This window comes from Bubalus bubalis, chromosome 17, assembly GCF_019923935.1.
Source record: "Bubalus bubalis isolate 160015118507 breed Murrah chromosome 17, NDDB_SH_1, whole genome shotgun sequence".
NCBI classification, from domain to species: Eukaryota; Metazoa; Chordata; class Mammalia; order Artiodactyla; family Bovidae; genus Bubalus; species Bubalus bubalis.
This window is the reverse complement of record NC_059173.1, coordinates 72,437,054-72,581,232: the sequence shown is the minus strand read 5'-3', so window position 1 is coordinate 72,581,232 and position 144,179 is coordinate 72,437,054. Positions and strand designations below refer to the sequence as shown.

Sequence of the window (144,179 nt, the reverse complement as noted above, 5' to 3'; positions counted from 1 at the left end):
TTTCTTAAAATGTTAACAGGCCTCCGGGCCAGAAGATGATGTCAATCACCTGAACTTTTGCATATGATAAGTTTGAAAGCCTGGCTTAGATTAGAACCAGGAACTGCTGTCCTTACATGACTCCACCCCTTCCCCCATTATCCTCTATGCATACCTTAAGGTATAAAAACTACTTTGGAAAATAAAGTGCGGGCCTTGTTCACTGAAACTTGGTCTCCCCATGTCACTATCTCTCCCAAATTCCAGCTGAGCGTCCATCTGGAGCGACGGATGTCCTCTGCGACCATTTATTTGCCTGGGCTTCTAAGACCCACTCGAGAAGGTGTCTAAGGTGGGGCACCTTCCGCTATTCGAGAGGGCGCCTGCGGCCTCCGTGGTCAGAGCTAACCTGGTGTCACGGGTTATATTGATTTTCCGCGTAAACCAAGCCACTCAGCTTCTTTTCTCCACTGAATTTTCCTACTGAGCTATCCTTATTTCAGCCGCTTTTCTCCACTGAATTTCCTCACTGAGCTATCCTTATTCTATTACTCTTTGTATCCTTAATTAAAGTGTAATTAAGCAGTTATTCCCTGACCCTCGCCTAGCCGTCTCTCCTTCGAATACCCTGGATCAGCCGGGGCTGGTCCCCGGCACTCGAGAGTCCTTCTTCAACGCGTCTCGAGGCCCTAGTCCCCTCCCGTGACTCGAGAGCCAGGACGCGCTCCCCCTCGCCACGCGCATGGAGACCTGACTTCCCTGGCGCCGCACGAGAGGCTCCCTGAGATCCTCGTCGTGCCTCGGGAGAAAACCCCCACGGGCGCCGCAGCTCGAGGAAACCCCTGAGACGCCCCCGTCCTCGCGAGCTGAGGGCCTTCTTTTCCTGCATGGCCTGGAGAGCAATCCCGGGTCCTCTCTCCAAACGGAAGAGGAGGCTGGACTCCCTTGAGGCCGCTCAGGGGGCTCCAAGAGACCCGCGTCGCGACTCGAGAGGAGAGCGGAGTCCTTGGCTTCCCCTCGAGACGAGGCCTGACTCCCCGGGGGAGCCTGGAATGCAACCCCGAGATCCCTGCCTTCCCTGGAGAGGAATATTAGGTCCCGGACACACGCCTAGGTGAGGTCTCTTCGGCCCTGCAGTGACTCGAGCGCAACCCCCAGCTTTCCCTCGCAACCCGAGGGGAAGATTGGGCTTCCCAGGGCCAACCCAAGGGGAAGGCTGAGATCCCCGTCGTAACTCGAGAATGCCGCCGCAACTCGAGAAAAACCACGTGGTTCCCACCTCTTGGCAAGATGAGGCCCTTGCCCGCGACGGCGTCTCAAGGGAAGTCCCCTGTTCCGCCCTGAAGGGCGAAACGGTCCCTGACAGCCTTCCTGCGACCCCCAAAAGTCCCCCGACACGCCGGGGTCCCCCGAGGGGAACACCGAGGGTCCCGGCACCGCTTCCTCTGAGCCCCTTCTCCCCTCCTGATCGCGACAGGAGAGGCGATTCCCCTGCGTGGTCTGGAAGGGGTTCCCGGCCTTCCCGGCGCACCTCAGGATGAGGCCGGTCTCACGAGGAAATTCGAGACGAGCCACGTGGGTGGGGCCACATGCCGAACGCCCCCGATTCCCCGGTCCGCACTTGAGAAGGACCCGAGGCCCGGACCCCTCTTCGAAGGCAACCCTGTGGGTGAAGGCACAACACGAAGGGGCACTGCCACCCCCGTGCATCGTCCGCAAAGACCCGCGGGTTCCACACACAGCTCGACGAGGGGCCTGAGACCCCCTGAGCAACTCGAGAGGCCAGCGGGGTTCCCTTCCTCAGACAAGACGAGGCCTGACTCTCCTGTCCCAACTCTGCAGGGACCCTGCGGTCGGAGTCCGAAACGCAGAGGAAGCCTGAGGTTCCTGTCTCCCCTCGAGGTGAGGCCCTCTTCCGTTGCGCCAGACCCAGCGGAGTCCCGAGGGGCCCCGCCACCTCCACAGGATCCCTCGCCTCTCAGAGGCACCCTGGGAAGTTCCCTAAGGTCCCCGGCAGAAGGCGAGGGAAACGAGGGTTTCCCGCCTGCCCCCCGAGAAAGACCTCGAGAGTCCTTCTTCAACGCGTCTCGAGGCCCTAGTCCCCTCCCGTGACTCGAGAGCCAGGACGCGCTCCCCCTCGCCACGCGCATGGAGATCTGACTTCCCTGGCGCCGCACGAGAGGCTCCCTGAGATCCTCGTCGTGCCTCGGGAGAAAACCCCCACGGGCGCCGCAGCTCGAGGAAACCCCTGAGACGCCCCCGTCCTCGCGAGCTGAGGGCCTTCTTTTCCTGCATGGCCTGGAGTGCAATCCCGGGTCCTCTCTCCAAACGGAAGAGGAGGCTGGACTCCCTTGAGGCCGCTCAGGGGGTTCCAAGAGACCCGCGTCGCGACTCGAGAGGAGAGCGGAGTCCTTGGCTTCCCCTCGAGACGAGGCCTGACTCCCCGGGGGAGCCTGGAATGCAACCCCGAGATCCCTGCCTTCCCTGGAGAGGAATATTAGGTCCCGCACACACGCCTAGGTGAGGTCTCTTTGGCCCTGCAGTGACTCGAGCGCAACCCCCAGCTTTCCCTCGCAACCCGAGGGGAAGATTGGGCTTCCCAGGGCCAACCCAAGGGGAAGGCTGAGATCCCCGTCGTAACTCGAGAATGCCCCCGCAACTCGAGAAAAACCACGTGGTTCCCACCTCTTGGCAAGATGAGGCCCTTGCCCGCGACGGCGTCTCAAGGGAAGTCCCCTGTTCCGCCCTGAAGGGCGAAACGGTCCCTGACAGCCTTCCTGCGACCCCCAAAAGTCCCCCGACACGCCGGGGTCCCCCGAGGGGAACACCGAGGGTCCCGGCACCGCTTCCTCTGAGCCCCTTCTCCCCTCCTGATCGCGACAGGAGAGGCGATTCCCCTGCGTGGTCTGGAAGGGGTTCCCGGCCTTCCCGGCGCACCTCAGGATGAGGCCGGTCTCACGAGGAAATTCGAGACGAGCCACGTGGGTGGGGCCACATGCCGAACGCCCCCGATTCCCCGGTCCGCTCTTGAGAAGGACCCGAGGCCCGGACCCCTCTTCGAAGGCAACCCTGTGGGTGAAGGCACAACACGAAGGGGCACTGCCACCCCCGTGCATCGTCCACAAAGACCCGCGGGTTCCACACACAGCTCGACGAGGGGCCTGAGACCCCCTGAGCAACTCGAGAGGCCAGCGGGGTTCCCTTCCTCAGACAAGATGAGGCCTGACTCTCCTGTCCCAACTCTGCAGGGACCCTGCGGTCGGAGTCCGAAACGCAGAGGAAGCCTGAGGTTCCTGCCTCCCCTCGAGGTGAGGCCCTCTTCCGTTGCGACAAGCCCAGCGGAGTCCCGAGGGTCCCCGCCACCTCCACAGGATCCCTCGCCTCTCAGAGGCACCCTGGGAAGTTCCCTAAGGTCCCCGGCAGAAGGCGAGGGAAACGAGGGTTTCCCGCCGCCCCCTGAGAAAGACCTCGAGTGCTGGGAGCCGGCATATTGCATATTGAGTGAGGATCTGGAATAGCTCAACTGGAATTCTATCACTGCCGGGAGCCAGCGTGAGGCACTCCGCCCATGACAAAGGTCATGAGGAAGGAGGCTCAGCATACGCAAAGGCGGGATCGAGCATCAGGAGTCCCCCTGGAAATTCTCGAGCATCTACCCCCAAAACCAGAGTCTGCCTACTTTCTGCTTTGTGCTTTCACCTACACCTCTGACTTTATGGGGGGCTGTCCCCCACTACCTCTCTCTGAAAAGAGAGTTAGCTTACAGCTCCAGTTAATAATTCCTGGATGTGACAGTGTTTCAACCTACAAACTCCTTTGGAAATCCTCTAGCCTGCCTGAATGGGTTTTTCCGGCCACATGTGATTGTTCAGAGCCTCCCAACTGTGAGAGGCAGGAGATGTTCTAAACTGCCTAAACACAGATTCCTTTGAGTAGTTAAAAGATTGATTAGAAAATGTATTGGTGAAGGGTTTTTCACTTGTTGGGCCAATGTTTGCTGCTAAGTCTCCATACTCCTTACCTACTGTGTCTTTGGCAGTGTATTGATTGATATAATGGGTGTATAGAAATGTAAAATGCAGCTTTGTCCAATGCTTTTTGGAAGGCTGGTGCCTGACTTTGGAATAATCACCTTTAGAGAAAAATAAGTTTCTTAAAATGTTAACAGGCCTCCGGGCCAGAAGATGATGTCAATCACCTGAACTTTTGCATATGATAAGTTTGAAAGCCTGGCTTAGATTAGAACCAGGAACTGCTGTCCTTACATGACTCCACCCCTTCCCCCATTATCCTCTATGCATACCTTAAGGTATAAAAACTACTTTGGAAAATAAAGTGCGGGCCTTGTTCACTGAAACTTGGTCTCCCCATGTCACTATCTCTCCCAAATTCCAGCTGAGCGTCCATCTGGAGCGCCGATGTCCTCTGCGACCATTTATTTGCCTGGGCTTCTAAGACCCACTCGAGAAGGTGTCTAAGGTGGGGCACCTTCCGCTATTCGAGAGGGCGCCTGCGGCCTCCGTGGTCAGAGCTAACCTGGTGTCACGGGTTATATTGATTTTCCGCGTAAACCAAGCCACTCAGCTTCTTTTCTCCACTGAATTTTCCTACTGAGCTATCCTTATTTCAGCTGCTTTTCTCCACTGAATTTCCTCACTGAGCTATCCTTATTCTATTACTCTTTGTATCCTTAATTAAAGTGTAATTAAGCAGTTATTCCCTGACCCTCGCCTAGCCGTCTCTCCTTCGAATACCCTGGATCAGCCGGGGCTGGTCCCCGGCAGGTGGTGCCCAAGACAGGATTTTCGAAGGTAAGCTTTGGAAATAAAAGCAATAAATGGAAATAAAAAGCAATTAGGGTCATCAGCTCTTTTGCTCCCCCGTTCTCGGAACAACTGGGTCATCAGCTCTCTTGTTCCCCCACGGAGCAGTTTGGGTCATCAGCTCTACTGCTCCCCCCTCGGAACAGTTTGGGTCATCAGCCTTCTGTTTCCCCCCTGGGACAATCTGGGTCACCAGCCCTATTGTCCTTCCAATGTTCGGGACGGCTAGGACCCCACTCAAGGGTGCCGCGGACCCCCCTGTAGGATAGACAGGGCAGAGGAGTGGGAAGTGTTGAAAGTGTTGAAGACTTAGAGAAAACGGTTTCTGAAGTTAAAAGGCCAAAGAAAAGCCTGATCTTTTAAAAGCTAAAAGCTTTATCTTCTATTATACTTAATTTTCTGACATGGGTAACACTGAAACTAAGAATGGCAACTCTTTATACAAGTAATCGTGAAACTGTTAAAGACGCTACTGTTAATTTAGATACTTGGGTGAAGGTAAAAAACAACTAAAAACTTATCCTATAAATATGATTAAAAATGTTCTGGACCCTCCTCATGAGGCTGTGGGATAGCCTATGGGAGAAGCTATAGTGGTAGATGGTAGTGGGTCTCCACCTTCTGCGCAGATCATATTTTCTGCCATTGACAAAATAAAGGAGGGAGACTGTGCTCTACCTCCCGAGGAAGGAGAAGGCTTACAGGACGCTGCGGCTGGGTGCCCTGGCGAGCCCCCTCCCCCTCTACACAAACCTTTAAAAATTTATCCAACAATTTCTGATTTAAGGAGACTACCCCACCTCCGCTTGCACCTCCCAGGGCCTAGGAATTCCCCAGTTTACATCCAAGCCTCCCAGAGCATTGCCTAAGGCTGAAAAAGATAGAAAAAAAAATTATTTTAAACAAAGGAGCTTTTAAAGAATACACAATATACAGAGCCTGCTCATTGCAGAAAAACCCCTCAGGGGGGGCCTCACCCAAGCCAAAAAAAAAAAAAAAAAGAGAGAAAAATAAAAAGAAAAAAAAAAGTGAAAAAAAAAAAGTAAAGAAAATAGAGAAAGATGTAAAGATAGAGAAAGAGCTAAAGAGTGAAAAAGAGAGGAACAGAGAAGAATTAGGGAACGCAACAAGATAGAAAAAGGAAGTTAAAAAAGGAGATACAGAGAAAAAGATAGAAAAAAAAAATTTAAGGAAGAGAAGAGGGTAAAGAGAAAGAAACGAAGGAAAGAGAAGGGTAGCAAAAATGGAAGGGTGAGAGAAAAGTGAGAAAGGCAAGAAGAGAAGAAGAGAGAGAAAGACAGTAAGAGACGCTGTGACCAGGTGCCCTGGCGAGCTCCCTCCCGCTCTGCGCAAACCTTTAAAAAACAAAAAACTTATCCACCACTTTCTGATTTAAGGCCATCGCCGCCGCCTCCGTTTGCGCCTTTCAGGGCCCAAGAGTTCCCCACTTTGCCCCCAAAGCCTCTCAAAGTGTTACCTAAGCCTGAGGAAGAAAAAAAGTTTTTTAAACAGTGGAGCTTTTAAAACAAGACTGCATGCACAATATGCTCCTTGGAGAAAACCCCCTCAGGGGGGTCTCACCCAGGCTAAGAGAAAAACCGTAAGGGGATTTAGCAACAATATTAACCCTTGACTAGCCAGTTGCTCCGATTCCAATGGGAGTGGCTGGCCCCCTGCCTGAGGGCATTGTAAGACTTGTGCTAGGGCGTAGCTCGGTTTCTTGTCAAAAAAAAAATTTCGGTGGTGTATGGTGTGGTAGATTCTGATTATATTGGAGAAATTAGTTTTGATCTCGCCGCCTACCAAAACTGTGCAAATTAATAAAGGTCAAAGAGTAACACAGTTTTTGCTTTTACCTTAGTATCAGACAAAAAAACTCTTGACTTCTCAAGCTAAGAGCCGCAGAGCTAGTGATCTAGCCTTTTGGGTGCAGGAAATTACAGCTCCAAGGCCTTTAAAAGATCTTTTAATTCAAGAAAATAAAATGTCAGGGCTATTAGACACAAAAACAGACATCTCTTAACATTGCTGGAAAAAACTGGTCCAGTTCCTGGCCCACACATACTACTGAAAATGAGTTGGTGAGATTAGAAAAAGCGGAGTGGGAATGCTGTAGAGAAAAAGGTGAGGGAGCGTTTAAAACCTTGAAGAGTAGTGAGTTCCCCGTTGCTGGAAGTATTCAAACAAAGATTAGATGGTTGCTTGTCATCTAAAAAGCTATAGACCAGATTTAGGTTACAAAACAATAACTGGAGAAGCTTATAAAGATGTTGTGCAGCACCTCTTTACTTGCTTCTCATATTTAGTTGCCAAAAGTTTTAAAAATTGATAATGCCCATTTGAAGCTGCAGAGAGATTGTTTACTAACTTTAAATGATTTCCAAAAATTATTAGGGGTTATTAGGGGACAGTAATTGGATACTCCCACATTTAAAACTGACTACTGCAGATTTAAAGCCTTTGATTACTTAAAAAGCAATCCTAATTCCAGTTCTAAGAGAAAGTTGACTAAATGAGACAGACGGCTCTTGTTAAAGTAGATGAGACTTTAAATGATCAGTTAATTAGGATTAATATTACCAAAAGATGAGATTAAATTATTCTTGCCACAAAACATACACCTACAAGGCGCTTGTGACAAAAAGGCCCATTGGTTCCATCTATCAGTGACCCCAAGAAAAATAGTTTTATCTTATCCCAGCTTGGTGGCACAATTAATTATAAAATGAGGAAAAAAGAAGTGTAGAACTTTTTAGAAAACAAGTAGCAAATATAATAATTTCACTCAATAAGGATCAACTGCAAGTCTTTTACAAAATAGTGATAATTGGCAAGTTGCCCTGATAGATTTCAGGAGTCAAATTTTGTTTCATTTGCCCTCAAGCCCCCACAGTAGTTAAAAGTTCAAAATGTTAGATTGGAAGTTTGAGGATATCTGTGGAACTTTCCAACCCTATGTAGTTCCTATGCTCCCCTTTACCCTATGGGGGAGGGACGTGCTGTCTCAAATAGGAGATACTCAGAGAAGGGTTTTCTCAATTTCTTAGTCATCAACAGGCGATACAATTAACAATACTTTATATGTTGTTATAAATACATAATATAAATATATTTGCATAATTACAGTTTGCCTAATTAGGTATGGGTATAAATAAAATATAATAAAGGTATACCTAATTCTATTATAGATCTATACTTAATTAATTTGTATATAAATTAATATGTATGCTATGTATACATATTATATATATATACTGTATAATTAAATATATATTGCAGTAATATAATGTGTGAGTGGCTGATATTAATTGGTATGGATTGATGTACTATATACTGTATTATTATATATGTGTGACATGTATTATTGCAGTGCATTGGTTTGTGTTGGTTGGTATTAGCTGTGTACGTGTTGTATTGCTGTAGTATATATATTAATTAATATATTAATTATAAAGATTAATTCAAGTATATTGATTATGTCAATAAGTTTATACTTGTTGCCATATATAAATACATATATAAATATATTTTGCATTTAGGTATATCTGTATACTAAAATGAGATAAAGAGGTTATACATTTATTATTTAAATTTATACAGAGACTTAAACTAAACATTAGACCTAAAGTAACATATCTTTAAATTCATGTTGTTAAAATGTAAATTTTAAAAATTAAAAAATTAAATTGACAACTGCTTGACAATTCCTTTGCCATAAAACCCCCATAGGTGTAATTGGGGAAGCCAGACAAAAAATTGGTTTTATGGCAAAACGGCTCCCTAGAGTGGGTCCATCTTCCCGCTCAAACTAAAAAAGTAGCGGCTTCTTATCCAGGATTGATAGCTACTTTGATATTAAAGGAAAAAAGCGGAACATTGAATTATTTGGTAAAGAGCCATCAGAAATTGTAATTCCATATAATAAAGAACAACTTGATGTGCTTCTAATGTTTGAAAATTGGCAGATTGCTATAGGAAACTATTTTGGTCAAAATTTTTGCATCATTTTCCTTCACATGTTTTGCTGAATTTTATATCCAGACATCCAGTTAATTTTCCTGTCAGATATAAACAATCTCCTGTTCCAAATGTTCAAATAGTTTTTACTGATGGGTCAGCAAATGGTAAAGCTTTCATAGTTACTAAAAATCACCAAAAAGTTTTAAAAACACAAAAAACTTCAGCTAAAAGAGCTGAAATAACAGCAGTCATAGAGGCTTTTGCTATGTTTGCAGATGAGGAATTTAATCTTTACTCTGATTCTCAGTATGTGGTCAGGCTGTTTCCACACATTGAGACTGCGGTCCTGCCTGAGAACAAAACTACCATATTTCATTTGTTAACTAAATTACAACAACAAATTTAAAAAAAAAAATAAAATATTTTTCATTGGACATATTCGGGCTCATTCCGGATTGCCTGGCCCTTTAAATGCCTTTAATGATTTGGCTGACTTGTTAACCAGAAATACAGTGGCTGCTGTGATTGAGGAGGCTAGAGCCTCTCACTCACTTCATCATCAATATGCTACTGCTTTAAGATATCAATTCCAAATTCCCAGAGAGACTGCTCAAGAGATTGTGCATTCTTGCTTACACTGCCCCACTGTTTATAATAGTCTACCTATGGGAGTTAATCCTCATGGTCTCAAACCTAACGTACTCTGACAGACAGATGTAACTCATGTCTCTTCATTTGGAAAACTGTCTTTTGTTCATGTAACTATAAATACCTTTTCTCACGTTATTATTACAACTGCTCGTACCGGAGAGGCAGTTAAAGATGTGATACAACATCTCTTTACTTGTTTTTCATATATGGGTCTGCCAAAAGCCTTAAAAACTGATAATGCTCCTGCTTACACATCTAAGTCTTTTCAGGAATTTTGTCTAAAGTTTCAAATTAAACATAATACAGGCATTCCTTATAATCCCCAGGGACAAGCCATTGTGGAAAGAACACACCAAACATTAAAAATCCAAATTCAAAAAACTAAAAGAAGGGGAGTTTAAGTATAGTTCTCCCCATCAAATCTTGCAACATGCTCTTTTCATAATAAATATTTTAAATACTGATTCAGCTGGAATTACTGAAATGCTTCCCATTGGTGCCTGGAGCAATTAAATACATAACCATTAGTCAAATGGAAGGACCTCCTCTCAGGACAATGGAAGGGTCCTGACCCATTATTAACTATCGGTCGAGGATGTGCTTATATTTTTCCACAGGATGCAGATTCTCCAATTTAGACAGGCTGATTCGCCATGTTGCAGGCCCCCAGACATCCAGTTCACCCATTGCTTCGATCACAAAAGAGGAGCCCGCCAGAAGGGGAGGCAAGATAAACATCGAGATCCCGGCGGGACCGACGGGGCTGCTGCAGCGCGAACTCCAACCAGAAAATAATTCTACTTATTCTGTTTTGGCTTGTCTACCCTCTCCTTATGTTTTTCTCTTTACCAACGATTCTGGAAAACTTAATGTACATGTGACTTTAAACTGGTGGACCCAATGTAGTGACCTGTGAATAATGTATGCTCTCATCTTGTTTAAACCCTCAATATAATGTTTGCTCCTTTGTAAGTGTTACAACGTCCACCTTATCTTATAATGTAACCACTTATTGATATAACTATAGTCTTGCTGTATTACAACAACTTCAGGATTTAATGCGATTGCAACGATTTGTGGGCTTACTTATTTTAGGAATATCAGCTTTAATAACTGCAATTACTTCTGTTACTGTGGCAGCAATATCATTGACTCAACAAGTGCATACTGCCCAATATGTTGATACCATGTCTAAAAATGTTTCACTAACTCTAGCAACACAGGAACCTATAGATAGGAAATTAGAGATGAGAGTAGACGCCTTAGAAGAGGCAATAATGCATATTGGGACTGATTTACAGGCTTTAAAAGTGAAAATGGCTCTGTCTTGCCACGCTGATTACCGGTGGATATGCGTGACATCTTTAAAGGTAAATGAGACAGATTATGAATGGGAAAAAATCAAAAATCATCTCTCAGGTGTTTGGAACAGCTCTGACATTGGCCTGGACTTAGGGAAACTTCATAATCAAATACAGACCCTGGAACACTCTCGACTGGATTTTACTGCCGCTGGGGCAGCTAATGACTTTTTTCACACTTTCTCTAACTTCATTTCAGGAAAAAACATTCTGTCTAATATCCTTGGATACATCGCTGCTGGTGCTTTAATTTTGCTTCTCATATTCATTCTTCCTTGTATTGTCAGGATTCTTCGGCAGAACATTCAGAAGCTCGCGACTGAGCTGCATCTGGCTGTTTTAAGAAATAAAAAAGGGGGAGATGTTGGGAGCCGGCATATTGCATATTGAGTGAGGATCTGGAATAGCTCAACTGGAATTCTATCACTGCCGGGAGCCAGCGTGAGGCACTCCGCCCATGACAAAGGTCATGAGGAAGGAGGCTCGGCATACTCAAAGGCGGGATCGAGCCTCAGGAGTCCCCCTGGAAATTCTCGAGCATCTACCCCCAAAACCAGAGTCTGCCTACTTTCTGCTTTGTGCTTTCACCTACACCTCTGACTTTACGGGGGGCTGTCCCCCACTACCTCTCTCTGGAAAAAGAGTTAGCTTACGGCTCCAGTTAATAATTCTTGGATGTGACAGTGTTTCAACCTACAAACTCCTTTGGAAATCCTCTAGCCTGCCTTAATGGGTTTTTCCGGCCACATGTGATTGTTCAGAGCCTCCCAACTGTGAGAGGCAGGAGATGTTCTAAACTGCCTAAACACAGATTCCTTTGAGTAGTTAAAAGATTGATTAGAAAATGTATTGGTGAAGGGTTTTTCACTTGTTGGGCCAATGTTTGCTGCTAAGTCTCCATACTCCTTACCTACTGTGTCTTTGGCAGTGTATTGATTGATATAATGGGTGTATAGAAATGTAAAATGCAGCTTTGTCCAATGCTTTTTGGAAGGCTGGCGCCTGACTTTGGAATAATCACCTTTAGAGAAAGATAAGTTTCTTAAAATGTTAACAGGCCTCCGGGCCAGAAGATGATGTCAATCACCTGAACTTTTGCATATGATAAGGAAGAAAGCCTGGCTTGCTGCATGGCTCTACCCCTTCCCCCATTATCCTCTATGCATACCTTAAGGTATAAAAACTACTTTGGAAAATAAAGTGCGGGCCTTGTTCACTGAAACTTGGTCTCCCCATGTCACTCTCTCTCCCAAATTCCAGCTGAGTGTCCATCTGGAGTGCGGATGTCCTCTGCGACCATTTATTTGCCTGGGCTTCTAAGACCCACTCGAGAAGGTGTCTAAGGTGGGGCACCTTCCGCTATTCGAGAGGGCGCCTGCGGCCTCCGTGGTCAGAGCTAACCTGGTGTCATGGGTTATATTGATTTTCCGCGTAAACCAAGCCACTCAGCTTCTTTTCTCCACTGAATTTTCCTACTGAGCTATCCTTATTTCAGCCGCTTTTCTCCACTGAATTTCCTCACTGAGCTATCCTTATTCTATTACTCTTTGTATCCTTAATTAAAGTGTAATTAAGCAGTTATTCCCTGACCCTCGCCTAGCCATCTCTCCTTCGAATACCCTGGATCAGACGGGGCTGGTCCCCGGCACCCGTCGGGAGTCGAGAGGAGAGCGGAATCCTTTGCTACCTCTCGATACCAGGCCTGACTCCTCAGGTGAGTCTGGAATGCAACCCCAAGATCCCTGTCGCCCCTGGAGAGGAACATTAGCTCCTGGACACAAGCATAGATGAGGTCTCACTTGCCCTGAAGTGACTCGAGAGCGATCCCCTGCTCTCCTTCGCAACTCGAATGGAAGAATGGACTTCCCTGGGACAACACAAGAGGAAGCCTGAAATCCCCGTCGTAATTCGAAAATCCCACCGCAACTCGAGAAAAAACACGTGGTTCCCCCGTCATTGCAAGATGAGGCCCTTGCCAGCTACAGCGTCTCAAGAGAAGTCCCACGTTCCGTCTTGAAGTTTAAAACGATAATTGGAAACCTTGATGTTACCACAAAAGTTCCCCGACACCCAGGTCTCACTCGAGGGGAACACCAAGGTTCGGTGCACTGCTTGTTCTGAGCCCCTTATCTCCTCCTGATAGCACGGGAGGGTCGATTACCCTGCTTTGTCTGGAAGGGGCTCCGGACCTTCCCGGCGCACCTCAGGATGAGGCCGGTCTCACGAGGAAATTCGAGACGAGCCACGTGGGTGGTGCCACATGCTGAACGACCCCGATATCCCGGTCCACTCTTGATAAGAACCCGATGCCCGGACACCTCTTCGAAGGCAACCCTGTGAGTGAAGGCACAACACGAAGGGGCACTGACACCCCCGTGCATCATCCGGAAAAACCCGCAGGGTCTACACACAGCTCGACAAGGGGCCTGAGACTCCCGGAACAACTCGAGAGGCAACCAGAATTCCATTCCTCAGACAAGACGAGGCATGACTCTCCTGTCCCAACACTGCAGGGACCGTGCAGTCGGAGTCAGAATCGGAGAGGAAGCCTGAGGTTCCTGCCTCCCCTCGAGATGAGGCCCTCTTCCATTGCGCCGAACCCAGCAGAGTCCCGAGAGGCCCTGCCAACTCCACAGCATCCCTCACCTCTCAGAGGCACCCTGGGAAGTTCCCTAAGGTCCCCTGCAGAAGTCGAGGGAAACGAGGGTTTCCCGCCGCCACCCGAGAAAGACCTCGAGAGTCCTTCTTCAACGCGTCTTGAGGCCCTAGTCCCCTCCCATGACTCGAGAGCCATGACGCGCTCCCCCTCGCCACGCGCACAGAGACCTGACTTCCCTGGCGCCGCACGAGAGGCTCCCTGAGATCCTCGTCTTGCCTCGTGAGAAAACCCCCACGGGCGCCGCAGCTCGAGGAAACCCCTGAGACGCCCCCATCATCGCGAGATGAGGGCCTTCTTTTCCTGCCTGGCCTGGAGAGCAATCACGAGGCCTCTCTCCAAACTGAAGAGGAGGCTTGACTCCCTTGAGGCCACTCGGAGGGCTCCAAGAGATCCACATCACGACTTGAGAGGAGAGCGGAGTCCTTTGCTTGCCCTCGAGGCGAGGCCTGACTCTCCGGGGGAGTCTGGAGTGCAACCCCGAGATCCCTGTCTTCCCTTTAGAGGACTATTCGGTCCTGGACACACGCCTAGATGAGGTCTCTTTGGCCCTGCAGTGACTCGAGCGCAACCCCCAGCTTTCCCTCGCCACTAGAATAGAAGATTGGGCTACCCAGGGCCGACACAAGAGGAAGCCTGTAATCCCCCGTCGTAACACGAGAATCCCGCCGCAACTCGAGAAAAACCACGTGGTTCCCACCTCTTCGCAAGATGAGGCCCTTGCCCGCGACGGCGTCTCAAGGGAAGTCCCTGTTCCACCCTGAAGGGCGAAATGGTCCCTGACAGCCTTCATGCGACCCCCAAAAGTCCCCGACACGCCGGGGTCACTCGAGGGGAACACCGAGGGTTCCGGCCCCACTTCATCTGAGCCCCTTCTCCCCTCCTGATCGCGACAGGAGTGTCGATTCCCCTGCGTGGTCTGGAAGGGATTCCCGGCCTTCCCGGCGCACCTCAGGATGAGGCCGGTCTCACGAGGAAATTCGAGACGAGCCACGTGGGTGGTGCCACATGCCGAACGACCCCGATTCCCCGGTCCGCTCTTGAAAAGAACCCAATGCCCGGATCCCTCTTTGAAGGCAACCCTGTGGGGGAGGGCCCAGCACGAAGGGGCACTGACACCCCCGTGCATCGTCTGGAAAGACCCTCAGGTTCCACACACAGTTCAACAAGTGGCCTGTCACCCCATGAAAAACTCGAGAGGCAAGCGGAGTTCCTTTCCTCCACACAAGATGAGGCCTTACTCTCCTGTCCCAACTCTGTAGGAACCCTGGGATCATAGTCAGAAATGGAGAGGAACCCTGAGTTTCCTGCCCCCACTCGACATGAGACCCTCTACCATTGCACCAAACCCAGTGGAGTCCCGAGAGGCCCCTCCCAACTCCACAGTATCCCTGATTCTCAGAGGCACCCTGAGAAGCTCCCTGAATTCACCGGCCCAAGTTGAGGGAATACAGGGTTTCCTGCCACGACATGAGAAAGACCTCGAGAGTCCTTCTTCAACGTGTCTTGAGGCCCGATTCCCCTATCATGACTCGAAAGCATTGACGTGCTCCCCTCGCCATGTGCATGGAGAGCTTACTTCCCTGGCGCCACATGAGAGGCTTCCTGAGCTCTCCGACGTACTTTGTGAGAAACTCCACACTGGCGCCGCAGCTTGAGAAAACCCACCATACGCCCCTGTCATCGCGAGATGAGGGCCTTCTTTTCCTGCATGGCCTGGAGAGGAATCCCGAATCCTCTTTCCAAACTCCACAGGAGGCTTGACTCCCTTTAGGCCACTTAGTGGGCTCCAAGAGATACCCGTCGCGACTCGAGAGGAGAATGGAGTCCTTTGCTTCCCCTCGAGACAAGGCCTGACTCACCAGGTGGGTCTGGAATGCAACCCCGAGATCCCTGTCTCCCCTGGAGAGGAACATTAGGTCCTGGAAACAAGCCTAGATGAGGTCTCTTTTGCCCTTCTGTAACTCGAGAGCAATCCCCCGCTCTCCCTGACAACTCGAATGGAAGATTGGACTTCCCTGGGCCAACACAAGAGGAAGCCTGAATTCCCCTTCGTAACTCGAGAATCCCGCCGCAACTCGAGAAAAAGCACTTGGTTCCCTCGTCATCACAAGATGAGGCCCTTGCCCGCTACAGCTTCTCAAGAAAAGTCCCACGTTCCGTCTTGAAGTGCAAAACGATACTTGACACCCTTGATGTGACCCCAAAAGTTCCCCGAAATATCGGTCTCACTCGAGGTGAACACCAAGCTTCCCGGCACCAGTTTATCTGAGCCCCTTCTCCCTTCCTGTTCGCGATAGGAGGGTTGCTTCCCCTACTTTGTTTGTAAGGGGTTCCCGACCTTCACGGGGCACTTCAGGATGAGGCCGGTCTCACGAGGAAATTCGAGACGTAGCTCGCGGGTGGTGCCACATGCCGAAAGGCCATGATTTGCCGGTCCGCTCTTGATAAGAACCCGATGCCCGGACACCTCTTTGAAGGCAACCCTGTGGATGAAGGCACAACACAAAGGGGCACTGACACCCTTGTGCATCATCCGGAAAAACCCGCAGGTTCCACATACAGCTCGATAAGTGGCCTGTCACCCCATGAAGAACTTGAGAATCAAGCAGAGTTTCATTCCTCTACACAAGACGAGGCCTGACTCTCCTGTCCCAACTCTACAGGGACTTTGCGATTCGAATCAGACCAGCGCCAGTGAAGTCACGAGAGGAACGCTGAGGTTCCTGCCTCCACTCGAGATTAGGACCTCTTCCATTGCATGAAACCTAGTGCAGTCCCAAGAGACGCGTCCCAGCACCACAGTATCCCTGACTTCTCAGAGGCACCCTGAGAAGCTCCCTGAGGTCACTGGCACAATTTGAATGAACCCAGGGTTTACTACCGCCACCCTAGAAAGAACTCAAGAGTCCTTCTTCAACGCGTTTTGAGGCCCGATTCCCCTACCATGACTCGAGGGCAATGACACGCTCCCTCTACTACACTCAGGAAGCCCTGACTTCCCTGGCGCCACACGAGAGGCTCCCTGAGCTCCCCGTCGTACCTCGTGAGAAACCGCACACTGGTGCCGCAGCTCGAGAAAACCCACGAGACACCCTCATTTTCTCGATATGATGGCCTTCTTTTCTAGCTTGGCCTGGAGAGCAATCCTGAGTCCTCTCTCCAAACTCCACAGTAGGCTTGACTCCCTTTTGGTCACTCAGTGGACTCCAAGACATACCCGTCGCGATTCGAGAGGAGAGCGGAGTCTTTTCCTTCCCCTCGAGGCGAGGCCTGACTCCTCGGGTGAGTCTGATATGCGAACCGGAGATCCCTGTCGCCCCTGGAGAGAAACATTAGGTCCTGGACACAAGCCTAGATGAGGTCTCTTTTTTCCTGCAGTGACTCGAGAGCAATCCCCAACTCTCCCTCGCAACTCGAATGGAAGACTGGACTTCCCTGGGCCAACAGAAGAGGAAGCCTGAATTTCCCGTTGTAACTCAAGAATCCCGCCACAACTCGAGAAAAACCACGTCGTTCCCTCTTCATCGCAAGATGCGGCCATTGCCGCTACAGCGTCTCAAAAGAAGTCTTACGTTCCATCTTGAAGTGCGATACGGTACTTGGCACCTTTGATGCGACCCCAAAAGTTCCCCAACACACTGGTCTCACTGGAGGGGAACACCGAGGTTCCCGGCATCACCTCATCTGTGCCCCTTCTCCCCTCCTGATCGAGACAGGAGGGTCGATTCCCCTGCTTTGTCTGCAAGGGGTTCCGACCTTCCCGGCGCACCTCAGGATGAGGCCGGTCTCACTAGGAAATTCGAGACGTAGCCTGGTGGGTGGTGCCACATGCGGAAAGACCCCGATTTCCCAGGTCCGCTCTTAATAAGAACCTGATGCCCGGACACCTCTTCGAAAGCAAACCTGTGGATGAATGCACAACACGAAGGGGTACTGACATCCCCATGCATAGTACGGAAAAACACGCAGATTCCAAACACAGATCGACAAGTGTCCTGTCATCCCTTGAAGAACTAGAGAGGCATGCGGAGTTCCGTTCCTCCACACAAGAGAAGGCCTGACTCTCCTTTCCCAACTCTGCAGGGACCGTGCGATCGGAGTCAGAAATGTAGATGAAACCTGACGTTCCTGCATCAACTCGAAATGAGGCCCTCTTCCATTGTGCCATACCCAGTGGAGTCCCGAGAGGCCCCTCCCAACTCCACAGTATCCCTGACTTCTCAGAGGCACCCTGAGAAGCTCTCTGCGGTCACCGGCACAAGTCGAGGGAACCCAGGGTTTCCTGCTGCATTCCGAGAAAGACCTCGAGAGTCCTTCTTTAACGTGTCTTGAGGCCCGATACCCTACCATGACTGGAGAGCAATGACGCGTTCCCCTCGCCACGCCCATGGAAACCTAACTTCCCTGGCGCCACACGAGAGGCTCCCTGCGCTCCCCATCATACCTCGTGAAAACCCCACACTGGCACTGCCGCTTGAGAAAACTCACTAGACGCCCCCATCATCGTAGGATGAGGGCCTTCTTTTCCTACATGACCTAGAGAGCAATCCCGAGTCCACTCTCCAAACTCCACTGGAGGCCTGACTCCCTTTAGGCCACTCAGTAGCCTCCAAGAGATACACGTCGCTACTCTAGAGGAGAGCAGAGTCCGTTGCTTCCCCTCGAGCCGAGGCCTGACTACTTGGGTGAGTCTGGAATGGGATCCCGAGATCCGTGTCGCCCCTGTAGAGGAAAACTCGGTCCTGGACACAAGCCTAAATGAGGTCTTTTTTGTCCTGCATTGACTCAAGTGCAATCCCCAGCTCTCCCTCGCAACTCGAATGGATGATTGGACTTCCCTGGGCCAACACAAGAGGAAGCCTGTATTCCCCGTCGTAATTCGAGAATCCCGCGGCAACTGGAGAAAAACAACGTGGTTCCTCCGTCATCGAAATATGAGGTCCCTGTCAGGTACAGCATCTCCAGGGAAGTCCCATGTTCCGTCTTGAAGTGTGAAACGGTACTTGGCACCCTTGATGCGACCCCCAAATTTCCCTGACACCCCAGTCTCACTCGAGGAGAACATGGAGGTTCCCAGCACCGCTTCAGCTGAGCCTCTTCTCCCCTCCTGATGGCGACAGGAGGGTCGATTCCCCTGCTTTGTCTGGAAGGGGTTCCCAGACTTCCCGGCGAACCTCAGGATGAGGCCAGTCTCACGAGGGAATTCGAGACGTAGCCTCGTGGGTTGTGCCACATTCCGAAAGACACCGATTTCCCGGTCCGCTATTGATAAGATCCCGATGACCGGTCACCTCTTCGAAGGTAACCCTGTGGATGAAGGCACAACACCAAGGGGCACTGACACCCCCGTGCATCATCCACAAAAACCGCAGGTTCCACATACAACTCGACAGGTGGCCTGTCATCCCATGAACAACTCGAGAGGAAAGCGGAGTTCCATTACTCCACACAAGATGAGGTCTGACTCTCCTGTCCCAACTCTGCAGGGACCCTGCGATCCGAGTCAGAAATGGAGAGGAACCCTGAGGTTACTCCCTCAATCTGAGATTAGGTCCTCTTCAATTGCACCAGTCCCTGTGAAGTCCCGAGAAGCCCCTCTCAACTCCACAGTATCGCTGACTTCTCAGAGGCACCCTGCTAAGCTCCCTGAGGTCACGGGCACAAGTCGAGGGAACCCAGGGTTTCCTGCCACACCCCGAGAAAGACCTCGAGAGTTCTTCTTCAAAGCGCCTTGAGGCTCGATTCCCCTACCATGACTCGAGAGCAATGAGGAGCTCCCCCTTGCCACGCCCATGGAGACCTGACTTCCGTGGCACCACAGGAGACTCCCTCAGCTCCCAGTCCTATCTCGTGAGAAACCCCAACCAGGCAATGCACCTTGAGAAAACCCACGAGATGCCCCCGTCATCGCCAGATGAGGGCCTTCTTTTCCTGCATGGCCTAGAGAGCAATCCCGAATCCTCTCTGCAAACTCCACAGGAGGCTTGACTCCATTTAGGCCACTCTTGGGCTCCAAGGGACACCCGTCGCAACTCGAGAGGAGAGCAGAGTCCATTCATTCCCTTCGAGACGAGGCCTGACTCCCCGGGTGAGTCTGGAATGCAACCCCGAGTTCCCTGTCGCCCCCGGAGAGAAAAACTCGGTCCTGGACACAAACCTAGATGAGCTCTATTTTGCCCTGCAGTGACTCGAGAGCAATCCCCAGCTCTCACTTTCAACTCAAATGGAAGATTGGACTTCCCTGGGCCAACACAAGAGGAAACCTGTATTCCCCGTCTTAACTCGAGAATCCCGGCGCAACTCGAGTAAAAACACGTGGGTCCCACGTCAGCGCTAGATGAGGCCCTTGCCCACAACAGCATCTCAAGAGAAGTCCCAGGTTCCGTCTTGAAGTGAGAAATGGTAATTGGCACCCTTGATGCAACCTGAAAAGTTACCCAACTTACCAGTTTCACTCAAGGGGAACACCGAGGTTCCCGGCACCAGTTCATCTGAGCCCCTTCTCCCCTCCTGATCGTGACAGGAGGGTCGATTCCCCTGCTTTGTCTGCAAGGGGTTCCCGACCTTCCCCGCACTCCTCAGATGAGGCTGTCTCACGAGGAAATTCGAGACGTAGCCTTGATGGTGGTGCCACATGCCGAAAGACCGCGATTTCCCGATCCGCTCTTGATAAGAACCCGATGCCCAGACACCTTTTTGAAGATAATGTCGATGAAAGAACAACACAAAGGGGCACTGACACCCCCGTGCATCGTCCAGAAAAGACCGCAGGTTACTCATACAGCTCAACAAGTGCCTGTCACCCAGTGAACAACTCGAGAGGCAAGCGGAGGTCCATTCCTGCACACAAGATGAGGCCTGATTCACCTCTCCCAACTATGCAGGGACGCTGCGATCAGAATCAGAAATGGAGAGGAACACTGAGGTTCCTGCCTCCACTCGAGATGAGGCCCTCTTCCATTTCACCAAACCCAGTGGAGTCCCGAGAGGTCCTTCCCAACTCCACAGTATCCCTGACTTCTCAGAGGCACCCAGAGAATCTCCCTGAGGTCACCGGCACAAGTCGAGGGAACCCAGGTATTCTTGCCGCGACCCGAGAAAGACCTTGAGAGTCCTTCTTCAACGCGTCTAGAGGCCCGATTCCCCTACCATGACTCGAGAGCAATGACACGCTCCCCCTCGCCATGCGCATCGAGACCTGACTTCCCTGGCGCCACACAAGAGGCTCCCTGAGCTCCCCGTCGTACCTCCTGAGAAACCCACACAGGCGCTGCAGCTCGGTAAAACCACCGAGACCCCCCGTCATCGTGAGATGAGGGCCTTCTTTTCCTGTGTGTCCTGGAGCGCAATCCCCAGTCCTCTCTCCAAACTCCACAGGAGGCTTGATTCCCTTTAGTCCACTCAGTGGGCTCCAAGAAATACCCGTTGCGACTCGAGAAGAGAGAGAAGTCCTTTGTTTCCCCTCGAGACGACGCCTGACTCCCGGGTGAGTCTGGAATGCACCCTGAGATCCCAGTCATCCCTTGAGAGGAACATTAGGTCCTCTACACAAGCCTGGATGAAGTCTCTTTTGCCCTGCAGTGACTCGAGTGCAACCTCCAGCTCTCCCTCACAACTCGAATGGAAGATTGGGCTTCCCTGGGCCAACACAAGAGGAAGCCAGAAATCCCTTTCGGAACTCGAGAATCCCTCAGGAACTCGAGAAAAACCACGTGTTTCCAACGTCATCGCAAGATGAGGCCCTTGCCTGCTATGGTGTCTCAAGAAAAGACTCACGTTCTGTCTTGAAGTGCGAAATCGTACTTTGCACTCTTGATGCGACACCAAATGTTCCCGGACACGCCAGTCTCACTCGACGGGAACACCGAGGTTCCCGCACCACTTCATCTGAGCACCTTCTCCCCTCCTGTTCGTGACAGGAGGGACTATTCCCCTGCTTTGTTTGGAAGGGGTTCCCCACATTCCCAGTGCACCTCAGGATGAGGCCGGTCTCACGAGGAAATTCGAGACGTAGCCTCGTGGGTGGTGTCACATGCCGAAAGACCCCAATTTCCGGGCCCACTCTTGAGAAGAACAGGATGCCCCGGACACCTCTTCAAAAGCAACCCTGTGGATGAGGGCACAAAACGAAGGGTCGCTGACACCCCCGTGCGTCATTCGGTAAAAACCGCAGGTTCCACACACAGTTCGACAAGAGGACTGTCATCCCATGAACAACTCGAGAGGCAAGCAGAGTTCCATTCCTCCACTCAAGACGAGGCATGACTCTCTTGTCCCAACTCTGCAGTGACCCTGCGATTGGAGTCAGAAATGGAAAGGAAACCTGAGGTTCCTGCCTCCACTCAAGATGAGGCCGTCTTCCATTGCAACATACCCAGTTGTGTCCCAAGAGGCCCTTCCCAACATCACAGTAACCCTGACTTCTTAGAGGCACCTTGAGAAGCTGCCTGAGGTCAACGGCACAAGTCGAGGGAACCCAGGGTTTCCTGACTCGACCCGAGATAGACCTCGTGAGTCATTCTTCAACGCGTCTTGAGGGCCAATTCCCCTACCATGACTCAAGAGCAATGACCCGTTCTCCCTCGCCACACGAATGGAGACCTGACATCCCTGGCGCCACAAGAGAGGCTCCCTGAGGTCCCTGTCCTACCTTGTGAGAAACACCACACTGGCGCTGCAGCTCGAGAAAACCCACGAGACGCCCCTGTTATGGCGAGATGACGGCCTTCTCTTTCTGCATGGCCTGGAGAGCAATCTCGAGGCCTCTCTCCAAACTCCACAGGAGGCCTGACTCCCTTTAGGCCACTCTGTGGGCTCCAAGAGATACCCGTCGGGACTCGAGAGGAGAGCGGAATCCTTTGCTACCCCTCGATACCAGGCCTGACTCCTCAGGTGAGTCTGGAATGCAACCCCGAGATCCCTGTCGCCCCTGGAGAGGAACATTAGCTCCTGGACACAAGCATAGATGAGGTCTCACTTGCCCTGAAGTGACTCGAGAGCAATCCCCTGCTCTCCCTCACAACTCGAATGGAAGAATGGACTTCCCTGGGACAACACAAGAGGAAGCCTGAATTCCCCGTCGTAATTCGAAAATCCCGCCGAAACTCGAGAAAAACCACGTGGTTCCCCCGTCATCGCAAGATGAGGCCCTTGCCAGCTACAGCGTCTCAAGAGAAATCTCACGTTCCGTCTTGAAGTTTAAAACGATAATTGGAAACCTTGATGTTACCACAAAAGTTCCCCGACACCCTGGTCTCACTCGAGGGGAACACCAAGGTTCGGTGCACTGCTTGTTCTGAGCCCCTTATCCCCTCCTGATAGCACGGGAGGGTCGATTACCCTGCTTTGTCTGGAAGGGGTTCCGGACCTTCCCGGCGCACCTCAGGATGAGGCCGGTCTCACGAGGAAATTCGAGACTAGCCACGTGGGTGGTGCCACGTGCCGAACAACCCCGATTTCCCGGTCTGCTCTTGATAAGAACCCGAGGCCCAGACCCCTCTTCGAAGGCAACCCTGTGGGTGAAGGCACAACACGAAGGGGCACTGACACTCCCGTGCATCGTCCGGAAACACCCGCAGGTTCCACACACAGCTCGACAAGGTGCCTGAGAGCCCCTGAACAACTCGAGAGGCAAGCGGAGTTCCCTTCCTCAGACAAGACGAGGCCTGACTCTCCTGTCCCAACTGTGCACGGACCCTGCGGTCGGAGTCCGAAACGGAGAGGAAGCCTGAGGTTCCTGCCTCCCCTCGAGATGAGGCCCTCTTCCATTGCGCCAAACCCAGCGGAGTCCCGAGAGGGCCCGCCAACACCACAGCATCCCTCAGCTCTCAGAGGCACCCTGGGAAGTTCCCTAAGGTCCTCAGCAGAAGTCTAGGGAAACAAGGGTCCCGCCCCAACCCGAGAAAGACCTCGAGAGTCCTTCTTCAACGCATCTTGACCCCGATTCCCGTAGCATGACTTGAGAGCACTGACGTGCTGATCCTCGCCATGGTCATGGAGACCTGACTTCCCTGGCTCCACAGGAGAAGCTGCCTGAGGTCCCTGTCGTACTTCATGAGAAACACCACTCCTGTGTGGCAGCTAGAGAAAACCCACGAAATGCCCCCGTCATCGTGAGATGAGGGCCTTCTTTTCCTGCATGGCCTGGAGAGCAATCCCGAGTCCTCTCTCCAAACTCCACAGGAGGCTTGACTCCCTTAAGGCCACTCAGTGGGTTCCAAGAGATACCCTTCCCGACTCGAGAGGAGAGCGGAGTCTTTTTCTTCCCCTCGAGACTAGTCCTAACTCCCCGGGTGAGTCTGGAATGCAACCCTGAGATCCCTTTGGCCCCTGGAGAGGAACATTAGGTCCTGGACGCGCCTTGATGAGGTATCTTTTGGCCTGCAATGACTCGACGGCAATCTCCATCTTTCCCTCGCAAGTCAAATGGAAGATTGGACTTCCCTGGGGCAACACAAGAGGAAGCCTGAATTCCCCATCGTAACTTGACAATCCCACCGCAACACGAGAAAAACCACATCTTTCTCCCGTCATCGCAAGATGAGGTGCTTGCCCGCTACAGCGTCTCAAGAGAAGTCCCACGTTCCGTCTTGAAGCTTAAAACGGTACTTGACACCCTTGAGGCGACCCCAAAAGTTCTCCGACATACTGGTCTCACTTGAGGGGAACACCGAGGTTCCCGGCACCACTTCATCTGGGCCACTTCTCTCCTCCTTATCTCGACAGGAGGGTCGATTCCCCTGGTTGGTCTGGAAGTGGCTCCCGACTTTCACGGGCCGGTCTGAGGAGGGAATTTGAGACAGAGCCTCATGGGTGGTACCACATGATGAAAGACCCCGATTTCCCAGTCTGCTCTTGATAGGAATCCGATTCCCAGACACCTCTTCGAAGGCAACCAGTGGATGAAGGTTCAACACGAAGGGGCTCTGAAACCCCCATGCATCGTCCAGAAAAACCTGCAGCTTCCACACACAGGTCGACAAGTGGCCTGTCACCCTGAGAACAACTCGAGAGGCAAGCGAAGTTACATTCCTGCACACAAGACGAGGCCTGCCTCTTCTGTCTCAACTTTGCAGGGACCCTGCGATCCGAGTCAGAAATGGAGAGGAACCCTGAGATTTCCACCTCAACTTGAGATGAGGCCCTCTATCATTGCTCCAAACCCAGTGGAGTCCCGAGAGGCCCCTCCCAACTCCACAGTATCCCTGACTTCTCAGAGGCACCCTGAGGTCACCGGCACAAGTCGAGGGAACCCAGGGTTTCCTTCCACAATCCGAAAAAGGCCTCGATGTTCTTCTTCAACGCGTCTTGAGGCCCTAGTCCCCTACCATGACTCGAGAGCAATGACGCGCTCCCTCTCGCCATGCGCGTGGATATTTGACTTCCCTGGCGCCACATGAGAGGCTCCCTGAGCTCCTCGTCGAACTTTGTGAGAAACCCCACATTGGAGCCAAAGCTCGGGAAAACCCACGAGACGCCCCGTCATTGCGAGATCAGGGTCTTCTTTTCCTGCATGGACTGGACAGAAATCCCGAGTCCTCTCTCCAAACTCCACAGGAGGCTTGTCTCCCTTTGGGCCGCTCAGTGGGCTCCAAGAGATACCCGTCGCGACTCGAGAGGAGAGCGGAGTCCTTTGCTTCCCCTTGAGATGAGGCCTGACTCCCCAGGTGAGTCTGGAATGCAAACCCAAGATACCTGTCGCCCCTGGAGAAGAACATTAGGTCCTGAACACAAGCCTAGATGAGGTCTTTTTTGCCCTGCATTAACTCGAGAGCAATCCCCAGCTCCCTCTCGCAACTCGAATGGAAGATTGGATTTCCCTGGGCCAACACAAGAGGAAGCCTGAATTCCCCATCGTAATTGAGAATCCCGCCGCAACTCGAGAAAAACCACGTAGTTCCCCCGTCATCGCAAGATGGGGCCTTTGCCCACTACAGTGTCTCAAGAGAAGTCCCATGTTCCGTCTTAAAGTCCGAAATGGTACTTGGCACCCTTGATGCGACCCCAAAATTTCCTTGACACACCGGTCTCACTCGAGGGGAACACCAAGTTCCCGGCACCACTTCATCTGAGCCCTTTCTCCACTCCTGATCGGGACAGGAGGGTCGATTCCCCTGTTTTGTCTGGAAGGGGTTCCTGACCTTCCAGTCGCACCTCAGGATGAGGCCGGTCTTATGAGGAAATTCGAGACGTAGCCTCGTGGGTGGTGCCACATGCCAAAAGACCCCGATTTCCCGGTCCGCTCTTGAGAAGAACCCGATGCCCGGACACCTCTTCGAAGGCAACCCTGTGGGTGAAGGCACAACACGAAGCGTCACTGATACCCCTGTGCATCGTCCAGAAAAAACCTCAGGTACCACATACAGCTCGACATGCGGCCCCTCAGCCCATAAACAACTCGAGAGGCAAGTGGAGTTTCATTCCTCCACACAAGACAAGGCCTGAATGTCCCGTCCCAACTCTGCAGTGAACCTGGGATCGGAGTCAGGAATGGAGAGGAAACCTGAGGTTCCTGCCTCAACTCGAGATGAGGCCCTCTGGAATTGCACCGAAATCCGTGGAGTCCCGAGAGGTCCCTCCCCAATCCACAGTATCCCTGACTTCTCAGAGGCACCATGAGAAGCTCCCTGATGTCATCGGCACAAGTCAAGGGAACCCAGTGTTTTCTGCTGCAACCCGAGAAAGACCTCAAGAGTCCTTCTTCCACGCATCTTGAGGCCTGATTCCCCTTCAATTAGTCGAGAGCAATGACGCACTCCCCCTCGCCAAGCGCATGGAGACCTAACTTCCCTGGCGCCACGCGAGAGCCTCCCTGAGCTCCCTGTCGTACCTGGTGAGAAACGCCACACTGGCGCTGCAGCTCGAGAAAACCCACGAGACGCCCCCGTCATCGCGAGATGAGGGCCTTCATTTCCTGCATGTCCTGGAGTGCAATCCCGAGTCCTCTCTCCAAACTCCACAGGAGGCTTGACTCCCAGTAGGCCAATCACTAGGCTCCAGAGCTACCCGTCACGACTAAGAGGAGACTGGAGTCCTTTGCTTTCCTTCGAGAAGAGGCCTGACTCCCTGTGTGAGTCTGGAATGCAACCCCGAGATCCCTGTCGCCCCTGGAGAGGAACATTAAGTCCTGGACAGAAGCCTAGATGAGGTCTGTTTTGCCCTGCAGTGACTCGAGCGCAACCCCCAGCTCTCGCTCGCAACTCGAATGGAAGATTGGAGCTCCCTGGAGCAACACAAGAGGAAGCCGGAATTCCCCGTTGTAACTCGAGAATCCCGCCGCAACTTGAGAAAAACCACGTGGTTCCCTAGTCATCGCAAGATGAGGCCCTTGCCCGCGACAGTGCTACAAGAGAAGTCCCACGTTCTGTCTTGAAGTGTGAAACGGTACTTGGCACCCTTGATGCGACCCCAAAAGTTCCCTGACATACCGGTCTCACTCGAGGGGAACACCAAGGTTCCCCGCACCACTTCATCTGAGCCCCTTCTCCCCTCCTGATCACGACAGGAGGGTCGATTCCCCTGCTTTGTCTGGAAGGGGTTCCCGACCTTCCCTGCACACCTCAGGATGAGGTGGGTCTCACGAGGAAATTCGAGATGTAGCCTCGTGGGTGGTGCTACATGCTGAAAAACCCCTATTTGCCGGTCCGCTCTTGATAAGAACCCGATGCCCGGACACCTCTTCGAAGGCAACACTTTGGATGAAGGCACAACACGAAGGGGAACTGACACCCCTGTGCAATGTCCGAAAATCCCGCAGGTTCCACATACATCTCGACAAGTGGCCTGTCACCCTGTGAACAACTCAAGAGGCAAGCGGTGTTCCCTTCCTCAGACAAAACGAGGCCTGACTCTCCTGTCCCAACTCTGCAGGGACCCTGTGATCGTAGTCAGAAATGGAGAGGAAACCTAAGGTTCTGGCCTCAACTTGAGATGAGGCTCTCTTCCATTGTACCAAACCCAGTGGAGTCCCAAGAGGCCCTTCCCAACTCCACAGTATACCTGACTTCTCAGAGGCACCCTGAGAAGCTCCTTGAGGTCAGTGGCACAAGTCGAGGGAAACCAGGGTTTCCTGCCGCAACCCGAGAAAGATCTCGAGAGTTCTTCGACGCGTCTTGAGGCCCGATTCCCCTACTGTGACTCGAGAGAAATGAGTCGCTCCCCCTCTCCATGCACATGGAGACCTGACTTCCCTGGACCCACAGGAGGGGCTCCCTGAGCTCCCCGGCGGACTTTGTGAGAAACCCCACACTGGCACCGCAGCTCGAGAAAATTCACGAGACGCCCCTGTCATCGCGAGATGAGGGCCATCTTTTCCTGCATGGCCTGGAGAGCAATCATGAGTCCTCTCTCCAAACTACACAGGAGGCTTGACTCCCTTTAGGCCACTCAATGGGCTCCAAGAGATACCCATCGTGACTCGAAAGGTGAGCAGAATCCTATGCTTCCCCTCGAGATGAGGCCTCACTCCCCGGGTGAGTCTGGAATGAAACCCCGAGATCCCTGTCCAGGGAGATTGATGAGCTGGCCAGGGGGCTCTTCTACACACCAGCCCAGCAGCACTGGTAGCTCCTCCTGGCCACATCTTGCATGGCTGCTTCAAGTTCTGATCTTCAAGGCAAGAACTCATGCCTTCTGAGTTCCCACTCACCTGGTCTACTTTCGGGGTCCAGTTTCCTCCCAATAATCCAGGGGAGCCTCATAGGAACCCCTGGAGGAACCAGAAATGAAAAACTCTAAGATACTTCTTTTGATGAGCTAAGAGAGCAGTTCAAATCCAAACATGCACATGCTTCAGTCTGGATGAACACACGCTAGCTGACTGTGAGCTTTGAGCCAGGCTTGGTGCTTGGCACTGGGGCATATGGAGAATATTCCAGACTACTCCAGACTGGAATATCCCATTCCTCCCAAAGCTGTCAGTCTGGGCACAGTAGTGTTCTATCCATCCCTGATCTTTTTTTTTTTTTTTTTTTTTTTTTTCCGCAAGTATTTTCAGAATGGATGCCAACTTAAATGTTTTTTCTATAGCTTATACTCCTCTTTTCTACTGCCTTACACTATAGACAGATATCAAATCATATTAATTAAACTCCATTAGCATCTTTGAAGCCTTTTCATGTGGCAGAGTGGTAAAGACTCTGCCTGCCAATGCAGGAGATGCAGGAGATCTTGAGATGATGCCCTAGAGGAGGGAATGACAACCCACTATTCCAGTATTCTTGCCTGGAAATTCACATGGGCAGAGGAACCTGGTGGTCTACAGTCCATGGGGTCGCAGAGAGTTGGACAAAGCTTAGCAACAAGTATCTTTTGCACAGGACATTACAACACTTCACAAACACTGGCCATGAGTAGTAAATTCATCTGTAAATTGATTCCAAATTCATAGATGGATAGCAGTTGGCAGATGTGTAGAGTCAAGAGATATCAGAAAAAATTCTGACTTACCATTAATAACTTGCATTATGATCTCAGGCAAACCCCTCCACATCCCTGGAGCCCTGTGTCCTCTCTGTATGCAGCACTGGCAGCTGAAAAGAAAATGATCCTCGGTATTTGAAACTCTGGGAGAGGTGGCTTTTATTCATCATAATAGTAGCAGAAGCATTATTGATATGTAGACACCAAGGGTCTGGATGCTGTTTCTTCTGTACAGCAAAGTTACACAGAAATAGATTTTCCTGCCCCAAATGCCAGGGGAGGTCATTTACACTGGTCTCTTTCACCCTTCCCTGCTGTACAATCTACGCACATTGGTCATTGACAGTGAGCCTGACTACTCAGCAGGAAAAGGCAATGTTCAGAAGGAAACTGGAGAAGACAATGGCAACCCACTCCAGTACTCTTGCCTGGAAAATCCCATGGATGGAGGAGCCTGGTCGGCTGCAGTCCGTGGGTGTCACTAGGAGTTGGACACGACTGAATGACTTCACCTTCATTTTTCACTTTCATGCATTGGAGAGGGAAATGGAAACCCACTCCAGTATTCTTGCCTGGAGAATCGCAGGGATGGGGGAGCCTGGTGGGCTGCCACCTATGGGGTTGCACAGAGTCGGACATGACTGAAGCAACTTAGCAGCAGCAGAAGAAGAAGAAGAAGGAAACACCTGGAGACAATCCACGAGGACAGGTAGAATAAGTCCAGGTTGCTGAACTCCTGGCCATGTGCTCACTTGAAATTCCAGGTAGTCTTGGAGAGCAACCTTTGGCTATTTGTAACGCCACAGTCATTTCTTTAGTAATTTGTGTCCTGTGTGTGCTAAGTGAAGTAAAATTATTCACTGTGTATCTGACTTACAGATCGACTCCTTTAAGTCCTAAGGAATCAATCACTCTGTTGTTCAATTGTTGTTTAGTCCCTAAGTTGTGTCTGAATTTTTGTGACTCTAAATTCCAACTAACTTTACAAGGTTCTTAAGGGCTGTCTAAAATGAAATACCTCACATTGAAGAATAAAATATAAAGCTCCAAAGTCAGAGTAATTATTTTTTTTAAAACTATGTCTGAATGCACTTAAAAAACAACAACAACAAAAAAGGTATCCTCAAAAGTTTTCCAAAAAACGACACAAAAGCATAGGTGAAGTCAACGTAGCCAGAAGTAACTATAAATTTGGGCACTTTGAGGTAAGCTGAAACAGGTTTAGTATTTCTCTTGGTTTCTAAAAGTCAGTGCTTTAATTAAAAATAAAACTAAAGTTAGATGACTGGTGTTTTGACATCCAACCAAGTTTTATTTCTGGTACAACTATCCAGACTAAAACACCACTCGCAGCAAAACTTGTCCATTTTTATGTGAATGTTTGTTTATACTCAGCTCTCTAAGCTCCACACAATCATGTCCTGTTCTGAGTTAAGTAATCTTGTCCAACGGTATGTGGAAGTACACTTATGTGTTCATTTTGCCTCACTGTAAGTCCTTTCCAAATGTCTGACAGAGAACCTGGATGAAGTGTGAGGGCCCCAGACGGCAGCCATCAGACAAGGACCTCGTGCTAACACCCACCACACTCTCCAGGGTTATATGATCAGTAAGGTTTTTGAGTGGGCCACCCTAGACTCAAAAGATTCCAATTGGTTTTCTTTGACCTTGGAGTTGCCTGTGATGTCCTGCATAAGGCAAAGAGTCTGAAGACAGGTGCTTCCAAATACTAACTCCACCATTTCTTGCTGTGTCATCACAGGAAAACCATTTAAAAACTCTGAGCCCCAGTTTCTTCTTTCTTTATACCTACCTACCTACCTATCTATCCATCCGTCCATCCATCCACCCGTCTTCTACCTTCATCTATCACAGCAGGTTGTGGTAAAGAGGAAAAGAGGAAGTATAAAGCAGGAGGCACTTTGAAAACTGCAAATGCACAAATTAATAGCAATTGTTCAGATGATGATAGATGGACAAGAGCTTAGGGCCTAGGCCTAAATTTGGGCTTTCTATTGTCTGAGTGTTTCTGGGATTTGAGGCAGGAGTGAGGCAGGGAGTGTGGGCCAGGGGATGATGACTCCCCAAATAGTTCCATTAGGTGGTGCTGGGGCCAAGTCAACATGATTGTCTTTAAGTATGAAATAAATGAGTGCCACACGTCAGAGGAGAGTAGTGGTAACGTGGAATATTAAGTTGGGAGCTGAGGACCTGTTAGACCTGGATCCTGCACTAGAAGGAGGGCAGTGGGAGGAAGTGTGGAAAGAGCCTGAACCAGACCAAATGGAGCCATTTCTGGACCCCTGTTTTCTCATTCTCCTTATGTGCTGTTGGATATAGAAACCTTCAATTTCCTGCTTGGTTACCCCTTAAAATAATTCTTTAAACTATATGTCTTTTCGAATTATTCATTTGGGCATCTTTCAAAATGCATAGTAACACTATCATTTGACAAAAAACAAACAACACTATACGTCTCTTCACATGTGTTTAAGTTAACATCTCAACCATTTCTTCATCAATTTAAATCATTGCAAAGGATAAAATCTCTGGTGAATCAGAAATAGGAAAATTTAAAAATAAAATCCTAATATGACTTCTTCACTGTTTCCAGGACAATCTAATACCACAGCAACTTGATATCTACCATAATTCATTTTAATATACACCTACAAGCTCATCTTTAGTAGGCAAAAATTATTTCATTTACTCCTCAAAGTGGTATTTCCACTCTAATTTCTTCACATAATGTTATGTTAATGTGATACATTTTATGCCTAAAATCCTTTCATTGATCATCCATAATTATTTGCAGCAAAAATATGTATATAACTTGAATTCAGTTTTGTACATTTTAATTTGAAGGTAATATTTAAATCCTGTAGCCAAATAGCTCCTGATATTAAAGAAATAATTCTAAACTGAATTATCACAATAGATATTATTAATATGTGATTTAACACCCAGGATTTTTTTAATATTAAACATAAAAAGTAAAATTTTATTGGAAAAAACAGTTTTCATTAGATTTACTAAATTAAAATTCATCTATTTCCTAAAATAGATGGCAATGCTCACCAACATTAATTTCATTTTATAATTATTGTTGTCACAGTTGTACACACTATGAAACATTTTTCATGAAAACAAAAGGAACTTTATCATAGTAATGTGCGTTAACAAGCTCCCTCTGATAGGGTGATCTATCATCAAAATGATTTTTAATGATCTAACTTTTGAAAGAGCTCAACTCGGTCTTCCCTCAAATTTCATGAAAGAAAAGTATTAGAAATCATCTGAGTTGCAAAAAGATTTAATACTAAATCAACAGACTTTCACTTTCTCAGAAAACACTATTTTTGTCTGGCACTCAAAAGATTCGAGAAACTCATCATATTAAGCCAAAGGAGAGAGGGCAGGTCTCACCTTTATGGAGAGGTCTTTGTAGAAAGCAAGACCCTCCACCCACCTGGGACTGCTCACTGCTGCTCAGCTCTTGGCAGAGCAACCTTTGGAAAGGGTGCACAGGCAGGCTGTGGATCTTCAATTTTTTTTTTTTTAAATCCACGAATTGAGGTGGAATTTAAATCCACCTCAGCCAGCATTCACATACCACAAAGCATGTGGGGGTCAGATTGTGAAGGCTACCCCTTTGGACTGTCTGGGAGCTGACTCCCACTGACCTGGGAGCTGAGTCTCAGCAGAGCTGGCAACCCTGGACAGCAGGAGATTCCCTGACCTCTCCAGCTGGCATTCTCGAAACTGTGTTGGGGCGAGGGCACAGGGGGGCATTTGTGCACGTTGAAAATGTGAGTGATTCCCAGTGAGGACAGAATCCCAGATGAAAAACATTTGGGAAAAGCTCCTTTTTATTTCCCCCTCTTAGAGATTTGCAATCAAACCAGAATATTAAAGGCTAAAGAAAGCTGTTTAACTTTCTTTAGCATAGATTTTTTGAAATCAGTTTGCTCCCCCACCCCAATCTTTTCTCCCAAAGAACACACAGTTGTATAGAAAGAGACTTTAAATCATCTGCTCTGATCCCCAGAGTGCCAGACTGAGGCTCCTATGAGATCTATGTGTTCTGATCTGTTTGTGACAGCTACAGGCATCTCTAGTTTCCAGGGGACCTCAGATTGGTTGGTTTTCAAGGGCTGTTAGCCTGCTAGGGCAGTGTTACCCTCTGCCCCAGTCTTTCTACTGATGTTACCCATTTTTAGATGGACGTTCTGGTACAGCAGGTTGGTTTCTGTGCTACTGATGTAGGGGCAGCACCCACTGCAGCCATGAACTTGAAGCCTTAGGATCAGCTCTCAAATAACCACCAGTGGAGGGTCAGTTTGGTGCCTCCCTAGCTGTCTTTCTGTGCCCCATGGTCCATGATGGTGTGGGCCAAGTCAAGAGAGGAGTATAATTAGATGCAGAATACAATTAAAATCAAACATATATGAGGGGAATGTGTGTGTGAGAAAGAGACTGTGTCTCGTCATATGATTGTCTTTATTACATCCAGAGCCATGTGGATTATAATCATCTGGTTTGAATTGTTCATCTTTTCATTGCCAAGCATGAAGAGTTTACTACAATACCATGGTGAAGATGAGAATACACAGCTCAAGTACCCACTGTGGAGAGACGTCCCTGACGCTGTTCACTACATGGGAAAGAGGGCTGGGTCACCTGACTTGGGTCACATTTTGGAACTTCGCAGGCATTTGATCTAAGACACCACAACAGAAAATACACAAGAACAAGTCCCTGCTATCCTTTCCTCCAGGAAGACCCCAGGACTTCAAGTTAGAAATCAGTCAATATGCGATGCACCAGTGCTGAACATTTTGGTTAGCCTGGAGATCCAATCAGACTCTCCACTCTGACAGCTGCTCAGAACTCAAACAAATCCATCATACCTGCTGGGAACAAGGTTGAAGAGTGGAGCATCTCTGTTCTTGGAACACAGGGACCATGAAGCGTTCTGACTGTACCTTCACTCTGCACACAATCTTCACTCTACACAGAACAAGACAGCTGATTAGAACCAGAGGCCAACCACATGGATGACTGGTTCAGCCTCAAATGAAACTGGATTGGCCCTTGGGAAGCCTCTGCTCTCACCTGTGAAGCTGCAAAATAACCAATGCATTTTTATAAGCCTCTGCAAACCAAGAACAAAACTCAAAACAGCTGGAAGAAAAGAGATAAGGCATCATAACTAGCTTTTGATCTTAAAACCACTAGAAATTTCCTGGGAAATCATCCTTCCAAACTCCCTTTTATGGGAAGACAAGGGGAGCAGAAATCAAACGGCTTGCCTACAGGTGAAGGAGGTGAACTCTCAGTACTTCAGGTCATGGGCTGTAGATATTAAGGTTCAGAGAAACCTGCAGGGAAGTGCCAAGGAATAAACACCACACAGCGAGTCTGTGAACAGGATACTCTACATGCTCAGTGAAACCTCCTGGGCAAATTTGGCTTAAATATTTTCTTTTTTAGTGCTTTGTAGGAGGGATGGTAGAAGAGCCGGGTGAGGAAAACAAAGTACCGAGATTAAAATACAGCCTTAAATAATAATATGTCTAAGTGTAAGTCTGAAGGAATACAGATTTCTTTATTAAACAATAAGTGTGGTGTTGCACAGAGTCAGACACGACTGAAGTGACTTAGCAGCAGCAGCAGCAACTTTTAATTACACTAATATTCCTCCTTTGGTTTTAAATTGTCTTGATCCTCTTCTTAACATACTCATTGTCTATGCACTTCATGTGTCTTATGATCATAATTTTAACTCTTTAAAGCAGCTGGATGACATAAATATGGTTCTGTGAAAAGCATACAATAAATATGTTATGTCAAGCTTTCCTACCATTTACCAACTTATTAATTTTTTTAATATGGTATAATTCATGTGAAAGCAATGAAAAACCAAGGAGATGATGTTGCTAAATTAGGAACTTCTGGCTTCTCATCCTTTATAACTGAAGGTTGCTAACAAGATTATTCTTTTAATCCCTTTACCACTCTGCCATCTTTACTGTAGGTTTATAGATGTTCATAACATTTCTTGCTTAACAACTAGGAAGCGAATTCTGTTCTTTCATCTCAAATATCCTGTTCATTGCTATCATTCAGGGCCCAGGCCATGTCCCAGCCCTCCCGACCTAGTCTTCTCTCCCAACCACACTAGCTCACTTCCATGCAACTTCCTCCTAAATTCCTACCACACTCTCTTTGATATCACTGAAAATTCAAAACTTACCACCTGACATTGTCATTCATATATAAATATATTACATATATATTATATATAATATGTAAAATATAGTATGTAAGATATATGTAAAATATAATATAGAGAAATTGTGAAGAGTTCTTGAAATAAAGAATTCCACTACATTGGTTCCAGATGACTTGGTGTGTTTTTTCTTATCCTCTACTTGTATGACAGTCATTTGAAATTCAACTATTATTAGAACTGCAAGAAAGAGAAGACTAGGATCTTGCTTCCTGGAACTCCCTTGTCAGTACTTTTATCCACCTTCCCTGGTCTTATGCACCCTTGAGCTTTCCTTTCTCTCTTTCTCTCTCTTTCATGACCCACTTTTTTATTCTTTTTATAGGTTTTTCTACAATATTTTCTATTTACCTTTTTTTTTTTAGTATGTTTCATCACTTCCATTCCTTACTGTTTAATCTTTCTCAGAAGCACAAGCACACACACACACACACACACACACACACACAAGTTCCCATACAAGCTCTGTGTTTAGGTGCTGTTTGACAGGGTTGTCTCTGTGTTTGACTCACATTTTCATATTCCACAATATTACCACATGTCAGGACAGGCAACCATCTTCCTGTATGCTTCTTCTTTTGACCCACATTACAATAAAATGAATCAAAAGGAAGGGCCACATACAGACCACTGAATGCTTTAAGACGCTGGCCTTTTAGAATTACATCTCATGTTTTCCAAAGCATCAGAGCCCTGGCCAGTCATTTGGTGCCTTCTGCAGGACACAAAGAGCCACAGGCTTGGAAAATCAGATCTGATTTAATGAATCTGGTTGAATCTGATTTCATTCAAGGTGGTCACTGCATCCCTAGAACCACTCTGAATAAACCATTTCCTGCTGTCAAAATAACTGTACTAACCAAAGCAATCTATAGATTCGATGCAATTTGTATCAAATTACAAATGGTGTTTCTCATAGAACTAGAACAAATAACTTTACAGTGTGTATGGAAATACAAAACACCCTGAAGAGCCAAAACAATCTTGAGAAAGAAGAGAAGGAGCTGACAGGATCAGGCTCCCAGACTTCAGATTACACCACAAGCTATAGTAGTCAAAACACTGGTACTGCCACAAAAATAAAAATATATTGCATAGATCAATGGGACAGGAAAGGAAGTCCAGAGATAAACCCATGCATCTGTTGTCAATTAATCTAGGACAAAGGAAGAAGGACTATACAATGGAGAAAAGACAGCCTCCTCAATAAGCAGTGCTGAGAAAACTGGACAGCTACATGTATAAGAATGAAATCAGAACAGTCCCTAACACCATCCACAAAAATAAACTCAAAATGGATTAAAGACCTAAACATAAGGACAGGCAATATAAAACTCTTAGAGGAGAACACAGGCACAACACTCTGCCACAAATCACAGCAATGTATCTTTTTTGACCCACCCCTTAGTAGTGAAACTAAAAGCAAAAATAAGCAAATGGGACCTAATTAAACTTAAAAGCCTTTGCACAGTGCAAGATAGCATAAACAAGACAGTAGAAAACCCACAGAATGGGGGACAATATTCGCAAATGAGGCAACTGACAGATTAATCTCCAAAACATTCAAACAGCTCAAAGAGGTTAATATCAAAAAACAATCAACCCAATAAAAAAATGAGTGTAAGATCTAAATAGACATTTCTCTAAAGAACACTTACAGATGACCAAAAAGTACATGAAACAATGCTCAGAAATGATGATCAACATCCGTAATTATTAGAGAAGTGCAGGAAGACTACAATGGGGTATCATTTCACACCAGTCAGAATAGCCAGCATAAAAAATCTACAAACAATAAATGCTGGAGAGGGTGTGGAGTAAAGGGAGCCCTCCTACAGTGTTCATGGGAATGTAACTAGGTACACCCATTGTGGAGAACAGTATAGAGGTTTCTTGGAAAACTAAATATAGAGTTACCATATGAGTCCACAATCCCACTCTTGGTCAATTATCCAGAGGAAACCATAATTTAAAAAGATACATGCACCCCAATGTTCATTGCAGCAATATTTACAATTGCCAATACATGGAAGCAACCTAAATATCCGTCAACAGATGAATCGATAAAGAAGATGTGGTACACACACACATACACACAATGGAGTATTCAGTTCAGTTCATTTCAGTCGCTCAGTCCTGTCAGACTCTTTGCAACCCCATGAATCGCAGCACGCCAGGCCTCCCTGTCCAACACCAACTCCCGGAGTTTACTCAAACTCACATCCATCGAGTTGGTTATGTCATCGAGCCATTTCATCCTCTGTCATCCCCTTTTCCTCCTGCCCCCAATCCCTCCCAGCTTCAGAGTCTTTTCCAATGAGTCAACTCTTCGCATGAGGTGGCCAAAGTACTGGAGTTTCAGCTTTAGCATCATTCCTTTCAAAGAACACCCAGGGCTGATCTCCTTTAGAATGGACTGGTTGGATCTCCTTGCAGTCCAAGGGACTCTCAAGAGTCTTCTCCAACACCACAGTTCAAAAGCATCAATTCTTCGGCGCTCAGCTTTCTTCACAGTCCAACTTTCACATCCATACATGACCACTGGAAAAACCATAGCCTTGACTAGATGGACTTTTGGTGGCAAAGTAATGTCTCTGATTTTGAATATGCTATCTAGGTTGGTCATAACCTTCCTTCCAAGGAGTAAGCGTCTTTTAATTTCATGGCTGCAGTCACCATCTGCAGTGATTTTGGAGTCCCCAAAAATAAAGTCTGACACTGTTTCTACTGTTTCCCCATCTATTTCCCATGAACTGATGGGACCAGATACCATGATCTTCGTTTTCTGAATGTTGAGCTTTAAGACAACTTTTTCACTCTCCTCTTTCACTTTCATCAAGAGGCTTTTTAGTTCCTCTTCACTTTCTGCCATAAAGGTGGTTCCATCTGCATATATGATGTTATTGATATTTCTCCCGGCAATCTTGATTCCAGCTTGTGCTTCTTCCAGCCCAGCATTTCTCATGATGTATTCTTCATAGAAGTTAAATAAGCAGGGTGACAATATACAGCCTTGACATACTCCTTTTCCTATTTGGAAACAGTCTGTTTTTCCAGGTCCAGTTCTAACTGTTGCTTCCTGACCTGCATACATATTTTTCAACGGGCAGGTCAGGTGGTCTGGTATTCCCATCTCTTTCAGAATTTTCCACAGTTTATTGTGATCCACACAGTCAAAGGCTTTGGCATAGTCAATAAAGCAAAAATAGATGTTTTTTTCTGGAACTCTCTTGCTTTCAATGATCCAGCGGATGTTGGAAATTTTATCTCTGGTTCCTCTGCCTTTTCTAAAACCAGCTTGAACAAATGGAGTATTACACAGCCATAAAAAGAATGAAATAATGCCATTTGCAGTAACATGGATGGACCTAGAAATTTTCATACTAAATGAAGTAACTCAGAGAGAGAAAAACAAATAACATATGATACCATTTAACAGTGGAATCTAATAAAAATGAGTTTATTTACAAAATAGGAACCAACTCCCAGATCTAAAAATCAAACTTACAGTTACTAAAGGGGAAACTTGGGGGGAGGGATAAATTAGGAGATTGGAATTAATATATGTATACTACTATGCATAAAATAGAAATAGATAACTAATAAGGACCACCAATATGTTACAGGGAATTTACTCAATAACCCATATGGGAAAATAATCTGAAAAGAAGGGTATATATCTGTGAATCATATATATATATATATATATATATATATGTATATCACTTATATATATATATATATATATATATATAACTCTTTCACTTTACTGTACACCTGAAACTAGCACAACACTGTAAGTCATATGTACTCCAATAAAAAATTTTTAACAATTATTTCCTACTGGGACAAGGCTTTATATCCCTTCAGAACAAATCTCTCCAACTCCCAATAAATACCTCAGAAGCTAAGGGGTCTTTCCTATGACTTCCTTCCATTTTCTTTGCAGTTTCATAAAGTACCTTTATTCAGTCCAAAGAATCATGAGTGTTGAGGGTCCCAGTGGCAACCAGTAACAACCAATGTGAGACAAGAAGCCACATTTTGTTTGTTTTTTCCATCTCTAGCATCCAGCACAGAGACTAGACTCTGGAATTGGTTGGTTTTGGGTGTGAGGCTTTTGAAGCACGTGATGTGTATTTAATATATGAAGTGGAGGACTATGACACACAGATTATTTTAAGAAGAGAGATTTTTCTAGCTGTTCCAGTAGGTGGGTTATGAATGAAAAACTCCTAACTTGGAACCCTCTCTCCACCTCTTAAATCTATTAAAAATAAAGGAGGACACACTATAAAGAAAAACAAATGGAAATGGAGTAGGACCTGCCCAAAGACCCTGCCTTTTGTTTGGAGAAAAGCTTTAGCCTCTGAGGCTTTGACCAAAGAGCAAAAGTAATCAGAGAAGTGAGAAAATGCTGAAACAAAAACAGTTGAGCAAGACAAAATAACAGATAGGTAAAACTTCAAACAAAGTCAAGGACCTTTAATTCCTCCTCAAGGGCTGTAGATAACATTCTGAGCCATATCCTTGAATTCTTCTGCAGATACTGAAACTCCCACCAGCTGGAAGAAGTTAACTGCATGTTGACTAAACCTATGTACACCCCAGACCAGTTGAAACCTGATGATTGATGATACTGACTCCTAAAGTCACCCAGTTACCTCACTACCAACCAGTCCAGAAGGATGTACACCAGCTATCAGGCACCTCACACTCTCACCCCTAACTCTGCCATCAAAAACCCTTCCCTGAATTTTGGGGGAAATGGATACATGTATGTGTGTGGCGGAGTCACTCACTGTGCTCCTGAAACTATCACCACATTGTTCGTTGGGGCTATCCTCCAATATAAAATAAGTATTTTTTAAAAATTGCTTTCATTTTTAGGAAACCTAAGCCACATATTTTTCTTTATTCTAGTTTGCCAAAAGGTGCATTCATTTTTTTCCAAGTATTCTAACTATTGGGAAATGTTTAAAATTTTGTTATTTCTCCCATTAACTAGCCTGTCCTCCTTGTTTAATACAAATATATGTCCTCCAGTTTAATGCAAAACTTGGGGACATATATTTCTATACCGCTATCTCTATATCTAGTCCTGTGTGTGTGTTTATGTGTGTCTATATCTAGCTATTTCTCCATACTGGAAATATGTTATGTAGTATTTTGAAGCTTGCCTTGCTTAACAATAAATCACTGACATTAAAAGAAACAAACAAACAAACAAACACCACTGACAATAAAACCCTTTCCTGGAAGCCATCAGAGACTTTGGGTCTTTTGAGAAGGAACCCTCTGTTCTTGCCTAGCCCCACACTGGGCACCTTGCAGGAAACACCAGTTTCCTTCATCACGACCTGATGTCAGGAGATTGGTTTGACTGTGTATTGGGCAAGTGGACCCAAGTCTGGTTGGGTAACAAAATCAATAACCAACTCCTGCAGGAGGACAGGAAGGAATAAATAGATTGTGGTATAGGTCCTCCATAAAACCTAGCCTAGAACTGGAGAAATACTAGGTGATTTCAATATTCTCCTTAAAATTGATAGTTTAATTATCTGCCCAGTGTGATGGTTAATTAACCTGTTGACTTGGCTAGAATATGATCCCAGCTGTTTGGTCAAACACCAGTTTAGATGTTTCTGTGAAGGCATATTTTAGATGTGGTTAGTATTTAAATCTGGAAAAGGCAATGGCACCCCACTTCTGTACTCTTGCCTGGAAAATCCCATGGACGGAGGAGCCTGGTAGGCTGCTGTCCATGGGGTCGCTAAGAGTCGGACACGACTGAGCGATTTCACTTTCACTTTTCTCTTTCATGCACTGGAGAAGGAAATGGCAACCCACTCCAGTATTCTTGCCTGGAGAATCCCAGGGATGGCGGAGCCTGGTGGGCTGCCTTCTATGGGGTCGCACAGAGTCGGACACGACTGAAGCGACTTAGCATAGCATAGCATAGCATAGTATTTAAATCAGTAACTTTGAATACAACTGATTACACTCCATAATGCCCAGGGGCATCATCAGTTAACAGCTGTCAGAGCAAAGACTGAGGTTCCTCAAAGTGGAAGGGTGCTTTCAAATTGTGGTGCTAGAGAAGACTCTAGAGAGTCCTTTGGAGGTGGGGGTTGGGGGGTGAGATACAAGACGGGCAGACACATGAACACCCATGGCTGATTCATGTTGATGTACGGCAAAAGCCACCACAATACTGTAAAGTAATTAGCCTCCATTTAAAATAATTAAATATTTAAAAAAATTAAAAAAAAAAGAACTACATAGACCTTTTGAGATTTTTTTAAAGCTATGGAAAATGATGAATAAATGAGGAAGAAGGATATTTTTTACTATGACTGCTCATGCGTTCACATTTTTCATTAGCTATGTATAAGAAAAATCATTTAACATAGCATCAGTTATCCAAACAATGCAAACGATGCCATTTACTGTTTTCAGTGTATTTCAGAAATCAATGTCTAAATTTAATTCATAAGTTTTGGCAACATACATTTTGTTAGTTCTCTAGTTATACTCCTGGCCAATTCCTGCTGCATCTGAAATAAGTCAAATATTATTTATGTTTAAGTTAAGCAAGAGATATTGTCATAGGAATGACACAGAACTGACTAAATGTGACATTTAAATAAAACTTTTAGAGACTAGACCTAACTTGAAGATTACTTAAGTAGAAAAATAATCACATAAATAAAAGAAAATGGATTCCCACTTATTCTGCTTTTAGATAACAGAGAACATATATATGGAATGCTATATAATCTGATAAAATGTACAATAAATACAAGTCTATTGAGAACACACAATTTCAGAGAATTAAGGAATCATGCATAGTCCTAGAAATGACCCACAATATTACTATCTTCTCCCCTAAAAGCTCCTGACCTAAATATATACTTCTGAGGTCTTTATTTTGATTTCTAGGTGAGGATCTAGTTCAAAGGCAGGAATTAGTTTGAAATCAAACTGTTAATAAGGAGAACACATGTGTGATTTTCTTTAAACTTTTCCATGTAATGAAAACACAGAAAGGTGAGAAAATTATACACAAGAAAACAAGGTACCAGCACATTTTAATTCTAAAGATGTTTAGTGAGAAGGATTCTCTCATAACTGTTAGTTTCCAAACTATGTCCCATAAAAGTAGAAGGTCCCACAGGGGTCACTGCAGAGTTGAAGAACAGAGAAATCACAGCTGCAGGGTCTCTGGTCATTCCTTTAGCTAAAGGGCTCTATACTTGTCTCTATTTTATATAATATAGTTCCACAGAAAAGTTTTGTTGTTGTTGTTTTGAAAGAAAGGTTGTTTTCTTTGGGGGAAAAAAAAAACTTTGTAAGGTACGAGACTCATTGATTTAGTCAAATTTCTGAATTCTACAAAAGAAGTAACAAAGCCAATGGCCTTCTTACTGGGTCCTATGCCAGCTATTTCCTCAGATTAAGAAAAACACATAGATTTTTAACTATAACATAGAGAAAATGAATATGTAAAACTTTGTTTATAGCTCAGTAATGCTTGTGGCATGACATGATGTAGTAGCTTTCTAACTAAATAATATGCTTTAAAGGCATGAATTAGAATAAATTAATATCAAACTCCTTTTGCAGAAGTGGATATATTTAATTTATAAAGCATGATTTTTTTTTTAAACACAGGAAAGGGAACTTGAAGGAGAAAATCTTTATTTGAATCAAGCAGGCCAAAACTGAAGAGATTCATCCGTAAGAGGATGCTTGCTTCCTCCAGATAAAACCTGGTTTATTAAAATGAGTCAACAAATGAATTATCCACATTTTGGGTTATTTAGGATAAAATTTAAAACACACAACAGATCTCTCTTTACTGTCTAGCATACTTCTATCCAAAGCTCTCATCATTAGTTGGTACATACAAAAATCATGAGTGTAATCTCAATTATAATCTAAAGCTGGCCAGAAATTACAGTTGAACTTCATTTCCTCAGCCTGAAGTTTCAAGGGGAGGACTTATACTCCTATCCTCTGTATGAGAAGAGAGGAGATTTATCTAACAGGTGAGTTTGGGACAAGGAACTAAGAAGTGCTTGCTTGGTTCCAAATCCCTTCTTTGAAAAGATGTAGGTGCCCACAGCACTGTGAACTTAGGTGTACAGTAGGCAGCCTGTGTCTGGGACAGGGGTCAAGCATTTGCTTCCACACCTTAGGCCTGCATGGGGAAGTGTCTGACTTGGGATGAATTGTTCAGAGACCCGCTGTGACCACACAGCTAAAGTACGTCCTCCAGTTTCATGACTCTCACATACTAAGACCCAAAATAGCTGCAATGCTGTTGAAGAAACCTTAGACTGCTCTTCTATGATGGCAAGAAGTCACATGAGAAAACAGGTTGAGACTGCATTTAACAAGGGTTACTTTTATCTGCACCATAAACATCATGAAAACAGTATCAAAATGATAAACCCATGTGCACTGACAGAAATGGATATTTTAATCACAATGACTATACAATGAAAACTAGTTGCAATTTAAAGACTCTCCATCATTGCTATCTCAGTCATCATTCACCCAGGTGATGTCAAGACAGAGACAAAAGTGAGCTTCATTTACAATTTTTAAATATTTGATTTATCTACAAATTTAGAAACATTCTACAACTGCTCATCAAGATATTGTTCAGAAATGTAAATTAAAAAAAAAATAAACAGAGAGAGAAAAAGAAAACGAATACCACCAAAACTTAAGGGACGGAGCAAAAGAAGTTCCAGAGGAAAGTTTATAACAATAAATGTGTACATTAAGAAAAAGGAATTCTCTCAGATAAGCAACCTAATAAGGAACCAGAAAACTAAGAACATACACAGCCCAAAGTTAATATAAGGAAGGCAAAGAACAGAATGGAAATAAATGAAATAGAAACTAAAAGCATAACATAAACTCAATGAAACTAATAAGCTCTGTTTTTTAAAAATGTAAACACATCTTTAGCTGGACTCATCAAGAAAAAGAAAGTACTGCAATAAAATTCTAAATGAAGGAGAAGACATTACAAATGATAAGATACAAGAACAGAGGATCATTAGAGACTTTGATGAACAATTATATATCAAAAAATCTGATAACCTAGCAGATACAGACAAATTCCTAATTGTTCTCAAATATCCAAAAGTTCCTTAAATACCTAAAAAACTTTTTCTTACCATAGGCTTCTTTGACACACTATGTAGAGTTACTATTATGTGACTTAGGTCTCTTTTACATTTCTTTCACATTAGAACATCCCCCCCTCCTTTCCCATGTCATTGAGTAGCTAGAAAATACTGGGCTCAGAATCCTGAAGGACTTGCCACACTTTGAACGTGCAAGCCATTTTGTAAACTGAATCCTGTGGCCAGCTATCATTTCCAGAGGCATAACATAAGATATTGTGGACATTCTTCATTGCCTCATTTGGTGAAACTGGTGCATGTATCATCTGTGCCCACATCACCCTTCTCCTTTCCTGGATCCACTTAGAACCACAAGCAATAGCTTTCCTCTCTAGGAGGTCCCTAACAGTTTTCCAAGGAGAGCTGAAAAAAAAAAAGTAGTTTTTCCACAATCCAGAGAAATAGAAGCCTAGGGCTGTGTAGGCGCTCTGCTGGGAAAGAAGACAAGTTGATTGTCTAAGGAAAACAAACAACCAACAGTATCTGTGTTCTGGAAGAGGAAGCTCCTATCACAAACACATGTAGAGGACTTGTTGAGGCTCAGCAGCAGAGCTGCCTCATCTCTTCTTGGAAGGCAACAGCAGGCTGGGGGCTCAGGTGGATTTCTACGTGAACCCAAGTCGTTCCTTTCCTTGTACTTACACGCAGCCTACATCGGCAGGTTAGAAACAATAACATGGATGAAGTGCCTGCAGCTCAGAGCACCTGGGAGCCAGCACCTTGCTCTGGATGCTAGAGCTCCTGGGCATGAGGATTGATGAGCTGGCCAGGGGGCCTCTTCTACACACCAGCCCAGCAGCACTGGCAGCTCGTCCTGGCCACATCTTGCATGGCTGCTTCAAGATTCTGAATTTCAAGGCAAGAACTCATGCCTTCTGAGTTCCCACTCACCTGGGCTACTTTCAGGGTCCAGTTTCCTCCCAATAATCCAGGGGAGCCTGATAGGAACCCCTGGAGGAATCAGAAATGGAAAACTCTAAGATACTCCTTTTGATGAGCTAAGAGAGCAGCTCAAATGCAAACATGCACGTGCTTCAGTCTGGAGGAACACACGCTGGCTGGCTTTCAGCTTTGAGCCAGGCTTGGTGCTCAGCACTGGGGCACATGGAGAATATTCCAGACTACTCCAGACTGGAATATCACATTCCTCCCAAAGCTGTCAGTCTGGGCACAATTGTGTTCTATCCATCCCTGATCTTTTTTTTTTCTTTTCTTTTTTTTTTTTTCAAATATTTTCAGAATGGATTCCAACTTAAATTTTTCTTCTATAGCTTATATTCTGTTGCTCCTGCCTTACACTATAAATAGATATCAAATCATACTAATAAAATACCATTAGCATCTTTGAAGGCTTTCCAGGTGGCAGAATGTTAAAGAATCTGCCTGACAATGCAGGAGATGTAGGAGAGCTCAGGAAGATGCCCTGGAGGAGGGAATGGGCACTGATTCCAGTATTTTTGCCTGGTAAATCCCATGGACAGAGAAACCTGGCAGGCCACAGTCCATGGGGTCACAGTGAGTTGGACAAAACTTAACTGAGCATGCACACAAGTATCTTTGGCACAGGACATTACAACACTTCACAAACACTGGCCACAAATAGTAAATTAATCTGTGAATTGATTCCAAATTCACAGGTGGATAGTAGTAGGTGGGTGTTTAGAGTCAAGAGATATCAGAAAAAATTCTGACTTACCATTAATAATTTGCATTATGATCTCAGGCAAGCCCCTCCACCTCCCTGGAGCCCTGTGTCCTCTCTGTATGCAGCACTGGCAGCTAAAAATAAAATGATCCTCAGTATTTAAAACTCTGGGAGAGGTGACTTTATTCATCCTAATAGAAGCAGAAGCATTATTGATATGTAGACACCAAGGGTCTGGAAGCTGTTTCTCCTGTACAGCAAAGTTTCACAGAAATAGATTTTCCTGCCCCAAATGCCAGGGGAGGTCATTTACACTGGTCTCTTTCACCCTTTGCTGTTGGACAATCTGTGCACGTTGGTCACTGACAGTGAGCCTGACTACCCACACATTGAGTTGTGCTCAGAATGAAACAGCTGGAGCCAATCCACGAGGACAGGTAGAATAAGTCCAGGTTGCTGAACTCCTGGCCATCTGCACACTTGAACTTCCAGGTGGTCTTGGAGAGCAACCTTTGGCTGTTTATAAAGCCATAATCATTTCTTTAGTAAATTATGTCCTGTGTGTGCTAAGTGAACTAAAATTATTTACTGTGTATCTGACTTACAGATGAACTCCTTTAACTTCTAGGAAATAAATTACTCTGCCATTCAGTTGTTGTTTAGTTGCTAAAGTTGTGTCTGAATTTTTTGTGACCCTGAATCCCAACTAACTTTAAAATGTTTTAAGGGCTCAGCCTCAAAGGAAATACGTCACAATGAAGAATAATATCAAGCTCCATAGTAGGAGTAAAACTAACGCATATATATGGAATTTAGAAAGATGGTAACAATAACCCTGTATACGAGAGAGCAAAAGAGACACTGACGTATAGAACAGTCTTTTGGACTCTGTGGGAGAGGGAGAGGGTGGGATGATTTGGGAGAATTGCATTGAAACATGTATAATATCATACATGAAACAAGTCGCCAGTCCAGGTTCAATGCACGATACTGGGTGCTTGGGGTTGGTGCAATGGGACGACCCAGAGGGATGGTATGGGGAGGGAGGAGGAAGGAGGGTTCAGGATGGGGAACACTTGTATACCTGTGGCAGATTCATGTTGACATATGGCAAAACCAATGCAATATTGTAAAGTTAAAAAAGAAAAGAAATTATTTTTTAAACTGCATGTCTGAATGCACTTAAAAAAAAAAAAAAGTATCCTCAAAAATCTTCCAAAAAATGACGCAAAAGCATAGGTGAAGTCAACTTAGCCAGAAATAACTATTAATTTGGGCACTTTGAGGTAAGTTGAAACAGGTTTAGTATTTCTCTTGGTTTCTAAAAGTCAGTGTCTTTAATTAAAAATAAAGCTAGATGACTGGTGGTTTGACATCTACCCAAGTTTTATTTCCCATACAGCTATCCAGACTAAAACACCACTTGCAGCAAAACTTCCCCAGTTTTATGTGAATGTTTGTTTATACTCAGGTCTCTTACCTCCACACCATCATTTCTTGTTCTAAGTAATCTTGTCCCACGGTACGTGGAAGTACATATATGTGTTCATTTCCCCGGCGGTAAGTCCTTTCCAAATGTCTGGCAGAGAACCTGGGTAAAGTGTGAAGTCCCAAGACAGTGGCCATCGGACAAGAACCACATGCTAACACCCACCACTATCTCCAGGGTTACATGATCAGTAAGGTTTGAGTGGGCCACCCCAAGCTCGAAAGATTCCAATTGGTTTTCTTTCACCTTGGACTTGGGTTCAGTGATGTCGTGCATAAGGTAAAGAGTCTGAAGACAGGTGACCTTCTTCCAAATACTAACTCCACCATTTCTTGCTGTGTCATCACAGGCAAACCATTTAAATAGTCTGAGACCCAATTTCTTCTTTCTACCTAACTACCTATACATCCATCCATCCATCTTCTACCTTCATCTATCAGAGCAGGTTGTGGTAAAGAAGAAACGAGGAAGTATAAAGAGGGAAGCACTTTGAAAACTGCAAATGCATAAATTAATAGCAATCGCTCAGGTGATGATAGATGGACAAGGGCTTAGGGCCTAGGCCTAAACTTAGGCTTTCTATTGTCTGAGTGTTTCTGGGATTTGAGGCAAGAGTGAGGGAGGGAGCATGAGCCAGGAGACGATGACTGCCCAGATAGTTCCATGAGGTGGTCCCAGAACCAAGTCAACATGATTTTCATTAATTATGAAAGAAATGAGTGCCACACGTGGCAGGAGGAGAGTAGTGGTAACGTGGAATATTAAGTTGGGAGCTGAGGACCTATTAGACCTGGATCCTGCACTAGAAGTAGGGCAGTGGGAGGAAGTGTGGAAAAAGCCTGAACCAGACCAAATGGACCCATTTCTGGACCCCTGTTTTTTCATTCTCCTTATGTGCTGTTGGATATAGAGACCTTCAATTTCCTGCTTGGTTACCCCTTAAAATAATTCTTTAAACTATATGTCTTTTCAAATTATTCATTTGTGCATATTTCAAAATGCATATTAACACTATCTTAACAACAACAACAACAAAAACAACACTATATGACATTTCACACCTGTTTAAGTTAACATCTAAAACATTTCATCAATCTAAGTAGTTGCAAAGGATATAATCTCTGGTGAACCAGAAGTAGGAAACGTTTAAAAGTAAATGTTGGAGAGTGTTTTCCCTATATTCTCCTCTAGGAGTTTTATAGTTTCTGGTCTTACGTTTAGATCTTTAATCCATTTTGAGTTTATTTTTGTGTATGGTGTTAGAAAGTGTTCTACTTTCATTCTTTTACAAGTGGTTGACCAGTTTTCCCAGCACCACTTGTTAAAGAGATTGTCTTTAATCCATTGTATATTCTTGCCTCCTTTGTCAAAGATAAGGTGTCCATACGTGCATGGATTTATCTCTGGGCTTTCTATTTTGTTCCATTGATCTATATTTCTGTCTTTGTGCCAGTACCATACTGTCTTGATGACTGCGGCTTTGTAGTAGAGCCTGAAGTCAGGCAGGTTGATTCCTCCAGTTCCATTCGTCTTTCTCAAGATAGCTTTGGCTATTCAAGGTTTTTTGTATTTCTATACAAATAGTTAAATTATTTGTTCTAGCTCTGTGAAGAATACTGTTGGTAGCTTGATAGGGATTGCATTGAATCTATAAATTGCTTTGGGTAGTATACTCATTTTCACTATATTGATTCTTCCAATCCATGAACATGGTATATTTCTCCATCTGTTAGCGTCCTCTTTGATTTCTTTCACCAGTGTTTTATAGTTTTCTATATATAGGTCATTAGTTTCTTTAGGTAGATATATTCCTAAGTACTTTATTCTTTTTGTTGCAATGGTGAATGGAATTGTTTCCTTAATTTCTCATTCTATTTTCTCATTATTAGTGTATAGGAATGCAAGGGATTTCTGGGTGTTGATTTTATATCCTGCAACTTTACTATAGTCATTGATTAGTTCTAGTAATTTTCTGGTGGAGTATTTAGGGTTTTTTCTGTAGAGGATCATGTCGTCTGCAAACAGTGAGAATTTTGCTTCTTATTTTTCAATTTGAATTCCTTTTATTTCTTTTTCTGCTCTGATTGCTGTGGCCAAAACTTTCAGAACTATGTTGAATAGTAATGGTGAAAGTGGGCACCCTTGTCTTGTTCCTGACTTTAGAGGAAATGCTTTCAATTTTTCACCATTGAGGATAATGTTTGCTGTGGGTTTGCCATATATAGCTTTTATTATGTTGAGGTATGTTCCCTCTATTCCTGCTTTCTGGAAAGTTTTTTTCATAAATGGATGTTGAATTTTGTCAAAGGCTTTCTCTGCATCTATTGAGATATTCATATAGTTTTTATTTTTCAATTTGTTAATGTGGTGTATTACATTGATTGATTTGTGGATATTGAAGAATCCTTGCATCCCTGGGATAAAGCCCACTTGGTCATGGTGTATGATCTTTTCAATGTGTTGTTGGATTCTGATTGCTAGAATTTTGTTAAGGATTTTTACATCTATGTTCATCAGTGATATTGGCCTGTAGTTTTCTTTTTTGTGGGATCTTTGTCAGGTTTTGGTATTAGGGTGATTGTGGCCTCATAGAATGAGTTTGGAAGTTTACCTTCCTCTGCAATTTTCTGGGAGAGTTTGAGTAGGATAAGTGCTAGCTCTTCTCTAAATTTTTGGTAGAATTCAGCTGTGAAACCGTCTGGACCTGGGCTTTTGTTTCCTGGAGGATTTCTGATTACAGTTTCAATTTTCGTGCTTATCATGGGTCTGTTAAGATTTTCTATTTCTTCCTGGTCGAGTTTTGGAAAGTTGTACTTTTCTAAGAATTTGTCCATTTCTTCCACGTTGTCCATTTTATTGGTATATAATTGCTTAAAATAATCTCTTATGATCTTTTGTATTTCTGTGTTGTCTGTTGTGATCTCTGGATCCTCTATCACCCACCTCTCAGAATATTGGAAATAAAAGCAAAAATAAACAAATGGGACCTAACTAAACTTATGAGCTTCTGCACAGCAAAGGAAACTATAAGCAAGGTGAAAAGACAGCCTTCAGAATGGGAGAAAATAATAGCAAATGAAGTAACTGACAAACAACTAATCTCAAAAATATACAAGCAACTCATACAGCTCAATTCCAGAAAAATAAATGACCCAATCAAAAAATGGGCCAAATAACTAAATAGACATTTTTCCAAAGAAGACATACAGATGGCTAACAAACACATGAAAAGATGCTCAACATCACTCATTATCAGAGAAATGCAAATCAAAACCACTCTGAGGTACCATTTCACGCCAGTCAGAATGGCTGCGATCCAAAAGTCTACAAGCAATAAATGCTGGAGAGGGTGTGGAGAAAAGGGAACCCTCTTACACTATTCGTGGGAATGCAAACTAGTACAGCCACTATGGAGAACAGTGTGGAAATTCCTTAAAAAACTGGAAATAGAACTGCCTTATGATCCAGCAATCCCACTGCTGGGCATACACACTGAAGAAACCAGAAGGGAAAGAGACACATGTACCCTAATGTCCATCGCAGCACTGTTTATAATAGGCAGGACATGGAAGCAACCTAGATGTCCATCAGCAGATGAATGGATAAGAAAGCTGTGGTACATATACACAATGGAGTATTACTCAGCCATTAAAAAGAATGCATTTGAATCAGTTCTAATGAGGTGGATGAAACTGGAGCCTATTATACAGAGTGAAGTAAGCCAGAAAGAAAAATACCAATAAAGTATACTAAGGATATATATGGAATTTAGAAAGATGCTAACAATAACCCTGTATACGAGACAGCAAAAGAGACACTGATGTATAAAACAGTGTTTTGGACTCTGTGGGAGAGGGAGAGGGAGTGGGTGGGATGATTTGGGAGAATGGCATTGAAACATGTATAATATCATGTATTAAATGAGTTACCAGTCCAGGTTCGATGTACGATACTGGATGTTTGGGGCTGGTGCACTGGGACGACCCAGAAGGATGGTATGCGGAGGGAGGAGGGAGGAGGGAGGAGGGTTCAGGATGGGGAACACATGTATACCTGTGGCGGATTCATTTTGATATACGGCAAAACCAATACAATGTTGTTAAGTTAAAAAATAAAATAAAAATAAATAAAAGTAAATATTATGACCAACCTAGAGAGCCTATTAAAAAGCAGAGACATTACTTTGCCAACAAAGGTTCTGTCTAGTCAAAGCTATGGTATTTTCAGTGGTCACGTATAGATGTGAAATTTGGACTATAAAGAAAGCTAAGTGCTGAAGAATTGATGCTTTCGAACTGTGGTGTTGGAGAAGACTCTTGAGAGTCCCTTGGACTACAAGGAGATCAAACCAGTCCGTCCTAAAGGTAATCAGTCCTGAATATTCATTGGAAGGACTGATACTGAAGCTGAAACTCCAGTACTTTGGCCACCTGATGTGAAGAAGTGACTCATTGGAAAATACCCTGATGCTGAGAAAGATTGAAGGCAGAAAAAGGGGACAACAGAAGATGAAATGGTTGGATGGCGTGACTCAATGGACATGAGTTTGAGTAAACTCCGGGAGTTGGTGATGAACAGGGAGGCCTGGTGTGCTGCAGTCCATGGGATCGCAAAGAGCTGAGCAACTGAACTGAAGGGGGAGATCTCTCAGCACTTCAGGTCATGTGTTCTAGACGTTAAGGTTCAGAGAAACCTGCCAGTAAAGTACCAGGGAATAAACACCACACAGGGAGGCCACAAGCAGGATACTCCACATGCACGGTGAAAATTCCTGGACAAAATCAGCTCAAATATTTTGTTTTTAATGCTTTGAAAGAGGGCTGGGGAAGAAAAGCTGGGTAAAGAAAACAAAGTAACTAGATTAAAATTTCTTTCATGTAATAAGATAGGCAAAATATAGCTAAAAATAATAATATGTCTAAGCATAAGTCTTGAGGAATATAGCTCTCTTTATTAAACAAGAAGTAACTTTTAATTAGACTAATCTTCCTCCTTTGGTTCCAAATAGTCTTGATACTGGTCTTAAGATGCTAATTGTCTACACCCTTCATGTATCTTATGATCATAATTTTAACTTTTTAAAGCATCAAGCAAGATATATATACAATACAATATATATATTATATATATATATATAATAAATGTCATGTCAAGCTTTCCTATCATTTATTAACTTATTAAACTTAAAAAAAAATGGTACTATTGGCACCAAAACACTGACAAAACACTGAGATGATGTTGCTGAATCAGGAACTTCTGACTTCTCATCCATTATAACTCCTCCAAATGTAGTTAGCAAGATTATTCTTTTAATCTCTGGCCATGTTTTGCCACTCTATATTTAGTGTAGATTTATGGATGTTCATAACGTCCTTGCCAAACAACTGTCATAAGAAGCGAATTATGTTCATCCATCTCAAATATTCTGTTCACTTCCCATCAGTCAGGGCCCAGGCCATGTCTCAGCCCCTCCCAGAGCTGGTGTCCTTCTCTCCCGACCATAGTAGTGCATATCCACGCAACTTCCTCCTAAATTCCTGCAACACTCCCTTTGGTATCACTAAAAATTTGAAACTTACCACCTGACACTGTCATTTATGTATATGTATGTGTATGTAAACACACACACACACACATATATATATATATAGAGAGAGAGAGAAGGCCATGGCACCCCACTCCAGTACTCTTGCCTGGCAAATCCCAGGGACAGAGGAGCCTGGTAGGCTGCAGTCCATGGGGTTGCAAAGAACTGGACATGACTGAGCGACTTCTCTTTCACGTTTCACTTTCATGCGTTGGAGAAGGAAATGGCAACCCACTCCAGTGTTCTTGCCTGGAGAAACCCAGGAATGGGGGAGCCTGGTGGGCTGCCGTCTATGGGGTTGCACAGTGTCAGACACGACTGAAGCGACTTAGCAGCAGCAGCAGCAGCAGACATCTATCTATATATATAAATATATACATATATATATACACACATACATACAATGCAGTATATAAGATATATGTAAAATATAATATATAAAAATTATATATAGTCCCTTGAAATAAAGAATTCCATTGGTTTCAGATGACCTGGTGTATTTTTTCTTGTCCTATATTTATATGATATTCATCTGAAATTCAATTATTATTACTACAACTGCAAGAAATAGAGGAATAGGATCTTACCACCTGGAGTTCCCATGTCAGTACTTTTATCCACCTTCCCTGATCTCTTGCTCCCTTGAGCTCTCCTCTCTCTTTCATCTCCAACTTTTATTCTTTTCATAGTTTTTTTTTCTAAAATATTTTCTCTTTACCTTTTTTTTTTTGAAGTATGTTTCATAACTTCCATTCTTTACTGTATAATCTTTTTCAGAAGACCAAGTATACACTCACATCCTGTGTGTTTAGGTGCTTCTTGACTGGGCTCTCTCTGTGTTTGACTCACATTTTAATATTCCACAATATTACCACATGCCAGGAGAGGCAACCATTTTCCTGTCTGCTTCTTCTTTTGACCCACATTACACTAAAATGAAGCAAAAGGAAGGGTCACAGACAGACCACTGAATGCTTTAAGATGCTGGCCTTTTAGAATTACATCTCATGTTTCCCAAAGCATCAGAGCTCTGGCCAGTCATTTGGTGCCTTCTGCAGGACACAAAGAGCCACAGGCTTGGAAAATCAGATCTGATTTAATGAATCTGGTTGAATCTGATTTAATTCAAGGTGGCCACCACATACCTAGAACCACTCTGAATAAACAGTTTCCTGCTGTCGAAATAACTACTAACCAAAGCAATCTACAGATTCAATGCAATTTGTATCAAATTACAAATGGTGTTTCTCATAGAACTAGAACAAAATTTTTTACACTGTGTATAGAAATACAAAACCCCCTGAAGAGCCAAAATAATCTTGAGAAAGAAGAGCAGGAGCTGACAGGATCAGGCTCCCAGACTTCAGATTATACCATAAGCTATAGTAATCAAAACACTGGTACTGCCACAAAAATAAAAATATATTGTATAGATCAATGGGACAGGATAGGAAGTCCAGAGAGAAACCCATGCACTTGTTGTCAATTAATCTAGGACAAAGGAAGAAGGACTATACAATGGAGAAAAGACAGCCTCCTCAATAAGCAGTGCTGAGCAAACTGGACAACTACATGTATAAGAATGAAATCAGAACAGTCCCTAACACCATCCACAAAAATAAACTCAAAATGGATTCAAGACCAAAATATAAGGATAGACATTATAAAACTCTTAAATGAGAACATAGGCAGAACACTCTCTGCCACAAATTATAGCAATATCTTTTTTGACCCACCTCTTAAGAGTAATGAATATAAAAACAAAAATAAGCACATGGGACCTCATTAAACTTACAAGCTTTTGTACAGCACAGGATATCATAAACCAGACGAAGACAACCCACAGACTGGGGGACAATATTTGCAAATGATGCAATGACAGGAGATTAATCTCCAAAATATTCAAGCTTTCCAGGAGTCATGTGTACATGTGCGAGTTGGACCATAAAGAAGGCTGAGCACTGAAGAACTGATGCTTTCAAACTGTGGTGCTGGAGAAGACTCTTGAGTGTCCCTTGGACAGCAAGGAGAACAAACCAGTCAATCTTAAAAGAAATCAACCCTGAATATTCATTTGAAAGACTGATGCTGAAGCTCCAATACTTCTGCCACCTGATGCAAAGAATCAACTTATTGTAAAAGACCCTGATGCTGCTAAAGACTGAGGGCCGGAATGAAGGGGGTGACAGAGGATGAGAAGATTAGATGGCCTGTTCGATTCAATGGACGTGAGTATAAGCAAACTCCGGGAGATGGTGAAGGACAGGGAAGCAAGGTGTGTTGCAGTCGATGGGGTCACAAAGAGTTGGAAATGACTGAGCAACGAAACAATAACATGCAGAGGTTCACAAAGAAATGTGATTGTAAGGGGTGACTACAACTGGGGGTTGATATCAGTCAGTTCAGTTCAGTCGCTCAGTCGTGTCCCACTCTTTGTGACCGTATGGACTGTGGCACGCCAGGCTTCCCTGTCCATCACCAACTCCCAGAACTTATTCAAACTCATGTCCATCGAGTCAGCAATGCCATCTAACCATCTCATCTCTGTCATGCCCTTTTCCTCCCACCTTCAATCTTTCCCAGCATCAGGGTCTTTCCCAGTTAGTCAGTTCTTCAAATCAGATGGCCAAAGTATTGGAGTTTCAGCTTTAGCATCAGTCCTTCCAATGAATATTCAGGACTGATTTCCTTTAAGATTGATTTGTTGGATCTCTTTGCAGTCCCAGGAACTCTCAAGAGTCCTCTCCAACACCACAGTTCAAAAGCATCAATACTTCGGTGCTCAGCTTTCTTTTTAGTCCAACTCTCAAATACATACATGACCACTGGAAAAACCATAGTTTTGACCAGATAGACCTTTGTCGGCTAAGTAATGTCTCTGCTTTCTAATATGCTATCGAGGTTGGTTATATATTTTTCTTCCAAGGAGGAAGCATCTTTTAATTTTAAGGCTGCTGTCACCATCTGCAGAGATTTTGGAGCCCAGAAAAATAAAGTCTCTTACAGTTTCCATTGTTTCTCCATCTATTTGCAGTGAAGTGGTGGGACCAGATGCCATGATCTTAGGTTTCTGAATGTTGAGTTTTAAGCCAACTTTTTCACTCTCCTCTTTCACTTTCATTAAGAGGCTCTTTAGTTTTTCTTCACTTTCTGCCATAAGGGTGGTGTCATATGCATATCTGAGATTATTGATATTTTCCCAGCAATCTTGATTCCAGCTTGTGCTTCATCCAGCCCAGCATTTTGCATAATGTGCTCTGCATATAAGTTAAATAAGCAGGGTGACAATATAAAGCCTTGACATACCCCTTTCCCGATTTGGACCCAGTCTCTTGTTCCATGTCCAGTTATTGCTTCTTGACCTGCATACAGATTTCTTAGATGCAGGTCAGGTGGTCTAGTATTCCCATCTCTTTAAGAATTTTCCAGAGGTTTATCTGTGATTCACACAGTCAAACTCTTTGGTGTAGTCAATAAAGCAGAAGTAGATGTTTTTCAAGAACTCTCTTGCTTTTTTGATGATCAACTGAATGTTGGCAATTTGATCTCTAGTTCCTCTGTTTTTTTCTAAATCCAGCTTGAACATTTGGAAGTTCAAGCTTCACATACTATTGAAACCTGGCTTAGAGAATCTTGAGCATTACTCTGCTAGCCTGTGAGATGAGTTCAATTGTGCGGTACTTCGAACATGTTTTGGCATTGCCTTTCTTTGGGATTGGAATGAAAACCGAACTTTTCCAGTCCTGTGGCCACTGCTGAGTTTTCCAAATTTGCTGACATGTTGAGTGCAGCATTGTCATAACATCATCTTTTAGGATTTGAAATAGCTCAACCGGAATTTCATCACCTCCACCAGCTTTGTTTATAGTGATGCTTCCTAAGGCCGAGACTTCACATTCCAGGATGTCTGGCTCCAGAGGAGTGGTCACACCTTTGTGGTTATATGGGTCAGGAAGACCTTTTTGTACAGTTCTTCTGTGTATTCTTGCCACCTCTTAATATCTTCCGCTTCTGTTAGGTCCATACAATTTCTGTCCTTTATTGCACCCATCTTTGCATAAAATGTTCCATTGGTATCTTTAACTTTCCTGAAGAGATCTCTAGTCTTTCCTATTCTGTTGTTTTCCACTATTTCTTTGTGTTGATCACTGAGGAAGACTTTGTTATCTCTCCTTGCTATTCTTTGGAACTCGGTATTGAGGAAGGTATATCTTTCCTTTTTTTTCCTTTGCCTTTAGCTTCTCTTCTTTTCTCAGCTATTTGTAAGCCCTCCTCAGACAACAATTTTGCCTTTTTGCATTTCTTTTTCTTGGGGATGGTCTTGATCACTGCCTCCGGTACAATATCACGAACCTCCATCCATAGTTCTTCAGGCACTCTATTGGATCTAATCACTTAAATCTATTTGTCACTTCTACTGTATAGTCATAAGGGATTTGATTTAGGTCATACCTGAATGGCTGCAAGGAATGTAATCAATCAGATTTCAGTATTGACCATCTGGTGATGTCCATGTGTAGAGTCTTGTCTTGTGTAGGTGGAAGAGGGTGTTTGCTATGACCAGTGCATTCCCTTGGCAAAACTCTGTTAGCCTTTGCTTGCTTCATTTTGGACTCCAAGGCTAAATTTTCCTGTTACACCAGGTATCTCATGGCTTCCTACTTTTTCATTACAGTCCCCTACAATGAAAAGGACATCTTTTTGGGGTGGTAGTTCCAGAAGGTCTTGTAGGTCTTCATAGAACGTTCAGCATCAGCTTCTTCAGCATTAATGGAATTACTGGGCATTGATATACTACTTAATAAATGATAGGAAGTAGTGAAAAAAGGCATCTTCTGAATAACAGGTACTTGGGCAAGGTACTTATGGGAGAACAAATAACATTTAGGAAGGATAAATGGTACCTTAGGAGGATATATGGGAGTTAGGGGAGTTTTGTGATAATGTCTGTTTGTCTGGTGCTTTCTCAAAAAAAAAAAAAAAAAGTCTGCCAAGAGTTTCTCCAAAAAGCAAAGCAAAAATAGATAGATTGGTAGATAGGTAAAGATAAGGTGAAAAGTCATAGGCAAATCTTATTTATCCAGAGGAACTTTCTCTAATTTTAACACTGCCTCCAAAAGTAAATCAAAAGTGAATTAAAACTGACTCAAATGCATTCCTTTGTATACTTGAATAATTCACAGCTTCTTTATCCATTCATCTGTTGATGGACATCTAGGTTACTTCCATGTCCTAGCTACTGTAAGTAGTGCTGCAATGAACACTGGGGAACATGTCGTTTTGGAATTTGCTGTATGATGCAGGGAACCCAAAGTTGGTGTTTTATGACAACCTAGAGGGGTGGAATGGGGAGGGAGGTTCAAGAGGGAAGGGTCATACACATACCTATGGCCAATTCAAGTCAATGTTTGGCAGAAACCATCACAATATTGTAAAGTAATTATCCTCTAATTAAAAATAAAAATTATAAAAAGTTAATTCATTTAAAAGGCAAAAACTCAGGCAAATCTTTTTTCTCCATGAGGAAAGGCCTATGAATCTGTGTTTAAAGTTACATATAGTAAGTTTTATGCCACTATTAACAATTGTAACACATCAAAACGTTGACAGAAGCCATAACAGCAGTATCTAAATCTTTAGGTAGTGATAAAACTGGAAAATACAAAACTGCTATCAATCAACACCACTAAATATTAATGACAAGTATGGTTGTTTGGATGTTGTTTAAATAGCTGGTATTAGAGCTCAGTCTGAGTTTGTAAAGGGCGTCCCTGGTGGTTAAAATAGTAAAGAATCCACTTGCCATGCAGGTGACCTCAGTTTGATCCCAGGATCTGGAAGAGCCCCTGAAGAAGGGAATGGCTCCCCATTCCAGTATTCTTGACTGAATAATTCCATGAACAGAGGAACCTCGTGGGCTACAGTCCATGGGGTCACACAGAGTCAGAAACAATTGAGTGACTAACACTATCACTTAGAATATGGAAAATTCAACAGTGCTGATGTTTAAATCTGCTAAAAAGTAACTTAGATGCAGAGAAACATCACTTTAAATGCTATATAAAATTTCATCATACACACATAATACAAAAATATTTTCCCATCACGTTTAATGGGAAACAATGAAATATCATGGAAATGGTCCAGTAGAGAAACTTTTCCTATTTATCTTTCTAAATCATGTATTTTTCCTTCCAAATCTGTATATCTTGTTCTTCTGTTTACAAAAGTAGGTCATCATACACATTTGACCCATCTGTAGATCCTCAAGAAGATACTCTAAAGGCATCAGATGCAAACTGAGCATCAACTGAAAGAAAAGGAAAGAATTATATTTTTTACCTAAAATACTTGGGTTAACTAAGATTAGTAAAACAAACAAACAAAACCTTAGACCTTTCCTAGTATTCTGAAAAATGAAATATATCTATAGATGACACAACATAACATACTAATCAAGATTACAATTTTATAATCTGCTTATGGTCGCATGTGGGGCTGAGTATCAGAGCTCCTGGTTTTGTCCTTATTCATTCATGTACTCATGCAATTAAGTGAACTGATGAATACTCATGCATTCATGCAAAGGTTCTGTGACAAGCACTGGAATTACAAGATGAAGGTGACCCAGTCCACCCTGAAAAACGATATGCCCTAAACTAGAAAAACAAACAAACAGGCAATTTCCATACAGAGTCACAAATGCTAAGATATAAAAGACAGCACAAGGAACACTCAGGAGGGGAAGCCAGCTTTGTGTCAATACTGCCAGCTTTTTGGTGGAAGTGATATGTATGTAGCTACCTGAAGGACAGGAAAAAGTACAAGAGATAGAGGGGAGAAGCACGTACAAAGACTGGAGGTGAGCAAGTGAATCTGTGGGATCCTACATAGTCTGGCTGGTTAGATGCAGAGCTAAGCAGCACAGTAAGGTGGTAAATAGATAAGGCCAACTACTTTGGCAGGACCCAAATTGATGTGGGTGTTTGGAGCATTTCCTGAGGGTAAAAGATAAACTGGTGATGTATTTAGTGACAGAGAAATTTTAAAGTCACCCCCCAAGTGACAGCTACACAAATGTGACTGCTTGAACTTAGGGTTCCTAGCCTTAACCACTACCAGACACTTGAGAAGTTGATGAACGCCACGTTTTCTGAGAATAGTGTCAGGGTGTAGGAAGATAGCTCCACAGGGATGGAGGAAGTAGAAGAAGGATACATCTAGAAATAAAAAGAAATACACAGACCTTCAGAGATTGTTTTTCAAGCTATGGTACATGATGAATAAATGAAGAAGGATATTTTTCACTATGACTGCTCATGTTTTCACATTTTTCATTAGCTATGTATAAAAAAAGTAGTTAACATAGCATCTGTTATCCAAACAATGGAAAGAGATGCCATTTATTGTTTACAGTGTATTTCAGAAATCAATGTCTAAATTTAATTCATACATTTTCTCTTAATTCATACATACCTTCTCTTAGTTCTCTAGCTATACTCCTGTCCAACTCCCGCTGCATCTGAAATGAGTCAAATATTTATCTTTAAGATAAACAAGTTATATGTTTATAACTTATTAAATGTGACTTTTAAATAATACTTTTAGAGACTAGATCTAACCTGAAGATTACCTCAGTAGAAAAAAAAAATCACATAAAAAAAAAGAAAATGAATTCCTACTTATTCTGCTTATAGATAACAGAGAACATACATATGGAATGCTATTTAGATTAATCTGATAAAAAGTACAATAAATATCAGTCTATCAAGTACACATAATTTCAGAGAATTAGGGAATGACCCATAATCCTCGGAATGATCTGTAAGATTACTATCTTCTCCCCTAAAAGCTCCTGGCCTATATATGTACTTCTGAGACTTTATTTTGATTTCTAGGTGAGGATCCTGTTCAAATGGCGGAAGTAGTTTGAGTCGAATGTTAATAAGGGAGAACACATCTGTGATTTTCTTTAAACTTTTCCATTTAACGAAAACACAGAAAGGTGAGAAAATTATATACAAGAAAATGTATATAATGTATATACACATGTATACATGTATGTTGTATAATATACAACAATGTGCCAGCAAGATTTAATTCTGAAGATGTTTAGTGAGAAGGATTCTCTCATAAGTGTTAGTTTCCGGACTATGTCCCATAGAAGTGGATGGTCCCACAGGGGTCACTGCAGGGTTGAGGAACAGAGAAGTCACAGCTGCAGAGGCTCTGGCCACTCTTTAGCTAAACGGTTCTATACTTGTCTCCATTTTATATAACATGGTTCCACACAGAATATTTTTTTAGAAAGAAGCTTGTTTTCTTTGAAGAAAAAACTTTTGTAAGGTATGAGACTCATTGATTTACTCAAAGTTCCTAATTCTACAAAAGAAGCCTTTGTTACTTCAGTTACTTCTTCAGTTACTTTGTTACTTTGTTACAAAAGAAGTAACAAAGCCAATGGCATTCTCACTGAGTCCTGTGCCAGCTACTTTCACAGGTTAAGAAAAACCACATAGATTTTTAACTATAACATGGACAAAATGAATATATAAATCCTTCTTATATAATTAAACAATGCTTGTGGCATGACATGACTTTCGAACTAAATTATGTGCTTTAAATGCATAAATAAGAATAAATCAATAGCAAACTCCTATTTGTAGCAGTTGATATAGATAATTTAGAAAGGATAAATATTTTTAAAAAACAAGACAGGAAACTTGAAGGAGAAAATCCTTATTTGAATCAAGCAGGCAAAAACTGAAAAGATTCATTCTTAAAAGGATGTTCATTTCCTCCAGATAAAACCTGATTAACTAAAATCAGTCAACATTGAATTATCCATATTTTGGGTTATTTAGAGCAAAATTTAAAACATGCAACAGATCTCTCTTTACTGTCTAGCATACTTCTATCCAAGCTCTCATCATTAGTTAGTTTATACAAAAAGTATGAGTGTAATCTCAATTATAATCTAAAGCTGGTCAGAAATTACAGTTGAACTTCATTTCCTCAGCCTGAAGTTTCAAGGCGAGGACTTATATTCCTACCCGCTGTATGAGAAGAGAGGATATTTATCTAACGGGTGAGTTTAGGACAAGGAACTAAGAAGTGCTTCCTTTGTTCCAAATCTCTTCTTTGAAAAGATGTTATGTGCCCACAGCACCATGAACTTGGGTCTGCAGTAGGCAGCCTGTGTCTGGGATGGGGGTCAAGCATTTGCTTCCTCCCCTTAGGCTTGCATGGGGAAGTGTCTGACTTGGGATTAAGTTTTCAGAGACCCGCTGTGACTGCACATCTAAAGCACGTCCTCCAGATTCACGGCTCCCAACTACTAAGACCCGACATAGCCACAGTGCTGTAGAAGAAACTTTAGGTTGCTCTTCTATGACGGCAAGATGGCAAATGAGAAAACAGGTTGAGACTGCATTTAACAAGGGCTACTTGTCTCTGCATCACCAACACCACAGAAACACTATCAAAATGATAAACCCATGTGCACAGATTGAAATGGATATTTTAACCACAATGATTACACAATGAAAACTGACTGCAATTTCAAGACTCCCATACCATTCATCCAGATGATGTCAAGATAGAGATGAAGTGAGCTTCATTTATAATTTTTAAATGGTTGCATTAACTACAAATTTAGAAACATTCTACAACTGCTCAGCAAGATAGATTTTAGAAATTTAAATCAAAATTCTGTAAGTACAACATCAATTAAAGACATACTCTTGTACAAGAAAATAACAAAAAATGTTAACTTAAAACCAGAAATTAATCTTCTGATTTAGTATTACAAGTTTGTTTAATTCATAAAAAGGATTTATCTAGGATTCTTTCAAATAAAAACACATCCATATGTGGTTAGTGTTTAGATGCCAGTGATTCACTTATGCTTGCTGCTGCTAAGTTGCTTCAGCCGTGTCCAACTCTGTGCGATCCCATAGATGGCAGCCCACCAGGGTCCCCCATCCCTGGGATTCTCCAGGCAAGAACACTGGAATGGGTTTCCATTTCCTTCTCCAATGCATGAAAGTGAAAAGTGAAAGGGAAGTCGCTCAGTCATGTCTGACTCTTCGCGACCCCATGGACTGCAGCCTACCAGACTCTTCTGTCCATGGAATTTTCCTGGCAAGACTATTGGAGTGGGTTGCCATTGTCATTTATGCTTAGGGGTAGATAAACTGCGGTGAGTGCAGCAAAGCTTGGAAATGATTATGAACCACTGCCGAAGTGAAATCAATTAGAAAATAAGTCAAACATCTTAAAGTATACTTTCAGTTATTAGGCAATAAGATTTCATTTCTAAAGTAGAATTTCAATGCAGCTTTTCAAGAAATTTAAAAAGTATCTCTTAAAAACAAGAAATCTAGGACAAAAAAAATCACTAAATATTTCCTTGATTAGCACAGTTAATGACAGCTTTTACTTAGTGTGCATAAGTCAAATAAACAACTCAGAAGTTCATCAAATTAAAAACAAAGATAATTCATATCAGAAATCTGAAACCCAATGAACAAAAGATAACAGAACTAACCTCGGTTAAGTAAGTCACCATGCTGTTATTCAAAGGGTGTGGAATTGAGGTAGAAAACCCTACGTTTGCTCTTGGAGTAAGATTTCCATTGAGCACTAAAGGATTACTGAAATTTCCAACACAAGGGGGCTCTAGGACTGGCCTTGTCCTAAGAGGGCTAAGTAAAGATCTGTTCTGCTCTTTCTTCACCTCAAGTTTGTTGCTGATCACTCCCAGCCTCTCATGAGTCCTGGGAAAGATGGAAAACACCAACTTTACTCATGTTTCCCTGAACTATCTGCCGGGGTCCAGCCCCGGCTGATCCAGGGAATTTGAAGGGGAGATAGTGTCGGTGAGTTCACTGGCTTTATTTAAATATTAATCAAAGATATAAAGAGTAATAGAATGAGGATAGCTCAGAGGGAAAATTCAGCAGAGAAAAGAGGCTGAATAACATGGTTTACGTGGAAAATCAATATAACCTGTGACATCAGGTTAGCTCTGAACACAGAGGCCGCAGGCGCCCTCTTGAATAGCGGAAGGTGCCCCACCTTAGGCACCGTCTCAAGTGGGTCTTAGAAGCCCAGGCAAATAAGTGGTCACAGAGGACCCCCGCGCTCCAAATTATTTTAGCATGAAGGAAGAACAGAAGAGAAAAGGAGGAAAAGAAAGAACAACACGGGGATACCAAGCTTCAGTGAGCAAGGCTTGTAGTTTTATTTTCAATGGGGGCTTTTATACCATAAGTTGCACATAGAGGATAATAGGGGGTGTGAAATCATGCAAAGTCAGGAGTCTTTGATCCTTATCAAAACCAGGGTTTCTTTTCTGCAAACTTATCATATACAAATGGTTTAGGTGATTTACATCATCTTCTGGCCAGAAGGCCTGTTAACATTTTATGACCCTGACAAAGGTTTGTTAACCATAAGACTTATTTTCTCTAAGAGTAATTATTTTAACATTTGGCGCCATCCTCCAAAGGTGTTAGTTAAAGTTGCATTCCTATAGGGCAGAGGTGCAGTGGGTTTACAACAAAGGAAAGAATTTATTACCTTAAGGGTCTAAAGTTGTTAACACCAAGGCCACTACTTATTTTTTCTACATACCAAGTATATTAATTAATACACATTCAAGGATACAAAACAGGGGATGTGGAAACTTGGCAGCAAGCATTGGTTCATCAATGAAATCTTTTACTAGTTTTATTCTGACAGCTTCTAACTCTCCTAGAGGCTCTAAGCTATTTGAATATCTTAAGCTTCCCGTGCCTCTCGCAGCTGGGAGACTGTAAACAATCATATGCATAGCTGTAGGAGTCCGGGTAAACTTGTCAGGAAAGTTAGAGAGCCATCAGAGGAGTTTGGATTTAAACACTCCTATTATGCCCAGGAAATTTATTAACTGGAGCTGTAAGTTAACTCCTTTTCAGAGACAGTGAGATGGTGGTGGGGGACAGCCCTCATAAAGTCAGAGGTAAGAGCGCAAAGCAGTAAAGTAGGCAAACTCTGGTTTTGGGGGGTAGATGCTCGAGAATATCCAGGGAGACTCCTGAGGCTTGATCCCACCTTTGCATATGCTGAGCCTCCTTCCTCATGACATTTGCCACGGGCGGAGTTCCTCATGCTGGCTCCCGGCAGTTTTCTGCATTTTTAAAGTTGCCATATAGTAAATGGAATTCCCAATAAACTGTTTGAACACTGAAAACACAGAGCAGACCTCCTGTAAACAATGATAGTTGTAACCCTGTTCTAAAAAAGTACACGTGTGTCTAGGGCTCTTCAAGTAACAAGTCACAGTTGGGAGAGGAGAGAAAGGGCATCAGAGAGAAAGGGAGGTGGCCTCACAGTGACACCTGCTGCCTTCTGGGACACACCTGCCTCCAGGAAACAGTTCAGGGATGAAGAAACACCCCATCCCACAAAGCCACTTTCAAGCATTTGCTTTCACCACCCTTGTAAACACGTTTCACTCATGACCTCAGAGAAATTAAGCTTTTGGCTCTGATGTACCACTTAGAGCCACGATCTCAAGGGAGGATGAGAAAGTCAAAGGGTGAGGCTGAAAAAAGCTAAAACAGCCCCAGGATCAATTACAAGTATCCCTGCTTTTCCAAAGTTCACTATATGTTACTTCACTTCTATGAAGTGCCTATGTCAGTACCTGTTTTTGATGATAGAGAAAAAAATATCTGAAGACAATTTCTGGTCTCATTTAAAAAGCCAAAACTGTAAATAGTGTTCAGTGTATGGTTTTACAGCAAGAGGCATCACACTCCCCAAGCAGGGAGACTGGCCCCACTGAGCTTCTTCCCTGGAAGACACACCCCACATCTTAGCATCAAGTCACCACAGCCCTAAACCCTGTCTGGGAGCACCTGTGCTCCACTTGTGCATATTCATTTTATGTATGAACAAGCAGAATGTGTCCTCAGGTACCTGCATCTTTGCTTTATGTTGCTTTGGCTTATGAAAGGCTTCCTAGGGGTGCTCTGCTTTCAGATAGTGGGGAAATCTGGACTAGGCACTGCAGATGGGATCTGCTCTTTCCATTCTCCAGACCCCTCAGTCAGGTCACTATATTACTTTTAGCCACTTTGTGATTTATCCTGCCTTTAACCCATGTGTTAACTTCCCCCATTTCATAAGTATGCCTTTACATAGTGTGGAAAAACTTGACACAGTACTATTACTTTGTCTTAAGGTGCCCCCTTAGCAGTGACCATCTAGTTAGCTTTCACTTCCTACTAAGCTCATGTACCCCACTCTATAAAAATTAGGCTTTAGAGACAAATTAATGAACTCAATTTAGTTTCTGTGATTCTGTGTTTTTACTTACTTGTCTAGTTTATCTTCCAATGACTTTCTAACTTCACATTCTACTAGGTAGAGTTCCTTATATTTTTCCAACTCTGCTTTACTAGAATCTTCTTGCAAACTTTTCATTTTGGAGAGTTCAGATTCCAAGTCTTTAATTCTGAGTTCCATCTGTTGAAATTCAGCTTGTGTCTAAGGCAAATTGTAAAATATAACATTTTTAAAATAATCATTAACCTGGAAAATTATACTTGTTGCCTTTAGTTTTGAGTCAGTGATTCAGAGATCTATTTCAAAGGTGAAAAAAAGAAAGAGCAGAAGTTTAAAACAGTTAGCGTTAATGTCAAGTGAATTAAATCTGAATTATAAAATTAAAGTGGAATCACTGTTATAGTAGTATTTATATAATCTGATAATTCAAAGAATAAGAGGATCAACTTAAAATTTTAAAAATTGAACAAGACGACTTAAGAATAATTCAAGAGGATGGTACCAATTTTAAACCACAATATTTTCTTTTCTTCCTAATGATCTTGGTTTTGTTTTTTTTTTTTTTTTTTTTACCAATTGGCCTTATAAGTAAAAGGATTCTCTAGTGAGAATCATTCTGAAAGATCAATTTAGTGACAACTGTGACGGAAACTGAAATATTTAAAGGGAAAACAAGTGCCTCCCTCCCTTCCAGAAAACTACAAAACTAACTGCTCTAAGGGAGGTAAAGGAAACATGTAAGCTGTATAGATCCAAAATGTAATGTACAGTGAAAGTGAATTCAAGCATATGACAGATCAACAAATTAACCTGCAAAAATAGGTTGATTTCTTTTCATTTCTCTACGAGATCCTGTCTTGCTCTTTCTCCAGTCTCCTGTTGATACTGCTCTACTTGACTGTGTTTTATCATATTCATTTCTATATGACTTCTGAGGTTCACTACTTCTTGGTCCAACTTCTTTTTCTTCTTCTCTAGTTTTTTTTTACATTTCTTTTGCATTAGTTTCATTGATAATAACTCCTGTTGAAAAACTTGATTTTTTGCATCCAGGTGCAGACATTTTGAAGATGCAGTTTCCAGCTCTGCTGGAAAATCATCAGTCTTCAAGAATAAAAAGATACTGCTTGCTAGTGAAGAAAGTTAACTGAGCACAGCCTAACTCAAACCTAGGATCAAATAAATACGATGGTATCTGTATTGTAGAATGTAGACCCAGAGATTACTCAGAGAATCAAGAAAGAAGTTCCTACCACCAAGAGTCACAAGATATGTTCTTCACTGTCATCTTTGTCACACAACAATTGCACTTGATTTTACACTCTTTTATTATTCTACAATAATGTTTTTCAATCTTTCTTCATAAAATGACTACAGGTCACCTCTTAGTAGAATGTCTCTTACTCCTCATCCCATTTTAATGTCCCAGGATTTTAAAGAAGTTTGAGGGATAATGTATTATCTAGGGCTAAGTTAATAAGTCCCTCCCAAAAGAAGACTGTGAGAATAAGACTCTAATTAATAAATCTTGTAAATATGGATTCTAATCCCATAAGCCTTTTTCTGAAGTACAAAGACTTTTTGCTAATTTGAATTGCATTCCAAAGAGAATTATTTGCAAAGTTAAAGAAATCCCATTTCCTAACAGTTTACAGAGATGATCCACACATTTTTCTGTAAAGCAACAACAAAAAATGCCTCACTCTTGTAATCCTTTGTTACTGTCCATTTATGCAAGACAAGTGCTATGCATATTAATAAATATTCCCTGTTACACCAATGGATACTTAGCCAAGATTCTCCCTCATGTAAGAAATGTCAACAGTAAAATTAGGGGCTAAACTGTTCCTCAGAGACTAGGTAACAAGCACTGATGTGAAAAGGCTCAAAGAGCTGGACAGTCACGAAAGCTCCATGAAGGAGGAGAGACTGGGTGCCAGGTCTGAAATAATGAAGGACTACCTAACAGGAAAATAAACTGTAAAGACAGAAAGGACAGTCTGAGCAAGGGCCAAGAAAAGGTGAAATCAGCCAGCTAACTTTAAGGATAAGATCCAACCACAGGGAAATACAAACATGTGCGCACAGAATCATGGAAATCAATGTTCACAACAGCATTATTAATAGTCCCAAAGTGGAGACAACCCAAAGCTCCATCAAGTGATGATGGATACATGGCTTAGCTTACTGTTGACAACCAACAGAAATGGAAGAACTTATACTTGGTATCACATGGATGAACTGTGAAAACATGACATCAAATGAGCAAAGCTAATCCCAAAGGAGCATACTGCATGATTCCATTTATATAAAATACCGAGGACAGGCATGTCTTCAGAGACAGATATTAGACGGGGGGTTGCCTGGGGCTGAGGGAGATGGGAGGCCACAGGTGGTGGCTAAGGGATGCAGGGTTTCTTTTAGGGGGTGATGGAAATGCTCTAAAATTGACTGTAGTCACTGGTTACACCTCTCTAGACTAAGAGTTATTGAACTACACATGCTGAGTGGGTGAATTCTATGATACACAATTATAACTCAATAGCTTTAGAAAAGAATCCAATGGCAACATCCAGCTAATCTTCTTAATTCTCTAGTTTGGATGTACATATTCTACACCATCTGAGTACCTCCATGCTTTTACAATATGCTTAAAATGAAAAGGAAAGAAGGCAATGCCTAAACTTCAACTGGTTTGTATAATACCCTTTCTCCACAAGTTATTCTGAAATCTATGAAATAAATATATACAGAACTCTACAGCCATTCACAAAAGGAAAGATGAGAAATGATAATTTTCTGAACATTCCATTAAACAAATATTATCCTCTGATTTTAATCTGGCTTGCCTCATCATGGTAATACAACTATCACTTAAAAAAGTATTGTTTCAATGAAAAAAAAAAAAAAAGACTCTCAACTTGTGTGAATAATGAGGCATAATTCTCAACTTTCCTAAGGGTAAATAATACAAGAAAAAAGTAATATAATGCAAATGGTAGGATGAAAGTCAGAGTTTAAGGAACGAGTGCATTATAAAGATAAGAAAAGTGTAGTAAGTTACTTGTAACAAAAATATAGAAGAAAGCTGACCATGAAAATGAGTGTCCTAAAACACTTTATCCTACATATTAACTGTCAACACATTCAATTTCATACATACCTGACTTGTGAGTTGATGTAGTTGTAGTAGTTTACAATTGTTCTTCAACTCCTGTGCCGCAGCTTCTAACTTAATACAATAACATGACATGACTTTCAGTGAAGCCTCTGACATAGACTGCTTTTTTACAGAGTCATCCAGTTCTTGTTGAAGTTGTCTCACAACTGCCTAATAAGATGCTCTGTCACTGAGTTTATCAAATCACTTTACTATTATGTTATATTAATAATAGATAACTCCAATATATGGGATTTGAAAATTATCACCACAGACAGCAAATCACCTTCTTTTTTCCTCCTCACTGACTCTGGTTATAGACATAGAAGGGGCCACCCTCTAGCCTTCCTGATATTAAGTTACTCAGAAAAAGGATGCGGTCTCACTGTCCACACACTGCACCTCCCAATAAATCTGCAGAGCTTCACCACCTCATGTCCAGAAAGAAATGAGTGTGTAGGTGGGAAAAGTGATGGAAAATTCCACACTGTGGAAACAGTGTGGAAACATTTTCCTTTCCTTTTTTATTAGAAGCTTTGATTAACTCAGAGATCTTCACATATTCCAACCAGTGCTCAGATCTTTCCAATAGATTCCTACCTCAGCAGAAAAATGAGGCCATTCCCTTATGGCTTATCTATTTTATATCTAGTAGTGTGTATATATTAATCCAAAACTCCTAATTTATCCCTCCTCCCCAGCTTTGCCCTTGGCTAACCACTCTATTCAATATTCTGTAGTCACCTACCTGGGAAAAGGAACTGAAAAATAATGGATATAGTGTACGAATAACTCAATCAACTTGCTGTACATCTGAAACTAACACAAAATTGTAAATCAACCATATTCCAATATAAAAGAAAAATTCAATTTAAAAAATGAGGTTGCTCCCATGGCCTTCAAGGAGCCTCAATAAGCTGGCCTCTACCTGCCTCCAGACCGCAGCTCCTACAACCCTCTCCCGGACTCACTCCATTCCTGCTGCTCACAAATCCTGCCATCCTTCATTTTTAGAGGAAAGCTTGTATTCAAATCATAGTAATTGATACTTAAAATGAGAATTATGAGAAAATTGTTTGTAAAAATGTTAAATCATAAATAGCAGTGGGAAGATTAAATCAAGAATAGTTTTGCTGAAGTTCACCACCTGAGTCCCAAATTATGATTTAATGATAAGTAGATGCATTTGAAGACTTGAGAGGCTTTAAGAATAAATGATTCAAGGCTAAAATGTTTCCCATATTAACTCAAATTGACATGAATAAAAAGAAAATTGTACCAACAAATATAACAAAAAGCTACAACAAGCTACTGAAGCCAAAGTACAATATATAAAATACAGCCTCTGGGAAACCTGGAATTGACTATCAAGATAATCCAGGTAACTGAAGCTTCATTTTGAAATATTCGTTTCAGGTTTGAGCATTTCATTTATCTGCTTCGTCATGGTACTGAAATGTGGTAACATAAAGATTAAAATTATTACCTTAATAAAGAGTAAATTACTAGTACCTCTCTATGTTAACAATTTAGAACTAAATCTCTTAACATTTCATAAACGACATGATGTCCCTACTCAAAGTAAAGGATTTCTTCGGTCTAATTTTTATTTGCTGGATACAAGGTATGCTTTTAGGCTGGTTTAGAGACCATAAATTCACAGCCTGTGTATTTTTTATATTCAACTAGATTCAACATTAAGCCAGAATCTAGAATCACTTTGAACTTTCTTTCAGGAAGTCTGAGAATTATTTCTCCTTCTGGATGCTTACTTCTCCTTCTGCTTTCTCATTTTCGTACCAATACATTCTCTCTTTTAAATGATTCCATTCCTTGATTAACTCCTTATTTCTTTTCTCCAGCATCAGACCTTGTTTCTCATATTCAGCCTGAAGTTTTCTCACGATCTGCTGAAACTGGTCTTGGATGCTAATGACCATCTTCTCTTTACTGTTGGCTCTGTTCCGTGTATTACCAAGTTGCTGTCGGAGCAACATGTTTCCACTCTGGAGTTGAGATAATCTCTCCTCTAAGGATTCCTGCTTTCCAAGGTATGTATTCACTTTGCCTTGTTCATTCTGATACATGTGTTCAATTTCCTGCTTTTGACACTCTGATTGGCTTAGATCTCTCTGGACACGTTCTAACATCAAAGTCTTTTCTCTAAGATCATCTCTCGTGTGATGCAGCTTGATTTTCAGCTTATTGAAGATACTTTCCACTGTAGATAGTTGCTGGGAAAGCGTCTCATTGTTATCTTTTAGATTAGCCACATCATACTTCATTTTGTCCCACAAGCATAACCACTTGTCTCTTACTCTCTGTAAGGCAAGTTCTAGACCTCTTTTTGATGTCTGACCTTGATCATGATCATGTAAGGCAGCAGCCAGTCTAGAACGGTAGGATTTCACTTCTGTTTCCAGTCTTTGTTTACTTTCTTTTTCATTCTCCAGCTTAGAGTTTAGCATTGTATTCTTAGCTTTCAGACCATTAAGCTGGCCTGTATAGTGGGATATAGTTTTATTAACGTTTCTTCATTCAGGTTTATTGCCTTTTGAAGATCATCATTCTTTACTTTGAGAATTTCAATGTCCTCAAAATAGTTCTCTTCCTTTTCCTGGTGCTGATTTTTCAGTGCATCTATCTCCAGTCTTAGCATGGCAATTTCCTCCGGCAGCATGTGCTTTTTTTTGCAACAGCTCTTTTGTTTCTTCACAATGATCATAAACCTAAGTGAAACAAAGGAGATGTTTAGCTAGTACTCAGTAAAGTGACATGCCATGATTTCTTCTGAAATGAAAGGCTAACTTGTATGTTTATACAATGAAAAGACTGCACCAAGTGTGTCTCCAACAGGAAAAAATAAAGTTCAATTCAATCCTCAGACTTTATACAAGCAGAAAGTCCCAAAGGTTCAAAAATTTAATGGAAGACAATGAATCCACGAAAGTAAAAAAGAAATTCCAAGAGGCTTTTCAAGAGGCTCAGAGCTGGAAAGGCTTCTGTCTGAACTACAACAAACCCAGAAGGCTTAAAATAAAAGATTCATAGATCTGACTACACTTAAAAATTGCATCTGATGTGGAATATTTATATAATGGAAAACTGCTACTGCTAAGTTGCTTCAGTCGTGTCCGACTCTGTGTGACCCCACAGACGGCAGCCAACCAGGCTATTCCGTCCCTGGGATTCTTCAGGCAAGAACACTGGAGTGGGTTGCCATTTCCTTCTCCAATGCATGATAGTGAAAAGTAAAGAGAAGTCGCTCAGTCATGTCCGACTCTGAGCGTCCCCATGGACTGCAGCCTACCAGGCTCTTCCATCCATGGGATTTTCCAGGCAAGAGTACTGGAGTGGGGTGCCATTGCCTTCTCCAAATGTCTCGCCATAAAAAAAGAATGAAATAATGCTATTTGCAGCAACAGGGATGGACCTAGACATTATCACCCTAAGTGATGTCAGACAAAGACAAGTGTTATATCATGCTGCTTAGATGTAGAATCTAAAATGAACTTATTCATACAACAGAAAGAGACTCATAGACACAGGAAACAAACTTATGGTGACCACAGGGGAAAGCAGGGTAGGGGAAGGGATAAATCAGGATGTTGGGATTAACATATACAGACTAGTAGATATAAAATAACCAACAGAGATCTACTGTACAACATAAGGAATTACACTTAATATGCTGCAAGAAGAATCTGAAAGGGAATATGTGTGTACATGTGAGTGAGTGTGTATGTGTATTAGTCACTCAGTCATGTCCAGCTCTTTGAGACCTCATAGACTATAACCTGCCAGGCTCCTCTATCCATAGAATTTCCCAGGCAAGAATACTGGAATGGGTAGCGATTTCCTTCTCCAGGCTGCTGCTGCTACTGCTGCTAAGTCGATTCAGTTGTGTCCGACTCTGTGCAACCCCATAGACTGCAGCCCACCAGGCTCCCCCATCCCTGGGATTCTCCAGGCAAGAACACTGGAGTGGGTTGCCATTTCCTTCTCCAATGCATGAAAGTGAAAAGTGAAAGTGAAGTTGCTCAGTCGTGTCCAACTCTTAGCGACCCCACGGACTGCAGCCTATCAGGCTCCTTCGCCCATGGGATTTTCCAGGCAAGAGTACTGGAGTGGGGTGCCATTGCCTTCTCCACCTTCTCCAGGGGATCTTCCCAAACCAAAGACTGAACCCAGGTCTCCTGCATTGCAGGCAGATTCTTTACAGTCTGAACCAGCAGGGAAGCCCCATTTATATAATACACACACACATATACATATATATCTGAATCACTGTGCTGTATACCTGAAACTAACAGAATATTGTTAATCAACTATAATTCAATAAACAACACCACTTTCTAGGTTTACAAACACTACGTTTGATACCTCCTATACATCTACTTCACAGTAAGAGCCTTCAGTTCAGTTCAGTCGCTCAGTCGTGTCCGACTCTTTGTAACTCTATGAATCGCAGCACGCCAGGCCTCCCTGTCCATCACCAACGCCCGGAGTTCACTCAGACTCACGTCCATTGAGTCAGTGATGCCATCCAGCCATCTCATCCTCTGTCGTCCCCTTCTCCTCCTGCCCCCAATCCCTCCCAGCATCAGAGTCTTTTCCAATGAGTCAGCTCTTCGCATGAGGTGGCCAAAGTACTGGAGTTTCAGCTTTAGCATCATTCCTTCCAAAGAAATCCCAGGGCTGATCTCCTTCAGAATGGACTGGTTGGATCTCCTTGCAGTCCAAGGGACTCTCAAGAGTCTTCTCCAACACCACAGTTCAAAAGCATCAATTCTTCGGTGCTCAGCCTTCTTCACAGTCCAACTCTCACATCCATACATGACCACAGGAAAAACCAGAGCCTTGACTAGACAAACCTTTGTTGGCAACGTAATGTCTCTGCTTTTGAATATGCTATTTAGGTTGGTCATAACTTTTCTTCCAAGCAGTAAGCGCCTTTTAATTTTATGGCTGCAGTCACCATCTACAGTGATTTTGGAGCCCCCCCCCCCCCAAATAAAGTCTGGCACTGTTTCCACTGTTTCCCCATCTATTTCCCGTGAAGTGATGGGACCGGATGCCATGATCTTCATTTTCTGAATGTTGAGCTTTAAGCCAACTTTTTCACTCTCCGTTTTCACTTTCATCAAGAGCTTTTTAGTTCCTCTTCACTTTCTGCCATAAGGGTGGTGTCATCTGCATATCTGAGGTGATTGATATTTCTCCCAGCAATCTTGATTCCAGCTTGTGCTTCTTCCAGTCCAGAGTTTCTCATGATGTACTCTGCATATAAGTTAAATAAACAGGGTGACGATATACAGCCTTGACATACTCCTTTTCCTATTTGGAACCAGTCTGTTGTTCCATGTCCAGTTCTAACTGTTGCTGCCTGACCTGCATACAGATTGCTCAAGAGGCAGGTCAGGTGGTCTGATATTCCCATCTCTTTCAGAATTTTCCACAGTTTATTGTGATCCACACAGTCAAAGGCTTTGCCATAGTCATTAAAGCAGAAATAGATGTTTTTTTCTGAAACTCCCTTCCTTTTTCTATGATCCAGCGGATGTTGGCAATTTGATCTCTGGTTCCTCTGACTTTTCTAAAACCAGCTTTATCATCTAGAAATTCACATTTCACGTATTGCTGAAGCCTGGCTTGGAGAATTTTGAGCATTACTTTACTAGTGTGTGAGATGAGTGCAATTGTGCAGTAGTTTGAGCATTCTTTAGCATTGCCTTTCTTTGGGATTGGAATGAAAACTGACGTTTTCCAGTCCTGTGGCCACTGCTGAGTTTCCCAAATTTGCTGGCATACTGAGTGCAGCACTTTCACAGCATCATCTTTCAGGATTTGAAATAGCTCAACTGGAATTCCATCACCTCCACTAGCTTTGTTCGTAGTGATGCTTTCTAAGGCCCACTTGACTTCACATTCCAGGATGTCTGGCTCTAGGTCAGTGATCACACCATCGTGATTATCTGGGTCATGAAGATCTTTTTTGTACAGTTCTTCTGTATATTCTTGTCATCTCTTCCTAATATCTTCTGCTTCTGTTAGGTCCATACCATTTCTGTTCTTTATCAAGTCCATCTTTGCATGAAATGTTCCCTTGATATCTCTGATTTTCTTAAAGAGATCTCTAGTCTTTCCCATTCTGTTGTTTTCCTCTATTTCTTTGCATTGATCACTGAAGAAGGTTTTCTTATCTCTTCTTGCTATTCTTTGGAACTTTGCATTCAGATGCTTATATCTTTCCTTTTCTCTCTTGCTTTTTGCTTCTCTTCTTTTCACAGCTATTTGTAAGGCCTCCCCAGACAGCCATTTTGCTTTTTTGCATTTCTTTTCCATGGGGATGGTCTTGATCCCTGTCTCCTGTACAATGTCACAAACCTCATTCCAAAGTTCCTCAGGTACTCTATCTATCAGATCTAGGCCCTTAAATCAATTTCTCACTTCCACTGTATAATCATAAGGCATTTGATTTAGGTCATACCTGAATGGTCTAGTGGTTTTCCCTACTTTCTTCAATTTAAGTTTGAATTTGGCATAGACTAAAATTTGTACAAAAAGTTTTTCCTTGAGAATATGCTACCTTTTAACATTTTAATAGGCAATTATAAGAATTACACCTATTGCGAACTGTACTAGGCACTTCTACAAACATTAATTAACCCATTAGCTATAATGATTCTGGAAAGGAAAAAGTTAAAAACATGAGTAAGCTGCAGCCGTTTCGCCAGGTCTTTGGACTCTACTAGTCTTCTTACATAAAACCACATGTCTCTAGTACAAATATATCAATACAAAATAAGCTTCCTATTTCATTCATGGTACATACACTAATGGTAAATAAGCTAAAATTTAGAAAGCTTTTAGAAAAATATGAGATTATTTGCTGCTGCAATAACTTTCATTATCTCTCCAAGTATAAAATAGTAAGATGGGGAAAATACAATGAAAAATACTTAATAACTATCACTAAATATATATTATGCCATATATATCACTGTTTTCAAAAGTTCCTTGTTACTGAAATAGGACACTTACAGAGCAGAGTGCTCATTTTCTCACAAGTAGAAGAATCACATCCAAAATGTGGTCTCTGAACTGCCTATAGTTTTCTCCTTACCATTAGGGGAAGTGATAAATTAACCTAATGATCAATCGAAGAAGTGAAATCATTACCAAAACCCAGAGTATCTTTAATTGGTAGCGAGAGTTTTTTTGTTTTTGTTTTTCTGCCCCTTGGTGCAGGAGAGGCACATTTATAAGTTTATTTTAAAGAAACAACTCTTTAAAGTGTTCAAAAGTGTTTTTACAACTGATATCACAGTTTTTACAAAATGAAAAACAGTAAAAGATCATTGACAGGGTATTGGTTAAAGAAATGACAGTGGAGCCAAGAATGGACTCTGATTCAGACACTGAAGGTGATGACGTGCATGGAGTGACCGACACGTTCACTCCAAAGCAGAGGGACTTGGTAGGGTAGCATAGTCGATGATGGACCACACATGGTCTTCCTTGCCTAAACCACAATCAGGGTGCCTGCTCCTACGAGATAGTCACAAAAGATTTGAGATTGATTCCTATGGAAAATATTAAAGGCCTCTCCTTGGATGAGGCCATCGTATGTCACTACCTGCCTGCTCTAGACAAATGGATTTGAATTACAAATACTACTTTCCTGAGCTCTTCCCAAGAGCTTTTCGTTCTGGGAGATCTGCTGCTAGGACTTCGGGGATGGGACGCAGTCGGTGTTTGAGAGGGACATCGGGTGTGGAAGTAAACTCTGCAGAAGGAAGGACAACCAACTTCAAGAGTGTCTGGTTTCTACCAACTGCTAGAAAAAAATTCCTGCACCTCTCGAGGACGCCAGTTAACACCTGTCCTTGAGGACTCTGCTGTGAGGGAGAACGCAGCTGGGAAAGCTGGAGCCAGCTCTGAGCTGTTCATGGGGCAGGTGGACTGGAGAGCTGATGGGCACAGAGGGAGGGGGGTCCACAACCCTCAGCCACCTGCCAGAATGAAGGCCAGAGGCAAGTTGATGTAAAATTAGGCACAATGGTCCCTACCAGTGCCCCTTCTCTTCTAGACCTATTCACTCATGAATGGTCCGTCAAGGCTGAAGGACTGGTTGCCTGAGGAGGGCTGAGAGCTTAACCTCCCGTTTCTACACCATTCTCAACCCTGTGGTTTCTCAGGATCTATTGTGTGAGCTACTGACGTGACCTCTTCCTCCCTCTGCTCGCGAAAGTGCACCCAGCATGTCAGGATCATACAATTCTTATTTCCGGCCTTGTTACTTTGGGAACTTTGAATTTCTTTTCTTTTGTTTTTAACAATTAACCTAAAATTTCCTGTAACACTAAACAAAATGACACTAAATAAATGGTATTTTTTAAAAGGGGGATATTATAAATAATATTGATAAAAAATCGTGTTAGAAATTTGAAAATTTTACCAAAGATTACTCTACCTGATTCAGATTATTTCTCTCAGTCTTCACTTTCACTTCTACTGCTTGGAAAGTGAGTTCTAGGTGCTGTTTCACTTCAACTTCTTTACTATATTGGTCTTCTTTTCTTCTTAAATGTTCCCTAATTTTTTCATATAACATCTCGGCATTTCTTCTATTCTCCTCTTCTTGCTTTAAGGTGAATCTGCAAAATTTAAAACTCTTCTTAGAAAATTATAAGATTATCCGCTGCTGCAATAACTTTCGTTCCCTCTTCACAATGTTTAAAATAGTAAACGTGGGGGGAATACAATGAAAAACACTTAATAATGGTCACTGTTTTCAGACAGAGGGCTAAGAATAAAACTGCATAAATTTTGTTTTCATTTACTCTTGAGAAAAATGGCTACTTCATAAATCTGTGGATGGGAATGTAAAGTAATGTAAACTTTCCTAAGAATAGTTTAGAAATATACATCACAGACCATTTTTAAGTTCTCATACTTTGACCAAATTATATGATATTATTAAAGAAAGTGTATTTAAAATAATTAGAAAGGTAGAAATGAATTTATAGAAAAGGTGTTCCTTGCAGTATTAAATAGAATACAAGAAAGTGAAAAAACAACTGAAAGTCAATTTGGTAAACATTTAATGGGGTTTCCATTATGGTGGACTTCTGTATGCTCATGAAAATGATGATTTGGAAAAATATACATTAAGTTATTAGAAGCATTCACTGCTAAGAACCTATATTATATTATTTCCAAGAATTTCACACTCCACAATACTACTAACACTTTCTCCTCTGTAAAATCCTAGAGAATAAGTGAGTCCTTATAACATGTCTATGTCTCTGCAGTATTAAAGGAAACAATAATTCAAATATTTCTTTAAAAGCGAGGGGTACAGTACCTCAAGCTGCTGGAGCTCTCATTCCCACTCCACTTTCTGATGCTCTAACTGTGATTTCACTTCTTTGGTTTCTGACATCTCTTTTTGTAGCCCATGAGCCTTACTTTTCATTCTGTAAAATTCTCCTCTAAGTAGTTCACAGTGGCTTCTTTGAAAATCTACTAATCTTTCATGCAAAAGAATTGTATCCTGAATTTTCAACAAGCCAACAGAACCTGTACGATGAAGAAAACAAATAGAAAAACAAACAAACAGAAATTTATGTGAGTAATTTTTGAGTATAAAGGACTGTGCATTTCCCGTTCACTCATCCATGCACTGAACAAGTATTAAGGGTCTATAATGTGGAAGACATTATTCTAAAGCTCTGAAAATAAAACAGATCCCCTTGCGTCTTGTTTAGCTTGAAGTCTAGTAGAAGACAAAGACAAATAAAATAATTATGAGCTCAGATAGATACTCTAAGAAAAGAGAGTTCTATGATCACATAACAGAACTTGACATAGACTGGGTCCAGGAAAGACTTCCCTGGGGAAGAGATGTCACACTGAGAAATGAAGGATGAGCAGGAAGTAGTAAGTAATGTAGGAAGAACAACCCTGTGGACAGTCTCCAGATGCCATTATGTTTTTAACCAAGACAGAGTGAACAGCTACTGATTTACCTTCCTGAGTAGAGCGAGCAAAAACCACGCCAACAAAATGCATTAAACAATGATTTTCATGACAAAGGACTTCAGGGAATGAAAGACAATGACCCTGGAAATACATGAGGTTAGCCTAAGGAATGCCCCAGTTCACTGTCTTGAGAGAATTTCCAGGTCCCAACACGGAGAGAAGGAATGGAAGCTGAGTTAGCCAGACTCCCTGACAGGAGGTGATGAAGCTGACAGTCTGGTGAACCAAAGTGGGCAGAGATCACAGAATAGAACCATGGAGACGAAAGTGGAACAAAGAGAAAAAGGACCCTGGAGATCTGAGGAGGAGCCCCTCGGGTATTCAGCAGAGGAAGAAACAGAGGCAATCTGGGAGAAACCACCTGAGACCAGGCAGAAACCATCTGAAAAGACTATAGGAACCTGTGAATGGTGCTCACTCAGTCCCAGGAATTCTATCTATTCTCATGAGCCAGGCTGGAAAATTCCTAGGTAACAGCAGAATGAACAGGGTAGTCAGCAAGGTCTTGCCTCCAAGGCAGGAAATAATCAGTCCTAGCCCCAGAGCCCCTCTGGATGCACATAACGAATCATGAGAAGCAAGAGCCACAGAAGGATCTCTGGAAAACTCTCAGTGTTTGGAAACTAAATCACACAGATCTAAATAACCCTTGGATCAAAAAGGTAATGAAAAGAGAAAGTGCAAAGTATTTTGAACTGAAGGAAAATGAAAACGTTAAGACCAGCAGACATTTTAGGGAACTGACAAGCTGATTCTAGAATTCATGTAGAAATAAGGGTGACAACTAAAACCAGATGGAACCAAACAATTGTGACCTTTAACCATGCACCAAAAAGAGGCAACAGTTGGGCTTGAAGCAAGGGGGTAGCATGATGAGACCTGAATGTTTAAAAACAGGCAATAATTACAGTTGCTGTGCAGACCAAGGTTCTGCCAGGTGGAGTGGAAGCGAAAGAAGTCCTGAGATTATTTCAGTTACTCTAGGAGGAAAATGATGCTGACCTGACCACAGGTGAAGGCATAAGAAAGAAGAATCAACAGAAGGTACAGTGAGTGAGAGTATCATAGGCCTGTGGCTCAGAGTATACACTCACTTTCATGTCCTTTTAATGCAAAACAAACTTCTGAGATGCACAGCACTGTACCATATCCCTGGCTCTAGAGCAGTACTGACAAGGTGTACATATATCACTACTCTATACACAGACAGGCTTTCCGTTGACATTTACACTGCGGTCCTATCTTTACACCCCACGTTGAGAGGTTCTACTTGCAACGTGGAATTCGTAGAGTAAAGCACGTCACCATCCTCAGAAACAGTCTCTGATGACTGAGTTAAGTCATCTAGTTTGTTCACGTAATTAATTTGTTCTTTGACCTACACGTAAACAATACTGTTTCACAATGCCCTTGAAGTATATATAGATAGACCAAGTGTACAAAGGTGATAAATCTCCATATCAAAACAAAAACAGACATTTCTTAAAAGAAGAGATTTTTATCAAAAGGATAACTTTATCAACAGTGTTTCTAAATGATGTGTTCAAAGTAAACTTCTCTACAACAAAGGAACATTTTCTATTTTACCACTATTCCTTTGACAAAATATTTTTGACAAGGATAATATTTTTGAAACTTTATTTATTTATTTTTTGTACTATACCTTCTTCTTCTTATACGGTGTTTTCCTTGCAGTCCTAAAAGAACAAATGATTCTTTTCAGGCTAATATTAAATATTCAAAAATACAAACAATACCTAAACTTTTCTTTTTTATATAAACTCTTTGCTTTGGCAAGTAATTGTCTATAAAGGATGCAGAAATAAATAAGAGCAGCATTAAAGGACACAGAAAATATATCAGTAATATTAATAAAGTATTAAAGTTAGATCCAAGGAAAAGGAAAAACATAAAGTTACTTGTGTTGTGTGATAGGAAACAGTATACCAGTGTTTTTGGCACCTGTTCTTTTCCATAAGAACTAACTTTTATGGCAATATGACCTATCTGGGAGGTATTCCTTCAGTCCTTCTAAGAAAGAAATCCATTTGAATAACCAAGATATTAGCTTTTTGAGGATGCCCTATGCAGCGGCCATGCATTTTTAGAAGCACCTGACATGTCCTAAAGGCATTTTCATCCCCACAGTCATTCTGGGAGATAGGTATAGGAAGAAATGGAGCACACAAAGGCTGAGGAACTTGCCCAAGCCCACTCAGCATGTTACCAACAGACCCATAATTCAAACCCAGGAAGTCTGGCTTCAACACTGCTCTTCCAAAATACGCTAAGAAAGTAATATTGAAAAGTCTTTTTAAGTAATACATAGCAAATGAATCTATAGTATTATTTCAGGTCTAGCTATAGCTATAAATAATGATTTCTGAATCTTAAAACATATTTTTCAAAAATTAAAAAGACTTCAGAGGTAGGCAAGCCTGCAAATCTACTGTGAATAAAGTTTTGTTTTCTGTAAAGAAATTCATCAGTAGGCATTCATTCACCCATTCTGCTGTTTCTTCATGCATCTGGCATACATGTATTGAGCACACATTATATGTTAATAACACACTTATTAAAGGAAGAACGGGTTTTGTCATTTAGATCTTTATCATGCAAAAGGAGTAATTTGTGAAAGACTGCTAATAATGTTTTCCTACTGAATGTAAACAAAATATTCCCTTTTCCCTGGAATCTATAAACAACTATGAAGTTAATATGATGTGATGTTTCAGAGCACCTTACAAAATTATAGCTACTCATCATGTTACTGTCAACTAGAATCATCAAGGAATGACCATATCCTATTCAGTATAGCCTAAGTGTTTGTAAATTCACAATTATGTAATTTTTGAAAATCTATATATGATAGAATTAACTTAAGCAATCATCTGCATATTCCATTACATAGAAATATTACACTTCAGAACCAATGAACAAGCCCTTACCATAAAATGATATATGAACAGAAGTAGTGTGTACAATTAGTTCACTGTAATAAAGATATTGTCGCACAATCAATAAGCTTTCTAGTATTGGAAATGAAAATAAGACTAAACAAAATAAACATGCCGTCTGCTGGCTCATTACCAATAGCACTTTGCTGCTACTGCTAAGTCACTTCAGTCATGTCCAGCTCTGTGCAATCCCATAGATGGCAGCCCACAATGCTCCCCCGTCCCTGGGATTCTCCAGGCAATAATACTGGAGTGGGTTGCCATTTCCTTCTCCAATGCATGAAAGTGAAAAGGGAAAGTGAAGTCGCTCAGTAGTGTCTGACTCCTAGCGACCCCATGGACTGCAGCCTACCAGGCTCCTTCGTCCATGGGATTTGCCAGGCAAGAGTACTGGAGTGGGTTGCCATTGCCTTCTCCCTCCAATAACATACACACTCTAAAGGCTCCCTTCTTAACATAAAACAAGTAACACTGTGAACTCCACATTCCTCTTCAATTACCATCCAGTTCTTCATTGCCTGTCCCAATAACATTCCCTACTGAATGTTTATGTGTATTCATTAGAGTCCAGCTTCCAAGGGGACTACTTACTGAAATGACTTCCCCGCCAAACACACTGGTCCTCACCTTAACCTTTCAGCATTGTTCGTCCACTAGAGTTGAGCAATCTCTCGTCTTGGCCTGAGCACTGTATAATGCTGCTCTATTTCCAGAAGAAGTATTCAGTGCTAATATTTCTTCCCCTACAAACAAGGATTCTGGAGAATGTACCTGTCATCACCCTGATCCACTTCCCTTAAAATGCTGTTATAATTTACGTTCAGCAGACCACCAGTCAGGTCTTTTCAAATATTGGTGCAATCACATGTTCTTCCTGTGTCCATTTGTCATAGTTCTTTTTCTTTACTTCCTTCCTGTGTAAACCTGGATTGCTACTTTTAAAAGTCCGCAAAAAAGCCAATGTTTTCTAATAATTCAACTGATAAAGAATAAAAAAACAACCAATTCTTATAAAATTCCAACTCTTATCCATCTTAAGTCATTGATTAATTCACAAGACAGTTATAGAGTACCAACCATATGAAATAAAATAAATTCTCCCTTCAAACACAGATATGATTATGATACAGTATGATATATAAAACTTGACATATGAAAATGATAAGTGAAATAAGGAAGGATTTGCAGAAGAAGTGAAGAGAGGAGGTCATGAGAAACAGAAAAGGGAGAAAATCATTCTACTTCAAGATTCGAGTGTGAGCAAAAACATCAGGCACAGGGCATCTGGGTTGTTTCTGAGGAACCTGGAAGGAAGAGCATAAAATACTTGGAAGAAAGTAGAGAGATGCAGCTGGAAAGACACTGAGAAGAACCTCAAGGGCTACACTGCAAACCTGGAGACCACTGGCTAAGTGCCTTGACTCTTAGACATGGGAGTCATAAGTAGATTTACACTATATTTTTTGTTTTGCTTCTAAATATAATAATGGTGAATTTAGGGACTTCCCTGGTGGCCCAGTGCTTAGGTGTCCACCTACCAATAAAGGGGGAAGGCGTTCCATTCCTGGTCAGGGAAGATCCCGCATGCCATGGTGCAACTAAACTGTGCTACATAGCTACTGAAGCCAGCACTCTAGAGCCCACGCTAGGCATCAAGAGAAGCCACCACACTGAGAAGCCCAAGCACTGCAGCAGCAAAGACCCAGTGCAGCCAAAAATAAGTGAAAAAGAGAATTCACAGAAAAAAGCCACACTTAATTTAGGTGGTATTTTAAATGGCATGAGGCACGTATACCATGAAAGAAGAAACCAAGGAAATATTTGGCCAGGGGAGGAGAGCTCACTTTTAATCCACCCACATAATGCGGTGACAGCAGCATCATGGCTGAAAGACCGATGCCTCATCAGTTCTCAAGCCACCATCAGCAATTTGGCCTCCCTCCATGGACATACTCAAAGTGCTAGAAGAGAAAACCTGCCAGCCAAGAGTACTCTTTCCAAAAAAGTTGTCTTTCAGAAATGAAAGAGAAATAAAAGCTGTCCCAGACAAAGCAAACCTGATGAAGTTCATCACCACTAGTCCTGCCTCATGAGAAATGCTGAAAGAAGTCCTCCAACTGAAATGAAAGGATGTTCATTAGTGACAAAACAAATTTAAATATACAACACACTGATTAAGGCAACTATGCAGTCAAATCCAGAATCCTCTAATATGTAACATGGTGGTATGTTAACAAAGGAACTCTAGTAAGAAGGCTAAAGGACAAGAGTATTAAAAATAACCATATCTCTAGTAAAATATAAAATCTGTACATCACAAACATTAGCTCAAGTTAGAAATTATTTTATAGGAACATAACAAGGGACGTGCTGTTAAATATCGATATAGGATTACCTATCAGAACCCTCATTCTGCATAGCAGGAAACTCCTGGTTGCTGTTTCCTCCACTCTTTCTCTGCTGAAACAATCCACTCTCGTCAGCAGCATCACATATGTTCTCTCATACTTCCACTTCACTACTTTTGTGCTTCTTTTCTTCTTCAACCTTTAATGGAAGTTTGACACTAAGAATAATTGCTATGTATTGATTATAAAGACCTTTCTTTGCAATTTTATGATTTGACTCAGTGCTCACCCTGAATTTAAGTGATAAAATATTTTTGTGTTTATTTTAACTTTATCACTTACAAGTCACTGAAATTTTTGTAAAATCTGCTCCTTTCTGTTTGAGGAAAAGACACAATTCCCCAAAATTTCAAAAATGGCTTTCTTAATAATATGCAATTATTCATATTCAGTCTTCCCCATCTGGCTGGCAGAGACAGAGAAATAAAAAGACAAAGACACAAAATCTGTCCTCTTTGGTCTTTACTACCTGGATTTTCCATTAAACAACCTGATGTAGAGGATGTGACACCTTCATGCCTCAGAAAAAAAACAATCTTCTCTCTGCACTAAAGCTATTCTTTCCCCTCTGCCTTTTACAATTCTTTTTTTCACTTGGATCCAGGAGATAGCAAAAAAGTGAACTAAATTAAATGAACCAGAGTTTACCAAAACACAAGGAGCAGAATGAAACTGAGGAGTTGTTAGTGTGGAATTCTGGAATATAAGTAATGCTTCCCAATTCCACATTCAATAACAATCAAACCTTACAGCTAGAGGGTATAGAAATAATTATCTAGTATTGCCCCACTATTTACCAAAAACAGCAATAAAATTTAAAAAAAAATGTTCAAGGTTTTGTTTAAGGCCCCTAAACTGGCACTCCCTAGCATTTTATGGCACCAAAAGAGATGATACAATTCTGGAACGTTGAATGTTATATATTACCAAATGAATATATCAGATTAATCAGAGAAGTTAAAAGCATGACTTTGGCACAGTAACTCAATGCCTTAGTTGGTGGTAGGGATGTTTCCTTTTTTTTTTTTTTTTTTTTTAATTATAATATTTTTTTTTTTTATTTTTTTTTTTTTTTTTTTTTTTTGGTCTTTTTGTCTGTTGTTCAAACTCAGTCAAAGCAGCTCTTACACAAAGCAGCAAAAAAAAAAAAAAAAAAAAATTAAAAACCTATTACTGAAGAAAGAAAAATCTCAGAGCATCTCAGAACTCAGTCTTCTCCTTTGTAGATAAACAATTTTTTTTCTTTTTTTGCTCAGGGTTTATACTACCTATGGGCTTCCCTTGTGGCTCAAATATTAAAGAATCCACCTTCAGTTGGGGAGACCTGGGTTTGATCCCTGGGTTAGGAAGATCCTCTGGAGAAGGGAACAGCTAGCTGCTCTGGTATTCTTTCTAGCCTGGGGAATTCCATGGGCAGAGGAGCTGGCAGGCTACAGTCCAAGGGTTCAAAAAGAGTTGGACATGACTGAGCAACTTTCACACACACACACACACACACACACACACACACACACAATCTATGTAACAAAATCACACATGTCAAAACTTTCTACATTTTAGTAAACAACATAATGGAAAGGTCTGTCTCAAAAGAAACATCTGAAAGTGCTGATTAAAGCATATGTGGGAGCACATGTATTTGTTATTAAAAAGATCCTGAAGAGGCCATGCTGGAAATCTAAGTGCTCAGCGATTGAGGAAAGCAGAGAAGATCACACATATTCAACCACAATGAAGAGATTAGAGGGAACACATGTTCATGTCCCATCTCTCAGTCACTGCTTTCGTCCCATTCTATGGAAATATAACTTATATTTAACCCAACAGAGTTAAAGGGGAAAAAAAAAAGACACAAAACCTTAGCTGATTATTTTTCTTAAGCAATTTCCTTGGTGCTTATTCTGGCTCAGAAGACCACGTGATACATAGCTAAATGAGTTTTCCAGTCCATATGAAGACTGACGGAGAAGAATTAGATATGAGAATTGATTGAAGGACAAAAGCCATGAAAATAGTTACCTGAATTCCTGTTATTGAGATAATAATCAGTTTCTACACAATTACCTCTTTGGATGACCCCACTTTATTCATAAATGGAAAATCAAAATGGACCACATCATCAAGAAAGAGAAAAACCAAAGCAAGAGAAAATGAGAAATCCTTTTGGAAGTTAAATTATCTTTTTCCAGAGCCAGCAACTCTACTTGAAACATGTCTATTTCATTCCTAAACCTCTGCATATCCTTCTCTAATTCTTCATTTACATACACTTCAAATGCGCTGTGACTATTAGGTGGAGAAGAAGTCCCATTTTCTAATTCAGGTTCCATGCTTTTATTGTCACTAGCGCTGCAATTATCTGCATGCAGTGGCTTCTGGAACCAGTCCTGTATTGCTTTATTTTTCAGATCAGTATTTTAACAACAGCAAGGAGAATGTGAATTTTTATTTGAATTCTGTGTTTCATCTTACCAGAGTAGACAAGCCACAGACTAGAATGACATGCCTGTCCCGTGTCTAATTTCCAATTAGTGGGATCTTGCCTCATATTTTGTGACATTTGCATATCAATCTCTTGGTCTTTCACTTCAAATATAACTACTGGCTCCCCTACTTTTTTATTTTCTGTATCATTATAAAAACTCTCCTCAATTTTCATAAACACATGTTCAATGTCTAGTTGACAATTTTCAAAGTCTACTTTATTTTCAGGGAAACAAAGCTTTGAAAATGACTGACAAGTCTATCCAAGGAACCCAGAGTTTACAGACCACAGAAAAACATTTTTGAGACCGGGTTCTTTTTGTTCAGGAAATGCTTGGAATACTAGAGAGACAGATACTCAAAATGCATCTTTTTCCTCACAATCAGGTATATTATTTGTGAGATTAAGAGCTATTTCCTTTTGGTTTACTCCTTGTTTAGGGTTATCATATAGTGGCTCTTCCTCAGGAGAAACAGTAATTTCGTATTCTTCACAAAATTTCACTGAACTTCTGTTTTAACTCATGTGTGACCAGTGTTAACTTATCTTTCCATTCTAACTTGCCTTGTTTGATACACATTTTCTCATACAGTACTACACCAGATATTGAAATTTACAGTTTTACATACCTGTGCATGGTTATTTTCATTTTCATCAAGTTTTTTCTTGTTTTTCCTCTGTTATCATTTCCAAGTCTAGTTATCTTGACAGATCTGCATGTTTAATTAAAATTACTTAGAATGTTTAGATAAAAGACATAATCCTCATTTAAAACAGAGATCTAAAACATTGTATGAAACGACAGATTAAATCAATCTTAATCTTCAGCTGAATATTTACTTCTTTAAGAACTACTTCCAATGACCTGATAACTTAAACAAACCATTTGGGAAATACCAGATGTCACCAGGTTACAGGCACACAAACAGCGCAAAGATTCAGTCACAGATTGATCCAAACATCAGCGAACAAAACAATCATAAACCAAACAAAATACAGGACAGACATATAAAGTCACCATACATTCTCTCCTCTACTTCATAACAGGACCTTTTTAACAACATGCCAAGCATCAACTGCAACATTATTCATGGTTTACAGAATTCCTCTTACTTTTTAGTTTTTATCAGTTCCTTCATCTGAAATGCTTCCCTTTACTCTTCCAACAAATTACTTATCATCTTTTAAGGCTCAACCTGCTTTGTGAAGTTGTCTTTGATTACTGCCATCTTTCCCCTGATAAAGAGGTACACATTTCCTTGTAGCTCCCTTAGTACTTTAAAGATTTTTCTAGTGTATCTTTCTAGATGTTCCTAGTGATAGATATATATTTGAACTGTAAATTATTTCTTTACATGTCTATCCTCTTGGCTCCTAGACTACAGAGGACAAGCTCTTAAAAGTCACCTCGGTATATATAGTGTTTTTTTTTTTTAATTTATTTTTTTTATTGAAGGATAACTGCTTTACAGAATGTTGTTTTCTGTCAAACCTCAACATGAATCAGCCATAGGTACACATATATTGCCCCTTTTGAACCTCCTTCTCATCCCCCTCTCCATCCCACCCCTCTATGTTGATGCAGAGCCCCAGTGTCTCTTATTCAGTAAGTATTTCTCGGGTTTCTGCTCAGTACTAGACATTGGAGTTTCACGAAAAATGTAGAAAAAGGAACAGGGATGGCTTTTCTAGAGATAATGCCTGAGTGCAGACTTACAAAGTTCAAGGGAACAGAGGGCAGGAGAGGGAAAGCATTTCATGCTGTATCAAGATGGGGAGACAAGCACACATACCATAGGGTAGATATTTGTCCAAAGTGAAGGGATGGGACTGACAAAGGTCATGACATCCAGTCCCATCACTTCATGGCAAAGAGATGGGGAAAACAATGAGAACAGAAACAGACTTTATTTTCTTGGGCTCTGAAATCAATGCAGATGGTGACTGCAGTCATGAATTTAAAGGACACCTGCTTCTTGGAAGAAAAGATATGACAAACTTAGTGTATTAAAAAGCACAGACGTTACTTCGCTGACAAAGGTCCGTCTAGTCAAAGCAAAGACTTTTCCAGTAGTCATGTATGGATATGAGAGTTGGACCAAAAAGAAGATTGGGCACCGAAAAACTGGTGCTTTTCAACTGTGGTGTTCGGAAAGACTCATGACAGTCCCTTTGACTGCAAGGAGATCCAACCAGTCAATCTGAAACAAAATCAGTTCTGAACATTCATTGGAAAGACTGACTCTGGCACTGAAGCTCCAGTACTTTGGCCACTGGATTCAAAGAGCTGACTCATTAGAAAAGACCCTGATGCTGGGAAAGGTTGAAGTTGGGAAGAGAAGGGAATAATAGAGGATGAGATGGTTGGATGGCATCACCAACTCCATGAACATGAGTTGAGCAAGCACCGGGAGATGGTGAAGGACAGGGAAGCCTGGTGTGCTGCAGTCCGTGGGGCCACGTAGAATCAGACACAACTGAGCGACTGAAAAACAATAGGGACAAGTGACGAGGGTGCCTGCAGCGGTTCAGAATTCTACAGCAAAGGACTGAAAGGGCTAGAGATAGAGGGTCAGGCAGAAGTCAGATTATAAGAGCATCAATGGTGCTTTAAGAGGTCTAGACATTAATGTGACTCAGAGTGCATTATGGCCACGTGTGTTTTTTATTTTTTTTTTGTTTTGTTTTCTTTTATTTGTTTATTTATTTTTTAAATTTTATTTTATTTTTAAACTTTACATAATTGTATTAGTTAGATTGGTGACTCTAAACACCACGTGAGGGAGGAATCTGAAGGGCATACGAATAACCGGAGGAAGGTGAATCTGAAGGCATTAATACTGGGAATAACAAGGTGATGCAGGCCTGAACTAAGGGAGTGTTTACAGAAATATTTAGGATATAAAAGTTTCAGGGTACAGTATAGAATAAATCTTTAAGAAACCAATAAATGTACAAATCCAGGGACCCTGAAGGATAAAATAACTGCTCATTATTTTATTAAATGTATTGACTGAGAAGAAAATTATCTACATGAACTGACTGAATTGGCTTCTATCTATTTTGTAGTTTTCCTATCTCACATCTTCCAGTGTTGAAGGGACTCATGTAGGCATTTTTTTGAATTTGTTTTTCCTGGACCCACCAAGCTCATGGAGAGACAGAGCAAATGATTCAGTTATATAGATTAAAAGAAAAAAAGACAAACACGTTAAGTTTAGAGCCTGTAGTCACTATTCTAGGAGATAACTGAGAATATTCTGTAAATGCAAGGTGAGGATAGGAAAGAAAAAAGTACAGGAGTGAAAAAAGAAAGAGTGGATGATTTCTTACCATAGTCCTGACTGTATGACTGATTAAGGGCACTAAATTAATTAGTATTTATGGACAACACATTCTTAGACGTGGTTACTCAATAGACTGGGCTTCCTAGTAGAATCAGAATTGACTTTCTATATACTGCTTTTAAGTGATACACCACTCCTTTATACCAACCTCCCTTGTGAACTCTTAATTCATTACAAATATTAAAACAAGTTGATATACTATGTGGACACAGCTGAGAAGGAGGTACTATGTAGCAAATTTCCCATGACTCCCATTCCCACTGGGAACGCCAATTCTAAAAAATACAAAGTCACAGAAAACACAAGAAATATTTTAGTATTTGGTATCAGAGTTGCTTTTGCAGTTATACTGAATATAATCATGACTAATACTTATGAATTGATAACCATATAAAAACATTGCTACAAAGTCCCATTTTGAGAAGGCATTCTCTAGATGGCTACCTAGTCTCCCAACTAGTCCCAGAGTTCTAAACATAATCCTGCTACCCACTCTCAGGTGTATGCTAAACACCAGCCTGAAAGAACTTGCTGCTGCTAAGTCGCTTCAGTCGTGTCCAACTCTGTGCGACCCCATAGATGCCAGCCCACCAGGATTCCCTGTCCCTGGGATTCTCCAGGCAAGAACACTGGAGTGGGTTGCCATTTCCTTCTCCAGTGCATGAAAGTGAAAAAATAAAGTGAAGTCGCTCAGTCGTGTCTGACTCCTAGCGACCCCATGGACTGCAGCCCACCAGGCCCTTCTGTCCATGGGATTTTCCAGGCAAGAGTACTGGAGTGGGGTGCCATTGCCTTCTCCGCTGAACGAACTTACGTTTTTCTAACTCTCTTTGTTATTTATTGTATTACTATGGTCAGAGGGAGAATGCAAACTCCTTGCTAAGAGGTATTGATTGTCTGTAGGCTGCATAAAAGGAGTCAGCACAAGGTAGACTTTGCCACGGAATCTAATTTGGATCCATCAGAAGGTTGGTAAGGCCGTGCCCAGGTGGCCCACAGCTGAGTGTTGTGGGCTTCTGCATTACCTTTGCTTCCTCTGTTTCCTGGCAGCTCTGACTTGCATAGCTGACGGAGCGAGTAATTCCCTACCAGGAACACTGCTACAGTCTTCATTCTATCTATTATGGTCTTCTGTCCAAATTCTGTGGATGCTGACTGATTTTTGGTCATTGAATGGGACACCAACACACACTGACCATCAACTTTCAAATGCCTGACTTTTTGACAAGTCTCATTATTGAGGTTCAAAGCAGCAGAAGCCCAATTTGAAAAATATGAAAACAAAGTCTCCACTTATTAGAATGTGAGAATACAACTCTAACTTGTACAAAATCTTTCTTCAGAGAATCACTTCCATGCCCTCCTCTCCCCTGAAATTCACTAGTCCTTCACAGCTTACAGTATCGCACATGTCACTGTCATTCATGAAGAGATGTAAACTAGTGTGTCTCATTTATTCTACTTTTTAATTGCCTAGTATTACTGATTTTGATTCACTCAACTTCTATTACATATTCTGTATTCCATAAGAACGTTACCAATAATTTTTTCAACATTAGTTCAGTTCAGTCGCTCAGTCATGTCCGATTCTTTGTGACCTCATGAACTGCAGCATGCCAGGCTTCCCTATACATCACCAACTCCTGGAGTCTACCCAAACTCATGTCCATTGTGTCAGTGATGCCATCCAATCATCTCATCATCTGTCATCCCCTTCTCCTCCTGCCCTCAATCTTTCCCAATATCAGGGTCTTTTCAAATGAGTCTGCTCTTCACATCAGGTGGCCAAAATATTGGAGTTTCAGCTTCAACATCAGTCCTTCCAAGGAACACCCAGAACTAATTTCTTTAGGATGGACTGGATGGATCTCCCTGCAGTCCAAGGGACTCTCAAGAGTCTTCTCCAACTCTACAGTTCAAAAGCATCAATTCTTCTGCATTCAGCTTTCTTTATAGTCCAACTCTCACATCCATACATGACTATTTTTCAACATACAAATATATTATTAAGAAAATGTATATTTACCTTATTTTACTATGGTCATGTATGGATGTGAGAGTTGGACTCTGAAGAAGCCTGAGCACTGAAGAATTGATGCTTTTGAACTGTGGTGTTGGAGAAGACTCTTGAGAGTCCCTTAGACTGCAAGGAGATCCATCCGGTCCATTCTGAAGGAGATCAGCCCTGGGATTTCTTTGGAAGGAATGATGATGAAGCTGAAACTCCAGTACTTTGGCCACCTCATGCGAAGAGTTGACTCATTGGAAAAGACTCTGATGCTGGGAGGGATTGGGAGCAGGAGGAGAAGGGGACAACAGAGGATGAGATAGCTGGATGGCATCACTGACTTGATGGACGTGAGTCTGAGTGAACTTCGGGAGTTGGTGATGGACAGGGAGGCCTGGCATGCTGCGATTCATGAGGTCGCAAAGAGTCGGACACAACTGAGCGACTGAACTGAACTGAACCTTATTTTACACTTAATTATGCCTTATTATACTGTGTGCTCTAGAGACCATGGTGTTAAAAACACTTTTAATGAATGCTACTACTTTAATGTTACAAACCTAGACAACATTAAAAAGCAAAGACATCACTTTGCTGACAAAGGTCCATACAGCCAAAGCCATGGTTTCTTCAGGAGTCATGTACAGATGTGCGAGTTGGACCATAAAGAAGGCTGAGCGCTGAAGAATTGATGCTTTCAAAGGGTGGTGCTAGAGAAGACATCTGAGACTCCCTTGGACAGCAAAGAGATCAAACCAGTCAATCCTAAGAGAAATCAATGCTGAATATTCACTGGAAGGACTGATGCTGAAACTAAAGCTCCAATACTTTGGGCACCTGATGTGAAGAGCTGCATCACTGGAAAAGACCTTGATGCTGGTAAAGATTGAGAAGAGGAGGAGCAGGGGACAGCAGAGGATGAGATGGTGGGATAGCATCGCTGATGCAATGGATATGAACTCGGGCAAACTCCGGGAGATGGTGAGGCACAGGGAGGCCTAGCGTGCTGCAGCCCATGGGCTTACAAAGAGTTGGACCTGAGTTAGCGACTGAACACCACCAGCAATGACAACTTCTTTAATTACAATGAGATGGTCTTTCCTCAGATTATCAATATCTTCAGGACTGACTTTTTAAGCCCTGGATAGACATCATAAACTTATATGAGACATGATAGTCTTGTGGGTGACCAATTGTTTCCACGTGAAAATAGGATAAGTCTAGGACCACACTGGATCCAAGGAGCACAGAGCACCATGAGGGAAGAATGAACACAGCATAGAAATATTTGCTTTAAAAAAAAAAGGAACTCTCAGGTCTAAATTTCTTAAGAGAAATCAAAGAAACAAGCAAGAAATGTAAAAGTGGAACTTTAAACCCCGTGTCAACACAAGGGTCCCTTTATCATTTCACATCCAACCATGCCAATGGTTTAAAATGGTGGTTCTGTTGTGTGCTCTGAGAATTCCTGAAGTCCAGAGACCCACTGGGCCAGGGGATCCAAGAGGTCAAAACTCTTTTCACAACAACTCTAAACGTTACTTCCATGATCAATTATGTTCTGAGTGCACACAGGAGTTCTCCAGAGACAGGATATGTGCTATCAGAACTCTAATGACTAATGGAATTAGCCATTATTATTGTGTGTGCCTGTATTTTTACCTTTTTTAGTTTTATTTTCTAGGAGTCTCTGGCTGAGGCGAGGGTTGGAGGTGGCCTGCTGCATGGTCAGGGTCACTGAGTGCAGCAGTGCATGCATGGGACCTGTTGAAGGAGGTGCCATATCTTCATTACCTCCACCATGGTTTGGCCTCAGGTCAAATAACAGGGAGGGAACAAAGCCCCACCCATCAACAGAAAATTGGATTAAAGATTTACTGAGCATGGTCCTGCCCATCAGAACAGGATCCAGTCAGTCAATCTCTCCCATCAGGAAGTTTCCATAAGCCTCTTATCCTTATCCATCAGAGGGCAAGCAGACTGAAAACTTCAATCACAGAAAACAAGCCAAACTGATCACATGGACCACAGACTTGTCCAAATCAATGAAATTATGAGCAAGCCATGCCATGAAGGGCCATCCAAGACAGACGGGTTATACTGGAACATTCTGACAAAATATGGTGCACTGGAGAAGGGAATGGCAAACCACTTCAGTATTCTTGCCTTGAGAACCCCATGAACACTATGAAAAGACAAAAAGATAGGACACTGAAAGATGAACTCCCCATCAGCAGGTCAGTAGGTTTCCAATATGCTACTAAAGATCGGTGGAGAAATAAATCCAGAAAGAATGAAGAGATGGAGACAAAGCAAAAACAACACCTAGCTGTGGATGTGACTGGTGATGGGAGTCAAGTTCAAGGCTGTAAAGAGCATTTCTGCATAGGAACCTGGAATGTTAGGTCCATGAATCAAGGGAAATTGGAAGCGATCAAGCAGGAGATGGCAAGAGTGAACATCGATATTTTAGAAATCAGTTAACTAAAACGGACTGGTTTGTGGTTTAAGCTGTAAGTTGTGTCCGATGCTTCTTACCCCATGGGCTATTTGTAGTTCGCCAGACTCCTCTGGCAATAGGATTTTCCAAGCAAGAATGCTGGAGTGGGTTGCCATTTCTTTCCTCAGGAGATCTTCCTGACCCAGGCATAGAACTCGGGTCTCCTGCATGGCAGGTAGATTCTTTACCGACTGAGCTACCAGGAAAGCACCCAAATGGATTGGAATGGGTGAATTTAACTCAGATGACCATTACGTATACTACTGTGGGCAAGAATCCCTTAGAGCAAATGGTGTAGCCATCACAGTCAACAAGAGTCCCAAATGCAGTACTTGGATGCAATCTCAAAAAAGACAGAATGATCTCTGTTCGTTTCCAAGGCAAACCATTCAATAGCACAATAATGCAAGTCTATGCTCTGACCAGTAATGCTGAACAAGCTGAAGTTGAAAGGTTCTGTGATGACCTACAAGACCTTTTAGAACTAATACGGAAAAAAGATGTTCTTTTCAATATAGGGGACTGGAATATACAAGAAGGAATTCATGAGATACCTGGAGCAACAGGTAAACTTGGCCTTGGAGTACAAAATGAAGCAGGACAAAGGCGAACAGAGCTTTGCCAAGAGAACGTACTGGTCATAGCAAACACCCTCTTCCAACAACACAAGAGAAGACTCTACACACGGACATCACCAGATAGTCAATGATGAAATCAGACTGATTCTATTCTTTGCAGCCAAAGATGGAGACGCTTTATACAGTCAGCAAAAACAAGACTGTGAGCTGACTGTGGCTCAGATCATGAACTCCTTATTGCCAAATTCAGACTTAAATTGAAGAAAGTAGGGAAAACCACCAAAACATCCAGGTATGACTTAAATCAAATCCCTTAGGGTTATACAGTGGACGTGACAAATAGATTCAAGGGATTAGTTTTGATAGACAGAGTGCCTGAAGAACTATGGATGGAGATTCGTGACATTGTACAGGAGGCATTGATCAAGAACATCCTAGAGAAAAATAAATGCAAAGAGGAAAAATGGTTGTCTGACGAGGCCTTACAAATAGCTGAGAAAGAAGAGAAGCTAAAGGCAAGGGAGAACAGGAAAGATATACCCATTTGAATGCAGAGTACCAAAGAATATCAAGGAGAGATAAGAAAGCCTTTCTCAGTGGTCAATGCAAAGAAATAGAGGAAAATAATAAAATGGGAAAGACTAGAGATCTCAAGAGAATAAGAGATACCAAGGGACCATTTCATGCAAAAATGGGCACAATAAAGGAGAGAAATAGTATGGACCTAACAGATGCAGAAGATATTAAGAAGAGGTGGTAAGAACACACACATAAAAACTATATAGAAAAGATCTTCATGATCCAGATAAGCACGATGGTGTGATCCTTTACTTAAAGCCAGACATCCTGGAATGCGAAGTCAAATGGGCCTTAGGAAGCATCACTATGAACAAAGCTAGTGGAGGTGATGGAATTGCAGTTGAGCTATTTCAAATCCTAACAGATGATTCTATGAAAGGGCTGCACTGAATATGCCAGCAAATCTGGAAATCTCAGCAGTGGTTACAGGACTGGAAATGGTCAGTTTTCATTCCAATCCCAATGAAAGGCAATGCCAAAAAATGCTCAAACTACCGCACAATTGCACTCATCTCACACGCTAGCAAAGTAATACTCAAAATTCTCCAGGCCAGGCTTCAACAGAACATGAAATGTGAACTTCCAGACATTCAAGCTGGATTTAGAAAAGGCAGAGGAACCAGAGATCAAACTGACAACATCCACTGGATCATCGAAAAAGCAAGAGAGTTCCAGAAAAACACCTACTTTTGCTCTCTTGACAACCCCAAAGCTTTTAACTGTATGGATCACAACAAACTGGAAAATACTTAAAGAGATGGGAATACCAGACCACCTGACCTACCTCCTGAGTAATCTGTATGCAGTTCAAGAAGTAACACCTAGAAATGGACATGGAATAACAGACTGATTCCAATAAGGGAAAGGAGTATGTCAAGGTTGTATATTGTCACCCTGCTTATTTAACTTATACGCAGAGTACATCATGCAAAATTCCGGGCTAGATGAAGCATAAGCTGAAATCAAGATAGCCGGAAGAAATATCAATAACCACAGATATGCAGATGACACCACCCTTATAGCAGAAATCGAAGAAGAACTAAAGACCCTTTGGATGAAAATGAAAGAGGAGAGTGGAGAGGTTGGTTTAAAACTCAACATTCAAAAAACTCAGATCGTGGCATCTGGTGCCATCCCTTCATTCAAATAGATGGGGAAAGAATGGAAAGAGTGACAGACTTTATTTGCGGGGGGGGGGGGGAGGGCTCCAAAATCACTGCAGATGATGACTGCCCCCATGAATTTAAAAGACGTTTACTGCTTGGAAGAAAATCTATGACCGACCTTGACAGCATATTAAAAAGCAGAGACATTACTTTGCCAACATCAGTCTGTCTTGTCCAAGTTATGGTTTTTCCAGTAGTCATGTATGGATGTGAGAGTTGGACTGTACAGAAAGCTGCACACCGAAGAATTGATGGTTTTGAATTGTAGTGTTGGAGAAGACTCTTGAGAGTCCCTTGGACTGCAAGGATATCCAACCACTCCATCTGAATGGAATTCAGTCCTGAATATTGATTGAAAGGACTGGTGCGGAAGCTGAAACTCCAATACTTTGGGCACCTGATGTGAAGAAGTGACTCACTGGAAAAGACCCTGATGCCGGCGAAGACTGAAGGAGGGAGGAAAAGGGGAAGACAGAGGATGAGATGGTTGGATGGCATCACCAACTCGATGGACATGAGTCTGAGTAAACTCCGGGAGTTCTGATGGACAATGAATCCTGGTGTGCTGCAGTCCATGGAGTCGCAAAGAGTCGGACACGACTGAGTGACTGAACTCAACTGAACTCCCATACAGTAAACATCAATAGACATTAACAAAAGTCCCTTGGAATTCTCAATAATTTTTAGAAGTATAATAGGATCCTAAAGCCAACAACTTTCAGAATCACTGTTTCAAAAGATTATGGCTATCCAATAGTCTTTATTTTTTTTTTAATTTTATTTTATTTTTAAACTTTACAATATTGTATTAGCTCCGCCAAACATCGAAATGAATCCGCCACAGGTACACCCGTGCCCCCCATCCTGAACCCCCCTCCCTCCCCCCTCCCCACACCCTCCCACTGGGTCGTCCCAGTGCACCAGCCCCAAGCCTCCAGTATCGTGCATTGAACCTGGACTGGCGACTCGTTTCATACATGATATTTTACATTTTTCAATGCCATTCTCCGAAATCTCCCCACCCTCTCCCTCTCCCACAGAGTCCATAAGACTGATCTATACATCAGTGTCTCTTTTGCTGTCTCGTACACAGGGTTATTGTTACCATCTTTCTAAATTCCATATATATGCATTAGTATACTGTATTGGTGTTTCTCTTTCTGGCTTACTTCACTCTGTATAATAGGCTCCAGTTTCATCCACCTCATTAGAACTGATTCAAATGTATTCTTTTTAATGGCTGAGTAATACCCCATTGTGTGTATGTACCACAGCTTTCTTATCCATTCATCTGCTGATGGGCATCTAGGTTGCTTCCATGTCCTGGCTATTATAAACAGTGCTGCAATGAACATTGGGGTACACGTGTCTCTTTCCCTTCTGGTTTCCTCAGTGTGTATGCCCAGCAGTGGGATTGCTGGATCATAAGGCAGTTCTATTTCCAATTTTTTAAGGAATCTCCACACTGTTCTCCATAGTGGCTGTACTAGTTTGCATTCCCACCAACAATGTAAGAGGGTTCCCTTTTCTCCACACCCTCCAATAGTCTTTAAAGTATGATTACTTCCCCTACTTCTAATAATCAAAGACACCACAAACTCACACACACAAACACATGCACTTACAAACACACACACACACAGCCTACTCATCAAAACATCTGATTGGCCTACATTCATCTGTGTAATGATACTATAATGAAACAATTATAAGCTGAAATACAACTGATATATTAGAAAGTGAAGTTTTACTCTAGGGGAAGTTTAGAGTTCTTGAAAGCATTTTTGGACATTGGAAAAAAAACTTAGAGTCTAAAATTTAATCTCGGAGAGTTCCTGAGAAGTATAGAGATACCAAACTGAGAACTTCAGAGTGTCGAAGCATATAGAGAAACATGTTGAGTTGCAGCTTACAATTTAAAAATGTCTTGTACTTGTCCTTGTACATATCTTTTGTTTCAAAACACAGGTATCAACAATAACATTTGCTTTATGTATGTCCAATTTTTCAATTACATTTGCAAAGAAAATATTAGAAGTATGAAGACTGAGCATTTCAAATAGTTCAGTGTCCCTCTTTCCAGAGTTAACTGTGTACTGCAAAATTTGCCTGAACTGGATGTTTGTAAATCCTTAATTCTGACTGTTTTATTAGGAACAGACTCTTTCATTCTGACTGCTGGCTGAATGGGGTTTGGAAACAAGTTGATTACTAAATAATGTACATAGGAGATGATCCACAGTTCAGAATTCAAGAAAAAATCATAAACGTTTTTACCTTCATGTTAGGATATTTCCCAGGAGAATCTAAAAGGAAAAATGGACACAAAGTTAATTACATGTAAATAGGAAAGCCAGCTGTACATTCATTCAGAGTTAGCACCGAGCAGAATCCGAACGCTCAGCCTTGGCACTGAATGCGTTCAGTCTTAGTGTCTCATTTTTAGGGGGATCTTAGGACACTGGTAAGATAGACATAGGAATCCTCTAAAGATAGTGAAAAGGAAATACTACATTTAATTGCCACAGAATTATTAGAAATCAAAAATCTTGCATGTTTCAAAATCAGTGTAGTATTTATTAAAAGCATTTCTAGCATTTAGGGAATGAACCCTATTAATCTGTTTGGCTTCAAAATTTAGTTTGGTTTGATACATCATGCTAATGCTTCAAAGGATTTCTATGAAACAACTTTCAAAGAATCAGCTATCTTTAAAAAAAAAAAGTCAATGTCTCCTTTTTCAAATTAATCTAATTTGAATAACAAATACCAGCACAACATATATCTTTGATGCCTAAGAGTTACTTGGAGGGGCTTGATTTCCCCCACTTCTAGCACCTCCTCCCACGTCCAGGATTCTCTGGAGCAATAATGATCTTATCTCTTTTCAGGGCAAATACACTGAAGTCATCTAGAAGGAATTCTCTCAAGTGTCCTCATCAACTCCAAACTCACCTCCCTAAGGTCTTTCTTTCCTCCCTTTGTCCTTTCACTAGATTCTCTCCTATCCAAAGGGTAGTAATCTCTGGATCTGTGGACTTAAATCTTCCCCCTTGACATCCTTTCTATGGATCATCCCTACCTGTGGGCTTCTTTACAGACTGGGGCCTGGTGGACCAGAGTCGACGAAAAGAAAGCAAAAGACAGAGACTAATATTCCCTGGGTTATGTGGAAAACCAATAAAGCCTTAGAATAGGGCTTGTACCACTCAGTAAGGCACAGGGCATCCTCTCAAGGAGGTCTTGGAAGCCTGGGCAGGAAAGTGAGCTTGGCAGGCCTCCATTCTCCAAAGAACAACCAAAGAGACAAAGAAGGACACGGGAGACCCAAGTCTCTAGTGGAACAAGGGTGCATTATTCATGTTTGTGTGAGTTTATATATTGTTATACAAGGAAACTTTAGGCAAAAAAAAAAATAAAGTTAAGAAAAGAACAAAAGCCAGATGTAAAGCAATGGTTACCAATGGAATAACAAGGAATAACAATCACCACAAGGCCAGACAACAATCCATATCTTGAGTAAGAGGGTCGTGACTAGACATTTTTACTGTAGGGTAAAAGTTACTGAAGGAAATCCATGTATGCCTTCCATCCCATGACCTCAGTCCTGGGAACAGCGTGCCGCTCTACTTGTTCCTGTATACCAGGAACTGATAAGGAACAAAAGGTTCATAAGAAACAGAAAACAACATACAGGAGTCCTAAAGTTAAACATTCCCTGACACCTACCATTTCTTTCTCCCTCTTTGCTTAGCAATGGTATCATACACCTATAACTGCTACTTCAACTCTTTGCTTCCCTCTGGCTATAAACATGCTCAGAAAGAAACACAAAATAATGCTTATCCTTGATCCTGTTAAGTCCTGCACTATCCAATGCTCTTCTTCCAGATTTCTCTATATGCAAGGCTACACCCTTGTTATTCAGAGAGCTTGTTAGAAACACAGAATCTCAGACCTCCTGCTCAGCATGTGCACTTCACACATGGTCCCCAAGTGACTAATTAAAATTTAAGAAACTCTGATCTACATGGAGTCTGCTTCTACATGACTTCAACTTAATTCATTCTCCGGAAATCTCAACCTCTGTTTCCTCACGCGAACATGTCCCCTCAAAATGACGTGGCATTAGAAGTTGGAAACCTTCCAGTGGACTCTCTATGAGGCTGTGGGTTCCTTGGTGTCCCCAACCTTCCAGTGGACTCTCTATGAGGCTGTGGGTTCCTTGGTGTCCCCATCACACCCCCTGCTCTCTCCTTCTTTCCAGCTCTCTTGTTTTGTCCCATGTGACACCATGCTGGAAAGCAGCAACATTTCGCATGACACCAATTTGCACACATTACAGCTGAGAACCTATGCCCATGTTCCCCCAGAGGATGACACACTGCTCTTCATGCCCAGGGACCACAGTTCTGAACGTCTTCCTAATAACGAGTAAACAGGAAGAGGTGAGAACTTTGCTATTCTTCTCTGACAAATTTTGGTGCCAGAAGTTCACTTCCAATTCACCGTCCATGTCAAATACTCTCCCTTTATCTAAAGACCTTCATTACTTATTGCCCCCTTCCCCCACAGACCTGTGCTTCCTTTTCTTCATTTCCTCCCTGTACCCTCTGCCTCTCTCATCCTTCATTCCCTCTTGCCTCTTATTTCTTGACTTTCTTTAGGTCATAGAGTATCTTGAAACAGAACTAATAATTTGTTTTTGGTCATGTGTCACATGGAATCTTAATTCCTTGAGCAGGGATCGAAACTTCACCACCTGCATTGGAGAGTCTTAACCGGACAAAGTCTTAAACACTGGACTGCGAAGTAAGTCTAAGAACTAATAATTTAGCTCCTTAAACTGGATTCTCAATGTAATCTGTGATAGACACCTGATAAGATACATAATTGCCCTCCTTTTGTCATCTTTTTTCTCACTACCCATCTGACAGCTGATTTTCTTTGCCTATTAGAATGTATCAGCATTCACATTTTCAATCAACATTCTGTCAAATGATTTTTCTATAAAATAGAGTTCTTACCTTCTACTTGTCCAATTAATGTCTTTTTTCATCTTTGACCAGCAGTTACCAGTAAATGATCCACATACTTCTGTGGAAGGCTCTCAGAGATACTCTGCTAGAATGGATGATAACAATGAATTGCATGACGTTTTCCTAATCACTTTTGAAGAAATACCCTACTTTTAACCTGGTTAAGACAGAGACACTGATGTATAGAACAGTCTTATGGACTCTGTGGGAGAGGGAGAGGGTGGGAAGATTTGGGAGAATGGCATTGAAACATGTAAAATATCATGTATGAAATGAGTTGCCAGTCCAGGTTCGAGGCACGATACTGGATGCTTGGGGCTGGTGCACTGGGACGACCCAGAGGGATGGAATGGGGAGGGAGGAGGGAGGAGGGTTCAGGATGGGGAACACATGTATACCTGTGGCGGATTCATTTTGATATTTGGCAAATCTAATACAGTTATGTTAAGTTTAAAAATAAAATAAAATTAAAAAAAAAAGAAAAAAGAAAAAAAAATCAAAAGTAGAAAAAAAAATTTTAATTGTATGATCCACTTGAAAGGTAGAATTGTACCTGTAGTACTGAGGAGGGGGAAATAAAAACAGTTCTCAACACCTCAAAAAAAAAAAAAAAAGACAGTTTTTTGTCAAGATCCCACAGTTGCTCTATGACAGAACCAGGATGCTGAATTCAAACACGGTGCTGCATCACCAAGCAGTGGCTGCCACATCTAAGAGATCAGGCCCTTCTTATCTCCTTTCATAGCTGCCACCTTCAAACAGGGCACCATTCCTTTATGTTACTTCAAGTACGGCTACCATAAAGGTACTCTGCATGTGCTACTTAAGCTATGCAAAATGGTTTGCACTTACTAAAACATCACTAAAAGCTAACTGCTGTTATTATAGACCCACATGTTTATTACTATTTACCATGATTTTGCTTCTCTTGAAATGTTCCTTGCAGATCACCTTGACAATCCAAATGTAGCAATACTTTCAACCCTCATGCACTATCTTGTCAACATCAATTTGGAAAAAAAAAAAAACACAGTAGAAATAAAAATCAAAACTACAATGAGATACCACCTCACACCAGGCAGAATGGCCATGATTCAAAAGTCTGTTACCTCTGCTGCTGCTTAATTGCTTCAGTCATGTCCGACTCTCTGCCACCCTAGGACTGAAGCCTTCCAGGCTCCCCTGTCCATTGGATCCTCCATTCGAGAATACTAGAGTGGGTTGTCATGCTCTCCTTCCCGACTCAGGGATCAAACCCAGGTCTCCCACTGAAGGCAGATTCTTTACCACTCAGCCATAATGAGATATCACCTCACACTAGTCAGAATGGCCATCATCAAGAAGTCTACAATGAATGTCGGAGACGGTGTGGGGGGAAATGGAACCCTCTTGCACTGCTGGTGGCAAGGAAACTGATACAACCACTATGAAAGATGGTATGCAGGTTCCTTAAGAAACTAGGAATAAAACTACCATATGCCCCAGCAATCCCACTCCATGGAGTATACCCTGAGGAAACCAAAACGGAAAGAGACACATGCACCCTGATGTTCATTGCAGTGCTGTTTATGATAGCTAGAACATGGAAGTAACTTAGATGGCCATCAACAGATGAATGGATGAAGATGTGGTGGTACATATATACAAACGAACATACTCAGCTGTAAAGAGGAATGCATTTGAGTCAATTCTATTGAGGTGGATGAACCTAGATCCTATTATACATAGTGAAGTAAGTCAGAAAGAGAAATATAAATATCTGATACTAAGGCATATATATGGAGTCTAGAAAGATGGTACTGACAAATTTATTTGTAGGGCAGCAATGGAGAAACAGACAGAGAGAACAGACTTAGAGACACAGGTGAAGAAGAAGAGGGGAGAGGGTGAGATGGATGGAAAGAGTAACATGGAAACATACAATTCCATATGTAAAATAGATAGCCAATGGGAATTTGCCCTATCATTCAGGGAACTCAAAGAGGGTCTCTTCAACAATTCAAAAGGGTGGGATGGAGAGGGAGGTTGGAGGGGGGTTTGGGAGGGAGTGGACATGGGTGTACCTAAGACCGATTCTTGTTGATGTCTGACAGCAAACAACAAAATTCTGGAAAGCAATTATCCTTAATTTAAGAATAAATGAATTTTTTACAACCCTATTTGAACATTCAGATGGTTTACTGCCTCTTTCCCTGTAAACAGCAAACTAACGACTGTAACTTCTTATTTATGTCTTCTGGAATGGCATGTAAAGATTAAAGGAATGACCTGCTGCTAAGTCGCTTCAGTCGTGTCCGACTCTATGCAACCCCAGAGATGGCAGCCCACCAGGCTCCCCCATCCCTGGGATTCTCCAGGCAAGAACACTGGAGTGCTTTGCCATTTCCTTCTCCAGTGCATGAAAGTGAAAAAATAAAGTGAAGTCACTCAGTCGTGTCCAACTCCTAGCAACCCCATGGACTGCAGCCCACCAGGCCCTTCCATCCATGGGATTTTCCAGGCAAGAGTACTGGAGTGGGGTGCCATTGCCTTCTCTGAAAGGAATGACCTAGATATAACAAAAGGAGTAAAACTATGATTATCCAAGTTGAAGGTTTAAAAGTTTTCAAATATATTTATGATGATCAACAAGGACTCAATATTCACATTGGGAAAGAAAAAAAACAACTAAAAAAACAAGTAACACAATGACTAACTTTTCTATATGGAAGAATTTACACGTTAGTTTCACATAACAAAGAATTGACATGGTAATTTAACATCTATAAACACTGAAAGTAATAAAGTTTCTTAAAAATAATATGGGGGGGAGGGGGCGTGGTCCTAAGATGACAGAGGAATAGGACAGGCAGACCACTTTCTCTGTCACAAGTTCATTGAAGGAACATTTGAATGCCGAGCAAATTCCACAAAACAACTTGTGAATGCTGGCAGAGGACATCAGGCACCCAGAAAGGCAGCCCATTGTCTTCAAAAGGAGGTAGGACAAAATATAAAAGATAAAAAGAGAGACAAAAGAGGTAGGGATGGAGATCCAATCCAGGGAGGGAGTCTTAAAAGGGGAGAAGTTTCCAAACATCAGGAAACATTCTCACTGGCGGGTCTGTGGGGAGTTTTGCAATCTCAGAGGGCAACATAACTGGGAGGAAAAATAAATACATAAATAAATAAAACCCACAGATCGCGTGCCTAACCGGAACTCCCTGTGCTTGCATCCACCACCAGCAAGCAGGGGCTGAACAGGGAGGTGCGGGCTGCACTGCTTAGGGTAAGGACTGGGCCTGAATGCCCTGAGGGGGCAATCTGAGGGAACTAACACGAGATATCAACCCAAACTGATGGATAGCCAGAGAGAGAGAGAGGGAAAAAAAAGAGAGAGAGAGAGAGAACTATCCTGTGAAAAGCCTTAACCTAAGGCACTGCCAGGCCTGCTCAAAAAACAAAGGACTGAGTGAATACCAGAGGACAGCTAGATGGCTGCGGATCGACTCATCCCCAACTGGAGACAGGGAGGCAGGAGGGGGGCAGCCAGAGCTTGAAAGATGCAAACTCAGCCCCAGAGAGGCATCCTCTACCAAGCTGCAAGCAGGCACCCAGTCGCTAACCAAAACCCCTTGGGATTTTGGATGGTTGACTTCTGCTGGGAGAGTCACAGCTAGAGATCAGCTCCCCAGAAGAGACATAGGGCACAATGGAGAAGGGTGTACCCACTGCCACCCAGGAAACCGAGCGGCTGGGACCAGGTAGGTGATAAGATGCATTCCTCACCTGGGGAGACAGTGCTCGCCAAGCACCTGGTCTCCTGAGCTGCTTGGACCTAGGAAGGGCAAAAAACGCAGGCCCAACCGAGTCTGCCCCTTTATGGACTACCTGAGAACATGAACCTGAGTGGCTTAGACCTCGGAAGTGCATGCAACCCAGGGCCTGCCTCAGATAGTTCCCAGGCAGAGCATCCTAGAGCCTGAGAAGTGTAGAGTGGGAAAATGCATGCTCCATGAGCAGGGGCAAACCAAGTGTTGCTGAGACACTGCAAGCACTCTCCACATATGCCAGTGATATTTGTTTGCAGTGTCCCTCTGTCCCCACAGCAGTACTGAACAAGTGAACCTAAATAAGTGGCCACCTTCACCCCCTGTGTCAGGACAGAAATTAGACACTGAAGAGAACAGCAAATGGAAGAAGCTAAAATAAACAGAGGGAACTGCTTTGGAAGTGACAGGTGCAACAGATTAAAACCCTGTAGTTAGCAGCGACTACATTGGAAGGGGCCTATAGATCTTGAGAAGTATAAGCTGGATCAAGGAACTATCTGAAACTGAACTGACCCCACACTGCCCACAACAGCTCCAGAAAAATTTCTAGATATATTTTTACTATTATCATTATTAATTTTTTTTTTTTGTAAGATCTCTATAACTCTGTCATGGTCTTTGTAGACTGGGACCTGGGGACTGGAGTAGATGAGAAGAGGTACATAGGGGACCCAAGTTTCGAGTGAAACAAAGGTGCTTTGTTTGAAGAAAAGCATGTTTATATATCTTCATACAAGGCAGTGTTAGGCAGTAAAAAAAAAAAAAAAAAAAAAGAAACCTGAGCAAAAACAAAGCCAAGCAAATAACCATCTTTGACGGGCCAGAAACCATTGCATATCCACATAACTGAGCAGATCACGTTTCAGTGAGGTCACTGGAGGGAGTCACTGAAGGGGCCAAGCAGGTCACCCTTTCTCAGGATCTCAGCCACAGGAACTGCATGCAGCTCTGCTCATTCCTGCAGCAACTGATGAGGAATAGAGAATCCTTGAGAAATGGCACACAAAAGAAAAGAATAACATATTGGATTCCTTAAAGCTGAACGTCCCCTGACATTACTCCTTTAATTTTCATTTTTATAACCTACTATTACCTTGCAAAAAAAAAAAGACCCTATTTTTAAAGCAAACTTCATGTATATATTTCATAATTTTTGTGACTTTGTTTTGTTTATCTAATATTGTATTTTTCAGAGTCTAATCTCTACTCTAGATTTTTAATCTTTGCTTTTTGGTATTTGTTATCAATTTTGTACCTTTAAGAACCCAATCTTCAGTACCCATTTTTACTTGGGAGTGTGATTCCTGGCTTGATTGCTCTCTCCCCTTTTTGTCTCTGCTTTGTCTCCACCAGGTCGCCTCTATCTCCTCCCTCCCCCTTCTTTTCTATACCCAACTCTGTGAATCTCTTTGTGTGTTCCAGACTGTGGAGAATACTTAGGAGCCTGATTAGTGCCTGGATCTGTCTCTCTCCTTTTCATTCACCCTTTCTTCTCCTGGTCACGTCTGTCTCCTTCCTCCCTCTTCTCTTCTCTTTGTAACTCTGTGAACCTCTCCAAGGGGTCCAGACTGTGGAAAGCACATATGGAATTGATTACTGGCTAGCTTGTTCTCTCCCCTTTTGATTCCCCTCTCCTACTCCTGGTCACCTCTATCTCCCTTCTCCCTCTTCTCTTCTCCATTAATTCTGTGAACCTCTCCAGGTGTTCCTCACTGTGGAGGAGCTTTTCATCATTAACCTAGATGTTTTATCATTGGTGCTGTATAGATGGAGAAGTCGTGAGGCTACTCTAAGAATAAGACTGGAAACCAGAGACAGGAGGCTTAAGTCCAAAACCTGAGAATACCAGAGAACTCCTGACTCCTCGGAACATTAATCGATAAGAGCTCATCCAAAAGCCTCCATACCTACACAGAAACCAAGCACCACCCAAGAGCCAACTAGTTCCAGAGCAAGATAAGCCACACAAATTCTCCAGAAATGCAGGAACATAGCACTGAACTTCAATATACAGGCTGCCCAAAGTCACATCAAACCCATAGATATCCCCAAACTCACTACTGGGCATTTCATTGCACTCCAGACAGAAAAAAAAAAGCTCTACCCACCAGAACACCAACACATGCTTCCCTAACCAGGAAATCTTGATAAGCCAACCGTCCAACCCCACCCACAGTGAGGAACCTCCACAATAAAGAGGAAGCACAAACTGCCAGAATACTGAAGGGCCACCCCAATCACAACAATCTAAACAAGATGAAAAGCAGAGAAATAGTCAGCAGGTAAAGGAACATGATAAATGGCCACCAAACCAAACAAAAGAGGAGGAGATTGGGAGTCTACTTGAAAAAGAATTCAGAATAATGATAGTAAAAATGATCCAAAATCTTGAAAACATAATGGAGTTACAGATAAATAGCCTGGAGACAAGGATTGAGAAAATGCAAGACATGTTTAACAAGGACCTAGAAGAAATAAAAAAGAGTCAATCAATAATGAATAATTCAATAAATAGATCAAAAACACTCTGGAGGGAACCAAAAGTCGAATAGTGGAGGCAGAAGATAGGATAAGTGATGTAGAAGATAGAATGGTAGAAATAAATGAAGCAGAGAGAAAAAAAAAGAATTAAAAGAAATGAGGACAACCTCAGAGACCTCTGGGACAATGCTAAACGCCCCAACATTCGAGTCAGAGGAGTCCCAGAAGAAGAAGACAAAAAGAAAGGCCATGAGAAAATACTTGGGGTGATAATAGTTGAAAACTTCCCTAAAATGGGGAAGGAAATAGTCATCCAAGTCCAAGAAACCCAGAGAGTCCCAAACAGGATAAACCCAAGGTGAAACACCCCAAGACACATATCAATCAAAGTAACAAAGATCAAACACAAAGAACAAATATTAAAAGCAGCAAGGGAAAAACAACAAATAACACACAAGAGGATTCCCATAAAGATAACAGCTGATCTTTTTACAGAAGGGAATGGCAGGACATACTTAAAGTGATGAAAGAGAAAAACCTACAACCCAGATTACTGTACCCAGGAAGGAGCTCATTCAAATATGAAGGAGAAATCAAAAGCTTTACAGATAAGCAAAGGCTGTGAGAATTCATCACCACCAAACCAGCTCTTCATCAAATGCTAAAGGATCTTCTCTAGACAGGAAACACAGAAAGGGTGTATAAACTCGAACCCAAAACAACAAAGTAAATGCCAACAGGATCATACTTATCAATAATTAACTTAAATGTAAGTGGGTTGAATGCCCTAAGCAAAAGACAAAGATTGGCTGAATGGATACAAAAACTAGACCCCTATATATGTTGTCTACAAAAGACCACTTCAAAACAGTGGACACATACAGACTAAAAGTGAAGGGCTGGAAAAAGTTATTTGACACAAATGGAGACCAAAAGAAAGCAGCAGTAGCAATACTCACATCAGATAAAATAGACTTTAAAACAAAGGCTATGAAAAGAGACAAAGAAGTAAACTACATAATGACCAAAGGCTCAATCCAAGAAGAAGATATAACAGCTATAAATATATATGCACCAACATAGGAACACCACAGTATGTAAGGCAAATGCTAACAAGTATGAAAGTGGAAACTAACAATAACAATAATAGTGGGAGACTTTAATACCCCACTCGCACCTATGGATAGACCAACTAAATAGAAAATTAACAAGGAAACACAAACTTTAAGTGATACAATGGACCAGTTAGACCTAAATGATATCTATAGGACTTTTCACCCCAAAACAATGACTTTCACCTTTTTCTCAAGTGCACATGGAACCTTCTCCAGGATAGATCACATCCTGGGTTATAATTCTAGCCTTGGTAAATTCAAAAAAATTTGAAATCATTCTAAACATCTTTTCTGATCACAATTCAGTAAGATTAGACATCAATTACAGGAAAAAAATTATTAAAAATTTCAACATATGGAGGTTGAACAACACGGTTCTGAATAACCAACAAATCACAGAAGAAATCAAAAAAGAAATCAATATATGCATAGAAACAAAGGAAAATGAAAACAAAACAACCTAAAACCTATGGGACACTGTAAAAGCAGTGTTAAGGGGAAGGCTCATAGCAATACAGGCTTACCTCAAGAAACAAGAAAAAAGTCAAATAAATAACCTAACTTGACACCTAAAGCAACTAGAAAAGGAAGAAATTAAGAACCCCAGGGTTAGTAGAAGGAAAGAAATTTTAAAAATTAGGGCAGAAAGAAATGCAAAAGAAACAAAAGAGACCATAATAAACAAAGCTAAAAGCTGTTTCTTTGAGAAGATAAATAAAATTGACAAACCATTAGCCAGACTCATCAAGAAACAAAGGGAGAAAAATCAAATCAACAAACTTAGACATGAAAATGGATAAATCACAACAGACAGCACAGAAATACAAAGGGTCATAAGAGACTACTATCAGCAACTATATGCCAATAAAATGGACAACTTGGGAGAAATGGACACATTCTTAGAAAAGTATAACTTTCCAAAACTGAACCAGGAAGAAATAGAAAATCTTAACAGACCCATCATAAGCATGAAAATTGAAACTGTAATCAGAAATTCTCCAGCAAACAAAAGTCCAGGTCCAGACAGCTTCACAGCTGAATTCTACCAAAAATTTAGAGAAGAGCTAACCCTATCCTACTGAAATTCTTCCAGAAAATTGCAGAGGAAAGTAAACTTCCAAACTCATTCTAGGAAGCCACCATCACCCTAATACCAAAACCAAACAAAGATGCCACCAAAAAAAAAAAAAAAAGAAAAGAAAACTACAGGCCAATATCATTGATGAACATAGATGCAAGGATCCTTAACATAATTCTAGCAAACAGAATCCAACAACATATTAAAAAGATCATACATCATGACCAAGTGGGCTTTATCCCAGGGATGCAAGGATTTTTCAATATCTGCAAATCAACCAATGTAATACACCACATTAACAAATTGAAAGATAAAAGCCATATGATTATCTCAACAGATGCAGAGAAAGCCTTTGACAAAATTCAACATCCATTTATGATAAAAACTTTCCAGAAAGCAGGAACAGAAGGAACATACCTCAACATAATAAAAGCTATATATGACAAACTCACAGCAAACATTATCCTTAGTGGTAAAAAATTGAAAGCATTTCCCCTCAAGTCAAGAACAAGACAAGGATACCCACTCTCACCACTCTCACCACAAGGGTGCCCACTCTATTCAACATAGTTTTGGGAGTTTTGGCCACAGCAATCAGAGCAGAAAAAGAAATAAAAGGAATCCAGATTGGAAAAGAAGAAGTAAAACTTTCACTGTTTGCAGATGACATGATCTTCTACATAAAAAACCCTAAAGACTCAACCAGAAAATTACTAGAGCTAACCAATGAATATAGTAAAGTTGCAGGATACAAAATTAACACACAGAAATCCCTTGCATTCCAATACACGAGCAATGAGAAGATAGAAAGAGAAATTAAGGAAACAATTCCATTCACCATTGCAATGAAAAGAATAAAATACTTAGAGTATGCCTACCTAAAAAAAACCCAAAAGACCTATATATAGAAAACTATAAAACACTGTTGAAAGAAATCAAAGAGGACACAAATAGATGGAGAAATATACCATGTTCATGGATTGGAAGGATCAATAGGGTGAAAATGAGAATACTACCCAAAGCAATCTATAGATTCAATGCAATCATTATCAAGCTACCGACAGTATTTTTCACAGAACTAGAAAAAATAATATCACAATTTGTATGGAAATACAAAAAAAAAAACAAAAACAAAAACAAAAAAAAAACAAAACAAAACAAAAAAAACCTTTGAATAGCCAAAGCAATCTTGTGAAAGAAGAGTGGAACTGGAGGAATCAACCTGCCTGAGTTCTACTACAAAGCTACAGTCATCAAGACACTATGGTATTGGCACAAAGACAGAAATATAGATCAATGGAACAAAGTAGAAAGCCCAGAGATAAATCCATGCACCTATGGAAACCTTATTGATGACAAAGGAGGCAAGAATATACAATGGACAAAAGACAGTCTCTTTAACAAGTGGTGCTGGAAAAACCAGTCAACCACTTGTAAAAGAATGAAACAAGAACACTTTCTAACACCATACACAAAAATAAACTCAAAATGGATTAAACATCTAAACATAAGACCAGAAACTATAAAACTCCTAAAGGAAAACAGGTAAAACACTCTCCGACATAAATCACAGCAGGTTCCTCTATGACCCACCTCCCAGAGTAATGGAAATAAAAGCAAAAATAAACAAATGGGACCTAATTAAACTTAAAGGTTTTTGCACAACGAAGGAAACTATAAGGATGGTGAAGAGAGAGCCTTCAGAATGGGAGAAAATAATAGCAAATGAAGCAACTGACAAATAATTAATCTCAAAAATATACAAGCAGCTCCTGCACCTCATTCCAGAAAAATAAACAACCCCCCCCCAAAAAAAAATAGGTCAAAGAACTAAACAGACATTTCTCCAAAGAAGACATACAGATGGCTAACAAACACATGAAAAGATGCCCAACATCACTCCTCAGAGAAATGCAAATCAAAACCACCATGAGGTACCATCTCACGTTGCTTAGAATGGCTGCTATCCAAAATTCTACAAACAATAAATGCTGGAAAGAGTGTGGGGAAAAGGGAACCCTCTTCCACTGTTGGTGGGAACGCAAACTAGTACAGCCACTATGGAGAACAGTGTGGAGATTTCTTAAAAAACTGGAAATAGAACTGCCATACGACCCAGCAATCCCACTGCTGGGCATACACACTGAGGAAACCAGAAGTGAAAGAGGCACGTGTACCCCAATGTTCATTGCAGCACTGTTTATTATAGCCAGGACATGGAAGCAACCTCAATGTCCATCTGCAGAAGAATGGATAAGAAAGCTGTGGTACATATACACAATGGTATATTACACATCCATTAAAAAGAATATGTTTAAATCAGTTCTAATGAGGTGGGTGAAACTGGAGCCTATTATACAGAGTGAAGTAAGCCAAAAAGATAAACACCAATATAGTATACTAACGCATATACATGGAATTTGGAAAGATGGTAATGATAACCCTATATGAGAGACAGCAAAAGAGACACAGATGTAAAGAACAGTCTTTTGGACTCTATGGGAGAAGGCAAGGGTGGGATGACATGAGAGAATAGCATTGAAACATGTATATTATCATATGTGAAACAGATCGCCAGTCCAGGTTCGATGCATGAGGCAGTGTGCTCAGGGCTGGTGCTCTGGGATGACCCAGAGCAATGGGATGGGGAGGGAGGTGGGAGGGGAGTTCAGGATGGGGAACACATCCCACATGTATGTGGGGAACACATGTACATCCATGGCTGATTCGTGTCCGTGTATGGCAAAACCACTACAATACTGTAAAGTAACTAGCCTCTAATTAAAATAAAAAAATAAAAATAAAAATAACGTGGAAAGTACATGTTGCTAGAGATATTTTTAAAAGAAAAAATATCTTCCATAATTTTATAAACTCTCGTGGTATTTTTTCTTTCCTTATGATTTAATAATAACAGTCTACATAAATGGCAACCCACTCCAGTGTTCTTGCCTGGAGAATCCCAGGGACGGCAGAACCTGGTGGGCTGCCATCTATGGGGTCGCACAGAGTCAGACATGACTGAAGCGATGTAGCAGCAGCAGCAGCAGTGTATATAAGAAAAAAGCATAAATCGTGATTTCATTCATTTAACGTATGTAATTACCCATTATTTGCTGACATTCAGAAAAAATAAATCAGAATCTCTCCAGAGGTAAAAAATATACTTCTACATTTCTTCTTTCAGACTGTTGCAGCTGAAAATTTTCTCATTTAATGAAGAGGGATTAAGAATCTCATTTATAAAATTATAAATTATAATTTTAGTGAAAAGAATAGATAAAATGCTTATGTATTTCCTCTTTATTTTCAGAAAGATCTAAAACACCCACCAAGGTTATAGCAAACAGTAAGATAAATTAAATAAGTACATTAAGTATTTGCATTGGACACGACTGAGCGACTGAACTGAACTGAAGTTAGAAACCACAAGAAACAGAAGGGCCAGAAATTATTAATTCATAATACATCTCCTAAGGCCTAAAACAGGGCTCATCTTGAATTATCTCTAAACGAAAGTTTTGCTAGGTTAAATAGAAGATATCGCTTCATTAATTTCAAAGTGAGAATTTTTTTAAAAAAGAGAGATCACTTCAAATTTAAATGAACTTCCAGAGGGAACTATATTCAAATATATAGATATATATATGTGTGTGTGTGTGTATATATATATATATATATATATTCACATATATATACATGTATACACACACACACATACATACATACACAAGTATAAAAAAAAATCACATTGCTGTATACCTGAAACTTACACAGTATTTTAAACTGTCTACACTTCAATTCAATGAAAAAACAAGAACCACCACCAACCTCGAAAACAACCACCAAAAAAAATAAGGAACGCATTTTTTTTAGTTCTTCATAAAAATCAGCTGTCATTCAAAAAAGTATGAGCATTGTTTTTGTACAACCTCACATTCTCTTCTTAAGTTGAATTTGAAATAATTTCTCACATATTTATAATCTAGAGTTCCTGGTCTGACTGACCCCACTATTTCTGTTGTGTTTGTATAATATCTGTCTCATCTTCACCCTCATGCCATCTTATATTCATCTTGTCCTTCTTAAAGGAATTCTTCCCCTTCATCCTTCCCCCCATCTTCATATTCATCTAGTTGTTTTTCCTCAGTGCTTTGTAATTCTTTTCTTTCATAATGGCACACTTAGTATGCCAATGTTTATCAATCTGAATCATGCACATGTATGGCTCTTATTATCACATCATTTTATATCGTGACTTTGAGGGCTTCTATTTCTGTGGTGGGATCCTTTTTGTCACCATAACGGTCAGGGGACTGGTATGTGAACAAATACAGGGAAAGAAGAGTTACAAACAGAATAAACTTATCTTTGTACGACCAAGGCCTGCTACAGACTTGAGAAGTTTTGAAACAGGCTCAGGCAATGGGAAGGCAGGATGACAGATGCCCTCAAACCAGGGTGATGGTTTGGGAAATGTTTCAACCACATCTTCAACGCTACTATCAGAATTATTGTCCTAAGAAAAAGTTGTACTCTCTGGTCTCAAAATGCCACGTTTTGCTTCTAGTACAGTGAAAACAGGAGAGAGCACATGAGAACATGTGTCATTTCAAATCAAGGAATAACACCAGGAGGACAGTCTTCAAATAACTTACTCTTTCTCTTGGATTGCTGAGAAGCCTTCATTAGCTTCGTTAACTTTGATTTCAGGACATGCTGGAGAAGAAAATAAGAGCTTGAAGAATATAACAAGTATCAACTTGAATAAAAGAATTATAACGTCCCCCATTCCTCTATGATCTAACACAAAGAGCACAGGCTCTGGAGTCATTCAGATGTGGATTCAAATCCCGGTTCTTTCACTGACTGATCTGCTCATGGGGAAAGAATTATGACAGATTACATCAGAAGCCCCAGATGTTCCTCTCCTTACCCCTAATTGGCTGCTATACAAATACTAGGACACCCACTAGATTACTTTCTCTACCAAAATGTTCTAGAGTAATAATTTATCCCCAGTAGTTTAGAGCACTATTGAAAAACTATGACATTTAAATTAATTGTTATTTTGAAATTTGCTTCCATGATTAATATATACATGGATTATCACTTGTTAAGGGAAATGTGAAAATTTAGGTTTTAATAGAACCTTATTTAGATGGGCTAGAACTGCAAACACAATAAGCTACTTCTATTCTGTTTGTCAAACAGCTAGAGATCAATGAAACAGGGAAAAAATTTCAGCTGCTTCCATGAAACAGGAAAAAGGCAAGATTAAACCCATAGGGCAATGATCATGAATGAAAACCACACTCTAAATAGAAATCCATAAGCAAACATGCTCACATAGAGACAAAGAGAGATGGACTGAAAGAACAGACACTGAAGAAATGTGTACTGCAAGGGAAAATTAACAGTAAATATTAAAAAAAAAAGGTAGAAGAGGAAGAAGAAAGGAAAAAGTGAGACATTCCTAGTCAATAACAAACCTTATGAAAAAAAAAAAAAGAAGTATAATAAGGTATATGGAGAAACACATATATTTAGACTTTATATACAATAGATCAGTAACATATCAGTATTCTTGAATTTACCAATGCTGGATTTATGGCCCAGAATGTGATCTATCCTAGAGAAGGTTCCGTGTACACTTGAGAAAAAGGTGAAATTCATTGTTTTGGGATGAAATGTCCTATAGATATCAACTAGGTCTAACTGGTCTATAGTATCATTTAAAGTTTGTGTTTCCTTGTTAATTTTATGTTTAGTTGATCTATCCATAGGTATGAGTGGGGTATTAAAGTCTCCCACTATTATTGTATTATTGTTAATTTCTCCTTTCATACTTGTTAGCATTTGTCTTACATATTGCGGTGCTCCTATGTTGGGTGCATATATATTTATAATTGTTATATCTTCTTCTTGGATTGATCCTTTGATCATTATGTAGAGACCTTCTTTGTCTCTTTTCACAGCCTTTGTTTTAAAGTCTATTTATCTGATATGAGTATTGCTACTCCTGCTTTCTTTTGGTCTCTATTTGCATGGAAAATCTTTTTCCAGCCCTTCACTTTCAGTCTGTATGTGTCCCCTGTTTTGAGGTGGGTCTCTTGTAGACAACATATGTAGGGGTCTTGTTTTTGTATCCATTCAGCCAGTCTTTGTCTTTTGGTTGGGGCATTCAACCCATTTACGTTTAAGGTAATTATTGATAAGTATGATCCCATTGCCATTTACTTTATTGTTTTGGGTTCGAATTTATACACCCTTTTTGTGTTTCCTGTCTAGAGAATATCCTTTAGTATTTGTTGGAGAGCTGATTTGGTGGTGCTGAATTCTCTCAGCTTTTGCTTGTCTGTAAAGCTTTTGATTTATCCTTCATACTTGAATGAGATCCTTGCTGGGTACAATAATCTGGGCTGTAGGTTATTTTCTTTCATCACTTTAAGTATGTCTTGCCATTCCCTCCTGGCTTGGAGAGTTTCTATTGAAAGATCAGCTGTTATCCTTATGGGAATTCCCTTGTGTGTTATTTGTTGTTTTTCCCTTGCTGTTTTTCATATTTGTTCTTTGTGTTTGATCTTTGTTAATTTGATTAATATGTGTCTTGGGGTGTTTCGCCTTGGGTTTATCTTGTTTGGGACTCTCTGGGTTTCTTGGACTTGAGTGATTATTTCCATCCCCATTTTAGGGAAGTTTTCAACTATTATCTCCTCAAGTATTTTCTCATGGTCTTTCTTTTTGTCTTCTTCTTCTGGGACTCCTATGATTCGAATGTTGTAGCGTTTAATATTGTCCTGGAGGTCTCTGAGATTGTCCTTATTTCTTTTAATTCATTTTTCTTTTTTCCTCTCTGATTCATTTATTCCTACCATTCTATCTTCTAATTCACTAATCCTATCCTTTGCCTGTTATTCTACTATTTGTTGCCTCCAGAGTGTTTTTGATCTCATTTATTGCATTATTCATTATATATTGACTCTTTTTTTATTTCTTATAAGTCCTTGTTAAACATGTCTTGCATCTTCTCAATCCTTGTCTCCAGGCTATTTATCTGTGATTCCATTTTGATTTCAAGATTTTGGATCAATTTCACTATCATTATTCGGAATTCTTTATCAGGTAGATTCCCTATCTTTTCCTCTTTTGTTTGGTTCGGTGGGCTTTTATCCTGGTCCTTTACCTGCTGGGTATTCTTCTGTCTCTTCATCTTGTTTATATTGCTGAGTTTGGGATGTCCTTTCTGTATTCTGGCAGTTTGTGGAGTTCTCTTTATTGTGGAGTTTCCTCACTGTGTGTGGGTTTGTACAGGTGGCTTGTCAAGGTTTCTTGGTTAGGGAAGCTTGTGTCGGCGTTCTGGTGGATGGAGCTGGATTTCTTTTCTCTGAAGTGCAATGAAGTGTCCAGTAATGTGTTAAGAGATGTCTATGGTTTTGTAGTAACTTTGGGCAGCCTGTATATTGGAGCTCAGGGCTAACTGGAGAATTTGATTGGTATGTCTTCCCCTGGAACTTGGTGGCCCTTGTGTGGTCCTTGGTTTCAGTGTAGGTATGGAGGCGTTTGATGAGCTTCTGTCAATTAATGTTCCCTGGAGTCAGGAGTTCCCTGGAGTCAGGGTTTGGACTTAAGACTCCTGCTTCCAGTTATCAGTCTTATTTTTACAGTAGTCTCAAAACTTCTCCTTCTATACAGCACCATTGATAAAACATCTAGGTTAAAGAGGAAAAGTTTCTCCACTGTGAGGGTCACCCAGAAAGGTTTGCAGCATTATATGGAGAAGAGAAGAGGGAGGAGGGAGTTAGAGGTGACCCGAATGAGATGAGGTGGAATCAATAGAGGAGAGAGCAGGCTAGCCAGTAATCACTTCCTTATGTGCACTCCACAACTGGACTGCTCAGAGATGTTCATGGAGTTATACAGAGAAGAGAAGAGGGAGGAAGGAGACAGAGGTGGCCAGGAGGATAAAAGGGGGGAATGAAAAGGAGAGAGACAGATCCAGCCAGTAATCAGTTCCCTAAGTGTTCTCCACCGTCTGGAACACACAGAAATTCACAGAGTTGGGTAGAGTAGATAGGGGTTAGGGAGGAGGCACAGGCTACCTGGTGGAGAAAAAGGAGAGTCCAAAGGGGGAGAGAGAAGTCAAGCCAGTAACAGGCTACCTGGTGGAGAAAAAGGAGAGTCCAAAGGGGGAGAGAGAAGTCAAGCCAGTAATCTCGCTCCCAAGTGAAAAATGGGTACTGAAGATTGGGTTCTTAAAGGTACAAAATTGGTAACAAATACCGAAAAGCAAAAATTAAAAATCTAGAGTAGAGATTGGAATTTCAAAATACAATGTTGAAGAAAAGAAGAAGGAAAAGAAAGAAAGAAAAAGAAAAAAAAGTCACAAAAATTATAAAGAAAATATAGGCACAAAATTGATAACAAATACCAAAAAGCAAAAGTTAAAAATCTAGAGTAGAGTTTGGAATTTCAGAATTACAATGTTAAAGAAAAGAAGAAGAAAAAGAAAGAGGGGGGAAAAAAAGTCACAAAAATTATAAAGAAAATATTGGTACAAAAGTGATAACAAATACCAAAAAGCATAAATTAAAAATCTGGAGTAGAGTTTAGAATTTCAGAAATACAATGTTAAAGAAAAGAAGAAGAGAAAGAAAGAGAGAAAAAAAAAGTCACAAAAATTATATACAAAAAAATATAGGTACAAAATTGATAACAAATACCAAAAAGCTAAAATTAAAAATCTAGAGTAGAGTTTGGAATTTCAAAAATACAATGTTAAAGAAAAGAATAAAAAAAGAAAGAAAGAAAGAGAAAAAGAAAAAAAAAGTCACAAAAATTATAAAATATATATACACACACACACACACACACATATATATATACATATATATATATGTATATATATATATATATAAAGTTTGCTTTTAAAAAAATAGGGTCTTTTTTTTGAAAAGTAATAGTAGGTTATAAAAGTGAAAATTAAAGGAGTAATAGAGGACTTAAAATTTTTTTTAAATTTTTTTTAAAAAAAAGGAAAGAAAGAATGATCGTAAAAATAGTAAAAATATATCTAGGACTTTCTCTGATGTTGTTGTGGGTATTGTGGGGTCAGTTCATTTTTGGCTAGTTCCTTGGTCTGGCTTATATTTCTCAAGATCTATAGGTCCCTTCCTATGTAGTCAATACTAATGACAGGGTTTTAATCTATTGCCTGTCGCTTCCAAGGCGGTTCCCTCTGTTATAGCTTCTTCTGTTTGCTGGTCTCTTCAGTGTCTGATTTCCGCCCTGATACAAAGGGGGAGGTGGTGGACACTTTTTAAAATTTTTTTAGGCTCACTTGTTCAGTCACGCTGTGGGGAGGGAGGGACACTGCAAACAAAAAACACTGCGTGTGCTTGCAGTGCCTCAGCCACACTGGGCCTGCCCCCACTCACAGCGCATGTAGCCTCCCTGCCCACACTGCTCAGGCTCTAGGTTGCTCCTCTGGAACTAACCCGAGGCTGGCCCTGGGCCGCCTGCACCTCCCAGGTCTAAGCCACTCAGGTTCAGGCACTCAGGTAGTCCTCAGAGGCACAGACTCAGTTGGGCCTGCGTTTTGTGCCCTTCCCAGGTCTAAGAAGCTCAGGTGATGAGGTGTTTGGTGAGCACGGTTGCTGCGACTTATCGCCTCCCTGCCACTTGGTTTTCTGGGTGTACAACTGGCGCACCTTCTCAGGCGGATGTTGACCGTCCAGAACCCCAACAAGTCTTAGCAAAGAAACCTGCTTACAGTTTTGTAGATAATGTCTCTCTGGGGCTGCGATTGCCCCCTTCGGGCTCTGGCTGCCTGTCCCCGGAGGGGGATGGTCTGCAGCCGGCTATCTCTGTTCAGTCCTTTGTTCTGTGCGCGGGCCTGGCGGTGGCTTAGGTTAGGGCTGGCTTTTCACGTGGTAGCTATCCCACAGTCTGGTTTGCTAGCCCAAATTAGTTCACTCAGGTAATGCTTGGAGTATTCAGGACAGATCCTTACTCAAAGAGATGCAGCCCGTGCCTCCCTGCCCAGCCCCCTCTTGCTAGTGGCGGGTGCAGGAGTCTGAGCTGCTTCTCTGCTGGGGGAGTTACTGTTGGGCTCATAATCTGTGGGTTTTAATTGTTTATTTATTTTTCTTCCCTGTTATGTTTCCCTATGTGCTTCCAAGGCTAGGCACAGACTCAGCAGTGAGAGTGTTTCCTGGTGTTGGGAAACTTCTCTCTTTTTAAGACTCCCTTCCCAGGATGGAGCTTCATCCCTCTCTCTTTTGTCTATTTTTTGTCTTTTATATTTTTTCCTACCTCCTTTTGAAGACAATGGGTTGCTTTTCTGGGTGCCTGATGTCCTCTGCCGGCATTCAGAACTTGTTTTGAGGAATTTACTCAGTGTTTAAATGTTCTTTTGATGAACTTGTGGGGGAGAAAGTGGTCTCCCTGTCCTATTCCTCCGCAATCTTAGCTTCTCCCCCATATCAGTATTCTTAAGGATATACTATGAGCAAAGCCTCCGTTTCCTATGATTTTATTAATATATTTTTATGCATCTACACTGTTCTTCAAATTTTATGAAAACATCAACATCAGTTCAGCTCAGTTCAGTTGCTCAGTTGTGTCTGACTCTCTGCAATCCCATGGACTGCAGCACACCAGGCTTCCCTGTTCATCACAAACTCCCAGAGGTTTTACAAACTCCTGTCCATTGAGTCAGGGATGCCATCCAACCATCTCATCCTCTGTCGTCCCCTTCTCCTCCAGCCTTCAAACTTTCCCAGAACGGGTATTTTTCAATGAGTCGGTTCTTCGCATCAGATGACCAAACTATTGGAGTTTCAGCTTCAGCATCAGTCCTTTCAATGAATATTCAGGACTTATTTCCTTTAGAATGGACTAATTGGATCTCATTGCAGTCCAAGGGACTCTCGAGAGTCTTCTACAATACCACAGTTCAAAAGCAGCAATTATTCGGTTTATAGTCTAACTCTCACATCCATACATGACTACTATAAAAACCATAGCTTAGACTAGACAGAACTTTGCTGGAAAAGTAATGTCTCTACTTTTCAACCTACTGTCTGGGTTGGGCATAGCTTTTCATCCAAGAAGCAAGTGTCTTTTAATTTCATGGCTGCAGTCACCATCTGCAGTGATTTTGAAGCCCCCAAAAAGAAGTCTGTCACTGTTTCCATTGTTTCCCCATCTATTTGCCATGAAGTGATGGGACCAGATGCCATGATCTTCGTTTTCTGGATGTTTTGTTCTAAGTCAACTTTTTCACTATCCTCTTTCACTTTCATCAAGAGGTTCTTTAGTTCTTCTTCAGTTTCTGCCATCATGGTGGTGTCATCTGTGTATCTGAGGTTATTGATATTTCTTCTAGCTATCTTGATTCCAGCTTGTGCTTCATCCAGCCTGGCATTTCACATGATGTACTCTGCATATAAGTAAAATAAGCAGGGTGACAATTTATATCCTTGATGTTCTCCTTTCCTGATTTGGAACCAGTCTATTGTTCCATACCAGTTTTAACTGCTGCTTCTTGTCCTGTATACACATTTCTCCAGAGGCAGGTCAGATGTTCTGGTATTCCCATCTCTGGTTCCTCTGCCCTTTCTAAATCCAGCTTGAACATCTGAAGTTCATGGTTCATGTAGTCTTGAAGCCTGGCTTGGAAAATTTTGAGCATTACTTTGCTAGCATGTGAGATGTGTGCCATTATGTGGTAGTTTGAACATTCTTTGGCATTGCCTTTCTTTGGGATTAGAAGGAAAACTGACATTTTCCAGTCCTGTGGCCACTGAGGAGTTTTCCAGATTTGCTGGCATATTGAGTGCAGCACTTTCACAGTGTCATCTTTGAGGATTTGAAATAGCTCAACTGCAATTCCATCACCTCCACTAGCTTTGGTCATAGTGATGCTTCTTAAGGCCTACTTGACTTCGCATTCCAGGATGTTTGGCTCTAGGTGAGTGCTCACACCGTCCTGGTTATCTGGATCATAAAGATCTTTTTTGTAGAGTTCTGTGTATTCTTGGCACCTCATCTTAATATTTTCTTCTTCTCTAAGGCCCATACCATTTCGTCCTTTATGGTGTCTGTCTTTGCATGAAATTTTCCCATGGTATCTCTAATTTTCTTCAAGAGATCTCTAGCCTTTCCCATGCTATTGTTTCCTCTGTTTCTTTGCATTCATCACTGAGAAAGGCTTTCTTATCTCTCTTTGCTATTCTTTGGAACTCTGCATTCAAATGGGTATATCTTTCCATTTCTCCTTTGCCTTTTGCTTCTTTTCTTTCCTCAGGTATTTGGAAGGCCTCCTCAGACAACCATTTTGCGTTTTTGCTTGTCTTTTTCTTGGGGATGGTCTTGATAACTGCCTCTTGTACAATGTCATGAATCTCCATCCATAGTTCTTCAGGCACTATTTTTATCAGATCTAATCCCTTGAATCTATTTGTCACTTCCACTGTCTAATCATAAGAGTAAATACTACATGAAACTAATTTCTGAGCAGGAAAACTAATTTCACAACAGAGCACTTTACCTTAGTTTTAAAATCTAAGACTTCATCATTTGATGTAGGCCCTAAATCAATGCCAGGTTTGTTGGGAAACCTTTAAAGCAAAAACATACAATAAAAATGAATGAGCTTGTGTCCTTGAAGAAAAGGAAAAAAAGTGAAAGTTTTCCTATATATTAAATGAACTTTCTTGACATGAATAAAATTTGGCCTGTTTTAAAATATCTTTTTTTTTTTAATTTTTTTAAGATTTCTTAACGTGGACCACTTTTAAAGACTTTGCTGAATTAGTTCCAATGGAACTTCTATTTTATGTTTTGGCTGTCTGACCCTGGGTCATGTGAGATCTTAGCTTCTCTGACTGAGTATCAAATGCACCCTACCTGCATTGGAAGATGTCTTACTAACAATCTTAACCACTGCACCCCCAGGGAAGTCTCCAAAGAAGTTTTCCATTACCTATTTCTGCATCCATCTCTCCCAACCTATGAAATATCTAGTTAACACTCATTCTTAGTTTCCATAACAGAGAGTGACAGCCAATGTATTAGCAGAGCCTAAAAATAATTTTTCACTAAAAGTTCTAATTGCTGTATATATATATATATATATATATATATAACTTTTAAAAAACTTTTTTAAAAAGTTCAGCTTCTCTGTGTGTGTGTGTGTGTGTGTGTGTACACACTAACATGTTTAAAAAGAATCTCTAGACTATCTCCTTCCATTGCTCAAGAGTATCTGGACCACACAGATCAAGATGGTCCAAAGAGTGCTGTGTACTAGTGAGGGATATCATTATATCAGTCCTTCCCATTATATGGCAAATGTTTATAGAAATCGTGTTTTTTTTCAGCTTGGAAGGCATACATCATCACATCCTAAGTTGATGAACAAGGGGAGGGAGGGAAGGATGGAGGGAACCAAGGGCTCTGGTGCTGTTGGACAACATTTCCCAGGGGTCGTCATGATCTGATGCTGGAGGGATGACTCACATGAGGTGACTCCATGGGGAAAGAAGCACTGCAAGCTTAAGCAAGGAGAGCAGGGGCAGTGATTTTTAAATGTTTTCACCTTGTGACATCAGAACAATGCTTAGTACATAAAAGACAATTGAAATGCATCTGTTTAGTGAACAAATGAACAAATAAATAAGCACGTTTTCTTTGAAAATTTTCTTTAGAAAAATACAGAAATTAACCAGAGACAAACTCTATTCTAAGCATATTGAAGACCAAGACACTGTCATCTCTGTATCTCCTCTCTGACTAGTGTAATAAACCAACCTGCAGTTCTTTGATAGATGTTTTAGCTGTTAAGTCACCAGATCGTGTCTGACTCTTGTGATCCCATGGACTACAGCTCACCAGGCCCTTCTGTCCATGGGATTTCCCAGGCAAGAGTATGGGAGTGGGTTGCCATTTTCTTCTCCAGGGGATCTTCCCGACACAGGGATCAAGCTGTATCTCCTGCATTGGAGGGTGGATTCTTTACTACTGAGCCACCTGGGAAGCCCCCTTTGATTAGATAGAGGTCTACTCCATTAAAAGTGTCCTTGGATACCCTGTACAATGTGCTAGATGCCACATCCAGTGGACCTAATGCTGTTTTTGTTAATGCAAAGTATTTTTGTGTTTTTATTAGAACCTGCAGAGTCCCAAGTTGTTCTATTTGGATATCTATTATGATAATCTTTTAACTGATGGCAAGAGAACATCTTGTTCTTACAAAACTATACTCTCATGACAATTGGCCAACACACAAAAGAAAATATCTGATCCTAATGAAGTCAACCTATCTCACTCTCTCTGGATCTGCAACGAATGAAGTTGGTAATCTAGACCTGCTTGGTACAATAGGCAAAATAAATGGTTCTCAACCAGGCATTGCTTTTCTGCCTTCTGTACAATTGGTAGGTATCTTTCAGAAATAATCTCTCACTGCTATGCTGCACACTGCCTTAGCTTTGCAGTTATTGTTTATCATTTCTTATCCTACCAGAAAGGGAATATTCAAGTTCCCAGGTTTAATGATGGTCGCTATTTTAGTGAGACTAATCACCACACAGTGAAACTGAAAGTGAAGTCGCTCAGTCGTGTCCGACTCTTTGCGACCCCATGGACTGTAGCCTACCAGGCTCCTCTGTCCATGGGATTTTCCAGGCAATAGTACTGGAGTGGATTGCCATTTCCTTCTCCAGGGGATCTTCCCGACCCAGGGATCGAACCCGGTTCTCCTGCATTGTAGACAGACGTTTTACCGTCTGAGCCATCATTCACTAAATGCAAACCATTTCTAAAAATGAAAGTTCACTTTCATAAGACGTCCAATCTGCTGTACTATGACTATAGATGAAATATATATCATACTCACTTAAATTTTTTTTTTCTGATTTACACAAAGATCTAATATAGGACTTTAGGGGCCATATTAAAGAGATGGATTTCTTTTCAGACAATACTGTCTTTGATGTTAAATCACCTACCATTAACTTCTTAAAGAATTCTGAATACTAGAGTATAAATAAATTAATTAAAAAAATAAAATGCACATGCAATTTACACTACTTTTTTCATAGTTCTTTCATTATTGAAACTTCCTCATTCCTACTTTATCTATGGTAGAATCACTGAGAGTAATTCGGTATCAGATGATGTTCCTGGGTTGCTATTTTCAGGAGAAGTTTTAGATCTCTTTTCTTTATATTCAGAAATCAGTTGGTGAAAGCTATGTATTAAAAATGCAATAAATAATATTTTAACACTGATATGAAAAACAACTACCAAATTCTTAGATCATTTCAGACAATGTCAGAGATAATATCAAAACTTCAATTGTCATATACATTTCAAGTTTCTAAGTTCTATAAACTTATATTTGTCATGTAGTAAAGGAGAAAGTCAAGGTATATTTTCACCCTGCTTTTTTAACTTATATGCAGAGTACGTTATGAGAAACACTGGGCTGGATGAAGCACAAGCTGGAATCAAGATTGCTGGGAGAAATATCAATAACCTCAGATATGCAGATGACACCACCCTTATGACAGAAAGTGAAGAAGAACTAAAAAGCCTCTTGATGAAAGTGAAAGTGGAGAGTGAAAAACTTGGCTTAAAGCTCAACATTCAGAAAACGAAGATCATTGCATCCAGTCCCATCACTTCATGGCAAATAGATGGGGAAACAGTGACTGACTTTGTTTTTTGGGGGCTCCAAAATCACTGAAGATGGTGATTGCAGCCAAGAAAATAAAAGACGCTTACTCCTTGAAAAAAAGTTAGACCAACTTAGCATATTAAAAGCAGAGGCATTACTTTCTCAACATAGGTCCGTCTAGTCAAGGTTATGGTTTTTCCAGTAGTCATGTATGGATGTGAGAGTTGGACTATAAAGAAAGCTGAGCACAGAAGAATTGATGCTCCTGAACTGTGGTCTTGGAAAATACTCTTTAGAGTCCCTTGGACTGCAAGGAGATCCAACCAGTCCATCCTAAAGGAAATCAGTTGTGGGTGTTCATTGGAAGTACTGATGTTGAAGCTGAAACTCCCAATATTTTGGCCACCTGATGTGAAGAGCAGACTCATCTGAAAAGACCCTGATGCTGGGAAAGATTGAAGGCTGGAGGAGAAGGGGACAACAGAGGATGAGATGGTTGGATGGCATCACCGACTCAATGGACATGATTTTGGGTAAACTCTGGGAGTTGACGGACACAGAGGCTTGGCATGCTGCGGTTCATGGGGTCCCAAAGAGTCGAACATGAATGAGTAACTGAACTGAACTGAAAGGAGAAAGAAAAGGAAGATGAAGTAGTCATGAACTCAGGGCAGTACAGCTCCAATAATTAACTAGATTTAGCTTGGCATCAGAGAAGGCAATGGCGCCTCACTCCAATACTCTTGCCTGGAAAATCCCATGGATGGAGGAGCCTGGTAGCTGCAGTCCATGGGGTCGTGAAGAGTCAGATACAACTGAGCGACTTCACTTTCACTTTTCACTTTCATGCATTGGAGAAGAAAATGGCAACCCACTCCAGTGTTCTTGCCTGGAGAATCCCAGGGATGGGGGAGCCTGGTGGGCTACAGTCTATGGGGTCGCACAGAGTCGGACACGACTGAAGCGACTTAGCAGCAGCAGCAGCAGCTTGGCATACTAAAAATCTCTCGAGCTTGCAAATCCTACCTCTATAACCAACTGCTCTTTGTTCCTGGAGGAGTTTCTCTTCAGTTCAAAGTCCTTCCTCTACACAACTGGGATATTACTACCTTATTTCAAAAAAAAGGGTTAATAGGATGTAATGCGATAATATACCCACAAAATGCTTGCAGAAACAGTCAAAGAGTGGAATAACTTCATCTTCAACTTTATCGCCGTAACTACTTTGGAATTCCAAGTAAATCCCAATGTGTACTTTTTCATACGTTTAACATTCAAGTGTTGCATGAAACTGTTATTAATTCTAGTGATTAGCTGTTCTTTGTGGTTTGTAATTTAGGGAATCTCAGCTTTTAGATAATGTGTACCTAAATTTATTTATAACATATGAATTCACTACATTAGAGAGCATAATGATCCTCCACTATTGCAGCTAATTATACCAAGAGCAGAAAACTAATCATGACCAAGACCTGGCCTGGACCACTACTCTTTCTTATCTACCTACTCAAACTCTGAACCAGCAGATCTTTCTGACAATGATGTTTAATCTCCATGTTCCTCTCCAATTCACTTGGAAGACATATCCCTACTCTTACAGTGGGTACTGGCAAATTCTAGATAGGGCTTACCTCTCTAAATTCCAACTATCTTACTTGAGATTTAGGGATTTCTGCTGAATGGGTTCCTTATGGGGCAGATTCTGAAAACATTTAAGGTGGAGGCAGACAGAAATCTGTTGGAAGATTTTCATTATTACAGGAAACAGATCCCATGAGGGGCCAAGCATAATTAGGGAATCTCAGGCAAGCTGGCACCCACTACTCTGGGAAGGATGACAGGGAACCTGTGACCAAAGAAAAGGTGCCCCCACAAGATAGAAAGCCACCTTGAGATTCAAGTCTAGATACAAAAGAGAAAGGGAAGTCTGCTCAATCCCTGCAGGAGCACTTGACCCTCTCTGACAGCCTAAAATGGTCCCCACTGACATCTGCTAGCAGAAAAGATAAATAAGAGCCTCAAGGGCATCTCACCATGAAGATCTAGGCTTCCACATGGGCTCCACATAAGGTCTCTGAGTGAGGGGGGAAGCTAGGCTGCCCAGCTGCCCAAACTGGGTGCTGGAGCTTTGTTTGCAGCAGTGACTGAGTGACAGCATATATACGAGAACAAAGGAGCTCTCACTCTGAAGTCGACATGTGCATCACCTTAAAGGCTGGGGAACCTGGACCCAGAGGGGCAGCCTGGGAGCAAAGGTCAATCGTGAGCCCACTGCAGGATGAGTTGTTTTTTTTTTTTTTTTTTTTCCTTTTAACATGATTTTATTAAGGGTCTTTATAGAACCACATCCAGACTCCAGATCCAGCTGCCAAGCAGACCCAGTCAAGACCAGCTGTAGCAGCAGTGCTGTAGCAGTAGCAATGCAAGGAACAGAATGATGAGAAGGAACTATTTTCTCCCCTCCAAATGACTTGTGGAAGAGGACTGTTTCGTCGATCTTAGGGAATCCTCCAGGATTGGAAAATTCAAGTGGAAGTGTATAGAGAGGCAAGCCCTCAAGGGAAAACAGGATTTGCTGCTGAAATAGATATTTCAAGACCCAAAGAACTAGTTAGAAATGGCACAACTGTGACACTGTTCATACGCCATACCAAGAGGTCACACTTGGAATGAAATAGCTAATGTCAAGCTTTCTAAGGATCAAGGTCTACATGTCCTGAGATAAAGCACCCCGAGCCCACAGCCAAGAGTCACTGATTGGCCTTTGCTTGGTTTTCAGCTCTTGAGGGGGAACATCTTACCACCATTCTCCAAACTGCCTGCACCAAACTGGAACTCTCACTGGTCATGTAGCAAGTAACAGGTAAAATTATTTTTGGCTGCAGTTTAGTGAGAACTGGCATTTTAATGTGAACACTTACATATTAAAACCACTAATAACAGCATATTCTTCTGCAGTCCATCCAAAAACATCCTGAGAAAAGATGTCAGCACCTTGCTGAAGAAGAAGTCTGACGACATTTGTTAATTCATACTTGACAGCAAGCATGAGGGCTGTTCTAAAACAACAGAGAGATGACTTCAGCCTCAGGAAGTTGAGTTGACTTACTTAAACAGTTAATTTGATATGCTTTACCACGTGAACACCTTGCCCTTTCATGAAGAACTGACCCTTTACAGGCTCAAGTGTTCATCTTTGCAAATTACCTCCAAGGCTAAAATGAAGGGATAGAAAAGAAGCCTCCTGTCCCATTGGGATGCCAGGTAGCAGCACTTACTATTTCAAAAGTCCCTGATGGGGACTTCCCTGGTGGGCCAGTGGATAAGACTCCAGGCTCCCAGTGCAAGGGGCCTAGGTTCCATCCCTGGTCAGGGAACTTGATCCCATATGCTGCAACTAAGAGTTCCCACAGCTAGGATCCCACATAGCCAAATAAATAAATGTTTTTTAAAAAAATAATAATAAGGTCCTTGATGGACAAGAAACAATGCTGCAGTCACTTATCTGAGGCAGATGACTATTTAAGGGCTAAATTCCCTATTTCCTCCCTAGTCTGATATATTCGGCTACAAAGTCAGCTAGAGTTTGGGTTAAGGAAAGGCTACTTGCAGGTTTAAATAAAAAATATTGATCATAATGGGAATAAAAATCGTCATGGTGGCAGTTAATGATGTGGACAAGCAATGTGCTAGGCGCTAAAAATGAAATACTATATATAAAATATTTCTTACACACAGGCACCTTTGAAAGATGCATTATTATTTGCCTTTTGTATCAGGAAACTTATTTGCTGATGATAACTCTAATCAGTAGGAAACCTAGGAATTGAACCTGCTGCTGCTAAGTCGTTTCAGTCGTGTCCAACTCTGTGCAACCCTATAGACGGCAGCCCACAAGGCTCCCCTGTCCCTGGGATTCTCCAGGCAAGAACACGGGAGTGGGGTGCCATTGAACCTAGCTTGAATCTAAAGCTCATCATTTTCATCTGTATCATTCACCTCTGACTTGTCTTCATTAACGGAACTGTTTATTGGATCAAAGCTATCTTTCTTGCTTCTACCTGCATTAAAAGTGAAAATATCAAAATGTACTAAAATGAGAAAGGATAAAAACTGATGAGCCCACAGGATCTGGTGACCGTGAGTAATAATCACCTTTTTGTGGCTGTTGCTATTTACTCGCTATGTTGTATCTGACTCTTTTGTAATCTAGTAACATCAGCATTCTTCAAACAAAGTAATTTAAAACAAAGAGTTATGCAAAAGACAAAATCAAGTATTTTAGGTTTACTACGCATCTTGTAAAAATATATACATGCAAAGTAGAGGTTAAAGAATTCTTTTAAAAGAATCAAGAAACTCGATACTGTCATGAGGTAAACTAAAAAGCAGAATCCATATTTCATAAAGCTAATAAAACTAATTTGAAATACCTCAGCTATTACAAGATCAACCAAACAAAAAGAGGTTGCATATGACATCTGTCAATACTTTAAAGGAATATGAATCCTGCTATACATTCCTGCTATATATTGTTCATGATTCCCAGTCAGAATAATTGATTTTCTACCTAAGTAGATCACAAATGAATCCTCTTATTCATTTAATCTTGACATTACCATCCTGGAACAGCACTAAGGGTTTTAAAAAGAAAAAGAACAACGGTACCTTTTCATTTTATCAACCACATGTATATTTGCTTCTTTCTTTACTAAAAACTCCACCATTTGCCTTCTCCTTTCATGTATCAAAAGTAACAGTGGTGTCAGGTCATCCTGGAAAACAGGGAAAACCATTTCTAATGTAAAAAGTTAACCGATATTTAAACTGAAATTAAAATCATGCAATACATTCTCTGAACTTAAAAATAAAAGTCAGAAAGTAAATGGAAGAGAGCCCCCTCCTCATTGCCCTGTGCATCTTCTTTCCCTTTAATATGCTCCTCCTCTGGGACTTCCCTGGTGTCAGTGGCTAAGTGCCAAGCTCCCAATGCAGGGGGCGAGGGTATCATTTAGCTACTGTGTCAACTGCATATTTTAGGGACAATGCTGAGGCAGAAATATATAATACTATCTGTAGCATGCATTACCTATCCAAGGATGACCATGAGTAAACTCAAAAGGTTTACAGACATTCGAGTGGGAATATTATTGTCTACATGAACATGCAAAGAGAGAAACATTTTTTTTTTCTTTTTCAAAATTCAACTGTGGGAACCCTGTTTTACTGCTTTCTCAGAAATGTCTCCTGGAATTTAATCTTCCTCATTCTCTCTTACTTGCTTGCTCTTTCCACCACCCTTCCTTAAGTTAGACGTTCTGGCTGAGAGGTCAGCATTAGCTAGATGCTAACTGCATGCAGAATGAGCACCCTCCCCACCTTATCTTCAAAGACCCTTCTTGATGACTCTCATGTGATTACCTCCAGACCACCAGGAGGAAGCTTCCAAAATCCTAGAGTTCTGGTGTCTGTCTTGCTTTACTGCTCTTAGTTAAAGATTGCAACATAAAATTACCAATACATGCATGCTCAACATTTCTCGGGGAGTTGTTCTTCCACCAGCTCTCCCTGACCTGTCTCTTATAATCTTGTGTGTTTGTGAGAGTTATTCAGTGCAAAACTGCCACAACCAACTTAAAAATTCTAATTTGAAAAATTTAATCCCATTCTTAAGAGATTTTTTAAAATATGAAATCAATTATAGATTAATTAGACTGTCTTTAAACACCTTCAAATATTTATCAAAATAAACTATCAATCAAAAATTGGAAACTCAAATGCTTATGGATGGAAAGCTGATGACCTGAGTAAGTGAAAAAGCCAGGTGAGGCTGGTAACCCCAAAAACACATGTCCCACACAGAAGGAGTGGCCTCTGCACACAGACAAAAAGTAGGACGGGCACAAGGGGGTCCAGATTTGGTCCTTGGAGAAGCCTGAATTTCTGCATGAGCCTCCTAAATTTGAAATGTTGACTCAATATACGGAGGTAAACTAAACATATCCAAGGGCCATGTTTGGTTTATGGCCCACTTTTGGTTTTATGTTTGCTGTTTCCAAACAGGTGGGTATAAAACAAATATTTGTATGTGAAACCTTTCCTTTCTTTAGTATCATATGTTTCACAATAAAAGTGCGTTCCAATATGTAATAAATATGGCTATTAAGACTCATAATTCAATTAAACATACATTCTTTTAAAAAGACTCATAATTCACAGTCAAGAATGTTTCCACTGCCTGTTGAAACTACAGTTTATCTCTAGAATTCTTCTAGATTGTTAATAAAATGGATCATGAGTTTCCAAGCCTGCTAAAAATAAATGCTTAAAACAATTCCCCTCTGTACTGTTACTAACTTCACTGGTTTTAAAGCTCTCATCTGCTTATGCCAGGGATCAGCAATTCTAACAGACACCCTGCAAGAGTCTGTCCTGAAGCTGACACCAAAAAAGGCTCATGAGTTACTATTACTGCAGTCAGGAAAACCCTGCTGGTAACAAACATCTGTTGACCTAATGACCTGGATGATAAGTGAAGGTGCAAAATCCTTAAAGAGTCAGACTCTACAGAGGAAGTGACTTTGCCATGAGCAAATCGCTAAAGACTCTCAGAGTGTCACTGAATGATGAGTGGTTGGAAGGAAAAGGAGTTATCGTTCAAGCCCATAGATATTGCCAAAGATACTCCTTTTAGTGTCTCCAGCACAGGGTCAGAGAAAAAGTCAGGCTAATATTGTTGGAAAGGAGGGAGCTGATGGAAGGAGCTGATGGAAGGAGCTAGCACTGATCAAACTCCAACGCCTCAGGAGACTATTTTCTTTTGTGAAGGGGGCATTTAGAAATTACGTGTATTCACTCCACAGTTATTCATCAAGGATTGGATCAGAATCTCAAAGGAATAGTTCTAAATAAACACATCCAAGCGTTCCTCTATTTACTCAGTCAAAATCTACAGCTAACAGCCTAGGCTTATACATTTTTAAAATAAGTTTTCCCAAACAATTGTGGTTTACCAGCAAAATATAGCTGAGAATTAGTGCAGCAACCACTCCAGAGTCTCATCTCTTACTCACACAGCCAATGCCTTCTCTTATGTGAAGGTTTGAATAAAAAAGAAAAGTGTGAGAGGCAAGAGTCATCAAAACTGCAATTTTTAAAATTTTCCTGGGTAAACAGTGGTAGAACAGGGACTAGTAAACCCTAAAGGCAACCTGATCTCATTATTTATAAACCCCTTACTTCCTTCCCATCAAGATATTCTAGATGGGAGAGCAGAGTCTAGACTCTTATCTAAGTGGATGGTTCTGCCAGAATAGGATAATATCAGGTAGTTATCTGTTCTTCTCTCTTAATTCCCACTTAATCACCACCTGTTCACTGTCAGTCTGTTTTGATCAGAGTCTTCTTAAAACTGGCACCTAGGCAACTTTACAATTCACTCACACTCTTTTTCAAAATAACAACTATTATTCCTGAAAACTGAAAAGCATATAAGAAATATATAAACTGAAGGGAATAAAAAGCACAAAGCAAAATTTCGGGACTTCCATGGTGGTCCCATGGCTGGGTCTCAGTGCTCCCAGGAAAGAGGGCCTGGGTTTGACCCATGGTCAGGAAACTAGATCCTACATGCTGAAACAAAGCCCAGCTCAGCCAAATAAATAAATATTAAAATAAATAAATCCTCTTCTTGGCATTTCACAGCTGCCAAAATTCCAGCTTGACTTGCACTTTTCAGTTGCTTGCTCCTTTTCCTTTCCTTTTACCCTCTTAAGACTTGGGCAATGTGAGAGAAACTGTGTTTATATAAACCATTTTTCATAAAATGGGAATTTGTGAAAAGCATCAAGATTTCTAAAATGTTGTAAAATGCTTTTGTTATGTTTGAATTTTAAGACAAAGTCTACTGAGGCAAATTTTGTTTTACTGTGTTATTTTAGACTGATTACAAAAAAAAAAAAAAAAAAACAAACCTTAAGTGGGGGAAAATATTTGGAAAATGTTTTACCTTTAACAAGTGCAGTGTTATCATGAATACCAGCCATAAATGCATAAAGGAATGCTTTACTCTGTAATGCTTGAGAAATATCATAATTTAAAGTGAAATCTTAGGCAATTTGGTTCCTTCAAAATACTTTCACTCAGGGAAGGCTGGAGCTTCCAAAGAAGGAAAACTGAGCCCACCTGTGAGAGTGGAGGGAGTTCCTGGCAGGGCTGCAGCTGCAGCACGTCACGTGTGTCCTGGAGAAAGTAGGAGGGGCGGCTTCGCCATAACGAGCTCCACACGCATAGCTGCAACCCTACCGAGCAGCTCCCTGGGGCTGAGCGCGGGAGACCCCGAGCTGTACATCACAAACCAAGCGGTCACCAGCACAAGTGAACGCCCTTGCTGGGAGTCAAACATGACCTGACCCTCTTGGTCGGATCTCAGAACCAGGGTCCTGAAGGGCTCAGGGCTCCAGGCCTGCTGCCTCCCAGGCCCACTTGCACTCACCCAGATCCCCTTCATGGGCACTGGGTCTCCTTCCTTCTCCCACCCACCGCCAGGGGCACCCATTCTTTGAGCCCCTGGAAGCAGCCACTCCTCACATCCCTTCACTCTCCCAAGTCTTCATCACTTGTGGGCTCTCAGTCTACCACCCACTCCAGGGCACGTTCTGACAGGAAATCTTCCTTCTGGGGTAGACGGCTGGCTGGGAGATAGAGCTTTGCCCTCTCTGTGGGATCCAACATTTTTCCCCCTGCAGTGGCTTTGCAGTTGTTTCCATGGTAACAGGGCTTGATGGACACTATTCAGTTTAACCTGTTTACATTATTAGAAATAAAACACTTCTACTCTTGCCTGGAAAATCCCATGGACGGAGGAGCCTGGTAGGCTGAAGTCCATGGGGTCACAAAGAGTCAGACACGACTGAGCGACTTCACTTTCACTTTTCACTTTCATGCACTGGAGAAGGAAATGGCAACCCACTCCAGTGTTCTTGCCTGGAGAATCCCAGGGATGAGGGAGCCTGGTGGGCTGCCGTCTATGGGGTCACACAGAGTCGGACATGACTGAAGCGACTTAGCAGCAGCAGCAGCAGCAACAGCAGCAGTTTGAAAAAGTGCTTTGCAAATATTTTTAAATAACGTTAGTTGAGATATACCTTGTTCCTGGCTTCTATATTGGCGTCGCAGGAAAGCAGCTTTGCTGCAAGTGATATATTCTGGCAAAAGACAGTGTAGTGGAGAGTGATGTTCCCACAGACGTCCATGACATTTGGGTTGGCACCATGCTCCAGCAGAAGAGTCACACACTCCTCTTCTTGGCATTCTATGGCATGTCAGTGTTGTGCCAAGAAACAGAGTGTAAATTCTAGGAATTCAAAATAAACAGTTCACAAGCTTCACCGGTTTGCTGTATCTAAGTGAGATTAATTCACTTTTTGTCTCAGTAGTTAAATCACATCCACCTTGTGTGGACATGGTATGCTGCCTTATACCTTTATCAGTGCTGTCCTGTTTTCATTGTCACAGAGATTAAGCAGGCATTTTCTCTCCAGGAGCAGAGTGACCACCGCTGAATGGCACAGGCCGAGTGGAAGGCAGTCCTATGAAAGCAAGATGAGTTTTTAGGAAACTGTAGTGTTACTGTTTCAAAACAAACAATTGTTCCTGTGATTGAAAACATTCAATAGCATGCTATTCCTATCGCTCTAAAACACATATTTCATTTCCTTCTGGAGAAAGAACAATATATATTAGCATTAGCTCTTCTTAACACAGTAATGAAAGAACAATTTATTTGAATAGAATGACCATGACCTTGAGATTCAGCTCAACTTGGGTTTGAATTTGACTTTCACTCTGTCACTTAGCTGTCGCTCAGCCTCTCTGTGCCTCAATTTCCTCATCAACAAAATGGAGACAGCGAAGTAGTTCTCTCACAGGACAGCACTGCAATGCTTAAATGAGATCCATGCAAAGAGATTAGAACCGTTTCTGGCACAGGTAACAGCTCAGTAACTGTTAGGTAATATAATCATACTTATTACTATTACTTCTATTTTACAAGGACAACATCTCAATGAAGTCAAAGGATATCATACCTCCTTTGCAGATACATTTTGAGGATCAGAGACAACATTGTGCTTCAGTGATTCTAATATGCTCATTTTCTGACATTTTAACATCTCTGACATTGGAATTAAATTTATAATTCACAATGTCTGTACAACTATAATTGGTAGCATTTTTGTTTGCTCATTTCTCATATTTCCTGTTGATTTAATTACCATAAAGTCTTTTTGTCTAAGGTTGTTTCTTTTTAATTAAAATATAGATGATGCATATTACATATTATTATATATTACAGGTACACAACATAGTGATTCACAGTTTTTATAGGTTATACTCCATTTAAAGTTATTATATGATATTTGCTATATTTCCCATGCTTTACAATACATCCCAGTAGCTGGCAGGATTTTAGTTCCCCCACCAGGTATCGAACCCTGGGCTCACAGCAGTGAGTCTTAACCACTGGATGACCAAGGAACTCCCTAGATTCTCTTGACTTCTGAAAAGGCTGAAAGTTGTCAGAAAATATCAATCCTCAAAAAAAATTCTAAAAAAAAATTGAAAGTGAGAAATCATTTTTATCTGTGCCACATTCCTATTAGTGCCAAAAAGACAAGATCTGTCTGCTAAGCCTACTTGCCTATAGACAACTTGATCTACAGAGAGTTTTAAATTTTTTGTGTTGTTAACATGTTAAATCAACATCCAGATTTATTTTCTTTTTTTTGGGGGTGGGGGTGGGGGGGGGGAGTGTGTGTGTGCATATGCCGAAATCCAGGAAACTCCAGAATTCTTACTTTTGAAATCATTCTTAGAAAGGTCTTTTGGGTGGGAGGGAGGCTCACAAGGAAGGGGATATATGTATACTTACAACTGATTTATGATGTTATACAGCAGAAAACAACACAACATTGTAAAGCAATTATTCTCCAATTTAAAGAAAATAAGGTTAAGAAACAGTAGAAATAGAAAAAACAGAAGGTCTCTGTCAGCATATAAAAAATGTATAAATAGGAATCTGAGTTTTATTCTGGTACTTTTCTCACTATGCATATTTAAAATGTTTGATCCATACTCTATCTGAAACTTTTTGGTGAGATAAAAATTGAGTTACTTTTCTCTTTTACCAGGTTATTTCTCCACCATCTACACACAGTTTATCATTTCTAACAAAAAAGGTCATCATTTTCAAGTTCTATAGTTTTACATACATTTGGGTGTTTGGCCATTCTGTTCCATCTATTTATCTGTCTTTTCAGTTGTTAGTAAATGAACACTTTGTGGGCACTTATAGCACATTTTGATATCTAGAAGGGCAAATCTTCCTCTACTATACAAAATTTTTAATTTCATCACAACAATTAAAGACAGCATATGTAATCCAAAATCTTTAAAACCATGAAATGTTGATTTGTTTTAAATATAGAAAGACCATACATCCTAAGAAAATGTCTTCCTATTCAAGGACACAGCCAGCTTCCTACTTCAAAGCTGTCTTCTAAGGTCCTTCAGCAAAGAACACATATACCTAAGTGTACACTAGTATAAAATGGATATTGAATGGTATCTGAAGAATTTTTAATCCAGAAGTTGATTTGGCATGGGAATTATTTTGCTCACTATGCAGTTTTCTTTAATATATGACCTTAGGGTATAAAAAATGTATACATTAAAAATAAGATATTGACAACATCAGAAATCTGTCCACTGCCATGATCCACAATAGGCGATCCATGAAGAAGTGCTTTCATTAATTGCATGAGAAAAAATGTGAGAGCCAGAAGGTTCAGAAGATTTCTTGAAGGCTATACAACTTGAGAGCTTTTACTCATGAGTACATGATGCTAACCCATGCAAATAAAAAGTAGGAGGAAGAAAGGAAAAACAGATGCTATTCATGTTTCATTTCATTTCTGTGATTACCGACATTCATTAAATGACTTCAAAACTATCAGCAAAGCTCTATAAGGGGAATTACAAGTGGGTCCAAAATCAGGTAAGGTTTTTTGCTGCCTATGAAGTCTGCGGGGTGCTGGATCCCAGGAAGGTATCCAGGAGCCTTGGAGGGGAAATTCACAGGAGAGATCTCTGCCAGGCCCTTCCACCCCGCTTACCTGTTTATCTTGTCCCTGTCATTCAGGCCATTTTTTCCAAATAACAGAACATGCTGCACTTTGGCTACACTGCCCACAATGGCAGCTTTGTGGATCTTTCTGAGGTCTTTGTCTCGGATGCGGTACCCCAGCTGGAAGTTGATTCCATGACCACTGTCTCTCACTAGGTTGATGGAGGAGCCAAAGGGCAACACACCCTTCTTACTCCCAAAGCCAAAAATCTTCATCACAGAACCTACGAACTCCAAAGACAACTCATCTCTCCCTCAGCCCTTCACAGTCCCCTAAACCCAACACAAGCACTACAGGTAAGCCAGAGCCGTCCTGCCACAACCTCCCAGCTGGGAAGCTCAACGGTTTGGAATCTTTCATCCCAGAATGATCATTGCTAAGCAACACCTCTAAACACATTGTCCATGTGCACAGAGGCCTGGTGTGCCAGCCCAGTGCTCATATGCAAGAACTGTAAGTTCATTTCCTGAAAGAAACAAACACTATCAATAAACCCTTACCTAAACTAAAAGGAAGGAGAGGAAACTGAAATACAGAAATGAAAGTGACATTATAACTGTATAACTGTCAAACTATAGTATCCAAAGCAATCTACAGATTCAGTGCAATTTCTATCAAATTACCAATGGCATTTTTCACACAACTAGAACAAAAAATTTTACAGTGTATATGGAAACAAAAGACCCCAAATAGACAAAGCAATCTTGAGAAAGAAAAGCAAGAGCCGACACAATCAGGTACCCTGACTGCAGACTACTCTGCAAGCTTCAGTATTAGCACAAAAACAGAAATATATTAAATGATCAATGGAACAGGACAGAAAGTCCAGAAGGAAAACTACATACCTCTGGTCAATTAATCTAGGATAAAGGAGGCAAGACTATACAAAGGAGAAAAGACAGCCCCTTCAATAAGTGGTGCTGAGAAAACTCAACAGCTACATGTATAAGAAGGAAATTAGAACACTCCCTAACATCACACACAAACATAAACTCAAAATGGATTAAGCACCTAAATATAAGATGCATCCTGTAAAACTCAGAGGAGAATATAGGCAGAACACACTCTGACATAAATTACAGCAGGATCTTTTTTCATCCACCTCTTAGAGTAATGAAAATAAAAACAGAAATAAGCAAATGGGATATAATTAACCGCAAATGCTTTTTCACAGTGCAGGAAATCATAAACAAGACAGACAACAACCCACAGAATGGGAGACAATTAATCTCCAACATATTCAAACATCTCAAAGAGCTCAATATCAAAAAACAAACAACCTGATCAAAAAATGAGTATAAAATCTAAATACACTTTTCTGTAAGGAACACATACAGATGACCAAAAAGCACATGAGGGATGCTCAGAAAGGATGCTCTGCATCACTAATGATTATAGAAATGCAGAAACACTATAATAAGGTATCATTTCACACCAATCAGAATAGCCACCATCAAAAAATATGCAAACAATAAATGCTGGAGAGAGTGTAGAGTAAAGGGAATCTTTCTACACTGCTTATGGAATGCAACTAGGTACACCCACTGTAGAAAACTCTATAAAGGTTGCTATAAAAACTAAATATAAAGTTTCCATATGATTCAACAATCTCAGTCCTGGGCATATATCTGGAGAAAACCATAATTCAAAAAGGTACATGCACCCCAATGTTCACTGCAGAACTATTTACAATAGCCAAGACATTGAAGCAACCTAAGTGTCCATCAACAGAACAATGGATAAAGAAGATGCGGTATACACACACACAAACACAAACACACAATGAAAATGGAATATTACTTAGCCATAAAAAGAAATAATAATGGCATTTGCAGCAACACAGATGCATCTCGAAATTACAATATTAAGTGAGGTAATTCAGACAGAGAAAACCAAGTATCACATCACTTAAATGTGGAATTTAATAAAAATAAACTTATTTACACAACAGAAACCAACTCAAAAGATCTGAAAATCAAATTATGGTTATAAAAGGGGAAACATGAGGGGAAGGACAAATTAGGAGATTGGGGTTAACATATATACACTATTTTCTAGTAGTCATGTATGGATATGAGAGTTGTACAATAAAGAAGGCTGACTGCCAAAGAATTGATGCTTTTGAGCTGTGGTGTTGGGAGTAGACTCTCAAGAGTCCTTGGACTACAAGGAGATTAAACAAGTCAATCCTAAAGGAAATCAATCCTGAATACTCACTAGAAGGACTGATGTTAAGGCTGAAACTCCAATACTTCAGCCACTTGATGTGAAGAGCTGACTCATCAGAGAAGACCCTTATGCTGGGAAAGATGGAAGGCAGGAGGAGAAAGGGGACAACAGAGGACGAGAACGTTGGATAGCATCACCAACTCAATGGGCATGAATTTGAGCTAACCCCACAAGATAGTGGAGGACAGAGGAGGCTGGAGGGCTGCAGTCCATTGGTCACAGAGTTGGATACGACTGAGTAACTAACACTTTCACTTTGAATATGGAAAACTTAACAGTGCTGGTTTTTAAATTACTTAAGTTAGCTGCAGAGAAAATACTTAGTATCAAAAGGACTTAGACACTACTGTTTAAAAGTAATATTAATACTACTTAAAAGTAGTATTTTAAAATACCATATAAATTTCCATCATACACGCAAAAATATTTCCCTTTAATAAAGATTTTTCTCATCGTGTTTAATGAGAAGCAACTAAAATGTCATGAAAACAGTCCAGAAGGGAAATTTTTTACTATTTATCTTTCAGATCATATATTTTGTCTTCAAAATCTATACATATTCTTGTGATGTTTTCAAAAGCAGGTCCTAAGACAGATTTGACCTATCTGTAGCCCCTAGAGGAGACAATCCATAGACTCAGATTCAAATTCAGCAGCAGCTGGAAAGAAAATGGATTACATTCTTTATCAAAAATACTTGAGTTAACACAGTATTAGTAAAACACACACACACACACACACACAAACAAAAAAAACACACCTGAGATATTTCTAAGTGCTCTGAAAAATGAAACATATCTATAACTGTCAGAAAACAAAATACAAGATTACAAATATATAATCAGCCCATGGTCCCACATGTGGCTGAGTATCAAAGCTTCTGGCCTTCTCATTCTTTATTCATTTATTCAATAACTATCTGCTAAGGTGCTGTGACAAACACTGGAATTAAAAGATGAAGGTGACCCAGTCACCCTGAGAAATGATAATGCCATAGACTGTAAAAATAGAGGAACAGACAATTTCCATCAGTTCAGTTCAGTTCAGTTCAGTCGCTAAGTCGTGTCCGACTCTTTGCAATCCCATGAATCGCAGCACACCAGGCCTCCCTGTCCATCACCAACTCCCGGAGTTCACTCAGACTCACGTCTATCGAGTCAGTGATGCCATCCAGCCATCTCATCCTCTGTCGTCCCCTTCTCCTCCTGCCCCCAATCCCTCCCAGTATCAGAGTCTTTTCCAATGAGTCAACTCTTCGCATGAGGTGGCCAAAGTACCGGAGTTTCAGCTTCAGCATCATTCCTTCCAAAGAAATTCCAGGGCTGATCTCCTTCAGAATGGACTGGTTGGATCTCCTTGCAGTCCAAGGGACTCTCAAGAGTCTTCTCCAACACCACAGTTCAAAAGCATCAAATCTTCGGTGCTCAGTCTTCTTCACAGTCCAACTCTCACATCCATACATGACCACAGGAAAAACCAGAGCCTTGACTAGATAGACCTTTGTTGGCAAAGTAATGTCTCTGCTTTTGAATATGCTATCTAGGTTGTTCATAACTTTCCTTCCAAGGAGTAAGCATCTTTTAATTTCGTGGCTGCAGTCACCATCTGCAGTGATTTTGGAGCCCCCAAAAATAAAGTCTGACACTGCTTCCACTGTTTCCCCATCTATTTCCCATGAAGTGATGGGACCAGACGCCATGGTCTTCGTTTTCTGAATGTTGAGCTTTCAGCCAACTTTTTTACTCTCCGCTTTCACTTTCATCAAGAGGCTTTTTAGTTCCTCTTCACTTTGTGCCATAAGGGTAGTGTCATCTGCATATCTGAGGTTATTGATATTTCTCCCAGCAATCTTGATTCCAGCTTGTGCTTCTTCCAGCAATTTCCATACAGAGTCATAAATGCTAAGACAGGTATACAAGATGGTGCAAGGAACACTCAGAAGGGACAGCCGGCTTTGTGTCAATACTGCCATCTTTTTGGTGGAGGTGCTATGGAAGTAACTACCTGAAGGACAGGAAAAAGTACAAGAGTCAGAGGGGAGAAGCACGTACACAAAGACCAGAGGTGAGGAAAAGAATCTGTGGGATCCTACATAGTCTGGCTGATTAGATGCACAGCTAAGTGGCAGAATAAGGTGATAAAGAGATAAGGCCAACTACTTTGGAAGGACCCAAATTGATGCAGGTGTTTGGAGCTTTTCCTGAGGGCAAGAGATAAACTAGTGACAAAGTCAATGACACAGAAATTATAAAGTCACCTACCAAGTGACAGCTATGCAAACATAACTGCTTGAGTCTGGGTGTTCTAGCCTTAATCACTACCAGACACTTGAGACATTGATGAACCCCATGCTTTCTGAGAATGGTATCAGGGTGCAGATGGACAGTTCCACAGTGATGGCAGTAGTAGAGAAATGATACAGTCAGAAATAAATAGAAATACATAGGCCTTTTGAGATTTTTTCTTAACATTGGAACATGATGAATAAATGAGGAAGAAGAATATTTTTCACTATGACTGCTCATGCTTTCACATTTTTCATTAGCTATGTATAAGAAAAAATATTTAACATAGCATCTGTTATCCAAACAATGGAAAGAGATGCCATTTATTGTTTACAGTGTATTTCAGAAATCAATATCTAAACTTATTTCATACATTTTGGCAACATACCTTCTCTTAGTTCTCTAGTTATACTCCTGTCCAACTCCTGCTGCATCTGAAATAAGTCAAATATTATTTATCTTTAAGTTAAGCAAGAGATATTATCATAGGAATGTTATACAGCTTACTAAGTGTGACATTTAAATAATACTTTTAGAGACTAGATCTAACTTGAAGATTACTTAAGTAGAAAAATTATCACATAAATAAAAGAAAATGCATTCCTACTTATTCTTCTTATAAGTAACAGAG

General features: G+C 41.5%; 1 long non-coding RNA gene and 1 pseudogene across 1 annotated transcript; both read right to left on the bottom strand.

The window, feature by feature from the left end:
* Positions 1-3,170: 3,170 nt before the first annotated feature.
* On the bottom strand, positions 3,171-13,552 carry LOC123465062. The gene is made up of 2 exons (XR_006640127.1): positions 13,496-13,552; positions 3,171-3,435 (listed from the first exon to the last, which is right to left on the bottom strand). It is a non-coding gene; the product is annotated as an uncharacterized LOC123465062 (long non-coding RNA).
* A 45,690-nt stretch (positions 13,553-59,242) lies between these two features.
* Positions 59,243-139,334, bottom strand: LOC102397281 (annotated as a pseudogene).
* Positions 139,335-144,179: the final 4,845 nt, after the last annotated feature.